Raw genomic sequence first — 118249 nt, forward strand, 5'->3', positions numbered from 1 at the left:
GTGTGTGTGTGTGTGTGTGTGTGTGCAGGGACCCTAAAATCCACCACATTTTAATTACTGCCCGGCTGCACTGTGTGTCTCTTTGATATGGAAATAAAGGCTACCATATTCACACAGCCACTGTACAAATCTTCATGTGATTCATAAAAAACAATGAGCCCGACTAATTCCTCCACCTGATTACAGTCCCAGACCTGTGTCACAAACACACAGCCACCAAGGTTCCGCCAATTAATTCTACATATTAATATGTAATTTAAAAAAAATTTAAAAAAATAAACAGACGCTACTTTCCATAGCCTAGACTGTTGCATTGGAAATCAAAGTTAATTATGCACAACTATGCTATGGACGAAAAGAAAATGTCCAATTATTTTGAGAAAAACATTTTTTGGTAGGAGAGTGAATGATACAGATCAAAATGGGCCATTTAGGTTACTTGTGCAATTATGCAGTTCCTGTGAAGATACACATATTTAGATTTTTTTTCTCATCTGTAACGCTGTAATGTCAGCAATACTGTTCACTTACAGCAGCCAGAGGGACACAGAGATCTAACAGAGCCATAAAATCTGCCCCTACCCTTGTCGATGTTCAGTAAGTGCTGGTGTACATAGGTGCTATTTGTTTCTACAAAAAATACCATCAAGTTTAATCTTTGACATTGAGGAACCCTGGATGAAAATATAAATATGAATGCTTGAGATTCTAGTGTCTCTGTCTCCACTTCCTCGCAGCTTTTCTTCTAAGATGGTGACTTTGTGGAGGTGATGTCCCACTGTCTGCTCCTGATGACTCAGTTGGCCACTAATTTGATCCCTATTTCTCTTCTAAGTGACAATGGTGAAAGTCGAGACGAGCCACAATTTCCTCCTGTACAAGCACAAATCCACTTTGTCCAAACAGAGCACATCTGCACCGTGCTTTCTTTAAGCCATGCAGCGTCCAAACCCGATCTACTCTACCAAAAGCCCTTTGGTGTACAGAGGAGTCATGCATTCATCATACAGAATACGGCCTAATCACAGTGTCGCGTGAAGGAAAATGAAGCATCATGACAGAAGTGACATGTTACTAACTTGTCAGAAACTTCTAGTTGAATTACAAAATAAAAAAAAAAATGCTATGGCATGTTCCCATCAGTTTTGATCATTGTAGAAATATTCTACAGCAAATTAGATAACACTTAGAAAGACAGATGTCACAACATGTGCTGCCACATTTATTATCTCCTGCAGTCCTCCACCCTTCTGCTACCCCCCTCCTCTACCTTTACCAGGCCTGCTGTTGTTTACCTCTTCTCAACTTGTTTATCATCAGGTCTCGGTCTCAGCCGCTCCCTCCACTACCACGAAGAGAGGGAGACTAGTACCTGTGTACTCCTCAGCCCCCCCCCCCCCCCCCCCTCCTCCATTGCTTCACTCTCCCTGCCCGCAGCTTCCTGTCACTTGGAACAAAATAGCTGTCTTTCTGCAGAATACAGTATATATGGAAAAATAACACGATGTGTAAGGTCTCAGTTATGCGGTCTAAATGACTTCTGGTCGGGAGAGACAGAGTGGCTTTTTGCATTTTGACATTTCAAATCAAAATCAACAGTAGTGTTTATCCGTGTAAGGAGCAAAGACATCGTCTTGCAAAATATCTGAGAGTGTATCAGTCATGCACACATGCCAAGGCGTATAGGGGCTCACTCACACACACTATAAAACAATGACAGTTTTATAGGAATTTAAAATATCTAGGTCCAGAGAGACTGATGCAGCCTATTCAGAACTTTTCATGGAATAATCTACAGTGTTATACATATTATTAATATTGTTTGCTCTATTTGCAACTGACAACACATCAATATTATGTATGAATATATTGCTGAATTATGTCTGTGAAATCATTTTATAATGAGTTGGAATTGGTGGTAATTTCAAAGAATTCTGTCTGGTACCGTAAAACCGTTACCCAGTGGTAAACATCTGCTGTTAAATTATCAGATTCGCTATTTTTGTAAATCGCATCAAAAATAGCACCAAAAGCCTAATCAATCATCAACGTGCACATTTAAGGTAAGACGTAGAAACAAATACTAAAGCTATATCATATACTCATATAAGACACTTTTCTTTCTGAATCTCTCTCTCTCTCTTTCCCTCCCCTCTTTCTCTCCTGACTTTTCTTTGATCCTACTAATTGCTGGCACAAGAGTTTAGTTTAAACAAATCCTACCGTTAGATGAAAAGGACAGTTAGAAGTAGAGCTCAAATCAGAACAAGTCAGTTTAGTTTGTGGCACTCAGTCTAAACTAATTTTAAGATGGGCTCATCCACTACGTTTCCCTTCCACTCAATAAAACAAATAATAAAGAAAGGCTCTAATCGCAATGAATGATTAAGAAAAAAGAAGAACAAAAAGGATTCAAAGCAGCAACGTTGCTCTTGCAACACGGGAGACATTGGACTTGGACAGAGTGCAGGATGTGTTTAGACAAGTGAGCCAGGTGGCTTCTCCCGTCATGCCAAATGAAAGTCCTAAAAATCTTTGAACTTACTCAACGACTGCGAGTCTATATCTTATTCTGACTCCAAGTTGGAAACGCTGCTTTTCTCAGTCTCGCAAAAAGCTCAAGATCCACCCGCAGATTGGTCCTTGAAAATACAGAGAATGTGCAAGGGCAGTCAATCTGAAATATGATAAATTTGATATTATTGCCCTGCAGTTCTGTTAAGTATCACATACCAACAAATTGCCAGTATTTAGTTTTTGAACAACGTTTAACTCAACGACTGTTATTGCGAAATAAAAGCACATCGTTTCCCGGCAACATTGATTAAAGAGCAGGAAATATTTGCCTAAATTATAAAGACTTTTCTCACATTTCTCAAATTATTGAAATGCACATTTAAGTAGTGTGTAACAACTGCAGACTAGTGTAGAAAGAAAGAAGGCGGTTGATGGAGATGCCGGCATAGTTTCTCTGCGCAAAATTAAGTGAGGTATGTTAAATAAGAGCAAGTGCGGTTGTGTGGCTTCAGAGGGCTCTAGAATGCCGCTTTTCTCTTTTACTGAGCGACACGTTGAGTTGCACAAGCCGTCAGAGACAAACTCTTATAGAGACAGAGCCGAGTGTCCCTGTATAGCAATCAGGACAATGTGCTGAATGGACAGTCTAATTATAAATGTGCCATTTAGACTCGCATTTGGTCTCCTGGACCGCCTTACCTTATGAGGAAACTTGCGTTCACAGCTACAGAAAGAGCAACTGTTCAAAGGGTAAACACTGTACTGCGACACCGCGGAGAATTACCCGAGAATGTGTTTTTGTTTGAGCAGTTTTAAGGAGAAATCATTTTTCATGAATTAGCCACAGGTGCGCTATTTCTGTGGTCATAAAACGCATGTGCTCGGTGTTTAATAAATAGAAGAAAGACACAACAGTACGTTTCAATTTTAAGAAAGTTTCCAGTGTTGTCAGAGCTGACTCTCTTGTGGTGAAAGCCGCTGTAGAAGGCTCGCTTTTGCGCACCGGGAGTGTGTCTAATTTTGGAAAACATCTTAAAATGAGGGGCCATCTCCGCGCTGCCAATGTCACGCTCCATCACTGAAATTTCACTTATTCTAACATTAATGATAAATCTGTAGAATTACTTATTCATTTTGTGCAACATTAATTTACTTCCTAATGGACAATATTTACAAACACTAAAAAATAATAAAGTTTTTATTATGCTCTAAAAATATTTTAACGAATGTGTTTTTCTATTAAAAGGCCATATCATTAAATATGTCTGAAATATGTCTGAATGTAGTCTAAAATATGTCTGAATGTAAACAAAATATAATCCTTGTTAAGTATATTTGCACTTTTCACAAGGAAAGCTGTTTGGTCACTCCGGGAGCGCCGAGCTACAGAGACTTAAAAGGAAAACTGTCTGTTCAAGTGCATCTTCTCTAAATGGACAAGCCTTGCGATTGTTGAATTTAATTTATGGCTTGTGCATTCTTTAAAGGTCAATTCCCCCTGACCTCCCGAGAAAGTTACGGAAGAACAAATTCCCAGGCTACAGGGAGGCCAGAAACTGTGTTTCTGACATTAAAAAAACAGCCAAAAATAAAAACGAGCAACACAAATGTGTAAAGGTATAATGAGACATGAGCGACAGCTTCAAATAAACTTGTCCACCTCGCAGGCAGAGAGGGAAACCTACCGGGGCGCACATCGTTGTCAATGAATAGTACCGCTTTGTGGACAGAAGTGAAACTGCCACCGGCAGAGGAAAGTTACGGGACATTTTAACACAAACACTATAGCGCTGTCAACCTTTAAACACCGAACAGTTCAATAAGAGTCGCCTCTTGTTTACTGAACATGTTATCGGTGACAGCAGTCCGGGTCGGTCTTAACGCTCCGGTTTACACTGAGCAGCCTGCTGTGTCCGCTCGCACGGCTTCGCGCTGCTGAAATAAACAAAGAGGAAACAAAAATACGTGATTTCAAACCTTCAAAGATGGTTCAGGTCGTCTCAGAGTTAAGTTTTGACGAAGTTAAATGTTGAATTTAACGCGGATTCACCAGTTCGGAGGTGAACCCGAGCTCCAGCATCGCGCCACTCTGCTCTCGCGTGTACTCCGCTTGTTTTGGTGAAAGCGACGCATCAAACAATCGCAATACTGAAAGTTTGTCAGTCATCCTCCCCGTTACAAAATGTGCGAACCAGTGCAAGCGTAACACTAAAGTAACTTTCTGAAGAAAAAAAGAATATGTTAAAGCGAAACGCGCGCACAGTGCAGGAGCAGTTTAGTGACAGCGCGCTCGACTTTTAGGAATCAGCAATAAAACACAAGGTGAAGATACCAGGACAACATAGAGCATGTTGAAAAGTAGAGAGAACGTGTTGTTTACCTTGATGACCTGAGCCGTGGAGAAGATATTCATGCGTCCTTTCCCGTGCGTAAACACCACTAGACTAGGCTTCACTTTGTAGAAAATAACCACTGAGCTATCTGTTGAGCGAAAACTTAAGTCTGCTCACTCGGGGCCATATGAGGGGATCCCGTTTACTCTCTGTGAAGTTCAGCTGTCCAAAACTACAAGTACCTTTTGTTGTTCGCCTATCTGTTCTTTATCTCCCTCCCTCTCTCTCTCTCTCTCTCTCTCTCTCTCTCTCTCTCTCTCTCTCTCTCTCTCTCGCTCGCTCGCTCGCTCAGACAAGAGAAGACGATGAGTAGAGCTGCTGTCAATCTTGGCAATCAATGCGTGCAGCCATGTCGCAAGTATTCAAAGCATTTCCCGTCGTGCAACATCAGAAAGTGAGTGGCCAGGGCATTGATCTGAGGAAGGCAAAGAGGCAGGACTCCCCCCTCCTCCTCCCAGACGAGAGAGAGAGAGAGAGAGAGAGAGAGAGAGAGAGAGAGAGAGAGAGAGAGAGAGAGAGAGATTTGTGGCAAAATGAAAGTGGAGAAAGGGAGGATGGTTGTAACTGCCCGTAGTTTAGTCAGTACTAAAGGCTTACTTAAATGAACATCTCTTACAGGTGCAGCGACTGCAAAGTTAAGGATGACTTGTTTTCCCTTCTAGAGATGCTGCACGTTTCCTTTAGTGGCATAGTCACAATTGTTATGTATTTTGTTGCAGGACAAATAATGCACGGACCCTTCCAACTTCAGTAAAAGTGTTAAGAAATGACCGTTTATTTAGAGAAAAATAGGCTCAGCTGACGTGAGTTAATGAGAGCATGTGAGAAACCCTGTAAGAAGAGTTCAGGGTTTAGACTCGTGTGATATAACAGCATGCATGGGATATGAATACGTGTTCTCTCCTATCACGTCTTATGATTTGTATGACTATATATGAAACAAGGCATTTTGATTTACACACTACCCATAGGTCTCCCAGCTTCTCTACAGATGTTTACATATTTCATGGACTTTATGCACCTCAGCTTTTCTAGAATTTAAAATAATTATTTTTGACGGATTATCCTATAAACGTACGTCCAACATATATGTTCCTCTCGACATGCAGAGCGTTTAAGATTTGTTTTAACGTCGCTTATATATCATAAAGAATTTTTAATGTTCAAAAAATGATTTAAAAAACAATCCTCATAAAGGGGTCAGTTTTCAGAGGCATACAATTCAGATTAATACCCAGATTTTACAAATAAAATAAATAATTCGTGTGTAAAACAAATATGTAATGTGTGTAATGGGACAAGTGAAAACGTTATTTTCCACATCACATTTAACTTTTAACTTTCATATTTTTACACATTTTATTTCTTATTTTTCGTATAAAATCCTAAAACCGGGTTTAACACAGTATATATAACTAAAATAATCAATTGTTGCGTCAGTACGTTAATGCATACTCAGTCAATGTCATGTTAGACTGATTACATTCATTTCAATAAATCCTGTATTGTGTTGTAAAACAGATCCGTTTGAGATCTGAAATTAAAGCAAAAGTCCAGCGGCTGACCCAGGATCACTCGCCGAAGCAGACGTTTTTACAATGAGACACTTCTGTACTGAATGATTGTGTTTGAAATTATCAGCTGAGTTCGAAGGAGGCCCAAATATGTCAAACACACAAAACAAACTATGATAGAAACGTTCAGAAATCAAAGAATAGTCAGAATAGAAAGACAGGAGACAGAGACAGCTGACGGAAAAAGTTATAATCTAGAAATCAGCAGCAGCATTTTATGACAAGCAAAAAAAAAGCCCAATACACATTACAACACTCACTATAAATCCGTTATTCAACATGGCTTAAGTGTCATAACAGCAGACTATACCAGGGATCACATAATAGAAATAAGAAAGTTACTTACAAAGAGAGGAGACAGCAGGAGGAAATTCTGATTGTTAACTGCAGAGTCACATAGAGCTACAAGAGGGAGGAGAAGCAGAGAAAGAGAGAGGGAGTGAGTGACAGAGAGAGAGAGAGAGAGAGAGAGAGAGAGAGAGAGAGAGAGAGAGAGAGAGAGAGAGAGAGAGAGAGAGAGAGAGAGAGAGAGAGAGAGAGAGAGAGAGAGAGAGAGAGAGAATTGGCCACACAACTCATCCACAACACCGTATCAGCTCAGACTCCCGTGTGCCTCACTTTCCCTCTTTCTTTCTTTTTTTTGATTCGGGGGAAATGAAACACACCACATCTCCATCAAGGAGCATCACACAATGTTCAATACGCCTCAATTCATTTTCCTTTTAGCTGTAAGTTTGTACTCTCCCTTATTTTTTGCTGCAGTGTGTGTGAGTGTGTGTGTGTGTGTTAATTTCACTGCTGAAATGTGCTTGAGGGAAAAAGAAGAAAGAGAGAAAAGAAAAGACAGAGAGACCTACCTTTCCGAAAGAAACTTTTTCTGCAGTTCTGCGGACTCTTTGAACAATGTAAAACCATAACACGTGTCACCTATTTTACCAATAAAACAACTCAAACACAGTGAAAGATCTCAGCATGGTTAAATACTTCTGCAACAGTCTAACCTTTTTATTTTTCAGATCCATGCATGATGATTCATATCTGCTCTGTGTGTCGTCTGCTTCGGAGCGGACGTACGGCGACTTGAAATGCGTGTTTTACGTGGCTCATACGCCACCTTTTGGCCACTGAGGGAAACACCTGCAGAAATCCTCCCGCCTGCAAAAATCAGATGACTGTATTGAAGACAAAACCAGAGAATTTGGACCACAACGCTCTGTTACACAGGCTCATTGTAAAGAGTGCATCTTAGCAGTGAAATACTTTCCTTTTAAAACTTGAGCTATCAACTTTGGGACTGCATTGCTGCTTTGAAAATGATGTAATTTTTATCTGTAAAAAAAATGATGCAAAAAGACATGACTCATTATATTTGCCTATTGTGGGTTTAACCACCAGGCTAGCATTGAAACATGGTTACTTATGGGTGCAGCTGAGCAGGTGCCAGCGGGTGCCAGATAGTTCTCAAAACACAAATACAGATGACTATTTCTATAGAGGTGACTGTAATGGCTTCCTCTTTATAGCTCAGATGGTAGAGTGCATGACGCCTGCATGGAGAGCACAAGACAGTGCAACTTGTTGGGGGGTAAGGCAGACACATTTGCATACCCTGTGAGTCTTTGATGCATCTTGAAATTCAAGTCTAGCCCATAAATATTTGAAAAGGAGAGTGCATAAAAATCAACATTTTTGTTACATTAAATTAACATGTGTTCTTCTCCTGTTCTGCATGGTTAATTAGAGAACACCATTCAGTCAGTGAGTGAAGATGGAGTGTGTGTGTGTGTGTGTGTGTGTGTGTGTGTGTGTGTGTGTGTGTGTGTGTGTGTGTGTGTGTGTGTGTTAGTGCAGTCAGAGCAGGTTTCAAAGGTGTGCAGCTGATTCATGCACAGAAATACAGTGGTTCGTATTCCTAATGAGGATTCCTAATTACCTACATTATAAAAGAAGATGATTAGAAAAGTTCTACTTCAAACCTTTGCGCGTGTCACTACACCAATTAAGCATTTGTAAACTATTAATAGATGTTTATTACACACCATAGCACAGTATAATGCGGTTATATGGACATTATTTAAGTGTTTACTGATGTCTTTGTTAAAATCAATTTCAATTTGATACATTTTGTATAGCCCAAAATGTGAAATTGTATCAACATAATAGAGTTACAACACATTCAATACATGTGATATAAATAATTCATATAAAGAGAGTAGTAAGCAGAATAATGATGGAAACATTACAAATCATAACAGAAGCAGTGGATATAATAAAAAAGTCAACTCACTGGTGTATAAACAGATAATATATGTTCGATAACATGGTTTAACATCGTTGTAGTCAAATACTGGATAATCATGTCTTAAGTAGTTTGAAATACATTTATAAACAGTTGTTCAGCTGCTGTTCATGTGAACAGTACAGCACACTGCAAAATTGTTAGGGGCCAGTACATAAATATCTTAGAATTGCTATTTATTAGCCTGTATCATTTTTAACTCTAACCCTAACATATAAAAAGGATTGGTATATGTGCATAATCCTATAAACAATATGTATTATTAAACGAGGCATATCTTTAATTCATATATTCATATATATTCTTAATCACGTGTAGCTATGTATCCTGATGAGTAGACACACCTTTGTTTTTCACTTGTATTACGTTATCAACATGCTTACAAGCATTTTGTTATTGACAAGTGATGGAATAGCAGCAGACCTTAGCTCAAGAGGCGATGAGGCTTCTGGGGAAAAGAACATTTCGGTAGCTCTGCTCATTAATCACAGTGAGCACAATAAGTGACTTGGAAATACAGACATATGTTGTTTCTGAATACAATTAAAGGCTATGTTGATCTTACTTTGTAAACAGTCACCCAGCTCTTGTTGAAGCATCGTCCTCAAGTTCTGTTGGGTGCTCTATAAAAAGTGTAAATGTGTAACGTACTGTAAGGAAATCCTCGATGACAAGAAATGACCCAACCCTACATAACTTCTGAACATCCTGACCTGCCATCAGTGAGACGACTCTTGCCAACGGTCACAACCGCTGACACCAACCAACACAACTTAGTCATTATTGAATGCCAAATATATGCAATTAACTCTAACACTATTTGCATACATGCATATCGCCTCTCTCCCAATTGGACTTGCAAAGTGGGACGCTCTGTTCTCATTAGTTGACCCAAATCTCTTACTTGTAACTCTGGATTTCATCAAAGTTTAGTCAGGATCTAATATTTCCTTTCAAGTTAACAGAGAACCACTGATTAATCATGTTGAAATAAGGAGTGCAACATGCCAATTCTAATTATATACTTATCAGGGACACCATCATACAGCCTGTGCCAGCAGTACTACAAATATCAACTCTGTAGTATTCATGAATACACTCTAATCCAAATATTTATGGTACTTTATATGTGATGTAGTACAAAATACACCTGCTCTGTGTTATTTAAGGCCCAATCAAGAATCTGGTAAGGTGAAAACTTCCTCTTCTTCTTCGACAATTGACATCTTTGTTCTGCAGCTACAATCTTTGTATTTCATCAAAATGCATCTCAGGTTATGGTCTAATCTGACTATTACTACTAATATATCTAGACTGATGCATCACCCGTGATGGTGCACTGTAGATCCATAGATACATGCGGAGCCTTTTCGTTTGAGTCACTGAACATGGTACATTTCACTTAGATCAGTGTGTATGTGTGCACGAAGCTGCTAGATTAAAGAGGAGGCCCTGGGGCATTTGGTTCATTTACAAAGCAATTGCTTTTATGTACAAAAAGCCCAATTCACTGTAGGTATTGTAAAAGCCTTCCGTTTAAGGGACATGGGATTAATTCATTGTTTAATGTAACACAGCACTTTCTGAAAACACACTTAATCATTTATGTTTAAGGAATTGTGTTCTGTTTAATATATCAAGCAGCTAAACTTATTATTCAAAATGTAATATTTTTACAATTGTATCATCTCCCGAATGATAAAACCTTTGAAATCAAAGATCACACAAAGGCATTGTTTTAGTTACTACAAATAGTTGGGTCATCATAAATTAAATTTAGCCTTCTCTCTATTCTTTTTATAGCATGCACGCACGTTCGAAAGAATATTCAGTGATTCCTAACTCTTCAATTATTCAACAAATCACCATTCCATTTCTTACATATTAAAAAATGTACCGTATGTGGAGCTTGAAAATGATAAAACAGCATAAAATACTATTTTGAAATCAAAGCACCTATTGCATCGGCTTCCTTGGTTTTGTATTTGTACAATTGGACTACAATCTGGATCCCCACAGTGCCCAAAGGAGGTGCCGGCTGTGTTTCCACCGTAATCTAATCCTCAGACATTCACGGCAAGTAACGATAATATTTATGTAATGGAAATATGTATCACCGGGAATCAGTGCAGGATTTCTCCTTTCTCTTCCCCTATCGGGGGAAAACTGTGAATATGTAACACACAGCAGTGTGCAGTGCAGTGAACAATATAGACCTGAGTACAAGGTCAGACTCCTCAGCATGGTCTCAAAAGGCTCTTCCTTTCAACATAGAAAAGGAAACCTGACAAATGAAGTCAAAGTCAAAGTTTTAACCTGCCGAGTGCCACTTAACTTTAGACGTTGACATGGGGCACTTTTACTTCTGTGATTTAAAATGAGACATTATATTTACTGCTGCTTACTTACTATCTTTTATTCACTTTTACAAAAACTATTCTGTACCAACATCCCTGTCAGGAAACTGAGCAGAATGTGTCTTAGTCTCTCTGCATCTGTGAATCCAGTAAGTATTTAGTTACAGATTAATGCGTGAGGCCTTGATTGCCTTTAACAGAACAGGACCCAATTAGCATAATAGGCCCTCTTTCATTCTCTTTGAAGTCCAGAGCATAGAATAACAAATGTATATGAACCACCAGCCAAACGTCAATACATGGAAATGCCACAATCCTCAGTGGAGGGTCTTGGGTGGATTTTTGCAGGAGGAGGGAAAAACATCCCATTTTATTGCAAAATAAGCAGAACAGAGGATGTGATGGGTCTCCTAGCCACCAGGGCCAGCAGGCGCTGTGGGGCCCCGATCCTGGAGGAGCGATGGAGGCAGGGAGGATGTGGCTGCCGAGGGAGGTGCAGCCTCCTCTCTCAGGTGTTTTCAAAGCGCACAACGATGCAGACGAGTGAAAGTAATTACTCTCCAATTAAAGATAAAGATGTCACTTGGGAGGCAGCCGCATCACAACGACTCACTATCGTACAAGCAAAGGAAGGCGTGGGCGGTGTATCCATTTAAAGTGTGTGCATCACATCCTATCAGCGTATGTTCCGGAGGGATTCATGATAAATGTAACATGATAAATATTTGTGTTGAAAACCGCAGAATTTGGTAATAACCGCACCGTTGCACTTTCTGTTGAAAAACATTTCCTCTATATTCTTTTCTTTTTGAATCAGAAGGTCAATACATGTATTTCTCAGAGGTTTTCTTTTACAATTGCAATGGAGACATAGTTCATGATTTAAAGATATGAATTCTGTACTTCAGAATCCAGAGTTATTAGTATCCACCTTCTTGGTTGAAAATACACTGAATTAAAAATGCCCTTTCGAGATGGAAAAAGCTTTGAACTTAAGAAACATTTCAAGAAGCCTTTTTTTTGTATTGAAGGTTCACCTCCTTTGAGCATGCCATAGTTTGGTTCCCTTTTCAAATAATAGAATGAAGTTTAATAGGTCAAGGCAATCAATGTGGAGGTTCAAAGAGAATCTTGGAGCTATGATGAGTACACATTTTGTACTTTTCCTTTGTACATGATTAGAATAAAGATGCGGTCGATAAACGCATCAGAGAAATAGAAAAAGGAACAAAGGCTATTTTAGGTCAAAAGTTAATCATTTAAGTAACAGCTGCTTTTCTTCAACTAATTTCTCAAACATGTCAATTACAAGGCAGTGTAAGCTGTCATTAACAGAAGGTCATGTATAGAATTTCCCTTTAAACATCATATAATTATATTCTTGTGGCTGATGCGATATTGGCATCGGACAGATGAGAATTTGAAACTCATTCAAATAACAATTAAATAAAATAATTTTAAGAACTCCATATGCGAAGAAAATTGTATTGTGTTAATATCTTTAATATTCACTTTTTTAAAATAAATTTCCATTGTGCAACCTTCCCCAGTCACACAGAAAATATGTTAAAGGTTATTTTCGTCCTGATGTAAGCAAAAATAAAATTCATTTTGGCAAGCTAAAAGGAGACTGGCAGTGCTACAGGTACATACATATGATATTTCAAGTGGTTTGGTGTAAGAATATTATCTGAGTTTTGACAAAAATACTACCATCGTGACACATTTAGTACCTCTTGTTCTCAACATTCTGTACCTGACAAAAACAAAAACAAGTTCCCAGTTGCGATCACACTGCAAGTAATAGCCATTCAGTGAAACCTTGAAAACGTGATACAGTGTACAATTCAAAGTGCAATAACATGTAGAAAATATTATCATGAGATTAACATTTGTTAGACGCTTCCATAGTTAATTAGGACAGCAGCTCCTGTTGCAAAGTCTTGCATTTTCTTGTTGCTTTCAGCAACTGGAGACACTTGAAGGAGTCAATGCTGCGTGAGCCTCAGCAGGTATGTAAAATGTTTAGTACAGTTCTTGTACTGCTGTATAGAAAGACGCAAATGTCCAAAAATCCTCTTTTCTCCCAAAATGCAATTGCTTGCTGTCATTGTGGAATAGCACCTCAGTGTCCAAAAATTGCTTGAGCTGAGAACAGATAAAAGAGAAAGACAACGTAAGACAAGAACAGTAGATATCAGAAAACACATGATAACCACAACAGCAGATCTTTCAAATTGACTTTACTTTCATTTATGTGTTGGAGTCACAAATTAAGGAATGCCTTTTAAGACATTGTTGCTGTCTATGCACCACAACCAAACCAATATAGTAGAGAATATAATAGTCTAGCAAACATTTGATTCTCCTAAGAACCACAATAAACTGAAGCCACATTACTAAAAGGCAGAGTGAAGAACAATCATTTTTAGATATTATCACTCAAAATGTAATAAACAGCTGCCACACAGATGAAAAAGCCAAAGAATGAATGAATAAAAGAGCAAGTAAAAAATACTCTCTACATTATGTACTGATGCATTCATTGCGCACACAGAAAAATCCTCACATACTCTTCCTCTGCAAATTCTCTGTTAAAACAACACGGTTTTACAGCTCATCAATGTAAAGCACGTCCGTGAAGTTTGTTGCTACTGGTTGGTGAACAGATATGCAGACACACTACAATCGTTAACAATAGAGTAACTTGATAACCACCGATTCCTTCTATTAATATAAGTCCAAATAGTAAATCCTTTTTATCATTCTGATGGACACAAACTTTTATAAACCGACTACACGTCACAGCCCACCTGTTAACAGCACACCTGCACATGGGAGGAAAGAGCTAAAGTAAAAAGGTCCAGAAAAATCAAACACAGTAACGCATGCAGTCACGCAATTTCTCAAGGAATGAAGATTCAAGTCATGGCTGACAACGAGTCATTCCCATGCTTTCACTTCTTCTGACAAGAACGCTGCATCATACTAAAGGGTCAACGGTCAGATGCAGCTAGATGGACATGTTGTTACTGTATGTGTGCCCATGTGCTGCACATTTGCTAATCTCCATCCAGAAATGTATTTCCTAATATATACTGTATATCACAAAAACTTCAGAAACTACATTAGTAATCAAATATGTGTCATTATTGGCTGGCGGATGGAAGTGTTTTAATAAGGCAGTAAAATGACACAGCCCCCCTTTCTGCATTAACAGTAACAACGATGATATCTGCTGTTTTTTTTCTGACTTATCGCTGCCAGACTACAGATGGGGAGCTAATTGGTGCTGTGAATGCAGCTGTGCCGACTACTGAACTGTCAAGGTGCTAAATCAAAAGGTGTCTCTTTTGTTAATTATACACAATGCTACAAACAGTCATGTTCCTTTGAGCCCTTTCTTTCCTCAACCATCCATAAATATTTTGGCAGTGGTACAAAAAGAAAAAAAAGAAAAACAATTTACACACAATTATCACAGTAGGATGAGCAGACTGCCTGCAGATTGTTTGTTTTGATTATAATGGGAGCAGAGGCAGGGCTTCCCTAACCTAGACAAGATGGGTTTCCTACAATCACAACAGAGCAGTGAGCATGCAGTGAGGTGCAAAGCACACAGGAGCCCTGTGTTAGAGAGAATTAGTGAGGCCTCGAAAAACATTAGCACCGTAACGCATGCAGTTATGGCCTTACTTTATTTCTCGGATTAGACAAACGTGTAGTGAATTCCGTTGCTTAGAGGAGAGGGAGGTGCCAGAGAAACGGTAGGAACAGGAGAAACGGGACGAATAGGAGAAACGGGAGGAAGAGGAGAAACGGGAGGAAGAGGAGGAGGCGGAAGAGGGGGTGGGGGAGGAGGAGTAGGGATGTTAGCCTGTGGTGGAACTACTGAGGAGAGGACAGAAGAAAAACAGAGAGAGAGAAAATAGCATTGGTTTGTTAGTCAAAGGGCCAGTTCTGGGAAAGTTTTAAGGCACAACGAAAGCTGGAACTGGTTGAGAACCACACAATGTTGTCGTTGTTTTCTGAAAGGACACAACTTCCTGTCTTCTGCGTACTGATGACCCTGAGGGTGGGCAGCATGAATAAAATCGAATATCACGGTATATGGTGGAATGATACTGTTTTCCTGGAAAGTCTGTTTATCAACTTCTTTTTAGTTGAAATAACTATAACTGTAAATAGGAATATGTGTGTTGTTATCCAATAAATAAATACCTGACAAATCAAGGTACTCCATCACACTCTTTAAATCCAACAATGCCCTTAAGCCGTCCTGCTTAATGATCTGCAGAATTGTCCACCATGGCATGATACACTGGATACATTAAAGGGATTGCTATCACAGCATTAACAAGGGGCTAGTCGATTAATTGACTAGTTGATAGACAGAAAATTAATCCAAAACACCAGTGTTAAGTTTGGCTGCTTTTCTCTGTCTTATACTGTATATCCCTGCAAAAAAGTTGCTGGACTTTATCTTTTTTAGACTGATGTTTGAACAAAAAAAGCAATTTAAAGATGTCAACTTGGGCACGGGGAAATGAATTGAATTAATGAAAGAAATGAATTGATAAATTATCAAAAATTATAGTTACAGTCAGTATAACGACAAATATCTGACAGCTGACACATTTCTATTGTCTTACAGGATATATTTTCACATATTAACCAACTATAAATCATATCCAGTGATGAAAGATACTAATAAAATGCATAGTTGCAAAAACACAAAAATGCAGATTTAAAGAAATGACACTAAACATCATAAATGTAATACACCATCAAAACCAGGATGTATGAAGGTTAGGATTGCAACTAACAATTATTTTCATCATGGATTAATCTGCCACAAATTCTCTCAAATCAACTAATAGTTTTGTCTATAAAAGGTCAGAAAATAGTGAACATGTCTATTATATCTTGCCAGAGCCCAAGATGTCGTCTTAAAATGTCTTGTTTGTCAGACCTATCTGTACAAAGCCCACCAAATATTAATTCTAATCATATCACAAAGAAAACCATTAAATCCTTTCAATAGTTTGCCACTGTTACTTGAAAAAAAATAACTTAACTGATCATTGATTATGAAAGTAGTTAAATAGAGGTGCTCCTCTCTTACTCTGTTACGTAAAACAAATCCACGAGTGTAGATACAGAGTACATACATGAACATCTCAGATCTCAAATTCATGGGCTTTTGTTTTTACCAGGTTTTAGGAGTGGGCTTATAAAGCAGTTCTTGACATCAACACGATTTTAGGTTTTTCCTTAAGAATCCTAACAGATAAGGATTCCAAGGTCTTTGATAAGAAAAAAGTCATTAGGATGGTACATTTGGGTATTACCTATCTCGTTTGAGATGTGCTAAAACACAAGAAAGCAATGAATAGTTGAAGAGGTTTATTTTGTAGAGGTTTTCCAGCACTAAATTAGAGATTCCTTTCAATATCCCTGACAAGTAATCACAGAAATACCAAAAAATACATAACAATTTTGAATATGAAACTCAACAATCAAATACACCTTTTTAATATTTACTGTACGTAATTGCAATGCTGCATATTCCTGCTTTCATGCCGGCATTATTGAAGTCTCTCATGCATAATACCGTGATAAAAACTCTTCTTTTAATTCAGGGATTTGAAAGTGCACCAGCATACCTTACTTTAACACCAAAGGAAGAGAAAGTCATTGATTCAGTCTCTGCTGACAAGATGCCACCAGTTATACTCCCTGACATTTCTCTATGCTGGAAATAATGTTATAATTGTTGACTTTGCCTCACTGTGCATATTAAGCTTTCACACACGCTGACAGCTTGAGTGTTACTGTGTGTGACAGATATATGTGTGCAGACACTGTGTGTGTGTGCGCATATGTGTGAGTGAGGCAGACAGGCTGACAATCTGCTGCGGCTACAGTGAAAATGAACTTGCCTGTCTGCTGTAGAGTATGAAAGAGATGAAAAGTGAGCGTAGTGTCTTTTATGCAGGCTCAGAGCTGCGTTCAAAGCAGCAGCAACGGTATGCAGAGGGAGAGTCGAGTTTGACTGGGTCATTGATCAGCACACAAAATGGCCTCATCAAGCTATTCCTCCCCTGTCTAAAAGATTCTACATGGATTGCAATTAAAGGACTATCTGAGCTCCTAAGAAGGAATAATGTTCAGTTATTAGGAAATGAACGGCCGTATTGCTTGACTCTGCACCTTACGCCCTTCTCATCTCCACTCCATCAATCCAGTATTCTTGAAAGGCGGCTTCCCTCTCTTTATCCCCTCTTCAACCAAAAGATGTCAATTTGATGCGTGGAGAAATTCTACTGAAACTGTCAGCGCTGGTGAGCTTATTATCTCTCTAAGTGTTTCTGCGGAATAATGATTTTCACGATCTTTATAAAGCAAAGATGTATAACCTCCAACGATCTTCAGGCTCAAACAAACAGAATAACAGTTCAACTTGTCGAATGACCAACCTGTGACTAGTTTGCTCTTGAGCGAAGCTTCCGAGGCGAGAGCATAGGACATGGTGATGATCCTCTCCTGCTCCTGCAGAGCTGAGTCGAGTGCCACAAGCCCAACATCTGGCTTGTCCACAGTCACTGTGGGTGCTAGGTTTTGCACGCTGTCCCGTGCACAAAGACATAAAAGACAAAGTTGACAAAGCATGATGCATTGGTACTAATGTGGAAATGCAGTGACATGTCCGTAGGGTGAATGATTGCCAATACAGGGCTTGAACTTGAAGTTTTTGGTTTAGCTGGTTGTTTGTCTCACTACAAGGCCTTCCTGAAACTCCAGAATCAGCTGTTTGTAAGACACAATTGAATGCAAAATGATTTTATTTTATTTACCTGGACTTGGCCAAGATGCTCTTGATGCGCTCCACCTTACGATGCCGATCCTCCACCTCCTGCGGACTGAGAGGCTCCTCGGGCTCTGAATCCACATAGCGCTCCGGGATCAATACTTTCTGAGGCTTGGAAAGCTACACAAAAACAGATATGCACTGTGTTCCACATCACATACTTTCTCTTTTTACTTTTAGTACATACTGCAGCTGCTCTTACAAAGTACATACTGTTGCATGCAGTATGCATTCAATTGGAACACACTACTTCATCATAACATTGCAGCTTGAACCTTGAGAATTGTGGGTCAGAATAGCCAGAACAGCATGCTGGCTTGCATACTGCAAAATGCAAAAGGATGCAGAAGGACATCCTGGTATTTATGGCATACTGCATTTGACATAGTATGTTTTGGGACATAGTAAATTATTGGAACACAGATATAGCATGTGTTAAGGTCTAAGCTTCTTTATCATCATCATCCTTGCTATCAGGTCATCCCAAAAATAATCTATCCACTTTCACAGATGAAGGATATGCAGACGGGTTTACTGTAACCTTGTTGATCCAACAATACGGACCAGAATATTAGTTGCACACGGCAGCTAATAGGTCCGGGCTGCAAGCTCTTCATTGCGACAGTATTTTATTCAAGAGATTATTATTTGTAAGTTAGTTTAAATAATGTCAGATGTATGTCAGTTTTCTTCCACCTCATTTGTCTGCTTCACAGAACAAGCACCAGGCAGTTTGTTTGAACACCACTGAACAAAAGGGGGGGTGTGGATGATGATGGGACCGTGATCTTTGCAACAACAAAACAAGAAATCCCTTAATGTCCAAGAGAAAATGTGTCTGAAATGTGTTCACTCGTGGTCAGCCAAAGTCTTTTACCCATCCACTACATGCCTTGGAATATAACCAGCGATCAAGTTCAGGCTGACAGTTGATGTATACCACCATGCAGGACGACATAATAAATTCAATACGTTGAATAAAAAGAGCAATCTTAGTGATTTGGGTGTGCAAAATCTTCTTTTTTACTTGTTTGACTGTGGTTAGATTGCACCCCAGTCCTTTTTGTCCACGGTGAGCTGGTGATGTTTTTTCTTTTACTGTACATTCATTATATTTATGTATTAATTTACTAATTTGCTATATTTCTCCGCAGATACAAAGATAACTTACCTCTTTGTTAAGGTCCAGGTCATAGTCTAGTGGCTCCAGGTCGACCTCATGGGCAGGAGGTGTTGTGGCCGTAGAGCGCAGGGTCAGCCATTCGTCAGAGCGGGAGCGCGGCCTCTCTCTGTGCTCGGGAGGTGTTTCCTCCCCCTGAACGCTCCTAACTCCCTGTGCCTCCTCCCCTTGAACCGCCCTCTCCAGCAACTGTAGGTCAAACTCCTGCTCTCTCTTCCACTGGACAACACACAAAGACAAAAGAATAGACTGTGAAACACATTATAGGATGCTGCCATCAGCAAATCATCAAGTACATTTGAAATTGACTTGTTTCATTTGCCTTTACACATAATTTCATGGAATGGGTTCTGTACAACACACTGGTTATCACTGGTATGCTAATGTGATTTTAAAGAATGCAGAGAGAGAGTGTGTGTGTGTGTGTGTGTATAAGTGTGAAAAAGGGGAAAAAAAGAGTGAGCATGCATTGATTTGAGTATGCTTAATCTCTCAAATCACAACATGCATGTAAATGCTCTACAACAGTGATAAAGAAGACAACACGATGCCATTGACACAAACAGGAAAGATCACTTCACTCATACTGATGACAGTTTCAACAACACGACCATATTGCATGTATTCAAAGAAAAATATATAACAAATAAAAAAACATGGCAATATGAGTCCATTAGAAAATAAAGTTTATTTACTTGCAAACATTCACATTTGAAAAAGAAAGCATTCGTATCACTAACAATTAATATAATTACTTCTGTATTAATATCAGATAAAGACACTGGGCGAACAATGAAATCACTTAACTTATATTTTGATATGAAATGCTTGTCATCAACATTAGTATTGCGTAAATGAAAGAATTCCTCTCAAAAAGACTGGGAATCGGTTAGTAGGACAACAGTAGGCCCCGATCCATAGACACTCAGAACATCTTTATCTGCATTGAAGTAAAACAAACTATGCCATGAATAGATTTAGATGAGTAGGCTTAAAAAGGCATTGCTCAATGTATGTCAATGATTTGGTCAGTAGAAAATAAGAAGGCCCTTTCTTTCTCTTACACTCTCTCTCACACACACACACACACACACACACACACACACACACACACACACACACATATACACACAAATGGACTGCTTAGAGACAGCAACAGCACTTCATTGAAGAACAGCAGGCATCGATAACTAAATGAAGAGAGAGAGGATTCTAGCAGCGGTTTGTGCTTTCTGAATAACCAGAGTCAAAGTGAAAGCAACCATAGTCAAGAAATTGAAAGATCAGTGAGGAGAGGTGAAACTGGATGGAAAATAGGGTCTATAACAAGAAATTATAGAAAAATAGGCATGAATGTAAGCGGTTGATGGCATTGGAGGCCCATGTCTGTGGTAATTAGTGCGTTATGTGTTTGATAGGCAAGATATATTATTTGGGAAGCTTTTGAGGAATAATACTTTTCCCTATTCATTGTCAAATTTAATTATTTCCACTTCATAATAAACACTGGTACACATTTATTGAGCTACAGTCAGTTGTTAAAGGGTCAGTTCACCCCAAAAATCCAAAATACATATTTTTGCTCTAACTTGTAGTGCTATTTATCAATCTAGTTTTGGAGATATCAGCTGTAGAGATGTCTGCCTTCTTTAATGGGACTTTATGGCTCTCGGCTTGGGATGTTCAAAGTGAGAAAAAAAATCATGACCTGATTACTCAAGATAATCAAAAGCTACACTATTGGATTATCTCTGCACCCGATAGCTCCAAAGCTAGGCAACTCAAACCAAAACGATCTTATATCGATAAATAGCACAACAGGTGCTAAGAGGAAAAAAGGTATTTTTGATTTTGGGGTGAACTGTCCCTTTAACTGAAAAGCAGAAACTGTTATCCACTGATCTGCATAGGCCTTTTTCATAGAAGACATTTTGACATGTAGGACAGTAGGAAAAGCACAGATGTAAATAATACAAATAATGTTGGCCGCATTCCATTTAGCAGCATCAGGGTCTCCTGCGTGTTGGCTCACTACCCCACTCCCATGGCTTACTGGGACACTTGAACAAAACAGAGCCATTGTTAATGTTATTAGTAACTGTGCTTTTCCTCCTATGACAAGTCAAAATGTCTGCTGTGAAAAAGGCGTATTAAAGTTTGAGAACAACATGCATGAATTGAGCACAGTTAGAGCCACACAGTGAATTGCCATACAACTCTATTTTAATGTATTGCTATCAATAATCTTTGTAATGTCAGGGACTAAGAAAAGACAGACTACACTAAGTAAAGGCACTCATTACTACTGTAGATCGCCACTCTCGGTTTGGTTGTCGTCATGCATGAGAGAGTGACGTGTGATACTGCTCTAGTAACATACTGATCCCAAGTCTGCTGAAAGTGGGCGTGAGGAAGAGGTGCGCGGCGATGAAGAGGCGTGGCGGTCTCCATGGCTCAGTGTGCGTTTGCGCTGGCGGACGAGGGCCTTCTGGTGCCTCTTCATCCTCTCCAGCTGCTCATCAGCACTCATCTTCCCCCTCTGCTGCTGCACCGGGTCCCCAGAGTACAGACGCTCCAAGGCACTTTTTGGTCTCTCCTGAGAGGAGTGGGAGCAAAGAGAGTTGATAACATGAGCAAAAGGTGCAGCAGAAGGCAAAGAAGTGAAAGAAAATAAAAACAAACCTAACATGAAGGTAAAAGCTCATGTTAATAAGGAATGAGAAAGGAACACGGTAGACAATTCAGTGTTCAGACATTTCTGAGGTTATAATGGGGGCATAGACCCAGTGCTTATTTTCTCTTCTCCAGAATATTGCTTATTCATAGGGAATTTTACCATTTGATCTTTAAATACTGGAAAATATGACTATCGAGATCGGAATCTGAAGATAATGTTGTAAAAATGATCACAATATTTTTTAAGTGACTGATTTATTTTTTCATTAGATTTTTTACAAACTATACACACCACTTTTTAAATGCTACTAAATTGAATCATTTTGGGTTTAAAACTCAAAAGATACAATCCAGAAAACAAGTGTATCTCTGTTTGTTACAATATACCACTATTTGCAAATATATTATTACTTTTCTTTCAAAAAAGAGTTTTCTTTCTGTATTGGGAGATACTCTGTGGCAGCACACATGGATGAAACCTACAACTTCTGCTTCAGCAACAAGATGTCAACCATGACACCCAAGATCGTCATGTTCACGACTGACATAGGAGAGACCCCTAAAGGCCAGGACATGAAGACAGAAGCCCACCAAAACAAGCTGGAGGAGATGATCAACCAATATATTATCATTGATTTATTATTAAATTCGACGAAGTTAATTCTGAGCCTCACCTTCATGCCGACAGCTGAGGCTGCTCTTCGGAGGGTCACATATGAGGAGATGCTCGAGGACTGATTTAGCCTAAGCGAGGAGCCAGCCACTCCTGAGGGAAAGCCAACAAACGTGAAAACACCGTTCTCGACTTGGCAATAAAGCCAAAAGCTAAATAAATCTGTTCTACTGTACCTCTGCTAGGTAATGTCTGGTAACCGTCATGTCCAGAAGCTACTACACTGATGTGGCTGGAGCCATCTCCAGCTCCCATAAGCTCTGGGTCACTCAGGAAAGGCCTAAGCTCCACCTGAGATTCAAAGACAGAGATTAGAAACAGATGAGAAACTGAAACGTAAACATTTAAGCAACACAAACACACTCATAATGTATGTACCTTACTATCGCCATTAGTGTACTGGCCAATCTCTCTGTCCCTTTTGCGTTCATCTGACTGTCGTTTGAGGCCACGTACAGAAGTGTGTCTGATGACCGTTGTCTCCCGGGGCAGCGGAGGCACAGCTGGGGGATCCTCATCAGGACTGTAGAGCTGAGGTAGAGGAGGTCTGGGAGGCACATCTTCCTCACCCTGCACACAAAACAACTGCTAACTATTGATAAATACTGACACACAAGCACCTTCCTCTCATTGCTCTGTGACATCATTCACATATGGTAATCTATTAGCCGAAAATGGAATATAATATTAATAAGTACGTTTTCTTAAGTGTATAATCACCTGTGAATAAGAATCGTTGTGTTTTCGTTACCTTAGAATGAGATGTTAAATCTACATATGGAACCGGTCGTCTTCAATGTGTCCGCTATGTTTCTACAGTAGCCCAGAACGGACAAAATCACTGACCCTAGATAGGGGCATTCACGTTATCGCATCAACCACAGTAATTATCCTGCACACTTAGCACAACGGAAAAGTTGTGCTAAGTGTAAATTAGTTGTGCTAAATCAATTTATTGAAGAAAAAAATAATTAGTAGTAGTGATACTCGTTACCCGGAGAGGTTGGAAGGTGATATACGCTTCTGTCTGCTTCTTTTAAAATGAACTTTTTTGTTTTTTCAACAAAAAAAAATTTGGTGACAGTGGCAGTTAGTGACAGTGTGGGCTCAATGGTAGCTCTGACAGCTTTAAGGAGCAGCAGCGGGGGACAGGTTTTAGCGAAGGGTCAGTTGGAGATGGATAGTACAAAGACTAAATGCAGCTTTGCTTTTCATACAAAGATGTTTATGTAAGAACCAGCTGCCTTCTGTCGCAGGGGTCACTCACCCATTTCAGCCCACTGGTGATGGTTGTATCCACCCAGTGATGTAGGGGCTGCTGGCTGGGGCTGGAGGAAAGGGTGGCGGTGTGGCTACTGGGGCTGAGGTGGGGGCTGTGCTGCTGCTGCTGCTGCTGCGACAATCTCATCTCCACAGCAGACGGGCTCCCAGACACAGAAGGCACTGATGACGCCGACACTGAAGGCACAAATTTCCTCTCTGGGGAATTCGATGAATATGAACATGTAACATGAATACACACACACTGTAAAGACAGTGCTTTCTTTTCCCATGGGAAATGTTCAAGGCATTAGTATTGAGTATACAGCATGATTAAGAGCTTTAATGGTGAGATACAGTAGCAGGACCACGTGGCTTGTACTGCATTGCACAGACAGCAAATATCTTTTGCTTTGTACACATGAAAGCTCCAGGTGTCTCACCTGGGTTGGTAACAGAGGAGATAGTGACTTTGTAGTTGGCTTTACTGGTGCTGAGGCCTGCAATAACATCCTCAATCCTCCACAACTCTTTTCTGATCTGGACTTTATCTTTCTGCTCACAGAGGAACACAGAAACACACAAGTCTAAATACATATTCTTTAACAAACTGAAACATTTCTTGTGAACCCAGGCAATGTATTACTGATGAGAAGTCATGTAATTCGCCAAGTTTTAAATTTGAAGCTGATATCAACCATACAGAATTCTTGGCTTTGTCTGTGCATGTGAAATCAGTAGTCAGTAACTCATTCCTGCACCGTGACAGTGAATGACTGCTTGTGTGTGTTCACAGAGAGCACTGAGCATCAGACCTGAGAGAGATCGCTGCGGTTCATCTGTCCCTGCAGGGCCGACTTCAGCCAGTCCACGTCTCTCTCCAGTCGGCTGTACTCATTCCACGCGTTCTCCATCTCCTGCAAAACAAAAACAGAACACACTCCATGTTCAAATGAGAACAGACACAGCTTTAAGATACTGTAATCATCTTGTGAGCCAATGCTTCTACAATGGTTTAAGGTTCCATCCTGTTTACAGAACTTTATAGTGATACTTTACACTTATATGGTGAGATGCATATGGGAGTAGTAGAAAGCTTGTGTCTTGAGTTATTTTTATTTAAATCATGATTTCTCACTTGATTTTATTTTTTTTTAAACATCTGAATCACTTTGATCTGTTCCGTTGTTTCCAATGTTCAGTCATTCTTATATTATACTTACAGCATCCAATGAGAGCATCAAAAATGTTTGAACACAACCAATATGGTCACTGAGAGCCCCAAATAGTCTTGTTAACGCTTGCGTAATCTTACGGTTTATTTGTAAATGTTCTTTTGAAACTCGTCTTTATTAAAATTTTATCACAGAATTTTTTGACTTAAGCATTTTTCAGAGCGACGGAGAAATGTCCTCATGAGTTTCTTCGTAGCCTCAGGTTTGTCCCCGAGCACTCATTTTGATAGTCACAGTCAACCTGAAACACTGTGCCAGTTGCAGAAACCTTCAAAAGGGAACAACTAAAAATAGAGGTGAACATCTTGTTTCCAGCCAATCAAAACATACTACAAGTGGTAGCATGTACTTGTATGTAGTAGTGGACCCAGTCTAGAGAATCTCACATCCCAAACCTAAATTAAAACTGTATAGTTTAACTGCATATTCCATTATAAGCACAATAGACTTGTGAGTGCAGCTTGTCTCTTACTGTGGAGACTTGAGATATCTCTGCCCTGATGTACACCACATCCTCTTGTAGTAATTTCTGCTGATAGGCAATCTTTTCAGCATGGGCCGACTGATCTCTGTACTGCTCCATCTGCTGGTGGGAAACATCCAGCACCGACTCCAGCTTGTCCTAGATAAGGACATGAGAGACGCCGTCATAACACAAGAAGCATTTATAGACCACACCAATACAGGCTGACACATACAGACACACACACACACACACACACACACACACACACACACACACACACACACACACACACACATTTAAATACTGCACATACAAAAGATAAGTGCCAACTCTATACTATGCATAAAACAAAAAACCTTGTCCTCCTTCAAAGAGCGTATCCCGGCCTCCAGCTCCTGTAGAATCTTGTCTTGTTCACACAATCGACTTAATTTCACCTGAAGGAAAAACATATTGAAAAAATAAGAATGCAGGAAAACAAAGGATAAAATCACATTTACCGTTTACCTCTAATAGCACCACGTATAGAGTACAGCTGCAATGGGACATGAAAACAGGAGAGGGATGAAACAGCGACTGGGCTGATGAGATACAGTATCTGTTTACAACAGAGGTCAGCTGCTCCATTCTAGTGTTGTTCAACTATATTCTAACAACACAGACAGATAAGACGAATTGATCGTCTGCTGCCGTCTTTGCTGTCTGTAAATATGTCAATAAGGCTCATCTATGTGAAAAGCCCCGAGGAATTCCTCTCATCAGCGCAGTGTGAAATATCAAAAGGCTCTATACTGTCTAGTTTGGGGGTGAGATCTGGTAATACCCATTATAAGTAATCATAATCAAAAATCCATATTTCAAATTCACTTTTGGAGAAAACCGTGTTTATTGAGAGTGACAGATTTGTTTTCCCAGAAATGGGTTATGTGTTTATGAAAACAACATAAGACTGCCTAGTTCACAGTCTTTCTCACACAGTGAATTTTTTTCTCAGATCTATTTATCATTCTGTTCAATTAATAATTAAGCTGTTTTTATTTTGCTGCCGTATATTGTTGTTTTTAATTGCATGAAATATTCATTGTTCAGACAATTTACTGGCAATTTCTTATAAATTGTTAAAGTGGAACAATGCTAATGATGAAAAGCCAGGACATCCATCTTATTTACCTCTATTCAGCAGAAAACAAAGAATGAGAAAAGCAGGGTCAGGCAAATCAAACTGAAAAATTTAACAGCTCAACATCTAAAACTCCCATTACATGTATTTTTCCCTTTAAATTGCGAGGAGGAAAATAAAAGCTGTGGTCGATACTCTCAGGCCCTCACTGTGCAGTGTGGATGGGTGTCCCCACAGTGTTGCAATGTACATACGTTCCTTTCCCTTTCGCAGCCTCTGTTTACCACAACTTAAGAACACACACATACACAAACCACACTGAAACACCCAGTAAAGTCAGACTAAAGTCAGCTACTTCTCTGTAGTGGATTGTAAGAAGTCAGAAATGGAGATCTTAAAGAAAAGGAAGAGACGGATAAACAGGGTGCTTATCATACGGTTTCTTTAAATCCTGAGAACGTACTGATTCACTTACATCAGCATCACTCTCTGCTATTTTCACAGGCCTTGATGGTCTTTCTGTTTTCAAACTCTCACGTCCAGTAACCTGAAATTCCACATAGCCACAAATACAATAAAATGTTTAATATCAGTTATCAAATACTACATTTGAATAACTTTACTTTAATACTTCCAGTGAACAGATAACAACAGCTGTGGGGATTTTCAACATAGAGTGAGGCTGCAAGAGAAATCACGCTGGATGGATCTAAAGTGGATAAAACGATGAAAAAATAAAAAATAAAAAAAAAACATGAGCTGGTATAACAAAACTAAGTGCAGCAGTGCAAAAACATTTATGTAGAGAGAGTTTCTGCATCTTTGCGTTCGGAGAAACCCTAGAAACCCCAAAGCTGCTCTTTTCTGTTGAGTTTAACCAGGTCCTTTATTTATGAAAATGTTTTGATTCAGAAACATATTGGTTTCCATTGGAAAGATTTATGGTTGAAGTAAAATTTGATTTCATTATTTCTACTTCAAAAAGCTATGTGTCAAACTGTGGGGCCCCTAGTTTCATGAGGTACAATTCAGGTAAGGCAGTATGTAGATGTAGCGCAGACAGCAGTCACAGTGTGGGCAAAGCAGCCTGCAAGAGACTGAAAAGGTGTGAATATATATATATAATATACTACCAAGGTAGTGGACCAACCAAAAGACTGACAATGGTATGCTTAGAGCCATGCACTAGTGTGACTAAAATAAGGAAATGTGTCTCTTATGATGCTAAATTAGTATTAAGTTTCTTCTTAATATCCAATTCCATTTCAATATGAATAGAAAGTACTGAATAGTACTGAACCATAAGAAAATAGAGCACTTGTTGACTTACTTTATCATTTCAAGACCTGCATATTCCTGTTGTATCCCTATATGGCCATATCTGGATGGGTTTAGAGACTTTACAGTGATTTTGAAATACTTTAAACTTTAAATTTTTATTTCAGGTAATGTATAACAAAACTATTAAAAAATAATGTTAAGGGGACACTTTCATTTATCAGTTCTATTGTAGTTAAAAGTGACTTTATAATATTTCTTATTATAAAGTCACTCTTATCAGTTGAATAATATAAGGACTGTCAGCCTGTGAGTCCTATCCAAGAGATTCTCGAGATAACGGGGCAGAGATTTGTCTTCCAGTTATCTGTCTCAGTTAGTAATGCATGAAGCTGAAATGTGTGGGTGGAATATTCATAACACACCCACATCAGGTTCACCACACCCAGCACAGCGGTATGGACCAGTGTGAATGGGAGTCTCACTTTAAGGGGCATTCCACTTATTTTACATGTCAGAGAACTCACATGGAGTACTTCATTGCCTGTGAGAACAGTTTTATAAGGTTTTCTGTGGTTTTTGAGGAAGATGGGAAAAATGATGACCAGGATGTCTTAGCTTGGGCTTGGAGACTGCGGCTATTTAAAAGAAAAACCTGCGTTACGTTCTTATTCTCACTCATTAAGTTTAAAGGATAGCTCAAACGAAAAACACTAACAAATTGATCGTCAACTATCAAAACTGTTACATTTTAACCACTTTTCTGTAATATGTCTTTTGCAAGTTTGCCAATACTGTTAATGCAATACTACGTTTCTGTAGTACTCTCTCAAGTCCATGGTGAACACACACACACCACTGCGCGTTGTTGTCTGTTTCCGCCAGTTACCACAATGAAACTAGAGGCCCTAAAATATAAGTTGTCACATCGTCAGTGTATTTCTTACAGAGCACCATTGGGTCATCTCTTAAACTCCAACAAGCAAAACAATAGCGAACTGAAGATATCAAACAGACATCCAATACATTCACAAGTGCTTAAGTGCATGCAAGGAAGCCATTTAACATAACAACTTCCTTTGCATCCTCTCAAATCATCTCAAAGCAGTGTTGGGGTATCACACAGTGAATGATTGGATAGGAATCCATGCCCATAATCCTGCATAACTTCAAGGGATGCATCGCATTCCTTCTGAAAAGCAGTGGAATGGTCTGTTTCACTTTGTATGCACACCGTCCTTACATTCCAACAGTGCCCAAAACTCTGTGGAGTGGAGTTTTCAAACACATTGTGTACTGATACGATCATCGGGTCAATACTTTGGATCTGTTTTGAAACAGGAAATGGAGAGGAGTCACAGGACGTACTGTACATCATTAGATGACCTCCCTCCTTTCCAAAACACAACCCAGATTTATCATTAATCAGCTGTGGTGTTTAAACATACAAATTAATAGTATCGAAGCTTTGCACAGGTGTAAATGGAATGTATGCCAATAGCTAGCTAAATGAGACAGATTGCTTAAATACAACAGTAATAGGCCTTTGCAATTAGACAATTTGTAACCCTGACACAGGAATTAGATTTCACATGACTCGAACATTTTAGAAATTCAGCCATGTGCCTAAAAACCTCAATCCCCATTACGATAAGCTTAACATCAACATGTTTTTGGATGAGATAACTCCATCGCCCCGCTGCATCTGAAAGTATTGTACTATCATTCAATACAAAACATTGTGACAAACTCAACTTATGGACAATTTAAAGTTACTACAAGGAACTTTCATTTTGTGTGAATTTTGGCACTACTTGTGGACGAAAGTGGTAGTGTTTCCAGATCCCATTAAAAAAAACTCTCATTTTAGTGCAGCAGGGTCTGACCGTGCCCCTCTTCCCTCCACATGCCCAGCAATACGGCCTGGGCCACCAGCAGCGTGGTGTCAGTGTGTGCTCCCAACGGGTACTAGCAAGCAGCGAGGCAAAGCTCTGCTCCTGGCCAGAGGAGGAGACGCTGCTGCCGGGCGCAGAGCTTTCCTCCTCCTGCCGGAGCTTTCGACTGCGGGTCGAAGGCGGCAGCGACCAGCCTACCGCGGACAGACCCGGATTCAGCTTAGCTTTGGATCTTACGCAGATCATAAAGAGGCATCTGTATTAAATTGAGACCGTTTCATAACCAGTTCCTCACAGTAACTTTAAGTGAGACGCCAAACATTGCTATCCCTTTATGTCAGACACATTGGACTATTTGTTGGATTCACCAGATTATTATTGAAAAAATATCTTTTCATCCTTGAATGGATAATTTACAAAATAAGAAGACAATGAAAATACATGTTAATTCCATCATAAGGAGACAGTAGAAAGCTCAGCTTAGAACAGAGGAAAGACAGAAAAAAGGGGAAACAGGGAGGCAGATGTTGGAGGCAGCAGCAGGAGAACAAGATTGCAGTCCAAAGAAGGGAGATGGAGAAGAGCATGAAAAGGATAAAGTGGCATTTACTTTGTTGGGGCCCACCTTCAGATCTAGATACTCCAGGTCCTTCTTCAGTTGTATGTAAGTATCATCAGCCTTTAAATGAGCAGTGGAGAGATAAATCATTTGGAATGAAACTACAAAGGAGAATGGGTTACCAGATGACTCCTAAGGCCTTCATTTGCTGTTCAGGCTTTGCTAACAGATCATTAAATTTACTCGGCATCAATTAGAATTTACTTTCCTACCTCTATATTTTCATGTATAGTTAGTAAAGCCAAACTGTAATTAAGTAATGGTGTAATTTGTGGACCGGTTTATTGCCTCATGTTTGACCTCATACACAACTGAGCAACACAGGTCTTGAGCATGACATGTGGTAAAACCGAGTGTTTACATTTCTTCATACGCATGGAGGATGGTCAGAGAATGGTTGGATGTTAGAAACTGGGTGGAGTTGTCATTACTGAGCGCCGTTGCAGCTCCACTGTGGTCTGCTAGTCTCACAGCAATGCAGTGTTTGTCAACAGGCTCATAAGGGAGACTGGGGCCTGATGGCTGCTTCAGAATGAGAACACCAAGGGCAAAAGATTTATCCGAGCACAGAAACGTAGCTACAAATGTTGTGGCTACGCAAACGTATACATCTGTCATACAAAGGAAAGTATGAAATGCAGGCACAGTTGACAAGCAACATGCTTGAAATAAGGCATATTTCTTTTTACAAATAGTATAACACAAGCCTCTGAAAGCTTTTTAAAGTTTTCAACAAGGTGGATGAGTGACAACAACTATAAAGACACTAATGTAGAGTTAAGAGGCAATCTGGACAGTCTGAGGTGCAACACAGCCCATGCCGAAGTGGTTGAATGAACAAGACAACCAAGCAACACCAACAGACCGCACAGTCTTACGAATGACATGGAGGTAATGTATGGGATTGGCTGGGGGGAGTAGGACCTCAATGCACTGGCAGGGGTTGCAGTGTGTTGCAGAGGAGGTTAGGGAAGTACAATAGCCCCTGACCTGCATGCTGGGGCCTAGAAGGCCGTTGTGCTGGTGGTGCTGCAGGTGAGCGAACGCATCGCTGGGGCTATGCACACCAGCCATCTTAGCCTGGTGCCTTCGAAGCTGAATGAGGAGCAGAGTCAGCTCCTCTGGCTGTAGCCAAGCCAGGGTTTAGGGGCCGGAGGCCAGTGAAAGCACAGAGGGATGAGAGAAAATGAGAACCATCTGTGCAGTACAGTGGCTGAGCTGCAGTAGCTGAGATTGGGAGAATGATTTATTGTGCTATCAGGGATTGTCTGAAGATAAGAGTTATCAGAACAAATAGTGTGTGGCATAACATTTAAAGCAGCTTTATAGAGGTTCACAAAGTCAGTCAGCTCCAGATTTTACATCTTGATACTGTCCCTGAGATGAAATGACGAATCAAATGTTGGAGTGAGTTATTCCTGTTCATACCTGGTTTGGCTGTTCTAGACTAACGGGCTGAAAGACGACACATAATGACAGATATCTTCAATAATTAACTCAGTTATGTTGCGAATGTAATTAAGAGGATCATACCGTTTTGCCATGTAAGCTGGGTGCACTGACAGTGTGTGTGATGTAGCCCATGGCTGGCATGGACCTTCTCTCTATTTGGGAAGCCTGCGGACAAACAAAATGCAACTTGTTATTACAGATCTTATAGTCAAATCAAACAGAATGTCTAATTCATTAAGTGATCTTCAGTATGTGAGTGTTGAAAGTGAAAGATAAATCACTTTATCACACTGAATCAAAGTTAAACCATTGCCTCCAAGTCTGCAAACAAATTTGACTACACAGCAGATTTATTTTTTCATCTATCCTGTTCTCCCTTTCATCACCCTTACTCTTATTCTAAACAAGGTGTGCCCTGAGTTTCAGGCGCTACAGGGCTTGGGAAATTTGACGTTTTTGCTTAACACACAGAATTAGTGAAAACCAGGCCCACCACAGAACCTTAAAAGGACACAAACAACAAGAGATTTAATTAACTACACATAAATTATACTAAACCTGCTTTCTTAAAATAACATTTGTTTGCTACCAGCAAGAGAAGCACTGTAAGCCGTTCCCTTTGAGATTCCCATGCCACAATTTTTTTGCTGTATAATAGGTTTTTTATTTAAATGCGAGATCAGAAGAAAGAGACCGCTGCTGATGTTTGAGATACAGTAGAGATGTTTATAGGGTGCTGGGGAGCCCTGGGCAAATTGGATTAGCTACTAATAAAACATACTTCTTAATGATATTCCACAGAGGTATACAGATCGCTATTACTTAAGCGCACTCCAGCCAGAGAGCACCATCAGCCTCAAAGAAGCTAGATGCACCAAAACTAAGTTCATTGCAGACTAAATTTAGTTCCCATACACATCGCTCCCTTGGATCGTGTGGCTCCCTTTGTTAAAAATGAATCTTTCTCTGAAGATTTTTCCGTAATTGTGCGTCACTGTGTTTCATGGTTATAATTAGTGTCTTGACACTCATGTGAATGATGGAGGAAACAGAGCATCTGTGACACTTTGTTTACTTGTGTCAGGCCAACGGGTTGGTCGTGAGGCCGGTGTGTGTTGGCAAATGTGGTGATGGTTTGGAGGGAGATCTTTTCACATGTGGAGGGTGTGGTGGGAAGACAGCGCAGGGTGTGGACGACAGGACGGCCCCTCGCTCCGTCTCCTGCGGCGGTGGCGGTGCTGTCTGAGCGCTGCGACGGTTTGGGGAACGGCGGAGTGGCGAGCTTTTACTCACACACACACACTCACACCACCTGTGGGCCTGGGTGTGGACTGTGTGAATCTGCAAATGATTCACATGAGCATCAAAGTGTGTGCGCTGAGAAGTCGGAGCCTTCTCATGCTCCTCATGCTAATCTTCCCATGGTGTCTCTGTGAGCTTAAATCCTTCAATCGATACCTCACATCCACTTTTCAAACCTACCGTGAGAAGGAGACCTTTGTCATGTGGCCCACTACATGTGAATCATCAAATTCTGCTTCAGTCCCATACCAATGACAGAGTACTGGCATTTACTGTGTGCCAATATTACAGTGCTAAAGCACATTCAACAAGGGTGGAACTTCCATCCATTTCCCAAACCCGTTTATCCTGTACAGGGTACACCCTGGACTAGCTAGCATTCTACGGGGTGGGACTTCAGTCAAATTATATTTACAAGTGTTTTATTGTTAACTGAATCATATGAGGTAAACCAATCCGACTAAGTGTGATAGCAGAGTGATACCGTGATGCCACATCGGGAACAGACCTACTGGTGCCTCTTGTGAATCACCTCTCCCCTTTGGAGTGTGAGGCCCTCCAGAGAGATGTGTTACAGCGAGGGCTGCAACTAACAATGAATTTCATTGTCAACTAACCAATTAATCATTGTATCTATAGAATGTCAGAAATAAGTGAAAATTCCCAACACAACTTCCCAACGTGACATCTTCACGTTGTTTGTTTTGTTGGACCAACAGTCCAAAACCCTGCGATATTCAGTTTATAGACATATAAAGAAAGAAAAGCAGCAAATCCTCACTAAGGGAGAATCTTAAACCTGACTGATGCTTTTGCTTGAAAACTGACATTTAATCGATTATCAAAATGGTTGTTGTTTAATTCTCTGTTGAGTTACTGAGCAGCCAGGACATGGTTATGTGTTTTTGGCCTGTGTTCTATGGCATGGAGACATGAGCTACATTAGCATGTGGCTACATGGACAATACTTGTTAGTAGGATGGTTTTGGTCTTTTCATGGTATTTGTTGATATTGATAAAAATATAAAATAAGACCACCATTACCCTCTATCTTCCTCTCAAAAATGGCTTAAGATCAAGTTAATCAGTACACAATATTTGCATGTTTTGAGAGTAATGCTGACTTATTGATCCAAATGGATAACTTATTCCTAGAAGGGCCGTATGTTTTCTAACGTATGCCATAGTAGACAATACACCAGAGGGATTAATACAACATTATTCATTAATATTGTTCTATCAATGCTTTGTGTATTCAAGACATTATGCTGCACAGTATGTGAGCACTTTAAATCAGAGTAAGAACTAAATGTAATCCTCTCTATCTCAGAGTTTGATTAGGAAAAAAGAACATTTTATTTTATATCTTATATTACAATAAAAAAGTAGATTGTAGATTTCTAAGAGGCAACTAAGACGTTTGCCTAGAGTACTGAAAATGCCAGAGATGCCTCTCCTCTCTAAGTAGGCGTCCTACCTGAGAAAGATGGGCACAAATATGGCCGGGGGAGCTGGATCTTGTGCTGTCCCCAGGTGCCACTTCATCCAGGGGCCTGACTGTGCGTCTGTCTGAAGGAGTGTGTGGCCGGCGAGGGGACAAGGGTTTGAAGGAGGAGGGGACTGAGGGTGGGACTTCGCATGGGGACGGAGGGACAGAGATGGATCGTGGCATCTCCACAGTAACCCTAAAAGATGAGGAGTCTGTGAAGTTGGGGCCGGTGTAGATAGGAGCGGTGGGGCTGCCATGACGGAACTGCTGCCGCTGCTGCCACTCGTACAGCTGCCACACCATTCCCTCCTTGGTGGCCATGCGCTCGTCGGTGGACATGCGGAAGTGGCTGAGCCGGTCATGGGCATACTTGTAGTCACTAGGCAACTTGCATGTTGCTGGAGGAGATGCGCTGCCAGACGGGAGACGGGGAGACTTTGGCAACGACTGATAGGTGGCATCCGCTGTGCTGGCTTTGGGCTTTAATGGAGGAGTTCGCCGAGGGAGGTTGTACTCGGCAGAGAGAGCACTGAGAGAGAAAACACATGGATGTCTTTTACTTCTTTAAAAACTATTTCATATTACCTGCCCACAATGAGATCGCTTTCTCTACATAAAAAAGAGCAATTCAATCAATTTAAATATAGTCCTCATACTAGCCACTAGAGGGAGCCATTTACTCTAGGTTTTTTTATCATCGTCGTTCATGCTGCTGTTAAAGATTCAAACTGACCTCTTTGGTGGGTCCCCTTTTTGAACCTTGACCCACTGCTGCACCTGTGCCAACGTATTCTTCCTCTGCACATGTTTCTCAGTGTCTACGCGTGAAACAAAGCCCCTCTGATAGACGAGATTTCCATTTTGTTCTGGTGGCAGAGCCACTTGGATTACAGTTGGCTGTCCGTTCTTGTGGGTGGCATCATCAACACAGTCTGGAGAGAGTCTCTCTCCTCTTTCCTCTGCTGCTGACTGGCTGGGTTTGCCTTGGATCTCTAATCCATACCTTACCTCATCTCTATGAGCCAGTTGGATACCATTATCCGGAGGTTCCTCTATGTCTGTCCTGCGAAGGCTTTCTGATTGGGATGAGTTCTGGTTGATGTGGACATGGTTGGTCTGTGGGACAGCCTGCTGCACAGCCTTCTTTGGATTCTCCACCTCTCTGAAAAAATGAGACATGATGGTGATGAACAGTTAGTGTTTCCTACACTCCTTCAGCCATTTAACCTTCATCTAATTCCTCCCCTTCACTTTGTATTATGATAAAGCGCAGCACTATTATTGAAAACAGAGCTTTAAATGACAGTAAGCAGTAGATAAAAAACACAATGGACACTCAAGTTTACCTTATGTGACCCTAAAGGTAATTTCCAAATCCATTTGCAGAGACACTTGAACATACGGTCAGATTCATAGCGAGTTATTCAATAACTTTTCATCCGTACTTGTTAATAATTTCAATAGATTAGAGTAGAGCTCTCCCTGGACAATACGTGTGGAGTGAATCCACAGGACACTTTGTCTTCATGAAATAGCTTAGGGTAGTGTGTCACTCTGTTTAATGTGTTCAAATAAAAGGACTTTGGTTTCTCATTTAAATTGATTAATCACTTCGAAACCTAATTTTCAAACAGGTATTGATCGTTTTGCAAACTGCTTCCACTTAAGGGTAACTAATTTCAGCAGAAATAATTCCTAAGAGATTAAATATGAACAGCAGTAAAAGGTGTATTCCAGCAGGTTGAGGTACATGTTCTCATGGTAGATACAGTGAAGGGATCACCTCACACAGACCTCACACTGTTTGCGCTTATTATTTCTTCATTAGTTTATTATTACAAACCATTTCATATAATTAATGTTTCATTCCAAGGGAACACATTAAGACCATTATGTAGGAACGTTGAGCGCTTCCTAAACATAAAACTCAGGAGTACTGACTTACATTGGCCTCTAGATGGAGGTATTGCACAGACCATTCAAAGCATGCAGTGCATCCAGCTAATCCAAGATGTCTAAATGCAGATTCCGTAGTGAGAGTATCAGTCTGTATTGCAGATTATTTCTGCCACTGGAAGTGAATATTTTCAACAACAAAGAAAAGCACACAAACCTGCTATATATTTTGTGATTACTGCTGTAGAAAGCTGGAAATGGGCTGCAATAGGCCTTATCTATACCAGACCCAGATGCAGCACACACACACACACACACACACACACACACACACACACACACACAAAAACTGCAGACCCAGAGTAGATGGAAAGGGCTGGACCTGCTGTGGAAGACAGCTCATGCTTTTGAAATAACGGACATGAAGGCAAGCAAAAAGTAGAAAATTTCAGCTATGACAGATATTAAGGCAGTAGACACTGTAGCTGATGCATATAAACCTCAACACATAATGTTCTAGCAGAACAGATTACTGTTTGGTTAAATACTGTGACATCCAGATTTCTTTCATGATATCACTCAAGACATACCTAGTTCACTGACACTGCTGTACTTAAGGGAAGGAGAGTTGTTTGTACTAGAAGCCCTGCCAATGTGGGTAATGAATCCTACTCTGTAGAGCGAGACCAACCTCTTTATAGTGTGACTCTGCTGCATCAGTGCAGCCTGGTTCATGGCCCGGATCCAGCCATTCATGTCCTCCTGTGTGTCCGCACTGAAGAAATATGTCCGCATCCCGCAGTGTTCTGCCTGTGAGCCAATCACAGAGTTCTTATTGTAAATGTAGGAGCGCATTCCTGTATGGCTCGCCTATCAAAGAGGGAGAGAGAGGATGGATATGAGAACTTTATGCTGAAGACAAGAAAAAGCTGCCAGTGAGGCTGACGAGTGAAACACTTTGCGTTCTTGTTTACTGAGACTGGCAGCTGTCATCTCAGTGAGGACAAAGTTTACTGCAACATTTTACTGAAAAAGGGAGGGATCAAAGTGCTGCAGCAGAAACAGTGTCAACATTGTGCTGTTTCTGAAGAAAAAAAGCATAACTTAGGTTAATTTTTTTTAATAAAATGCTTCAGCAACAATCTCTTGAGCAGAAAATAGACAGCAACTGCAGCAAACAACAGGCAATTGTGGCCATATATCATCTCTTAATAGTCAGGATACACATTAACACACATCATAAATTAGCTTACCTTTTGCAATTTCTATGTGGTGGTGTAAATCTGGAAAATTTGGTGCCATAATGTACCATGAAGCTATAAGGACACACTACACCGAACCCAATTCTGATGCAGACAACCAGCTACACCACAGAACAGGAGCATTCAGACCCTGGTTGCACGGTCTCATAGCTATTTAGTGTTTTTCTCATATTTTTTAAACCCTAAATGCAAATGTTCTGTTACTTTACAAATCATACAGATTAACTTCTAATTTTACAAATAAGTTATACTGATCTGTTAAATATATAGTAAAAGAGTGCAAAGGAGTAGTTAGTTAGTAATGTGTGATTATATTGTATACCTCCATAATTAATGTTTTTGTGTAAGATGCTAGTTCTTTCTCATTAATTGTAACTTTACTGAAACAAAATACATGAATAGCTGCCAACAATCCCACAAGAGCACAACACACGGCTGAGCTGCATTATGTACATCGTGGGAAGACTGTGATCTTCAGTGAGTCTAATACCATAACATGCTAAATAAACGGCAATATCTGCAAAAAATACTTTCACAGTGACAGCTCTTCATCAGTCTGTTAATAACAGGTTCACAGCACATCCCAAGTGGTATCACAACTTACTGTCAGTTTAAAACTTCTAAGTGAACAAACTGTCTTTGGGCTCTTTTGGTTCTTAAGAGTCAAAACTAAAAAAAAACGAACCAGCTAGTCATCCCCATATTTATCAATTCTGAAGACTGTAAAGTGAATGCATCATTCGTTTTTAAAAATCCTTAACCTTTAGGCAACATGTGAGAAGCCAAAGGGACCTGCTTCAAAACGGATGTAGAAAAACAAGTTAACAGTTTACATTGTATCAATGTACAATTATATTTATATATACATGTATATACAGTATATTGTATATAATGTATGTACAGCAGGGGGCAAATTGCTGATGGCAACAAACATCCAAAGAAATGCAATGAAACCAGAGAGGAGTAGGGGGAAGTGGCTGACAGCCTGTCATCCCACCACTCCAATGACGATGAGGATGTGATAAATGATATGCATCTTGACAAGACAAATACCAGAGTCACTGGGAATATACAGTAGATACATGATATTGATCAAATGAGTAATACAAAATAAGTATAATGAAATGGTGACTTTGAGGTAGCAGCGCTCACTCGCTCTCTTTGTCTTGTGTACAACCATTTTAGGTGAAAAGTGTACATACTGGAGCCTTGCCATTGTCAAAGAATTAGAGGACTAAAAAAAATGTCCTCTAAGTCCTGCACTAAATGTGCAATTTTTTGTTTCATTTCAAATCAAATTTGCTGGAGTACACTGCAAAACAAATGTCTCACTGTCCAAATACAAATACTAAAGTAACAAAAATCAGTTTTTTTCATTTCATTCCCCATAATATTCCAAGTTGTTTAATAAAACTAATGTGGCACCCCTATGTGCTCTGGCATTGCCCATAGATGACTGTAGTCATGTCTGTGTACATGAAGAGACTTTGCAGCTGCTGGTATGATATGAAAGAAAATGAGCTGAGGATGGCGGTCCACTGATGAGGCTAAGGTGAAATCAAATACCTATTCATGCAAGACAGGAAGCCAGTGTGATTGAGGACGACCGCCCGCAGAGAACAGTACTCACTCCGCCCGCGCACACACACCGAGTCACAATGGGAGGCAATTGACCAACAGGGAATGAGAGAAACACAGTGAGATGAGCAAAAATAAGAGAACAACAGAAAACAACAGGAAGTTGCTGACTCAATAAGAAAGAGCAGAAATGGCTCCAGCTGTGGTCGTGTGGCAGTCATCACAGAAGCAAGAATGAGTTTTGACACTTTACAGTATTGTGGCATCGCTGCTTTAGGGAAAATTTAAAAAAAAAACGGTAAAAAAAAATACTCCAGAGAAGTACTGTACTGACTTACACAACCTGCTTTCTTATATTCAACTGCTAGTCATTGATTTCAGACTAATTTGTGTCACCATCTGTCATTATTTCAGGCCAGCGCAGACTGTAGTCCGTCAGTAGCTCCGACAGTCTGAAGCGTCCCGTTGTTGAACACCACCAGACATCTACTGAGGTGCTGTCATGCTTACTTAGCAGTAATGGAAAATTTCTAAAGCCCCTCAGATACAAGTAATGAAATCTCCTGCTCTTTAATGCATGATGGCTCAGAGAGAGCTGGGGGGGAATAGAGATCTCTTAAATACAGGGTGGTACAGCAGAGCCAAGGCTCATTTCACCTAACCTTCAATACACTCAGCAAGTGGTGGGAGGAGACGATGAATAGCCTTCATGCATAATTAATAGTTCCAGCAGCACAATTATCATACAAATTCCATTGTATGTAATATGATATTTAAAACACAGGAGACGCATATCACACATGCACACACATTCATACTCACACAGATACTGCACACACACACACACACACACACACACACACACACACACACACACGCACACACGCACACACAATCCAAGAACAAAAGCCAAAGTACAAAGCAGCAGAAAGGATTGCAACAGAATGCCCTGAAGCTGCAGTGGTGCATCAAACATTTAAGCACTATTGTTCTTTGCAACAAGCTCTGTGTTTCCACAAAGGAGGAGCTGGATAGTGTTAACACTGTCGGTGTAACAAAAATACATAAATCCTTTTGCTGTCCTCTGGCAGAATTCACAGACAGAAAAGAGAAAAAGACTTTGCAGCATGCAGGGAAAAGTTTTGTCGCACATTTTAAAATAAAAATGACACAATTACCAAATGCGGGCTGCCTATAATGCGCTCAGTATAACAAAAGGAGCTAGGGGCCATTCAGATTTCAGTGAACTAAGCTCTTGCACTGTGCAAACCATATTGAAGAGTGCACTGCTGCAGCCTCTCCAGCACAGTATAGGGCTACCAGTGGAAAATGTACTTCTGCCCCTTCCCACGATAAAAAAATCAGTGAACAGAACAGATAAAGTGCTTTACTGCAGCCATCCATTGTAACACCCACCATTGGTTTTGTGTTGAAAAAAAGATCAGGGACCAGAAGGTCAGAAGTTGCATCAGACTCCAAACACGTCTTCATAGATTCCATAAGAGTTGCACGCTAAATCTTTCTCAAAATCTACAAGTTGAAATATTCCGAGAAGAAATGCAAAACAATGGCTGCTTTGGTAACGATAACAAAACCATGCTTTTATCCTTTCTTTATTTTATGAAAGAAAGGACCTGATTCCAGGTCATATTTGACACATTGCAGTAGGTAATCAAGTACTGAAGTTCAATACCTAGACCTAATAGTAAATCATAAACTCTCTTTAAGAAAACAGAGATTTGGAGCAAGAAGTACCGACCCATCCTTCCTGTGTTACAGAGACAACAGTGGGGGAACCAGTGTGTGAAGATTGCTACCAAATAGTGATGTAGCAATGAATATTCTTAGAAAAACTGCAAGTAGTAAACAAGTTTCGCTGGCTACACGTAGACATGATAACTTCTGTCATAAATCTGATTCAATGCCACTTCAGTGTTACCTTGAAAGCGTATTTGCGGTTTATGTGGTCATCGGGCTCAACTGGTGCAATGACATAACTGGGCAGAGGTATGCTACCGAGCACTGCCTCCTCTCTGCTGTCTGTGGAGCAAGAACACAACACACAGAATATTAAAACATCCAAAAACAGCAATCTCTAATTCTGCCAATACTTTGTACAATGTTTACAAGTGACTGCAGATTTATGAACAGAAGGAAAATTAGCGAGGCATAATTCATAGGTGACTCTTTGTCTGGTCGAGGCCATGTGGCGGCATGTGGCACGAGGTGGCATGTGGCTTATCTATTATTCAGCATGATTAATTGAGGAGAGGAGGTAGATGCTCAACACAAGCACAGATTACATCCCATAAAAATAACCTCAAGTTAACAAGGAAGGAGAAGTGGGAGTAAGAGAGAGCAAGATATGTCGTACATCAAATTACAGGCTGCCATGAATCTTCCCTCAGATGAGACTGTATGACCATTTAGATGTTTGTCTGTTAAACCCTGGCCTAGCGCAATTTTCATAGACTCACCTTTGTAGTAAAATAAGCAGTAGTCTGACAAAACAAACCACTTCCTTTTCCACAATCGCATTCCGGAGCTGTCCTGGAGGTGAAGGGGAAAACACAACACACAGAGTATTTAGAAATCCTCCACGCAGGAACACTTTTTAATTAAGTTAATAATTAAAACTCGTAGTTTGGGAATACAGTGCATGTTAGAAGCAAGTGAGGAAGGCTTTATGCATACCATTGGAACAATAATTTAACTCAAGTGTATTCTTAACTTGCAGCATACGGCACAGAGCGGCAGCCTCTACATTTAACTCAGTACTGTAGGTCTCTTACTCTGGGATTGGTCTGGAGCTATTGCGTTTAATACGGTACGTCTCAAGATTATGTGCTCTCATAAAACACTCAAATTCAGATTAATAGGGTTTTGTAAGAGCAATCTGGGCATTCATTCAGTAAATGTTACAGTTCATAGAACATCAGATTTCACACAAAAACTCTTCAACATGTGCTCCTATACGTGTAAGTCGGGGTGTTTCTTTCAGAGCATAAGCTCAAAGGAACTCCAGCTCACCTGTTTATAGAGCCAGCCTCTCACCACCACTGGGATATTGAGGTTCCTTTTAATAGCATGATCCCTCTTGCCAAAACTGTGCACTTTCCCTGTACCTCTGCAGCCCTGCAGAAAGCAAAGAAAGACCACAAGACTTTATAATGTGTTGCTGAAGAACTTTAAGCTAATTGACTTTGCTTACCTGAGGTAACATACAGTAATTAATAGAGCTGTACTGTCTGTACTGTGGAAACCAGAGGTTCTCAAACTTGGGGGACGGGACCCTGGGAGGGTGTGGATCCAATATGGGGGGAGTGGATGATTCAAAACGTGGAGTGAAATTTAAGTTTGGTTTCAATTAAATTCCACTTGGCTTTTTTTACCAGTAGTTTCCCCAATATTGTTGATTAATAAAAACAAAATAAAGCATTTTTTACACAAGGAATGGGGGTCATGAATTTGTTTTGGCTTCTGAAGGGAGACATGACATAAAAAAGGTCTGAGACATACCAGCGTATGCCATGACTCTGCCCTCCATAGTGCAGAGAATACAACTGCAAAATGTAGTTACTAGGAAGGAAAAAACGACTTTCCTGGAACTTCCTTCTTCTAACACCCATATCGGAAAGAGGAAATACCAACTCGCTATTCCTGTGGATGGGTTCATCCATTTATAATCAGGCATATTTTTAGACAAGGCCATTTCAGACTATATGCTCTCTGTAAAAAATAAATAATAAAATAGTACTTTTAAGCAGGTGCTTTTCTACAGAAATACCTGGGGTGTCGGGTTGACCAGCTGGCTAAAAGAAGACACAAATGTTGAGGGGACAAATATGCATACCCAATTCCTCATACAGGGTCATTAATGTGACACGTTCTAAAGAAACAAAATGAGAACTACCAGAGGGACCAAAAGATACGATGATTCTGTCACATAGAACAATCATCACACAGAAAAAGCAATGTTCTTTACGTTATCTGTTAATCTGCCGGTCATTCCCTCAATGACTCAATAAAATGTCCTAAATTAGCTCCAAGAGCCCAAGATAACAGCTTCAATATTGCTGGTATTGTCGGATCAACAGTTCAGTTTAGTGTACTGTCATATTAGACAAAGAAAAGTAGCAAGGTTAGACAAAGAGAACCAGAAAATGTTATTTACTTAAAAAACGATGTTAACGACTAATCAATCATCAGAATGGTTGCTCATATATTTCTGTGATTTCATTTCATCCTGTGCTTCTGTGGTGTGTCCCATGTTCAGTGACAAAACATGCAGCGAAAATTTCCATGATCACTGTGGAAACAACAGCAAGTCTATCACAAAGATGTAGACTGTACACCACACCCCTGTCCAGTCCCAGAGGATGTGTATTTAGGTTTTAGCATGCTTGAAAAATGACTAAATTATTGCTCTCTGAGCATGTTAATCTGAATGAGGTAATGTCTTCTGGAGTTGTTTAAACCAGTTTATCAACATAAGCATTAACGGTCATCAAGAGAGCTCCTAAAGCAATTTAGTACCACAAAAACAGATGTTTGGTCAGTTACAAAAATATAAATTAAAGAAAACCTGAAAAAACAAATTGATTATATTTTAGTTAGATTGTTGTTAAATTTATAAAGTTTGACTAACACAAATAATACATACTCAACATGGGCTCTCAATGAAGACAAACACTGTAACTCACCTTTGTCCCTGAGTTAGCATCCACTGCTGCTGAGGTCACAGCCTTAGAGGAGTCTGTGACCATGCTCGGGGATCTCTGATTGGCTGCTGACTTGGACATACGGGCTTCTATCCTGCAGTTGAAAAGGCAGCGTAGAAGAAGATCAGTAATACAGACGGGATGATGAGCATTGAATAGTGATATTCCTTCTTAATTCCTTAGACAAACTAGAGACACGCAGGGAAACAGAGTGCAGCACTGTGCTGAGCTTTCACATATAAAGGATATGACTATTTCCTGACTCCGCCACGCGACCTGACCCGACCAATGGCTCCGCGGTGGTTAACAGTGGAAGCTTCGTGTGCCAAACACTCCACTGACACTTGGTCTGACACACAGCATACACACACCCAGCTAACAAGACAATACAAAATGAAGCCTTGCGTTAAAGCACACATGACTCACTCACTCACACGCAGTATCTTTGGACTGATTCTAAGGAATCCACAACCCACCTCACATTTCCTCATGATGTCATCATATTACTATGGACCCATAAATGGAAGAAATACAGCGCAGCCCATTCAGATTTAGTGACAAATGTGTCAAATAAAATTTGTTTTTATTGCAGACCACATTATTAGAAAGATTTAAACATGGTCTTTTGATCCTCAACCAACAATAATAGACTTTATACTGAAAAAGAGATGCATCATAGATAACAGGAACACTAGAGACAGCAAGGATCAATTTGATTTAACAAGGTCCTGGAAACATTTCTTGGGATTTTTTTTTAAAGAAGGTATACGATAAGGAAACTTCTGCAACATTTTCAAAACACATCAGCAGCCAGTCAATCAGTATATTTGACATGCAACTGTCCAGTACTTGGCTGAGCCTCTTCCTGACTGCAGCAGTGAACTTACAATAGGAAACAAAGTGTGACCTGTCTCTGCAGTTTTCCACAAAGAGGTTAAAAGCAGTTCCAAACTCTGTTGTTTTTTCCTGCTTTGTGTTGCTGCACTACACTGAGGCTAAGGAAAAGAAGATAAGCTATAGATGTGTGTTGGCGGCTACAGAAGCAAAAAAAAAAAAAAACAAGGAGTCGAACAAATGGGAAAAGAAAGAGACCACAGTGGAACAAAACTTACAGTATCTGCACTCACAGGCTGGACTGCAGCCAGCATTTTTACAGGATGTTTCTGTTGTATCAAGGGGACTCTGCTGTTTTATGTGAAGCTTTCATAATGTTTACCACCACTGCCATTGGAACTGTTCCCCAGGAGATTTGTCGTGGCATGCAGTGGAGAGGAGGGATATTTCACATCACGTAGTGTAGAGGAGGGAAAGACACTAAACTCCATCTCTCCCTGCTTCTTTTGCTATTGTATGATGTAAATGAGGGCATTTTTTTTTTGTGAAGGCAGTGGGTGCACATGTGGAGAGTTGACGAATTGATCATAGTGGGATAATCTATAACAAAGTCAAAGCCTCCAGGCCGGCTGGCTGCTCTGTCCTCAATTCGATACGGGTCTCCAGGGAACACACTGAGGGTCTCCTCACTTGGAAGGCAGTCAATGATTCATGGAAGAAACCAACTTCCTTTTCAGATATAATTGTATGCAGAATGAAGCCCAGAACATCACCGTGACAGTGAACAGAAGCAACACTTTGCTGCCCCAGTGAGGTCACGCCTGTGTCGCACACATTCAATACCAAGACTGCAGCCCAGCTTTCACGCTCTCCACTAAACTCTACAACAGCATTATGAAAAGAACGGAGCAAGGGAGAGGCACGGAAATACCGCAATGAAATGAATAGACTTGGGTTTAGAAGAAAAAGTAGCACACAGCAGTTAGCAACGTGTGTGTGAGTAGAGTTAAAAGTAGCAAATTAAAATTCACACTTTATATAACTTACAATGTTACTGAATTGACTTACATCTGCACTAAACCTGCCCTTTTCACTTCTGTCCTCTTTCAGATAACGTCACATAGTCTTAGTTTAAGACTGAGCTACAACTAAAACAATCCACAAACATAATTCTACTGATTAAAGCTGCTTGAAGATTTACGGTAAAACGGATAACGCACCTCGTGAAATACTGTGGTGTTCAGCATGTAACCTGTGTTTAAAGCTGGTGTTTGACAGAATACTTAAAATGTTCACATGTACTGATGTGGCATCATTCCACAAGTGTTATTCTGAGTAATAATTGTCTCTGATGAATACAGAAAGTAACTGAGATCTTACACTGATTAAAAAAGAGAAGCTGTTCCATAAGAATTATTTTACATTTAATGGGTGTGTTTAATGTGGCCTAGCATAGCGCAATGACTGGAAGCAAGAGGAAACAGTTAAGCTGTGTACATACTCAGCCCAGAACTATACGATGCGTCGTCCATCACATTAAAGAACTTCTTTAATCTGTTGGCCGAGAGCACAACTATTCTACGACAGCAGCTTCCAACAGAGGCGATTGCTGTGGTTTCAAGAATTCATACGAGCAGTGAGAAGGACATATAAATACGGTGTGAGTGTTCCTTTAACAATAAAAATAATGTATACAGAATTTGATTATGCTCGCTGTATATGCAGAGACTAGGTTTCTTATCCCGTCCTGCCGTTTTCATGGCATTCCTGTCATGCTTTTGTGAGAGGGGCATATAACTGAAGCTATTCTTACCGTAGCTTGAAGAGATGTTACGACAGGCATTCCTAAGAAAAATAATCATTCCATCTCTGACAAAAAATATGAAAGTAAAGCAACCGCAACTTTAAAGCCCCTTGATGGTGTACAAATCCATGGCTCAACAGTGCTGGACCAGGGATAATGGAGAGTTTCAGGAAATGAATGACAGTGGATGAATGACAATCAGTTATGCATCTTTTAATTGGTAGGAATGTGGAGGTCACATGCTTGTCTCTAAACCTGCTTCTGCCTAAAGTGGAATCTACGCAATGATCCTCTTACACCAGCCAGCTTAAATACGATCAGACACCTGCTGGCATATATTCAGGGCTGGGCTAAAATTTGATATGACAATTTATCGTGTTTCAATGGATTCATATGAAATCATATGTCCAGATATCGTGATACACAATAGCGTTGCCTAACTTGATAATACCAAGCGCTTAGTAACTCAAATTTCTCAGAAAATGTGTGTATTTTGGCCACATCGCCCAGTCCCACTTATATTATGCTCTAAACCTGCTGAAAGCTTTCACACAGATTCCTACAATGACATAAAACAATGACACTAAATCCATCTGCCGCAATTGCAATGTTGCAATACAATGAAGAAGTATAAACTAAAAATATACACAAAATTCTCAGAATTTCGGTGATTTGTTGTTATTAAATATACAATCTTTATGTCAAAGAAGTCTCACCCTTAAAAAAGAAAACCTACTTGGCACAGAAAAATCTTATTCTGTCAATGCCAGCATCAAAGTTAGAAGCACAGTCAGATTCCCATTTGTATGACCTCAACTACTCTGAGGAAAATGCCCCGAATGAACCAGAAAAAGAAAGAAAAAATGATGAGACAGATTCACCAATCCAGATGTGATATTGACACGGTCAAAAGCATATGTGAGTGTCAGCCATGCGATTACCATAACTGCAAAGGCAATCATTTGAAAAATAATATTTAAGAGTCTCTGGGATCTAAAGCCACTGATAAGTAAGTGCAGTCAGTTATGAATGCCATGATGGTAATGAACACATTCAATTTGATGAACATTATTACAATGCCCATCCTTTAGTGTTCTGACTTTGACCGCAGCTCATTTTCCTGATGAACACTTAGCTGAAACTGTTTTTGCTTTAGACAATAGACCCCCCCCCCCCCCCCCCCCCCCCCCACACACACACACACACACACACACACGCACACACACACACTCGTGATATGCCTCATTTGGGGAGGGTGACAGGCTATTTCCCAGTCTATTTCTGGACTCCCACGTCATGACCTTGAACTAACCGATCTGTATTTTAAGCATGCAGTCTATGCATCATTCACACTCACCTGTCTTGTAGTGTGTATTCTGTGTTTTCAGGGGATATCTGTCCGGTTACAGGGTGTCGAAATGATGTAGCCCTCAGGTTGTGGCTGCAGGACAGAGAGAGAATGAAAAGTGAGGGTGGAGGAAAAACTCAAAAACAAAATTAGCATCAAGTCAGTATTGACACTCCTGTCTGATCACGTCCTGTGTTTCTATAGTTCTATTTGGCTGCTGGGTGAGGTTATAACAAAACCACCTAAAAGTTTAGCTTTCAATGAACTCCTCAGTCAACTGTAAAAAAAAGTAGCACTGCAGCCAGGTCAGGAACACAAAGTGTAGGACTCAGCACTCTCCCTTAGCCAGCTCACCATTTCTTATTGATTTCAGTTCGATGGTGCCATTCATTGCTTTAACTAGACGTGTGTTACCGTCACAGAATAGAATAAGAAACCGACAAGAGGTCAGTGGTGCTGCTGTTGAGAGGATTGAAATATGATGCCTTTTCTATTTGTTGTTGTCTATCGAATATTTATTTGTGACTAGGCAAGAACACGATTTGGACAATTGAATTTACAGTTTTGAGATGAAATGTAACAGAATCCTTGAAAATATCTAGTATTTACACATGCTGTCTGATATATTGACACAGTCAAATGAATCTACTTCTTTCTCATACTGTATTTGGACGATGTTTGTTATGCTTCATGAAGAAAGAGATTCTAATCACTGATGTATTTATCTGATGCTCAACCATATCATGGCAGGCTAAGCTCCAATCATTCATTGTGTTTGGTTCCATTTAGTCTCTCTCACTATTTACAGAAAACCCCATGACTGCGGAGGCCTTTAAGGTGTAGATAAGGTGTGGATCTCCAGGACTATTTAGCTGCCTTAGTTAGGTCATAGTCTTTTTAAATTTCATTTTGTATGCACATATCAAAATGTGGCGTTTAGAAGAGTATTAGGGCTGTGTATTGACAAGCATCTGGTAATATGATACTTATCATGATGCAGGGGTTGCAATACTGTAAGCAAGGCGATACAATATGATTTTTAATATTTAATTTAAGGAAAACTGGCATAAATAAAGACACGCCTCCATTGCATTCACTATATCACAGAGGGCTTCATTCTCTATGGCTAAAGATAGATTACAATACTGTTATTTAGCAGTCGGAGGTTTAAACACAACACAAAATGAACCACAGTCTGCCACAGTTTGCACGTTAACTAATAATGTAAAATCAATAGTATTTTTAAAAATTGATACAGTATCATAAGACATAACATCGCGATACCCAAGTGTATCATATTTGCTTAAAGCCCTATGCAGTCTGATATTATACAAAGACCTGTGTACTTCTTCTATTCAGGTGTAGATAGTGTTGTTTGTATGAAAACAACAGATATAAATGTATATGCTGATGTCTGTGTCCCATTCAAACTGGCTGAAAAACTGGGGAGAATGACGGTGTGAGATAATGTACTGAACTGCATTATTATGCTTTCAAGCCTGGCGTTTGTTAGTGTTGTATTTACATTTGTTTTAGCTTCTCCCATCACCATCATGCACAATCTATTACAGCAGAGAAAAACATAACACATATTCTTCAACAGAAGCTGAGAAATACTGTGCACAAGCGTGCAATAAAACCATGAGTAAATACTGCTTCTGTGCCGAGGCTAAATCCATGTGCTGCTTTTCATAAACATATACATGGGTACAGATAAAGACATAGCAGAGTTAAACATGTTCACACTATCCAAACATAAAGTGAGCCACGGGTCAATAGATTACTATACATCCAGCAGTAAGGGGTGAATCCTCTGAAGGACAGCAGCAAAACTTCAGCACTATGAAGGCGCCGGTTGATACAAACAGAAAGTGGTGCCTTGCTGCATCACCATGCAGCAAAGGGAGGGGAGACAAACTGGGCAGGGTGCAAAGATTTATGAGTTGACATTTCAGAAAAGTTCAGAGGGTGGAACAGGAATGATGCTGAGTGGTTCAGCACACACAAGCAACATAACATCATATCATCATGATAGCAAACTATCATACATTCATGTAGACCACATATACATGCACGCACGCACGCACACACACACACACACACACACACACACACACACACACACACACACACACACACACACACACTTGGCCAGGCTTGTTCCTGGTAACAACTCATAATTTGCTGCGCTGCACTGGGGACACACTCTGCACCAGGGTCCCCTGTTAATTAGGAATCTGCATTCTTTGAGGCTTTTGTTTTAGCCGCATTACTTCCGAACTATTTGTCACAGAATTCGCAGCATCCCCAGTTGGTGTTCAAACACTGCAGCACAGTGGGTCTGTTTGTTTTGCAGAAAACCAGCTTCCATCTACCCTTGTGACAATATTGTCCCAAAGGAGAAGATGAACTCCTGCTGCAGAGGAGCTGTAGCACACTGCCTTCTAGATTAAGTACCGGGGAAACAGCTTCGTTGAAGTTGCTTGAATCTAATGTCAGAAATACGATTCTGTGTAGGGGCTCTACATATATTGTGGTTACATTAATCAATGTAAACCAAATTATCTCGCAGTCATCTCTGCTTCTTTTTAAAAGATGATTTAGATCCCAACAACTCAGTTTATCTTTATCAAAAACATCTTAAGAATGTAAGCATAAACAGAATAATACAAATTTTCTTTTTTTCTGTAAATATGTGTTCATTGGTAGCATAATCATAATTATCAATAATTCAGCAGGCCTACATATTTACCTCTCAGGAGACATATTTTGTATTTTGTGAACAGTACTTATCCTGAGAAAAGTTCTATGTTAGACTCAGGTTCAGGGAAATGTTCTATATATTCTAATATTCTATAAACAGGCACAGCTTCACACCACCAGCATGTTACAGGGGTCCAAAACAATAACCATGAGGTCAAATAGAGTTTCTGCTTCCACCATGCCAGATAAAGATGAGAAAGAATGACTGGTATTTCTACTTGCAGAGAGGCTCAGGAGGGTTTTTCTCCATGTAGCAGTGATTACATGTACAGTAGAGGTGTTACCACAAAGTAAACAAGAGTGAGTTCAACTCTAGCTGAGAAAAGAGGCGGAAGTAAGTCAATTCCAAATACGAGTTTTGTGACCAACCTTTATCCTCACAGACCAGCAGCTAATTAGGGATTTTCTATAAACTGAGTTGAGTTTGATGTCGTTGGGACACTTAACTCTGAATAGAGAGTAACCCGAGATTTGATTTCAGCCAAAGCTTTAGCCAAGAAATGTGTAGAAACAGTAGCATTGCAGCTCAAATCATAAAAGCTCTCTCTCTCTCTCTCTCTCTCTCTCTCTCTCTCTCTCTCTCTCTCTCTCTCTCTCTCTCTCTCTCTACCACACAGGCTAAGTCTTGGCAGCAGGGGCACAAGGGGCAAAGCTCTGTGGTTTGAAAACCTCTATCTCTCTTCCTCACACCAATAAAAACACACTAAGGCTCCGAGCTGCACCACAACACACATCAAAGACAGGGATCACACCATCCACTTACAGTCTCAACTCCTGTATCTATTTACACCACTCTTCCAAAAAAAAAAAAAAAAAAGCCCCAGCGGTGAAAAAGAAAGCTCCCCAAACTGTACCCACTGTTCGCTACTTACTATGCTCTGCTGTAACACGCACACAGTGGAGACAGCCTCGCCTGCTGTGAGAGTGAATCAGCGTGAATCAGCTGCTAGACTCGCTGTGGTGCTGCAGGTCTTGGAAATCCTCTCGGCATTATCAGGACAAGAGGAAGATGCAGAGAGGGTACTCTCGTAGCAGCTGGCATCCGCAAAGAGCAGAGTAAAGTGGAGCCAGCAGGATGAGAGCAGGAGGGGGAGCTCTTTATCTCCGCTTTCTCCTGCTCAAGCGTGCTGTCTGAGAGTGTGTCCCCCCCCCACACTTGCTGGGTGGATGGTAGAGCTCTAACTCCCTCCCTACAGGGGTACACCTCTGTTGCTTATCAGATCCTCCTCCCTATTTCTACTTCCCTCTCTCCATCTGTTAGTTCCTCTTTAGAATGAAATTAGCTAAAGATCATCTCTTTAAAGGAAACAGTAAGTTATAGCTGCTGTTGAAGTGGACATACTGTATATCAGTCAATAATGTAGACTTGTGATAAGGCTCTTGGTACGACTGTCAAACTTCCTACACCAATGAAGTCGCACAAGTTCAGATGGATATTGGTTAGTGTTTGTCCCACAGGTGTACCGCTGGTATCCTCTGAGTGGCAGCATTGCAACTTCAGTAATGACAAGTTGTCGTGTTGGTAATTTAGATTTTTCCCTATTCGTATGATAACCTACCTCCTTAGACAGGCAAAGTCATCCTCTACACTCTACAATACGAATTAGTTGAGTATGTAAACCAATCCAGAATATATATTGAAACTCATGAAACAGATAGGCCCCATCAAGGGCACCTCAAGGTCTACTTTTTGAAGCACTGGTTTAACAGTGACATTGACCTTTGACCTGTGCTTAAAGGGAATTGAAACTAATCCTGAGGAATGCTGCCCAGAGAAGCAGCTGGTACCAACATACTGTAGGCTTGTGGTAAACATTGAATCTGACAGACAACCAAGGATTGGGGAGCTAAAAAAGCAGCAGTTTGCTGTTTTGGCCCTAGCTTGCGTTTTATTCCTTTCCCACAGATATTCAATTTATAAGCAGTTTAATTCAACGACATCTGTCTAACTACATTCACACAATTTGATAGACAATTCAGCAAGTTCCAGCCCACCGGGAAGCACGGAAACAGGCGCTCTTATGGCAAATGATAATTTCCAGCGCTGTGAACAAGGGCCAGAAGAGCCTCTTGACTCCCCCCATGGAGCCTTCGTAATAAGCATCACAGCATCACTGTGGTGTCTGGAAACTCAAGAAGGAGGAATCAAATTTATATTCAACTCACAGTAGCATAAAAAAGTCAGATAAAAAGTAACAAATTACTGTTTAATGTTGAAATGAATTAACTGATTGTAATCAACCACTAAAACGTTTCATGATCACACTCCTGTGTACTGAATATACAGAAAGAACATTTAATCTGTCAGATTTCTTATGTACAAGTTTCCATTAACATGACATCAAAACAGCTCTTCCATCCTCTCCAACCGTATTTAAGAGTTGTGGTGAAATAAATGTCATATAGTAAACTACATTTGGCTTTACATTTGGCTACAAGTGAACTAAAACATAAATAAACACGCAATTCTTCTAATCACCAGAGAACATGCAACGGAAATCAATTATTTTAGTTGGGCTGCTGACTTAATATCCAGAACAATTCAATTAGCTGTAACGGATGTATCATTAATATCAGCAAGCTGTTAACACTCAGATAATATGCTTATTCCAAAGAATAAGAAAAAAGCAAATCAAAGGACTGCAACACATGAGAGGTTAAATGAGGTGCCATGAACCACTCCTGAACTCTGTAATGACAGTCACTCCTGTGTGTACGACACCCCACCCATGTGTGACAGGACATTACATCGACACAGAGAGAGAGATATCATGGAGCTTCAGTAACACCCTGTCGCCTCCCAGCTCTGGCAGGCAGAATTAATTAAGCCTTAATAACAGCGGTTTGCGCTCAATATCCAGACACAGGGAGCCATTAAGGAGATAAGCATTCTGCAGCAGGATTCGCACATGTTGACTGACCTTTATCAGTTTCATAGCAGAGCACTGCAGCAGCCTTGTCCAGCTGACATTTGTGTAGAATTATACAGGCAGTCTCTCCAGGGAGTTATTGGGAGACTCCACTGTCACTCAGTATGGAAATGAAGGAAACCAACCAAACACATTTCACACAGACTGACTGGCTTTTCCCTGTCATTGCACTCATTGACTACTATTATCATCATCATCTTCACTGTTTACAACTGCAGAAATTCTAAGCCGAGTTGACAGTACGACACAGTGATTACTACTGGAGAACAGATATGCCTCTCTACCCATGCATGTACAGCATCAATGAAACAGGAAAAGCCTGGTAGAAGCGCTGCTTTTATGGAGTCTGTAGCCGTCCAGCAAACCACTCGAGCAGCACTGGGCACAGAGTGGCACAGGCAGGCTCAAGCAGGCCCGATGGAGAGCAGAAACAGGTGCAAGGACTTGCCAGAGTCTGAACCTCTGTCAGAGAGAGAGAGGGTTTGGCAGAAATTGAAAGAGCTGTCACCTCATTAACATTCAACACGCACACAGTTCTGACACAGCACATTTCATTGTAGTCACAATGGTCCTTTAGGCCATGCCGTTCCAAAACATAAGCAAGGCAACCGCTAATTTCATTGCAGTGAATGCAAGAAAGGCCTGCGTTGGACCAATAATACAGAATCAGGATGCACAGAAACTAAAACCGCTGCTCTGAGTGAGAATGTTCTGAAGTTATTAATTGGCAAATTCACTGACATTTCATGATATAAACTGTTTTTAATGTTGAAATGAATTAACTGATTGTAATCAACCACTAAAACTTCAATAATTATTTAATGGTCACAGTCCTGTATACTGAATATAAAGAAAGAACATTTAATATGTCAGAAGTTTTCATCAACATGTTGATTTCTTGGTTTGTTGCCAAAAACAGGTGCTGCTCATCAGTTCCATCTCATTTCATGCCTGCTCAGTTGGGAATTACATTTTTCAAACTCTAAGTCAACAGCAAAAAGGAATGTTGGAGGCTTAACTCCAGTGTACAAACAAAGGCTTCACAAAGAGCCCAAAACCCTTATTAATATCTTTTACACAGGAAGGTTTGCGCTTGGTCTCACTGTTATAAACTTGTTACAACCTGAAATTGTCCCAGCGACTGCCTGCAGAGAGAGAGAAAAGGCTCTTAGCCAGGGATGGATCCCAGCAGGACAGTGCCTCAGCACTTCCCTTGCTCCATTGGCACAAATTTGGCTGACTGATAAATATTTATAAATGGTGATTTGAAGTAATTCATCAAAGAAATTGTGGTTTTATAAAGCCTCCAACCATGACAATAAAATTACTTTCAAAAGCACTTATCTGAGGGATCAATAGGTACAGGGATACGCTGCGACAAAGAAAAAAGTTAGGAAGTTTTCTGGTGCGAGCATTACTCTGGAGTATAAATCGATGACGGGGCCCTGCAGCTTTAGGTCAATATTTATTACCACAGATTTATCCTGCACCATACTCACTGAATAATGATGACCCAGGGCAACCGGGAGTCATCTTTATTTCATCTTTTCATTTGTGTTAACAAGGATTGTTATAATCTGAAGGGTGCAAATGTCTGAGTGGGAAAAAAAGGAATGTTTGATACCTTTCCAATCTTAATTGAAATTAGAATTAGGTAATCCTAAAAATAGCCTCACTGGTTTGCATTACTACAGTTTTGAAAAACCACGCATCTGCAGCAGCTTCTCTGTGGGCTTCAAAAAGTAAATTGTGGCAGTTAATAATGCTTCATAACATTGTGTTAAATCCAATTTTAGCAGACGGGAAGCTCACATGAAAGCGAGACAAAGAAGAGAAGAGACCAACATCATGAAACTCAATAGAAGGCAGAGTTTGTGAACCTCTTTAACACATAGTGAAAGTATACACACCGGACAAATTGAAAAAAACGAAACGTCCTCAGTAAGGGGGGTGAGACACTCTTCTCTATTGCACCGCTGCATCTTGAATTAATCTAATGAAACTTTCCACATAAATATCTTGCCTTGTGTAATTCTAAACATCAGAGCAGCTTAGTTGGTCTGAAAGTTCTGACATTTCATCTAGCTTGGCAAATCTCTTCTGGGACACAGAAAAGCTGCGGGAGAGAAAGTTTTGCAAAGCAAATGATCTCTTAGCAAGTCAAAAACACACAATCAGCAAAAGCATCACATACCTGACAGTGCAAAAGAGATGAAAGACTGCAAAGACCATCAGAGGATGCTATTAATCTCATCTGTAGCCCTAACTTGCACATGGATGTTATCAGTGGAGCTCATCTACTGATAACAATTGTTTTATGATAAACACACCATCTGAAAATGTCTAATTAGTGTGATAAGCTGACATCATGGCATGAATCAAACTATTCAAGTCTTTCCCTAGCCAACTCTAAAACAAATGAAATTAGAACAGTCGATGACTCTTTTTCTCTCACGCTACAGTCTTTCCCCCACTGTGATCAGCACATCAATAGCGGAGGCTCAAAGGCACTTTGCTTCAATTCACTGACGGACACACAAACATTCAGACTCCTCTGCACTGAGTCGAGCTTTATCATCAGAGGTCTGAGCCAATCTCAGATGACATGACAACATGAACCACTTGCTTTGGGAAATCACAGGTTAAAGAGAAGTGACATGGTGCGGTTGACCTCCCGCCTCCAGAGGCTCCGCGGGTGCTATGAACGAGACGTAACTGACTGACACTGAGGAAATCGGCCGTGCAAGATCAAGTAAAGGTAGGTCATCAGTGTGCACGGCCACAAAGTGAAAACAACGCATCAGCACTCAGCAGGACAACACCAACAGCTGCCTGTCCCGTTACTCTCCACACTGCAGTACTCATTTATACTTTGTCACAGCAGTTTTTTTTCTTCTTCTTCTTCTTCTTCTTCTGCAATTATAGGAACAATGTGGCCCAAAGAAAAATAGCAACATTTTTAGTCTATAAAAATAAAACAAAAATGGAAACACACACAAAAAAGTCAAGAATCAAGTTTGAATGGTGTATTATGCAGAATCTTAAATGTCTCACCTATTATCATGTCTCTCCTGTCTGACACCACACGTCATGTTACACTGTAGGCAGTTGACCATCGAGTATCCAAAATCCCACCTAAAGCACGCGTCATTCATCAGTTTAAAAGCGTATTTACTCTGGTAGCACATTTCCAGCAAATATGCCGAGCTGAACTAAGCATATTTGTGCTTTTAATGTCATTACACCAACTCACTCTCACAAGCAGTGATATCTGACGGGCCCCACTTACTTAAAATATGAGGTTGCAAATTGGATTTGACAGCAAAGACCATGCTATGGTAGACGGGAGATGATAGAGGAAAAAAAGAGAGGAGGAACCAGGAGAAGTAGCACACACCCCCGAGACATTTATGGCAAAGCTGCTCTGTAGCTATATGATATGCAAGCCAGCCGACCTGGCAGTCGATACAGGAAAAGCAGATTGAGGTCTGGGTCCAAGATGATTCCAGGTCAGGTAAATGTAGTCAGTACTGACTGACACAATCTTGCAAATAGAAACACACAGTGAGGGAACCTGACTGGAATGAAGCATGAAAAGCAACTGCCAGCCAGCACAGCAGACTGGAAGATCAGCAATGGCTCCTAATTCGAATGAATGTAATCAAATGCATGTAATTACGTTCCGTCTCAAACCTAAATTATTTGTTGCCTTGCCTTTCCCACGCTGACACAGCTCTTCTCTTACTGACATGATGGAACGATGGGCAGGCAGCCAGGAAGACATTCTAGCTCATTCCACTGCATCTGCATTGTGGAAGATTACCAAAACGTAATTGGGATGTGTGATATGATAAGCCATTCAGTTTCTCTGAAGCACAGTCTTCATTTGCCAGTCTAATAAGGTCTAAACTGCTGTAGACATTGGGATCACATATCACAATATCAAGTATCACATCTAAACTGGAAAAGTAGATCAAACTTTTGCATCCTGAGACTGCACACGTTTGCCTGTGGCTAAAGAGCTGGAACATCTGCTTCAGTTTTGCATACAGTATCTCAGCAGCTAAATACAAAGTCCGACCTACACCATGAAGCCAAACACAGCTAATCACTTGCAATGTAGGACAGAAGGGGATGTGAAGTGCGGGGGAACGTTAAAGCTGAAAATCTCCGGGAGGAGATAGGCGGAGGGCTTGGAATCTGCAACTCCAGGCAGGAAAGACCTGAGTGAATGGTGTGCTGCCATAGGTAGCATAACAACACAAACCCACCTCGAGACATTACTTTACACTGGCACACCAAAACCTAATGTAGGAAGTAAAAAAGTAAAACACTGTCAGAAAGAAGGAAACAATATCACCAAAGGTCTAAAAAACAGTCTATTTCTAATAAAACGTACCAATGAAGACCATTCTTGCAGTGAGAAATGGTGGTAAGTGATTAAACGTTTATTAACATCCCCAAGAAAGAGATTTAAGTAGTAATTCATTTGAATTTGACCGTCTCACCCTCGAATCCCTTCAGGGAGCTCCACCCATGTGTAGGAGGCTTAACTAGCTAAATGATAATCGCACTGTCAGCAGAATAAAAATGAAGACTACTCGGGTGCTTGAGGTTCAACAAAAAAAAGAATCGGAGAAGATGAAGAGATTCTGGGTCTTCTCCCCTTCCATTCAACATCATTGTCCTCATCCACAAGCTGGGTAACTTATGAATAATACCAACCAAACACCACACCATTCAAGAGCAGCAGAGCACTGTAACGTATCAGGCATCAAGCATTCACTGGAAGATGTTATGGTGGACACGAAAAAGTGGTTTATAACGAAAAAGGAAGAAAAGATTGTGTTTTATGAGAATGCTATATTTGCACCATTTCTAATTTTGAAATGTAGCCATTAAAATGCACATCAACTAGTTTAAACAAACTGTAGCATTTAAAACTGAACCTGATGGTCAGAAATAGCAGTGGTACGCTGTGTTCTCATCAATGTAGTGGTGAAGTACAGCAGTCCTAACCTTTCTTCATCACCCTAGATGTCCCTATCTACTCATGGCCAATCATTGGACGGCCACTCACCATCTTACAGCGGAGGGAGATTATTTGATATTCAAACACATACACATGCACTTGTGCACATTTATAGAGCAGACTTTTCTGCTCATCCGATCCGATTAAATATGTTTCTCTACCATTTCTCTGATGAGTGCCAATGCAAAATCAGCAGAGGAGAGGAGACAGGCCAGGAGACAGGCCAGGAGACAGGTGAGGATTCTGGGAGACAGGCTCTTTATCAGACTTCCACGTAACTGCATTCATTATTTGATATTCATACAAAGAACACTGTCCACAGCATCCTCCCTGTGATAAAACAGATTCTGCAGGGAGATGGTGGATCACTGCACAGCCTCTTGGCCATCTTCCTACAAGGTGCATGTGTACATAGATGTGACGTGTCTACTTATGCTGCTGTCTAGAGCTTCAAGATCATGCATGATGAACCAGCTTGTCCTGAATTCTGCAGCACAGATGTCAGTCGGAGATGACGGCTTTCTCTGTAAAATGTACAAAAGCTAAGTATGTCGGGTTGCAAAACAAAAGTGAAGAAACTTATAGTCAGCATTTCATAATAATAAAAGCGCTTTTACAAAAGAGCAGACCAAGACAGGGGCCCTCACTCCATCTAAGATCTAAGCATTGTGCAGCAGACCAAGCTGTCAGCATCAATACCTAGCCAAGTGCACCTTCAAAATGCAGTCCTATCAATCACAAACAGACACAACCCATAATAGTGTACCAAAACAAAGATGACCTACCTGCAGGTTCTCAATGCAAGCCCCATGCAGCAGTAGTTATCATTAGCGAGACTTACTCCAAGCATTTTCCTTTCTCCTCAAGCTCTGAAGAGCTGTCTGCTCCCGGAGGTTTTACGGAACCAGATGAATGAATGATCCGCAACATGACTCTGTCTGATTCAGCCAAAGTCTGGCAATCTGTCATACTACATACACATTCCCTTGAGCACGCACACACACACACACACACACACACACACACACACACACACACACACACACACACACACACACACACACACACACACACAAATTGCATATGTTCATGGTCAGATTATCTGTTTGAATCTCTAAACCCCATAATCCTGCAACATCAAAAATAAATCAAACATCACAAAAAAAAAAAAAAATCAAATTGTAACAGAAAAGCAAGGCAAAAATAGGCAGAGAGGTAAATTGTCTAATGAGGGCGAGCACACAGATGAACACGGCACAGCAGCTCATTCTGTTGTTCTGGGTGGTTCAATATTTGCAATTTTGCACATCATTAACATGCTCCTGGGAAAACACCTCTTTAAGAGCTGGCAGCGTAATTAAGTCCAATAACCTCGAGCACAACTGTTTTCATCCATCTCTTCTTTAAATATAATGTCATGTTAATATTGTGTAACAAATTAAGATCGTAATAAATACGAGATGTGCAACCCAATGTTAAGATGCAGAGTCTGCATGATATTGCCACTTATGCTCTTTATAATGTAGAGAAACAAAACAGGACAGGCATAGTTGAATTATATTGTGTCCTAAAGGATTACATTATCTGAACCAGGGTAATCCTTGTTTTCTAATACCAATATATGAAATCCATGTCACTTGCCAGTGCTTTTGTCCAAAAGCAGAGGGGCAGATAAACAGCCACTGGATCCTCTAACAATCGGATTCAGCTAACCCTCATGCTGTGAAACATGGCTAAATCCCTCACAGTCATGTCGGAGGCATCATTATGTCATCCAAACTCTAAATAGCCTTCTTCTACACCCAAACACTTGTCCGCCACACACACACACACACACACACACACACACACACACACACACACACACACACATATATGAAAAACCAAAGACTTGTTTTAGCATTGAGCAGCTACATTCAGACAGATGACGGTGGAGGAATGTATCAAATTATCAAACAGCTGAAAAATGCTCACTAAAGCATACTAGGGGAAAAAACGAGACATATCTATTGTTCAGACCCTTGATTACATTACCTTACTCTTTGGGATTTGGTACAGTGGTAAATGATTAAGTCGTGAAAATGAAGCAAAAATACAGAAGGTACTGTCGGGGAGAAATGTGATTAGTCCTGTTAAAATTTTGCTGCAGAGAATCTTGGCCCTGAGGGTGCCCTAGCTTGTAAAGCGCAGCACACTTTACTGCAGCAGACTTGTCTTTTACAGCAGTGTTTGCTTCAGTGTGTACAGTATATCTATACCATGATACCAGTGGAGAAAAAACAAAGACGTTTCTGACTTCTCATCAAGATTGGCAAACAACTTCTCCTCCACTCAAAAGCCCTCTTTGCAGGACATGCCGGCTGAGTCAGCTCTTTGTGTGTGCAGGTGTGTGTGTGTGTGTGTGTGTGTGTGTGTGTGTGTGATATCTGTTCTCTGCTGTGAGCTAACTGTGTCCTGACTAGCTCCAGGCTTGAAGGGACTTCTCTCCCGCAGTTCTCATTACAGAATCTGAGCAGACACACACGCCGCAGAGCAAACGCAGCCACTGAGCACACTCCCACTGGGGAGTTAGATTACAGTGACACACAGGGCTAAGACAACACAGCTCCTCCACGACTGCAATGCTCTGTGGCAATGAACAACATGGGGGCACCAAACACAAAAACCCCAGTCGCCTCAAAAAGAAACACAAGACATCTACTAGGATGCAAACTGTTCATTTTTTTCTGGTGTTACTGTCTTGTTATATTATGCATAATAGCAGTGTCGCCCCATCTGTTCTGCATAAACATTCTGTACACAAAAGCTAAGTTTCTCTCACAATATGTTCCCTCTAAATTGTCATTCTCTGGTATTTCCCTACTTAGATCACAAGAGCACTATTTTTCAATACAGAAGTGGCATTAAATACCTGATCACCACATTGTATGATTAGACATTAAATAAGGGTTATTTTCACATAGTACACAGTGTTACAAAAAAATATGAAAACTGATTTAATAATATGGTTTTGGCCCATTCCCATCTGTCCCTCTTGATTGCTTAAGCATGCAGGCTATCACATTATCATTTTACCAAGGAAATTAATACGATGGATTAAATGAATTAGGTGAGGTTCCACTTGGCTGGCAGAGGGTAACTAAATTTAGGGGCTATTTTTAGATCTCTGTGTCCTGAGAGTGTGTGGAGAGCTTGTAGAGACTTACGAAGCTTATTAAGTCAGGCATCAGTGCAGGAAGGTAGTCCACATCTGATGCACAGCTCAAAAGCTAAAACTGGCCAGCAGAATCGAGATTTTACCACCATTTTTAGCAGTCTCTTTCCCAGAATTTCTATCCCACTCACAGAGGCTCATGGAAATCACATTCTGGGAAACTTAAATGGTCACGGTCTTAATACAGAGAATACACTCCCTTTTCAAATACCACAACTTTCTGTTAGATGTCATCATTAAGTCTATTCTTAGAAGCATCAAGTCTCCATGGAAATGTGCAGATTGTGTGTGGTTCAGGAGAGGTCCCCTCCTTTCTACTGCCTCCTCTCTATCCATGGGCATTCTGTCCCCTGCACCAATTTTAGGTGTGTCATTTGTCAGGCTGAAGTGGTCCAGCTAAAGCCGCACTTAACAAAAAATATGACCTCTGTATCAGCTAAGCATACAAATGAAGCGCTGTGTCTTTTGGCCACATTTCACCCTTTGGCCAAGGGATGAAAAGAGAAGGATGGGCTGGGTGTGACTGGGCTGTACTCTACATTACTGGAACTGACTTGGGGAACAAAACAAAAAGTCAGATGTTATCCAACGCCCTGAGGAGAACCAGACCCAGCTGAAGACGACCATTACTTGACTCATTGAAAACAGACCACCACTCAAGACTGGACAAACCCACAAGAGGCTCATTGATGTTAGTTTAAAATTAGCTATAGGTTTGAAATGTAGCTATACATCCTGCAATGAAAATAATATTGATTCAACGCTGACCCAAACCGTCAACTTCTATTATCAGCAGCTCGTGCTGGAGGTGAAATTTTGCCGTCTGGTGTTTACAGCCCCACTGCCTCTGTAGCTGAGAACACAGCAGGAGGGCTGACCGATGAGGGAGCACATGCAGGAATGATAAATAGGCTGAGTAACCTTATCGCTGTGGCTGACATCCAGACAGAACGATAATAAGCTTGATATCTTGTGCATGGATCCATGTCATCGACACCATGTCACAGCCCATTAAAATAGACAGAATCAATCAAATGTTTTCCCTTTATATTCCTGGATATCTGACCAAAGTTGTACTGACAGATTTAAAACTGTTAATGTGCAGCAGGACATTTACAGCTGCATACATGTTCAGTTCACTTTGAGGCTGATAGGTGAAACACTGTGACTAGAGAGCTCACGTGGTGTTTCTTCAATCAACGATGTAAACAACATACGATGTCAGCAAAAGGAGAGCCACCAGAGCATGGAAAAGTACAGAATGCAGCAGATGTGACATTGCATGTGTAAGTCTGTATATATACAGTATATCTGTGTGAGTCTGTGTGTGGGCTGGGCCCTAAGAGCAGATGTGCTAAGGATTGAGAAGCAAACCCATGTAAACAAGTGCATTCCTTTGAGAAGTGTATCTCTGGCTCACTTAGAGGTGGGGAGGACTGCATCAAACCTCCACTACGGTCTAACCTATAGAGACATCACACATTAACCATGTATATAGAAGAGCATCATAATCAGCCTGAGAGATCACAGTTCCGCTGACATCAACACAGCGGTCAGTGACCTGTGATCATGAGGCACTGCAGAGAGCATCTCTCTCTCTCCCTTTCTCCCTCTCTGCCCTCTCATTCCTGGAGAGACTGCACCATTAGCACACATTGATATATGCACTCCCTGAAGGCAATCCAAAAGGCAAAACAGACACAATAGACAGACACTGTTCAGCATGCATGTGAATTCTCCCGCCTGCAAATGCACTTTGTACAAACACTTAACGGCATGCAATCCCAAAGCACTTTCTCTCCTGCGGCTGCCGGAAAGCCTTAGCAGACGCGCCTCCTGAGTCGCTGCGTAGCAATACAATCCCACATATGTGGTGGCAGATGGGCCGGGATACACACCTGTGAGTCGCACAATACACTGGCTGCCTCTTGTAAGGGACGTGTAAGGTTGCCTGTCCTGGTTGGCCCAACATGTTAGCTGCAGGTCTGTGATTTGCTGCGCTCTGCTCTGCTCCTCTCAGTGGTGCCTGTGTGTGTGTGTGTGTGTGTGTGTGTGTGTGTGTGTGTGTGTGTGTGTGTGTGTGTGTGTGTGTGTGTACTCCTCTCAGCTGGTAGTGCTGCTGTTGCTGACGTCTTCTGCTGTGCACCGTGGCGTCGATTCATTCAAAATCTCCTCTTTCCCGCTTCTCCTGTGTTGGGCTGCTGAGGTGGAGCTAGAAATACGCGTAATCACTGAACTGTCCCCTGTCTCCGAGAGCATTAGGCATGTGACGGGTATTATTAAAGAGAGCCAACCTCATCAACACATGTAAGAGGCCCCCAGAGCACAAAGTAAAACCACAGGCACAAAGCATTAGCCATAACCCGTATAATCATATTCTCTTCGCTCACATTCCCTCCCTGTAGTGCTGCTCTTTCTCTCCTCACCTCTCCTCCGCTCTCTTCTAATATATGCGTTCCTCAGCGGAGCGCTGCCGTCAGAGCATTTGTCTGAGCTGGACGCCCTCTCTGCTCCATTCCCTCTGCAGTCAGGCAGGAAATACACAGCATGCACAGCGAGCAAGAAGAGAGGAATGAGGAGGGAGAAGGAGCAATTACAATAGTCGAGTAAGGAAAAAAGAGAAAGAGATGAGGGAGTGATTGAGTAAAAGTGAGTGAGAGAAAGTGTGTACAATAGATAACTGCATAAAGTATATACTACCTTCTGCTCTTTGCAGCAAGAAATGTTCTTTTGGTACAATTTTGTACAAACGGGAAATTAAGGATGGTATGCCCCCATGAGTGTCATTAACAACAGCAACTTCTCAACTAATTTTACTACACAGGACTACTGTCAGTGGCTTGAACAGGAAATGCTGTAACAACAGCCAGATCAGATAAAGGAGGCAGAGCGTGAGTCGGGGAGGTATAATTCATGGCATGAGAAATGGAAGTGAAGACTTGGCAATGGCCTAACAGCCGAAGAGACTGATGACTACGCCATGCTGCAAATGCTTTCTATCAGCTAATAGAGACAGGTGAAAAATGTTTTCTGCACCAGCGAGGACTCAGGAAGTCATTTCACAGATTAGACTGACTAGCCTGCCTACACACACTAACATGCAGGTAAATGCATCCAGCTGCTGTTGCCCTTATCCCCTTAGTTTCACCCTCTGGTGCTCTTTCTCACCCATCTACACCCTGCTTCACATCTCGTTAGCAGGTAAAGACCACTTCACCGCTGTGGAGATGATACCAGTACGCTAGATTCACTGCATGGAAAAACTGCAAATTGCACACCAATCAAAAGTAAAACAGCCATAGACTGGAAAACAATGCATCCAAAGGGTCTGCAGTGAGAAGAGATGCACATCGTTACTAATTGTCTAATGAAATAAGGGTTTGAAAGAAACCATAATGTAAGTTATTACATTAAAAAGACCTAAAGGGGAATGTTTTGCAATACTAAAAGAATGATCTAAGCATGATTACGACAAATAATAACCAACACCTACCCTCAGTCAGTGGGGGAAAGTAACAAGCACATATACACAAGTACTGTACACAATTACAATTTACAAGTTACTCACACTTCACTTACTTCTACACATTTCAGAGGGAATAGTTTACTTTTTTACTCCATCACATTTATTGGACAGATATTCTGTAGTTACCTTGCAGATTTAGGTTGTACCAATGAAATGTGCTCAGTTTATGAAGTGTGATGCATTGTTATTGATTGAACTACCCATACAGTACAATAATAATGCAGTAATAATCCAATTACATGTATAAAATACTATAACAAGGAGAGGGAAGAGGTCACAATGAGTACTTCATGTTTATTTTTGCTAATAACACTCACCTACTTTTACTTATATAATATTGTGAATGCAGGTCTTTGACTTTACTGCAGTAAAATATCTCTCTACTTCTTCCACCATTGCCCGCAACCAATAGCATAACCCTAAATAAACCGTATGACCACAACTGAAATGAAGAGATATTCTGAATAGAAAGTGATTGAAATATAGAAATACATATAAATGTAGAATAGATGAATCCTCCTTGTCTTACTCTATGGCATGCTCCCAGTATGAGTCTGATACGGAGTCCACTCAATCTCACATGACTCTACATTGCTACTCACCAGTTAGGGATCAGATGTGGAGAGCAGTAAGTCCAAGTCAAAACTGTCCTGACCTTGAAGACGACCAATAAGGAGTGAGCCTTTCTGTTCTCTTAACGTATGCTAGCTGAGCCTGTGGTAACTTGTGTGCACAATGCTAGGTGGGTGTGCTAGAACAGGCACAAAGAGTGCAGATAGGAGGATAACTGCTGTTTCAGCCCTCTCTCTCTCTCTCTCTCTCTCTCCCTCTACCCTGGATCACTCAGTTACACTGCCACAACTTACAGTACATAGCTCTACTTAGCCTCTCCAGGGAAGAATAAAATGATAACACTCCATTGTTCAACCCCTCAGAAGAAGAAAAAGAAGAGGAAGAGGAACCGGACTGTGTTGTCCAGTCAATGTAAAGTGCTGACCTTGGTCTCTGATTGCAACCAGAACCTTCAGTCTCACCCCGAGTCCTCTTTATCAGATCACATCCCCATCAGTCAGGGAGAGAGGACGGAGGGCAGACTATAGCTGAGTGGCCGGCTCAATAATCCACAGACAGACATATAGATAAGAGCAGAGGGCCAGACAAGGGTGGTTTGAGTCAATGTGTATGATGGGCAGCCAGGTCAGCATTCATACCTCAAAATCACCTGCTTCCACTGTTTCCTGGCTGTTGTATAACAAAATGAAGCTATGATAATAACCCCAGTCTGTTGTGTTAGCAAATCAGAAAGCCATCAATCCAGCAATTTGTGTAAATCACATGTAGTGACATCCAAAATCACTCAGAGATGCAGGGAATATTGTCAAGTAAGTATTGTGACGACCCCTCCCTCCCAACACAGTCAGATACAGGACAAGGGACTAAATAAATCCTCCCATCATATGACCAATCAAGAGTTAAACTCAGTTATAGATTTAAACTTGAATATAGTTTATTTTCAACAAGAAGCAGACACAAGCTTGCACAATAAGAAAGGCCTGTTTTAATAGTAGATGAAATAAAACAGAGACAAATGTAAAACTGCATCAAACTGTCAAACAGACAAAGACTCAACAGCATTATCTAGTGGCTCCCTACAGAAACACATGCACATACTCCCGGTCTCACTGACAGATAAGGGCATGCATCATCACTGAGTCAAACAGTACTTACAGTGATTTGAAAACTTTGAAAAAATCTATCAAAATCATCTCCATCTTTGCTGCTCATCCAAGCCTCATCTCACTCAACAAATAGCAGATGATGGATGGTTGGAGGTGAAGACTAATCAAATGTATCTTAAACCATCAGATCCCAAAGAAGATTTAGAAAAGTAAGAAGGAGAATCAATCAGACCATGAATAAATAATTAGCCTTGCATCTCTGCACTACAGCAAATTAAATTGGACTGCTTTGTGAGAACTCACACAGCTGTGTGGTCAATGTGTTCAATAAATGCTGCAGTGGGTGAAATTGCCCGAACCTCCAGATCTGCTCTCTGTAGCATTGGCTAGACGGGCCTTTTCATTTATCTTTTTCACACTCAATATCCCAGTAATGGGAACAGCAATTTTCAATCAAGTAATCCACAATGAGAAACATTTTTCAGAGTGCATGCACTCAATCTGCTGCTGAACATAAGCTTATTGAAGTGTTAGGTTATTCAGACTTCAGATAATATAACTGAAGTAATATGTATGGAGTAAAACACTGCAACGCACCTTAATCACTACAAATCCTATGATCAGTAAATACATGTCAGATTAAGCAGACAAATCTGTACAGATCTTCAAAGTGAAAAACATGTGAGTACATCGGAGAACTTGCAATTTGTATATTGGTCCCAAGAATATTTCATTTTCAATCAAGACATGGTACCAATTCCTCTTCAAACAAGACCGTTAGGCACTCAGAAGATTCAGTTAGGTTAAAGGTCATCTTGTATATCTAATTGTTCTCAGACTTCCTGTGAGTTCCTGCAATAATCTATTTTTTTGTGTGCATGTAAACAATGCAGTGTTGACGCCAATATGTCATATTCTAATTGTAAAGACCATCTTTACACCAAAATCGGTTCAGAGCCACCAAGTACTTCCGACGCCTTTGCTCGGACCCCACCCATCTTAGAAATCAGCCTTCCTTATGATCTCCACTACACATCTGCCGAGTTTCCTGACTGCATCTTGCACAGCTGCGATGCCACCACAGTGACAAAATCTGTCCACAGACAGATAGAAATAAACATCTGGCGAAGCACTCAAAAACGCTTCTGTGGTAGTTCCTTCTACAGCAGGTGTTTCTCTCCAGGGCCACATTTTGCCATGATGACACGCAAACACACACACAAACTCACAAGGTGAAGACAATACTGTCGCGTCTGGTAATAATTAGACAAGCAGGTAATTTAGGTCAGCGGAACAAGCTGGAAAACAAATCCATATTGACAATTTTATCAGCGTATAAAGTTGTTGTACTGACCTTGTCAGCAAACAGTTGCCTATCTAGAAATTCAAGCAGACGCGGAAAAACATTAGCAGTCCTTTAGAGCCGTGTTTCTGGCATTCCGGTGAATTTAAGTCCAATATTCACTCTATTCATAGCTCTCCACCAAAACCTGAGCGAAATACTCTTCTCTTTAGCGGCTCAGTATGTTCACCAACTAGTTGCTAACTAAGTTGTCCAACTAACTAAGTTGTCTCTCTGCCTTTAGAGCTGAGGAGAAGATGTGATATTCTGTGTTGGTTTGTTACTACGAGCGACACCTTTCTCACAAAAATCTATTCATTGGATCCATTGCAAATATAAAAAAATACATTGATAACTGCCATTATACTATAAAACAATAATTGAGATATGAGAAGTTTCATAGATGTGTAGCATGTATGTGACAGTTTTGACTGTAGAACTAAGTGAAACACTTTGCATGCAGTATCTTAACTTGATTGGCTTGACTGGATACGAATGGATACGTTCACTGAATCTTAGCTGTTTCTATCTAAATGCAAATGTTCTATGCTTGCTGAAAATCAATGGCATTACACTATTTTGTAAAAGATGTTCTGGTGATGTGAGCTTCTCACATTTAAACTATATATTTTATTGTACATCATGTTTACATCAAAAAATCCTTTTTACAAAATAAAAATCAGTAATTCATGAAGGTTGTTCGGTCTGAGATAAGCTCTCTAGAAAGGCGTTCTCTTTTTACACGACATTCATCTTCCACCTTTGTGGCTGCTCACTAATCACTTCTTTTCACACACATCTGGCGAGATGAGAACAGTGTGGGACCTGCTTCTCTCTGCAGTGGCTCAAGTCACACTCAGGCTCTGACAGAATGCGGCAGAAAGATCTGTCATCTGAATTCAATCAGAGGGAGGGGATACAAACTCTTTCTTTACTCCAGACGGGCAGCTGAATTTACTCAGGTGCAGAGCTTCCTTCTTTAACAATATGAAAAGGGTGATACAAAAAAAAGAGAAAAAGTTGAGTTTTTCCTGTGTAATTAGATTTTTGTTGCATGCCGTTTCCATTTACCTCTGCTGCACATTATCACAGCATGTTACAGATAGATTGTTGCAGCGTTTGTGTGTGAACACATTTCTTTTACACAAAGCAAAAGACAAAAGTTAAACCAGCATTACCTTGTCTCAATCTCCCTCTCCTCCTCCAAACTGGAGGGCTCCAGATCAGCAACCACCTCTGTTTCATGATCAGCCGAGTCAGTCCCCTGGCATAGGGGCAGGCAACTGCAGCAGCAGGTCCCCATCCCGCCTCGGGCATCTCCCCTGCCCTGTTTCTGCTCCGACTCCTGCTCCAGCTCTGACTGGTCAACCAGCCCAAGCCGTCTGGACAGTAAATGTCTCTTTCTAGATAATGTATCATCCCACAGAGGACACCTCAGGCCCGCAGCTCTTAATGTATTCATTCATTGCAGGTTCGTCGGTTAAATATTGCAAATCCAAACAAGGCCCGGTGGAAAGCTTTCTTTGTGTTCCGCAGCACAAACAGGCCACTGTACCAGACTCTGAATCTAACCTTTGTTTTCATCGTCTTCATTCTGTCCGCTGCTTCATCCCCGAACTCTATTTGTATGCACCGACAAATCTATACAGTATGTATTGTTTAACGGTCACAAGTCTCGTAATAAGTCACCAAATGGCATGATTTTGACAACACAGCTCTGTTTATAAAACGACGGGGCCTCGCTGCTCAGGTCGCCTCACAAGCATGGAGAGAAGATAGATGAGCAAGCATAATAGCTGGACACGATTTAAACAGGATACAAGGATCTACTGATAATGACAAATGGTCAACATAAATCACCATACAAGAGTGAGAGGACTCGCTACCTCACCAACATCCCATTTGCAATTTCTTGGCCATGATTGCAATTTTTTTTACTTTCAGCATCGCTGCATCTGCAGTGTTGGCTCGTACGCTGTTGTCATCTTCACGGGATAAATGTTTCGTGCTTCATTGCGAGGTTGTGTGTCTATGTACGTTTGTTATCTGGAAATGAGCTGTTTATGTTCCACGTAGTTTGTAGGGTGTGTGAAAGAGAGAGAGAGAGAGAGAGAGAGAGAGAGAGAGAGAGAGAGAGAGAGAGAGAGAGAGAAATATCATTCCCTCTACTCACTCTAACAATCACTTTCTTCTGTAAAAGAAACAATAATAATGATGACAATATTTTGGCCACTATTTTTTGGCAAAAATTGGAAAGAAGAGAAGTACATCAGGTTGCTATTCTATTGACCTTGAAATACATTTAGCCTGTTCATTCAGTATGCCATTCCCTGCAAGGCACACATGGTGCAATGGTGGGAAGAGAAGCACAACAAACTGGGAGTTAAATCAAAATGAGGCAGCGCGACCTAAGAAGCTGCTACTTCGTCAAAAACTAGAACTTTGATGCTGCAATAAGAGCAACCAAGGGCCATATATGTTTACAGCTGATCGGTCATCTGATCATTTTCTAATTTTATCACAAAGTACAGTTAAATGCATGATGATGATGATGATACTTCATTCATTGAATAATGCAAATCAAAAGGAACCCTTTGACTACACTCTCCAACCAGCAGTCACTTAAAAGCATAAAGGGAGGAAGTCTAACTTGACAAAGCATTTCCTGCATCACGGTGCGATTGGAGTGCTTTTCAGTGCCCTTCTCAAAGATAAGGCTAATATGATCTATCAGGATTTTGCCTGTCAAGAATGACACCAACATTTCAGAGTGTCTATTTCCAGCTGAAGGTCACTGTCTCAACAAACAGCTTGAGGGAAGGAAGAGAAAGGGAGAGACTGAACTGAGCAAGCTCACACTCAAGAGTCTGCAGAAGTGAAGTATATCTGAGACAGTGTTAGTCTATAATGTATAGCTATATATTTGTCTCAACTTTATATACGTCTTAGTTCATTGGGCTGAAGTGCCTAAGTAAGTACTTTAAGTAAGTAAATACACAAAGAATAAAATCATAATGCAGCTTGGTTGTTAATTTGAATGTTAACATGCGTGTGTTGATCCTGTGCTTATCGGGAATCTCTGGTGTAAACAGAAACCTGTCAGACCAAAAAAAGCTCTTTGAAGAATACAAAGAGGCGTAATGCAGATTTTACAGCCAAAGAGCAGATCAGATTCAGTAAAGCCGGGATGTGCCCAGAAAGAAAAATACACAGCTGTAGCTCCTTTGACGACTTGGTGTCAGCAACTAAGCTAAGCTACCCTGGAAACGGTGCATAAACTACACTGAGAGTCTGAAGACACCGCTTCAACGAATGTGGTTCCTACAGCACTCGGGATCGCTGTAGAGTCAGTTCAAAAAGCACAGCTGGCACAGCTGGCACAGCTTTGGACTTGGAGTTGTAGGGCAAATGCTACACAGTCTTCAAGGAGGGCCAACGCATGAGCAAGTATGAGGGCCGACCTGCACACCTGCACTAAATAAATATGCAATTCATATTTGCTCATTGGAGCACACATACAGTAGGAAAGCTGTTGGTGTTATGTGATCTTATTACCTGAAACATCTGTGAGAATAAGACATCCCCAGTTTCATCCACACCTTATTGTCTGTAACATACGTACAAGCACCGTATTTACATGGGCACACTCAGATAGCACAATACATTTATAGATACCGATTTCTCTGTTAGTATACACAGAGGAGCGTTCTACCTAAGTAAGCTATCAGTGAAGAGGAACAGCTGCCTCATTGTTCCTGTCACCCTCACCTCAGCCCTGCTGGAACAAAAGCATCTGCACCGATCCCTCTAGCGTTGTCTGATTGGTATCCTGGGATGTGTTTTTTAAGCTTTCTTCAATACTTCCCATGGTGCCCGACAAAGATTTCAAAACAATGTCCTTTTACATGCACGGTCCTTTGTGTATTTAGCAAATCGGTCTCATCTACAACAACTAATGGAAGTCTGGCTAATGTCAGCGATGAAAGATAAAGTTTGAAGAGTCTTAATCTGAGAATTGACCGTTTCTAAAAGGGGTCACTAGTGAGATCCAGCTAGTTCTTTGCCTCTCTGAGAAAGAAACAAAACTAACTGGATTGTCTTCCTGCCTGGGCTCAAAAGAGGATCAGTCGGGAAAACACTTTAAAGCTCATATCCTAAATCCACTGTGGTCAGTTGTCTCACCCTGCAAAAAGAAACACATCAGAAGATTTACCTCACTTTAAAAGTTTAAAAAGTCGTGTCCAGTGTCAAAGTTTTGATAGTTTTAGAAAGAGACACAATATTCCCAAATCGAGTTAAATACATTTTTTATATTCCAGGAATTCTGGCATGCATTTATTTTTCTTGACAGAGCAACAATGGTTACCCTAAAATTACACACAAATATCCTCCATGTTAAAATAATCTGCAATCTGCAAAGATCATTTGAAGGACCATGGGCGTAATTTTTCTTCCATGAACTCAGCGATGAGGTATGAATTCGCCGTGTTCGCAGAAAAAGAAAGCCTCATTAAAGGGCCTAAAGATAAGGGCATGTAGGGATACTAGCCTTCTTTTTTTATCCCCTATTAAAATGCCCTGCTTCAAAACTCCCAAACCATCCCATGGCTAATTAACTCATACTATCCTGAAATAGCTAGTTAAAAAATGCAAGCGCAACATAAAAACATAACAAGCAGCAGGAGAATGGGAAGATAAACACTATGAAATATTGATGGGGTTACCACACCTGACGAGTAAGTGAAGTTGAGACAGAAGCTTTTTTTTTTTTGGTGTGAGTTTTACATCACACACTTCTTCCTGGACTTCCCGTTCACAGCATTGTAAGTCCACTCAACAATGTGGACTGTGTCCTCAACAGGACACCATTGTCCCTCAGTGGGGTCATTTTTCCCTCAGGGAGCTATAGAATTGCACATCTCTTATACTCAGTGAGTGCCAGTGATGTGGTGGAGAGTAAATCTAACTGAACTTTCCCCAGCTTCAACCATATGAGAGATGTATTAAAGTTCATGGCAGCTGAAGCCTTCTACTATCAAAACATGAAAAGGAAGCTTTACTTAGCTGTAATGTACTTAATTATACAATAAGCATGTCAACTTCCTTACAGAAGTTGATTCCATCACACATAAGTACCTCAACACACAGACCTGATTCATCAGTGCCATATTATCTTCAGAGAACGGCATGATGTTGGAAGACGATTTCCAAATTGGGTCACTTCCTTGGAGATTTGCCAGAAGTATGACAGAGAGCCAGAGACGCTCTACTTCAATCCGTTTCAGATGGCGACAGACCTCGTCCATTAGTTTTGAGCATCTTCTGCTCCAATCTTAAAAATGTTATCTATTTATATGTTAATGTTGGTGTATTAAAAGTAATGTAAGCTAAACAATATTTGATCATAAATCCGTCTTAGTTGGAGTTGAGACCCTTACACTTAACAACAAACATAACATCAGCAACCATTAATCAGAGAGTTCAGGTCTGCAGGCTGGTCGACAGCGAGGTGTAAATAAATGTGAGTTTTGCCCCAGCGGCAGTGTCTGAACAATCCCTCCTTTGTACTCCGTCTTAGCTAAAGTCCACCATCAACACACGACCAGATCTATGACCGTACCATGTGGACTTCAGTCCTGCTTGAGTGTTTTGCCGTTTGCCTCAGCTAGAGAAGAGAAGTGGGATGGAGAGCAGTGGTTTATATTAAAAGATCCTGCTTGCTTTGTGCTAAAAATCAAGTCAAGAGAGTTTCTTATAAAGACCAGAAAATTAAACGAGTCTGAGATGAAATTTCATCAGACATAAAGAACCATGATTTGCACCCTGGAGCAAAAAAACAAACTCACCTAAACTGAATGCTAATGGGGGATGTCCCTGTAGGATGAATGAGAATTTTAAAATGCTGAGTGTTGAAGCCAGTTAAAACTCTTGTGATGATTTTAATGGTCTGAAATAGGGCCACAGTCCAAGTTGTCCAATCTCTTTCCATTTTTTTTTATGTGATGTCAGGAATAATCCCATTGAGCTCGAGCCATCTTCATCAAAGCCAAAGCTGTTAACATATTCCGAGAGAGAAAAATTGTTTTAAGAACAAAGTAGTAACAAATTAACTAGGCCTGTGTATCCACTCTTATAGCATAGACAGCTGAATGCTGCTAGGTTAGCCAGGTTAAGACAAGATTAACACAAGCATCAATACCTGTAATTACCCTGTAGACACACCGGACAAATGCAGAATCCTGTTATCATCCAGGTCTGCAATAAAGTAAATAAAGCACCAGAGATGAACTCCTTTACAATGAGAAAATGACAGTACTCCACCAGAAAACAATAACAGAAATCCGCATTGAGTTGTAATGGAAAAGTTGCGCTCATAACAAACTCTGCACCCATCAGCTGTTTCTTTAAAGTCAATATACTTATGAACATTAAACATCGATATGGTACTTCATAGCCAAACTGTTTCAAAAATTAAAATCAATATGTTATAATTTACTGTCAAATATTTACAAACTCTAATTTGTATTCATTTTGACAAGGTTATGTATTTATACACATTATAGTATTATTTTTGATAGTAGAATTATATATATATATATATATATATATATATATATATACACACACATAATATACATATAAAAAAACAAATGTGTACTGTTCATTCTCATGTATTCATCAGCTTTTGTTAAGATTCATCTAGTGCATGCGGCTCTTCAGCCCCTCTGTTGCGGCTCCCTGAGTCTACATCCACACTAATAAAAAAACAAACCAACGATCTCCGTCCACGCGGCGTTTCAGCATCGTTTTCGAGACGATCTCCGTCCAGACTACAATGCCTGAAAATGAATATCACGTGACTATTCACGTACACTGGGCACGCGGGTGGGGCCGGTGTAAACAGGAAATAGATTGGTTACTTAAAGCCGCTAACCGACGGCCGCTCCGTAGGTCTGATAACGCCGCTGGACGTCGGTAAATTATCAATGGATAAATCCAAAAACAGAAAAGTCACGGAGGAAAATAGAGAGTTTAATTCTGCGTGGACATATTAATTTGCTTTAACTGCAAACAATGCCGGCTTACCTGTATGCTTGATATGTGCAAAAAATGTAATGTAGAAAGACACTTCCAGAACAAACACACCGCATTTGTTGAAAAGTATCACGCTGGAGATGAGCGAAAAAACTCTCTTCATAAGAGTTTGATATTGTTATAACAGGTAAAATAGCAATAAAATGTCAATAAATGTCTATTTTGTCTATTTTCATAAATACAACTAACTATAATTTTTGTATATATAATATAACTATATTTAAAACTTTATAAGCTGTGATATCAAATAGCTTTTGCGGCTCCAGACGAAATTTATTTGGTGGAAAATAGGGCAAAATGGCTCTTTGGATAGTAAAGGTTGCCGACCCCTGATAGTGAATGAGCTGATAATTGTGAATCAAGATATCTCTGTAAAGCAATTTTTCATAATAGCAAAATATCATAAATGAAAATAATAGTAGTAGTTTTACCTACTCTGGCAAACACACAATGATTGTACTTTCTTTCATGCACCAAGCGAACAGAGAACGATATTAACTGTGCTCAAGATACGCTGAGTACAAGAGAGCAGTCTTGGTGTGTTGCTGTCCACTGTTTGACTCCCAAAACAAAAAAAACAGGATCCTTCCACCAAGCCAACTGGGAAACAATTAGTCAACTGATTTAACAGAATATAACGTTTAGGCTATCATACATCACACGACTTCACTGGTCTATTGTTCTCGCTTATTACAGACGAAAAGCGAGCAAACGAGAGAAAAACACAAGCAGCCTTTATTCTACACACAATAGCCTATAAGTGTCAGCAACAACAAATATGTTAGTTGGAAGTGGCTATTGAAAGCATCGACATCCATTTGTTTGGCTCAACTATTATAGTATCTCTTTTATTTCACAGTTTTTATACTCACTGTAGCAGGCATTGCCAAAATGACAAAAAGTACACATAATGTTATGTCAGTGCTGCAAACTGGTACCTGCTGAGCAACGGCCTGTTATTAGTAACTATCACCCTGAGAAAGACTGCCGCTATGGGGACATAAAACCTTCCCATACTGCCCCTCTGTCTGGAACAAATGAGGCAAACTAAAAGGGCCATGACAGGACGACGGCTAGTAGAACTACAAAACCTTAAACAAGCTGCGGTGGGAGGAGTCATTGTGATTCACAATGATCCCGCTCTGAAGAAGAATTTGTCTCCACTTTGTTTTACAGTAGGCTTCTGTCTGTGGTTGTTAGCCTGACTTATCTGATCGGTTTCAGCATGATTTGCTGGTTTTGTGTCCTAGTTTCTCCCACTGTAACCATCTGATCTACACAACATTTACGGTGTAAAACACTGCAGATGGAAATTAAATACAAATGTAATTTTGACATAACAGATGTGCCGGTGTGGTAGCGATGGTGTGGTAGCCTTTCGATGATTTTTTCAAACCTGAATCCGGCAATTTTGAATTTGTGAAGGACATGTGAAAATCTGACACACACACACACACACACACACACACACACACACACACACACAAAAAACTTCACACGGCCTGTGACTTTGTAAATCCTGTCCTCTCTGCTTCAATAATGCAATCATGCCATACATCTCTGTCACCACATGGTCACACCCCTCTCCTGCAACCCTTACAGTATCTCTATCCCACACACACACACACACACACACACACACACACACACTGGCTGTACACCTATCTAATGGAGAGAGTAGAGGTCCTGCGTGGAGGATGTGAGGAGAATTTTAATAACCTTCTTCCTGTCCAGGCACTACCACTTTCCATTAACAATGCAGGCAGAGATAATTGCTCTCACCTCTCCGATGGGACCCCCGTGTGTTAATCCATATGCCGATGTGTTTCTGTGTCATTTGTCATGTGGCCCGCGTGCTGCATGCATGTGTTTTTAGACACAAAATACTGCGTTAACAGCACCGCCTTTTAAGTTCAACTCAATCATGTTACCAAAACGTGCCAGAGCTGCACAGTGACAGGAAGGAAAGGAGTGGAACAGAAAGGCATTTCTCTCACACACACACACACACACACACACACAGCTCTTTGAAAGGAAACAAGCAGCTTATGGTGATCAAATGCTGCACGGTCAAACAACGAAACAAGGCTCACTTGATGAAGTAGCTGGCTCCTTCGTCCGTGAAGCCCTCTTCCCATCCTCTTGGCAGATCTATAACACGAACAAAAAAACACACACTGAACGACCCGCCACAGACAGAAAACACATTGCAGCAAAAAAAAAAAAAAAAAGGGGGGAAAAAATGTCCTTGGTATCCAACAAATCAGATAGTTTTGTCGCGTACCTGACCGTATCATGTGCCCCGAGTTAACAGGTTCGCCCGTGCGTGGATGTAGCCAAGTAGTGCTATGAGTTTTATCACTGCAAGAAAGAGACACCTGTTACTGAGCGATAATAGGACAACTAAACGTTTTAATAATGCCTCGTAAAGTACAAAGCGATAAATAGTTCAACCCGCTCACTTAATAAAGAAGACCCGGCCGTCTCTACAAACTCCATACGACCAGTGGTCAGGTAGGGTGTCCCGTCCGAGAGGTGCCGCCATGATCTCTCCTCTCCGGCTCGGCTTGTCCCCCCTCTCCCTCTCCCTCTCTCCCTCTCTCCCTCTCCGCAGACTTTTCCAGAGAGCCAAGATAAAACCACCGCTAGGGCTGCATAGTTATTTTTAAAGGGGAAGAATACCAAACCCGTCCACAGACCACCTTTCACGACTCTGTTTTTTAACCAGTTCCCACAAGTAGCAGCCTGGTAACGCTAGATAGTTAAAACAAAGCTCTCCAAATAAGAAGGGAAGCCCACTGCGGAGGAGGGCAGGGTGTAGCCCCCAGGGTGTGCTACAAGTGCACTGGGTTACAGCTGGAACTTATGACTGGGACGTTTCAGGACAATGCTGTTTGGCACACAGGACTGTCTATAGGCTAAGTCCTCTACGAGACATTAAAGGATTACAAGAATACCTCAAAATACATGTTTTACCCGTATTTCCCTCATCTCCACATACTGTAGTAGTTTAGAGAGATAATAATAAGCAAGGAACCCAGCATCCTTACAGACATATGTTATCACAGGCTTATTAAGAGGCAAGTGGCAGCCACGTCTGAGGAGACTAGGCAATAAAAAGTAGGCTTTAGCTGGTTAGATTTAATAAAAGTCAGTAGGCTAAACGTAGACACTCCAACAGAATGTGTATATATACCATATATATACACATAAACTCTATATGTGCATGGTTACTGTAGTACTGCATGAAGACAAGAAAGAGATGGACACTGTGTGTGTGTGTGTGTGTGTGTGTGTGTGTGTGTGTGTGTGTGTGTGTGTGTGTGTGTGTGTGTGTTTTTCTGTTTGTTTGTGTACACAGACATGGCGGAGAATTCCCGCATGACTGAATGAATGTATGTCCACGCATGGAAGCTTTAGATAAAGTTTCACACCACCTTCACTGCAGTCACGCTTTGAGGACAGAGAGCCTTCCTGACCATGACACATTACAATAATGCTGACGCTGCATCAAACAGACCTGCCCAACTCACCAATGCTGCCCATAAATTTCACTTGGGCTGCGTGAGGGCAGGCAATGTTCAAAGTCATGTTGGCACAGGAGTTATTTTGCTGAGCATCAACATCCAAACAGCAAGGTTTCACTTCATCGCGCTCTCTTATATAACTGTGTTATCATTAATATGATGCAACATCACGTGCTTAAACTGGGGAAAAGGAAAATGTATCCCAATAAACTTGTCAAAAAAATCATAGAAAGACGTGCAAAAGTGCCTTCCCCTTGTGTTGCTTGTGTGGTGTAGATGACAGTAATCTTCATGTGCCCTTTGTGAAAGGAAATAATACTGTATGGGGTGCACATCAGAGAGCAGAGCATCTGTCAACATTATAAATATTTGATCCATGATTCCCTTTTGGGGATGCTTTGTTGAAACATTCTCCAGTGGTTTAAGGCACTGTTCTTCAAAGACAGCGAGAGATAAAACGTTTCCTCTCAACAAAAAAAAAAATCAAAAAATTATCGTGCAGCTGCTGTGTAGAAACCAATTCACTGTAAACCTTCTAGTTTTTTCCTGCCTGAGAGAGAAGTCAAAGAACGAAATGATTTTCCCTCCTATAATATGGTTCTAACCTTACAAATGTGGTCTCTGTTCGTAGGGCACATAATAACAAATTAATTATCAAATAAATTAGATCTGCAGTATGTGGCCAATTAAATGGAAACGTGTAGAAGCATAACAAATGCACATACTTCCATCCGAGCCACCAGTCGGCACTGAATGGCTTGATGATATGAATCATATACTTTGGCCTTTACAATCACTGGATCGAATCCCAATTGTAAACGGGGACACGTATTAGACAGCACCCTCCAGTAGTTTTCCCTTTAATTTCACACTCATGTGTACTGTGTTCTGTTCTCACTAGGTTTTAACCTTAAAAGGGAAACATCTAAATGTGTTAGTCATAAAAATTCTGTACTACATTGGTCGCAAAATGAGAACAGCACCACCCAATTGAAACAGATCTGAAGAAGAAACCATGATGCATTTTTGCCAATAAGTGTTCTGAATTGGAAGGTCAATCAGTGAGAGATCTGCAACAAGCATTAATACTGGCTGCATTAATTAATAATACAACTGTATTATTGATTAATGCTGTTCTGATGTAACTTTTTGTGTATTCTTCAACCAGTCTGCTAAATGAAGCAATGGATCATCATCCATACTGCAGTGTAATCATCCGCTATCCCCACTCAATTGCTGGTATTTGACCTTGCTATGATTTATCATCATCCCCACTACACACTCACACAAACACACACACGTATACATACTAATTCATACATAAATGCACACATAGTTGATGCGCAGTCCAGTGCAGCTCTGCAGCAGGGTCTCTGCTGCTGCTGCTGATTCCCGTTTCTCGGCTACCAGAGGCTCACAATGCAGCAAGGTGACTCAATGTTATTGTCTTCTCCTCAGAGAGCCTCCTCCCGCTGAATCACAGCTTACTAAAGGTGCTGAGCAGAAAATGTAATAAAGATTCTCTTGTTCTTTTCTGACTTTCAGCTCTCCAGCTCAGAGTAGTGAGAGTCCTAATCTATCTGGCAGATGCCCACATAGGAAATCAATAACATCTCTTTTTGACACATGCATTTTTTTCAAATGATCCCTTAATCTCAGCAGGATAGGGGATATAAATGAGTGTGTGCAGGTGACTCAAAGTGCCTGAATTATTAACTGCACATCGTGTAGGGTCATATTTAGACAGAGGTCTCCTCTTCATTATGCGGCACATTTAATCATTGTACAGTTGTGGATTAAAAAGAAGTGCTGATCTATACCATCTGCTCTAGCTTTCTTTCACTTTCTATGTTAGTTATGATCCCATGACAATGATTAATTGCCGTCCAGCTCATTGAGCTATTACACTGACATCTACAGGGCAGGGATATAGGTTGTATTTACTCATAAGCCAAGCAATTCAGATACAAATTACATTTATTGTCCTGTGGTACATCACAAGACTCATAAATAGTCTTTTGGGGGATTAATTCTAGCAGATAAAGTTCCAGTACAAAGCACCTGGGCAACAAATGTATGCCTTCTATCCACGCGGGTCCAAGAGGCTGTTGAAAGAAGAGGGAAAGGTTATTATAAAATCTAATTTGAACACACTTTAAATCTTTTTTGAATATGTTATTTTTAGTGCTTATAATAAAACTAAATAAATAGAACAGCTACTGCCGTTGCAAAGCTACCAAGGACCATAGCTTCTAGTTAATTTTAATCATGCACTCGTTAATTCCTGTAGCTCCCAGCACATTGACCAGTTAAGCTATCATGGTCTTCCAATTCTACATGGCTATAAACATACTGGACTAATGGAACTCAGACAATATAGAACAATAGCACCCTCTGTAGGAGGGACGGGGATTATACTTCTGTGTGTAATATGGTATTTAACGTAGAGTATATGATTCTGCACATAACATCAATGTTAAAGTGATCAAATCCAATCAATGCCATTATAAATGATAAATAGCTGCACTGACATAGCGCCTTTATTATCCAAGCGCTTTACAGTTTAGCTGATTAACACAGTGATGGCAGCAAGCCACGGTGGTCTGACCGCAGCGGCAATTTGGCCAAGGATACGTCGACATGTGGACAGGAGGAGCTCGGGATGAGCCAGCTCAGTGAAAAGTAGACAGTTCTCCCAACCTCCTGACACACAGCACACTTCCATTTCAAGTGATCATTTACATCGTGGCTGCACCGTTACAAGCAGTGACGTTAAACAACTTTCCGTCTCTGTTGTGTCATAAATGTTGATTGCAGTAAAAGTTATGTCTACAAATGTCAAAATGATTTGATAAATGACTCTTGAAGAGAAAATTAATTCAACTTCATTCAAACTGGACAGAAACAAAATAAAACTGACCAAACTAGTCTTGGCTAGTCTTCCCACTGCTCCAACAATCAGCAACTCCGGTTTGGTCTAAATAAATCCTTAATTTACCGAGTAAAAATTTGAAAATATGCCGGCTCTACTGTTTCCCCTTGCTGTATCAAAATCCCCTTGCTAGTCTCAATGTTTTTCCCGCTGCAGCTGCAACCTTGAGCGGCCTCTCTCCAGCTGAATACTGAATATCGGAGTCAGCCAAACGACTGTAAAACACTGAACAAATCCTTGCCCATAAAATACTTTGCACATATATTTTGGGATGCCATTTTCATTGATGGAAACTTAACTAACTTGAAGAAGAAGGACGTTGTAGAATGGCATTGCATCCAATTTCACTCAGGAAGGGGACCAGGTTTTAAAGCAAATTGCAGGTGGTGGCCAAACCGTGGAATTACAACTTCCAGATGTGTCACATGATGCCCGCACATAAATACTTTTTCTCCCATAATCTTACATTGGGAAATAGACATCTTATATACAGTCTATGGTTAATCAGTGGATATGTTTTTCAAGTAATTAAACTTCCTGGTACAAACGCTTGAATAGCCCTTATTTAAAACACTATGTCCTAAAAGTTATTTCCATTTTGTTTTCTGCATCTTTGTACTTCTACTTAACTACATTTATCTGACAGCTACAAGCTACTCTGAAGATTCATATTTTACATTCATGCATGAAATTTGATTATATACTTATAAAATACAGTGCCTGGTTATTGATTAAATAAATAACATCTAGCTACAATTAGCTCCACCTTTACTAGCTGCAACATCTAAATACGGCAAACACATCAACGCATCAGTACCAATCTTCTATTATTATGTACAATAATACTAATAGCCAATAAAAGAGCACACTTTTACTTTTAATAAGTCAAGATTTTTTTCTGGTATTACTTATGTGCTTCTTCTGAAGTAACATTTTGAAAGTAAGGCTTATACTTACATTATAATAGAGTATTTATACACTGATTATTATTATTTTAACTTCAGTAAATTATTTGAACAACCTTTCCCACCACCTGTGCAGTACAATAATAGTGGACGTATTGTATGCTCTACCTACTTTAGTTAAGTCAATTTATTAGCAATTATTTTTTTCACAAATAAAAAACAAGATAGATGTAGCTACATATTAGTCTTCACTGTACTTAGGTTAAAAATCGGTAAATAAATCACTATTCATTAGAAAAATGTGATGAAAAATAGAAAAAACTGCCACAATGCCTCATCCAGCATCACTGCTTCATCTTCCTTGAGTCATGTGTGTTTCGTTCCTGACTTCATTCTCTCAAATTGCCGTGATCGATCAGAAACCCAAAGTACCCGCCCACCTGCTCTCTCGTCATACGTCAATGCTCGCCACGTAAGATTCATTGCAACCTAACTTGCTAGTCTGTTTGACGGAAAGCTTGAACTGACCACTGCAGTTAATGCTACCACGCAACCAACCTAACGTGCTGACTAGTGAGCGAGCTAGCTAGCTGCCGACAGAACTCCCAGCTGAGAGGAAGCAACGGGAGGAAAGCAGAGCAGATGAGGTCCAGGATTCATAACAAAGTGAGTATAGAGGTGACGCATATCTTATGGCGGTATTTAGTGAAGCTTTTAACATTACGTATAGTGACATGAACAGCAGCTGCGTTGTTCAGACTGAAAACATACATGAGTAGCTTAGATGCTTGAATATCATTAGCCAAATCTGTCAGTGGCAGTGCTAAAGCTAACACCAATAGCTTCCGCTGAGTATTAGTAGCAACCCAGAAATGTGCAACATAAGCAGGCTACAGGAGCTTTTTTTAAAGGGTAGATGAGGACGCTGGCTACACAACGACCCGTGTATATCCAGGGACACACTGACTGTTTGTCCTCACATACAGTATAGTTTAAATAATAGTGTGATGTATATAGCTGATCTGCTTCTCACCTTAATTGTTGTCATTTCCAGATGTGTTGGAGCCGGGCCCTTCACACCGGCTGGCTCCTGCTGCTGGTCCAGCTGCTTTGCTTGGAGGCAGTACCCATCAGTATGGATAAGACAAAAGTCCACGAGCCAGAGAAAAAAGCAGAAGAGCCCCCAGCTAGTGTGGTAAGAAGACACAAGATGTGTACACCACACACCATAATCCCTGTTATTATGTGTTACAACCATAGTTGGTAGCACTACAATATAATTGTACATATTTAGCAATGTATACTTTATATTGAGATTTTTTTTCTTTTTTTCTGTTTCATATTATTATGAAGATTCAAGAATGTATGTAGGCTTTAATAACTTGGAATAGGCCTTATATCATTTTATATAGAAGTAATTACAGCATGAGCTGTGATGCCATGCTGTTATGTCGCCGTTATCAACTGCTTCATTGACAATAAACACGAGAGAGCTTGATAACTGCACCCAGACCCATTTAAATGAGAGATGGCCTTATGTCTCGTTGTGCTGCAATTAAATTACCTCAATCAGGCACTCTACTCAAAACGCCTGTTCGCACAAATCCATTTCCTCATGTCACAGCCAGCCAGGTCGTTCCCTAGAATGACGTGCAGTCCTCTAATTGGTAATGCACGACGCACGCCCATAGCAACCTCACCCTGAACCAAACCACAGTTAAGCTCCAATTTATGCGCTGGAACCGGTAACACATGTAAACCCATCCCTTGCATCAGAATGCAATCCCCTGTATCAGTACCCTGTGAGAAAGGCAACACAGAACTCACAATGAACAAATCCAAGGCCCCCGTATCTCTCAGTATTCTCACCGGTACCCTGACAGCGCTCCCCGCCAGGGACACATGGCCGTCAGACACAAACGCTGAAAGATCTGACTGCAATCCACTCCAGGTTCCACCTGCTCACCGGGAGAACTGACAGGGAGAAATAACAGGAGTGATTTTTCGAACAGTAGCAGCCAGTGCGACAGGTTTGCTCACTTCTGACCCTACTGTTGGCACTGGACTTGACAGGGCATTCAGCCTTCTAATGACCCCTGCCCTTACAATAATGACATAGGTCACTCGCCTCAACCGGCTGCTTACTCCATGCAGCCCATTTCGGTTTAACACGGCCAGGACCGGCTCCCTCCTCCCATCGTTTTCCGGCTGATCGAAAATTACCGCCACTTCCTCTGTACAGACCATCATCCCAAGGCCTGGACTCACGGTCACCACGGTGCGTCAACAGATACTCGTCTGACAGAGTGGCTGCTTCTGCCGCTGTCTTCACCTTACATTCACTTATATACGTAGCAATGTGACTGGGCACAGAATCTTTAAACTGCTCCAGAACTATCAGATCACACAAAGCATCATAAGAATGAACCCCCAGTGAAGTACACCAACGACTGAAGTGGGTTGTTAACTCCCTGGCAAACTCCATGCGTGTGTCTTCCAGACCTCTCCCAAGTCCTAAACCTCTGGCGATGTGCCTCAGGCACCAACTCATAGGCTCTTAGGACGGCAGCCTTGACAGACACATACATCTTACTTTCAGCCACACTGAGCGAGGTGAGAACGCATTGTAAGAGTAACGTGCGGTCAACATCTGACCAACCTCTACTCTCAGCTACATAATCAAAAAGCGAAAAAAAAAGTATCCGGGTCTTGTTCACAAACTGGAGGAACCAACCTCAAACTCACAGCAACATCAAAAGCACGTGATGGCCCAGCAGAACCGGCAGCGACCTGCCTCACGCCACCAACATCACTCAAGCTCAACCGGCGCTCCTCCAGTTCAAGTCTTTTAATTTCGACTTGCAACAAGAGTAACTCTTTGCGCTGCTCAAACGTTAACTCTGGAACGTTACTCACCCGAGCTTCACTAGAAACCGATGCACCAGCCAGCAATCAAACAGGCTATACACAGCCAAGCTTCACCGTAATCCCGTCCCTCCTACTGCCTAACCAGAGACTAACTAATCTCCCCCCTAGTCTTCAGGGTGCTACTCGTGGTGGGTATTTATGCACTAAAAACCTGCAGGCCCGGTAAAACAACCATAAACTGGCCGCCAACCTGCAGCCTCGGACGAGCCCCCGAGACAACTGCTCTAACCACTTTCACCCCACACTATCAGAACCCCCCCAACGATCTCCAAAGGGAGTCTGCTCTTCAGCCTAACAGGGACAGAATAACAGTAACTTACTCAGTGTGTAAAAAGGACGCCCCAGACTCTGACCAAAATCACCAGCATAACAGCTCGGCGACACAAACACAAAACCAAATTAGCCTACTTACCAGACTCAAATATCTCCCCATCAAGCAGATTGCGCATCAGATCAACACATGGCGCCCAGCCTACCATGTTACAACTGCTACTGATTTTACCACAATGCAGACACCGGGTCAACTAGAAGTGGACGAGCCCCCATATGTCACAGCCTGGCTCATAGACTGAAACAAAAACGGGGAGACAACGAGCTAGCGGCCAAAAAGAAACAATTTATTTGCCTCGCCAAGCACAGGTAGCACAATGTTTCCCAGCAGATTACGCCACGACAGCACCAACGGCCGTGAGCCCGTCAACAGCGATCTTCCCTCCAACCCCCTCACTGCTAGCTGAACAGGGTATTTGTAAGGCCCCCAGCCACACGTGCTGCTCATCCGGCTGACGAGCCTCCAATCACCACCTGCAACACAGGAAACACAACGCGGGCATGATAGGGAAACATCCAACCGGTCTCTGTGAGCACTGTCAGGCACCAGAAACTGTGCAATGTAGTACATTTCAGTGACATTTGATTTGTTCCATTTTATAGGACACAGGACTGCACTACGACCGCTACCTCAGGGAAGTCATCGATTTTCTAGAGAAAGATCAGCATTTCAGAGAAAAGCTCCACAATACAGACATGGAAGACATCAAGGTATCCTACTTTTCTCTTGTATATTTTTATCAGCATGGCAGGACGTTTCCACCAGCCCTCTGTGAACTATTAGTTAATCATTACTCTGACTCTGGCTTTTACTTGCCCAGGAATGTGATTTTTGGTCCAATGCACCATTCATTTCAAGTTTAGAGTAATTGTAGTGAAATGTTGGATTTATATATTTATTACATGTATTGCTATAACTTTGTGTGTGAAATAACACTAGTTAAAACTCATTCATGTATAATGTAGCAAGGTAAGCTGGCCAAAGAGCTGGACTTTGTCAGCCACCATGTCAGAACCAAACTGGATGAGTTGAAGAGGCAGGAGGTAAGCCGACTCCGAACTCTGATTAAGGCCAAGCAAGACCTTGAAGGAGGGAATGGTATGTTGTGCAACAAAATTCATATTTTCTTTTCTTTTCTATTTAAAGCTACAATTTTAAATAGTACATTAGAGGTAAATAAATGATAAGGATAATCCAACGATATGTATCTGTATATGTTTTGATTAATGTCATTGATTACTCCCTGAACAGATATAGCGGTTGACCACCAGGCTCTGCTGAAGCAGTTTGAGTACTTGAACCACATGAACCCGCACACATTTGAAGTGGATGACCTGGATCGGCTCATTAAATCGGTAAATGTCATCACTACTTCATGCCACAAAAAAAAATGTTCACACAATTTCACTTCTTTTAACTGCCATTGACCTTTTTAAGGGACGTAATTGGGCAGATGAAAAGTACACACTTTAAAGAAAGGTTGTGTCTTGGCCCAGTAGAGTGCTGCAGTAGAGACGTTGAAGCAGGACCGCACACAGCCACTTTCTTTATAAGCCACCAGTACCGGCAAAAAGAATGACCCTGTGGATTGTAGACAGCTTAACATTTTCAACTTCCAGGAAAGAAAGGCGGGCAGTAGGAGGGGCAGAGAACAGCAGTGGCATTAGGGGAAGCTGATCTACCATCTGCAACTGCTTTTCATTATTAGTACAGGTTTTTAGTAACATGCAGTTTAATAAATACGCTGTTCAGTTTCCAGATGGGCTAACAGCGTAAATAAATGGAAATGCCACATAAATATTAAGTAGGACTTTTCACTGTATTAACTGATTCATTTGAATCAAGGCAGATTTCCAACCGTTGTAATTTTCCCCTCTACGTATTAAGGCCACTAAAGATCTGGAAAACTATGACAAAGAGAGACACGAGGAGTTCAAGAAGTATGAAATGACGAAAGAGCACGACAGACGGGAACACCTGAAAACACTGGACGAAGACGAAAGACAAAAAGAGGAGGAGCACTATGAGGAGATGAAGAAGAAGCACGCTGACCACCCTAAAGTCAACCACCCAGTAAGTCTGATTCAGGTGCAGCCGCTAACAGGTGACAGCCTGACACACACAGACACGGTGTGTTTTGTTTCAGCCAATGAAGAGTAACTTTGTCACTTTTCGTTTTGCAATTTTAAGTCCATATTTTAAGAGTTCGGTTTCTGCAAACTGTACATGGTGGGTTTGGGATTTCTATGGAGTGTATGTCCAGCGTTGATTCGTGAGCCATCTACCAGAATGTTGAAATGCGTTGATATTTATCCAGTTGTATTTAAAATGTGATTTTGCCTCCATGTTGCAGGGTAGCCAGACTCAACTGAAGGAGGTGTGGGAGGAAGCGGATGGCTTGGACCCTGAAGATTTTGACCCTAAGACCTTTTTCAACCTGCATGGTAAGACCTTAACTGGACTGGAAGGAGGATTTCCATTCGTTCAGAGCTGCATAATCTGTATTGTATTAAATGGTATTTGTTCTTTCTTTCTTAATAATGAAGATACCAATGGAGATGGCTATTTTGATGAACAGGAACTGGAGGCATTGTTCACCAAAGAGGTAAAGCCATGGCATCAAAGAATGTGAAATGTTTCAGTGAATGGTCTTTGCACTGACTGTTGGTCTCTGTGGTTTTAGCTCGAAAAAATCTATGACCCGACCAATGAAGAGGATGATATGGTGGAGATGGAGGAAGAGAGGCTACGTATGAGAGAGCATGTTATGAATGAGGTACAGTTACAGTTTCACGAAACAGTCTTTTGCATACGTGTTTAAATAGAGCCTCTCATCCGTTATCTATTGCGTTAACTCTGTCAATAAATTACAGCAGTGATTCATTTCTTTGCATAAAGCTCTTTGCTGCCGTCTTCCTCATAGGTGGATTCTAACAAAGACAGACTGGTCTCTTTAGAGGAGTTTCTGGTCGCTACAAAGAAAAAGGAATTCTTGGAACCAGACAGCTGGGAGGTGAGACACAATACATTCATCATATCAGCAGTAATGTAATCTTAAAACCATTTTGTTGAAAGAAGCAGGACTGAAATAAATTGTGTCGACTCTGTGCTCCTCAGACCCTGGAGCAGAACCAGGCTTACACAGACGAGGAGATGAGAGAGTTTGAGGAGCATCTTGTGCAGCAGGAAGAGGACCTCAACCAGAAAGCTGTAGACCTCCAGAATCAGAGAGACGAGCTGGAGAGACAGCAGGAGCAGCTTAATGCACAGAAAATAGAGCTGCAACAGGTGAGGAGTGGTACACTCATTTATAATATAGTTCTGTAGAGGTTTCACCTGAACAAGACAAAACATATGTAGGTGGATTCTCAGTGTGACAACATTTACTGACTTATTTCCCTTTAGCTATGTTAAATATTACAAAAACTATGGAATTACCCTGATTTAACACAGTACTGTGGAGATAACCTCATATGAAACTCGTTACAGGCAGTTGAGCATATGGAAAGGCTGAAAACACAGAACGTAGAACCTCCTCCAGAGGTTCACGGTGAGTTTCCATCACACCATTTAGTTTGTTTGATTGTTTAATTTGGCTGGTTGACCTCTGAAAATGTAAAACTCTTTTTTTTACAGTTGAAGGAAATGCTATCCCAGTGATGCACGCAGTTGACAACCAGTTGCATCCTGAACAAGAGACCCAACCGCAGGGGCATGACCCTGCACCCATAATTCAACAACATACACCTCAGGAACACCATGAACAACATCAAGACCTGGCCCAGCAAGGGCTCCCCCAGACACACCAGGATCTGCCACCGGGCCACCAAGAAGCTGCACACGGCCAGCAGAACCTGCCGTAACTGTGCTGTCAGAACTTGAACCTCCACAACCAGACTTTTGCAGCACCTCCACGCCAGCGTGCAGAGGAGGAGTTCCTCCTGAGCATTAGGCCTCATAAACCAGCATGACTTTAGGGGTTTGGAGGAATAAGAGCAGCACAAAAAGGAATCCCTGCTGAATGATCCCAGTGTTTGATAATACCAGTAATCCTTTGGATTACATAACGGAATTACAATAGTAAAATGACCCACCAAGGATGTGCATCTTAAAATGTGCAGTTACATTTTCAAGGAGTGTTTGATTACATTAGAAATTATCAAAAATGTTTGGTAATACCATTATACAAAAATATAATTTTGGTGAGCTTTCTTTACTTTCTGTTCAAAGTACAGAAACTCTAACAAGGATAACAATGCTGCTGGCTCTACACGTTAGATGTGTACAGTGCAGCTGTTGAAGGGGATAAGGTGTAAAAACAAAAAAAGTCATTTAAATTTGATCATTTTGAGTTTGACTATCAAGAAACTCCAAAACATCTTAAAAAAGAGAGTTTACATGTGTGACTTATGGTGAAACGTGTCACTGGGCTGTATCAGAGATTTTAGAAAATGAGACATTTTAAAGATTTTCTATGATGGCATTTAAGAGCCTAAAAGAGCAAACGAGGCACTATAGCAGTTTTAACCAGTATGCAGCATCTTGATGTCTTAACCAGAACCATTTAATTCAAGACCTTTTGATTATGTAAACATAATCTACAAGGGTCTGGTCAGCTCTCTGTAGAAATGTATTTTATTTCCATTATCTCAACCTGCCACTTTCAATCAGAAACACCCTCATGGAGCCAGACTGCTCAGAGTCCTGACATTGTCAAGACTTGCCAACACTTCTGCTACTCTCTTCATGTTGATTCTGGTTGCTTTCACAACTTTAGAGTTTTCTCAACTGTAGAAAACGCGTCCTCTGCCTAAAAAGACATCTGGTACAGGTCTACAGACACTTTTGGCCACACTGCAGCTGCTCTCCGCTGACTTTGATGTCAAAATAAATAAAGGTGCTAGGTTCTTTAAATAAAGTGTGGAACATCTCTCCATTCAACAAATGTTTCGTCATTACAGCCCAAACTCCTGCAGATGCTTACACAGGAGTTTTAGGTTACTTACAGTATGTTGGAGCTCTGAAATAATACATTCGCTTTGCTACGTTTAATAGTATTATTGGCATTTCAAATCGAGTCTATTATTCGTACACAACATGTGTATGTTTATACATGAGTTGACAGTGATTTTTAAACACTTTTGTTGATTGCAGGCTTTTAATCCTAGTATTTTTTGAGCTGGATTTGGTAAATTAGTTAATTTAATTTTAAGATTTTTATTTGTCTGATTGTCTGTTAGTTAAAAAGTGATGATATTAAAACCTCTTGAATTTGCATTCAGTTCACATTGTATTTGGCACCATATGTGCATTACTTGGTCCTAATTTGAAGAAAAATGCAGCATGGCATATTTCCCCCACAAATGACCAGTTTGGTGTAATTGCTGTGCTATCCAGGTGGCTTTTTCCATGTAATGTTGTGGTTTCTTCTAGCTGGCAGACTGTGGCCATAGCAATCTGCTGTTTACCTATTGGCCACTGTTTACTGAACGAGGCTTAATTTGCATCCAGCGAGATAACAGCTCTGCCATATTGTAGTTTTACTTTCTACAAAATCCAGATGTGGAATACAACTTTTTCTATTATGCGGTGTTGTGTGTCCCAAGTGTTCCTTAGAGACGATACTTCTTCATAATTTGCACCAAATACAGATTGTGTTTTCTGATTGCTTGCTGCTGGATAAGAGTGATTTTGGCAATACTGTACACCACCTCAGTTCAAGATAATAAAACATGTATGACCGTTCAGTTTGTGTAACAGATTTGATTATTAAGGAATGACCTATCACTCTTACAGAACAATGTAAAACAGTTAAGTATGGATGATCCATACAGACAATATATCAAAATATAAAGCAACACCTTATTTGTTGAAGTAGAAATAATTAATAGTATGATTTAACTCCAAGTGGTGTTTGTTCTTTATTCCTAGTGTATCATCTTAAAAGGGATGCTCTGCTATGTGCAGGCTTCATTAGCCTGTTGAAGTACAAGCCTTTGAGTGAACACCACAGACTTTTACTTCCACTGGGATCATCTTATTTTCCTACAAACAAGAATGCATGCCATCAAAGTGATTTGAAAGATGCAATAAATCTACACAGTGACTTCAGTTACCTGATCACACTGACAGAAGACAGACTACAGGCACGCCCGTCTGTCATAGGTTAGCATATAGAATTAAAATAGCAGAATTTATAACCTCAAATGCAAACCAAAGCAGCACAGTAGTATCATTAAACAGAAGGTAATAGAACACAACTTTATTGAAACAGTCTCAACCAATAACATCAGCGTACAAAGAGGTGACAGAGGGGTGAAAAAAAAAAAAGAGAGAACACAAATGCCTTTATGAAAATTATAAGATCAAAAAGGAAAAAGTGTCTGACAGCACAGGGCAGAAGGAAATCATTCTCATGGAATCAGATCGACAGTGGCAGGGTATTTTTTGCATTTATTTTGTACAAAAAATAAATTAATGAAATCTTTCAAGTTTACAGGAATATCTATGTTGTTTTATATCACACAGACTTGCTGATAATCCTACATGTGGAGAAGTTCAGCATTTTGTGTTAGAACGTTAAGAGGATCTAGACAGACCAATGCAGGCTGACTCTGATAAGTAGGCCAAGAGTTTAAAAAAAATAAGTTTACCAATGAGAAACAAAACATTGTTATAAAAGTGAGCTGGGGCGAACACATTCAAAAATCCTGAATGTTAAACATGGCGCAACTTGACGGTCCTTCGGATCCTTTAGGATCTCATTGCTTGAGCATTTCCTCTTGACAAACTTCGAGGTCCTTGGGCCGGTCCCCGCTTGTAGTTCTGCTGGTATCCCTCCTTGAAGAAACAACAGGGATTTACAATAACTGGCCAATTTGAAAATGCACCGAATAAAAGACATTATATTTTTGGTAGGTAAAATGTATTAAAGTTAATAATGAAAGGACCCCTTACCCGTTGGTAGGCGTTATTGGAATAGTCTCGAGAAGTGTTGAATTGGGTTTGACCATAACCACTGCTGGGAGCATTTGAGAAAGGAGGGCGATAGCCTTCATATCCCCCTGACAACATGCATTGGTATTAACACAGATTTGTGTCATTTCAACATGCATTGTGTCATTACAGTGAATCGGGAGGCCACACGTGTCTCTGTAAAACATAGTTTGATGCTTGTACCTCTAAATCCATTGGAGGAGCCCCGATATCCGTTGATCATGCCACGGCCGTTCCTGGGTCCGCCCCTGGGCACAGCCCTGCTGTTGTAGAAGGACTGGCCCGACTGTCCAAAACCTGCGCCTGGAGAGGACTCTTCATGGCCTCCTGCTGAGGGCAGGACATGGTCTTGGGGCTGGAATCCACCAACAACTGGACAGAGACAGACGAAACAAGAGATTTCACAAGTCTATTATGGACCTTTTTTGCCTCATGGAATGCTGATGGACACTTATTTCAACTTTAGCATTGTCCTCAAAGGGCTATCTTGTCCTGCAGCACAGAGGCCCCTGACACATTATATTTACCTTGTGCACACAACATATTTCATTCATTTATTTATTAACATAACATCTTGTTCCTACAAAATAAAATATATCTTTAAGGGTTTCGGGGGCTCTATACAAAGACATTTGTTTAAGTATTTTCTTTCTCCTTATACTGTCGGCTGAATGTAAAAGTGATGCCAAATAACGCTAACAGCTTTTCCAGTGCATGTCAACTGCTTGGTCTGAAGACGTGCAACCAGCCAAAGCTATACCCTCACCTGACTGTAATGTCTCCTGTGGGATGTCAGGCTGGTCTGCAGCACTCTCTGACTGGCTGCTGAAGCCCGGTCCATAGCCCCCAGGGAACTGGCTGGGCTGCTTCAGAGGGTCTGCTTGCCCATCAGTGGCTGGAGGTACAGGTGCATTCAGATTAAATACCTGAAGAGGAAAAGAAATGTTTTTTTACGATTATAATTCCGAGCAAAATGTACTGTAGGTTTGGGAAATGAGGGGCCATGTCACATTGTTACCTGGTTAGATGGTGCACCAATAATAAACCATTTCTTTGCAGCTACTATTAAGCCGTCCTTAAATATTTGATTTACTTTGCTAATCCTTAGCTTGTAAAAACAAGTCCAAAATGGGACATTTTCCAACATAATGTATTAGATAAGTACAAATGTTCACTGTTATATTGATTACTACGTCCCAGATAAAAAGCGTACCGCTTGCACTGACTGGAAGGGTGCGGCGTTGACATTGATGCCTCCAGTATGAGTGGATTTGGAGACAGGTGGGAAAGCAGAGGACAGGGAACAAGGGGCGGGGGACTGCTCAGACGAGAGAGACATTGAGACCTGGGGAGGGAGGAAGGAGGGAATTCAGAAGGCAAGGAAACAAGGATTGAGGAGAGGTCAGTGAGAGAGACGGGATCTCTGATTTTTCACCTTAAAGCTCCTTTCTATATTGTTATCATATTCAAATGATATATCCAATATATCCCACGTAATACACAAATCATGACAGGTCAGAGAGCATCACATTTAATCCACATAGCAGCACATAATACAAGAAATAATCTGTACTACCACTCAAGCTAAACAAAGCAACCGCTTGCTCTTGTGCCTCCATTCTACTTACTTGTGAGGATTCCTGTGGTCCAGACACTGCACTGGTTTGAGGAAGTCTGGACTCTGAGTGGGCTGTTTGGTAGAGAAGAAAACAGAAAAAAAAGTTGCCAACAGGTGTATAATGCTTGTAGGATAATATATACAAATCACTAAACAGTGACAAGTCCCGAATCAATAGAATATGTGAGAGAATCTGTTCAGAGTTATGGAAAATGAACCGGCACTCACTTGAGGGGCAGCCCATCTGCTGCAGGTCAAGGGTTTGCACAGGCTTCATCGGCTGGGCGGACACGATGGCTGGGTCCAGAGCCTGGCCGTCAAACTCCAACATGGAGTCCTAGGAAAACCAAACAAGAGTAAATGCATTGCCGGGTCATGGATCAGATGTAGGGGTAGTGCAGTAATGGAGTAACTCAAAGAGCTGGGTTCAATCTCCTATGTCAGCAAGCATCAGCCCCACTCAAGGCTTTGAGCAGCTGAGAAAATAAGGCTGGTTGAGTCAGTATCTTTTCCTGCAATATGCTTTCAATTTATTGGAATTTGTTTTACCTTATTATATTTTCAACATGGATCTGTTTAGTGTCCGTTACCTTCTTTTTTCCTTTTATTATTGTTGTCAGTTTGTTGACATTTTAATTTAGTTCTGAAAAGCGCCCCACAAAATAAGTCTCTTACAACATGACACTGGGTCCACACTTTCTGTAACTGACTGCTTGAGAGGGGCCTCTATGTGAAAGGAGACAAAGATTTCACTGCATGAATCAATGAGATATCTCAATGTATGATGAACACGTGAAGTGTCCATCTCTGAGCAGTAACAGCGGTTATCTGGACCTTTTTACCTGCATGAAGTTGTACGTCCCTTGCATTTGAGCCATGAGGTCTTGCACAACCTGCTTCCTGACCACGGGGTCCGCGGTAGGTGGGGGGGTGCCATGGTTCACAGTAACGGTTGGCTCTGTAGCCAGTGGGGCAGGGGGCTGGTGCTGGAGGGAATTCACCATCTATTCAACACAAAGACAGGCGACAGGCACATTAAAGTCCACGCAGAGACACGGTGTGCAAAACACAATGTGCATAGTGGCATTAAGAACGGCAGTAGTGCAGTATTACCTGAGCCTCCACTGCCCACTCCTCCACTTGGTCTTTGTCTGTATTACTGTACATCGTTTCTGGAATGAACTGTCTGTTTACGAACTACAACACAAGAAAATGTAAAAGGAAAAGAAAATAAGTAAGACAATGCAATACAGCGAAGAAAAGAAACAACGTAAAGACTGTCCTCAAAGAATAAAATTCTTGGTAAATTAACACACAGATTGATTAGTTGATTTAATTTGATTGAGAATCATACAAAAGCATCACTGAGATAAAGTATAAAATAACAACTATTCAACGAGAGGATTCTTAGTTGACAAAGACCAAAACGTCCAATAATAGGCAGGAAGTCCTTAACATCTTTCAACTGCAAAATGGGGATTTGTGGAATTATCTATGGAATACTGGTAGAAATCTCACCTCTGTGGTTTCCACTGGAATTGGCTCTGTGTATTTTTCCGTAACCGTTCCTTCTGCAGAGAAAAAGAAAATGTGAAAAGAGTTTTCTTAAATCGGTAAAACTAAATATGTAACACCCGCCTGTATGCAAATGTGTTGTTAGTTACCAGGTTCTGATGACTGCTTCCCAGCCATAGACTCAGCCACCACAGTCGGCTCGTCTTGCTCCTCTTCCTCCACGCAGGTCCCATTCTGATGAGTTTGTGCTCTGTCAAAGTAACCACTCAGCAGCACTTTGTCCAGAGTGTCCTTCAGTGACTTGTCTGGAACAAAGACAGCGTGACAAGGTCAAACAAAACAAAAAGCACAGCATAAAGCTATACATATATATGAATTACCTAATTAACTTGAGGACTGTGTTGAGATTCAAAAGGCAGTGAAGAAGACTGCTAGCCGGGTCGAAAATCACGAGAAAGATCAACAGCCATGAATACTTACATGTGGTCCCTGCCACAGCCTTGTCTCGGCCCTCAACTAGTTCCAACAAGAGTACTGAGGCCTCTTCATATTGGCCAGTCAACCTGCAAGTTACACAACAGAGTAAATATACAATCTGGTAGTACGCTATTAGACCAACATTCTTACTCGCTGAGCAGTTATTCACACATTGTAACCATCATTTAGACAACATATTTAAGCAGTGATAATTATACTGCAACCACCGTACAGAACTTATGCACACTTATTAAATATTAGCAGCAGCTCATACCTGACGTCGTAGTTCCTATCAGGTCCCACTAGTTTGTACAACTCATCGAGGGATGTGAGGTCGGCGTCAGTGAGCAAAGGGGATCCAGAGGCGTCCGGCCGTTTAAGGTCCTGCCTGACATTCTCGTCTCCCAACTGGTCCAGTAAAAACTGAAGCTCCAAAACTGTCTTCAGCCGCTGTTGATCCATCTCCTCCCGCTGCAGCTGCTCCCGTCTAGCGGTCTTCTTCACTGCCTTTTGAATCTTAACAGTCAGACAAAAACTATTTAAGAACCTCGTTAAGTTTCACCCATTATATTTACAGGGTCTAACAAGTATTGTCTCTGACATTTCATGCAGTCTGTATTCAGGGGATTCTTGCCATGTTGGGTTGTTATGATATGCTGCCTCAAGTCTTATCCCTGGAGTACAGTATCAGTTACTATAGGTCATTGTAACCGTTATATTTGTAAGCAAGATCTCAAGTTAGAATGTACCTTTCAAAAGACTGGGGCATGAGAGGGAATACAGGGTTTCCTGTTTCGTAAGCATTAAATGTTACTCCAGAGGAATATCGCACTGATAAAACATTTACAATAATAGCAGCAGCAGCATGTTATGAGAAGAAGCTTGTTTTAGGACTTCACCTCTTGACCCAATGCCAGAAAGCTCTTCTGCAATTCTCGAGCAAAGTCAAGGTTGTTGGTGATCTCTTGGTACTTCGTCAAGGCATCCTTCAGGTACATCAGAGAAAAAAATAGAGAATCGTGAATCAAAAAAAAATAATTAATGACAGTGTTTTAATAAGAGCTGTATTTTTGAGTTGCGTTGGTGTGCGACAGGGGGGCAGTGTCTGTGTCTGTGTGTGTGTGTGTGTGTGTGTGTGTGCGCAGCTGCGCTCTGCTTCCACTCGCAGCAGACATAGTTGCCATGTTTTTCTCTCAAATCTGCAAATACAAGTGCTCTTACCGACAGTCCATGGCTTGTCGGCTAAACAGAATCGCAGAGCAAAATATGGCACTAAGGTAATGCAGCCGAGCGTTATGACTTACAAAACACTTATTAGGTAATGCACATTATAACACAGAGGCTCCGTCATTCTGAACCAAAACAGCAAACTTTGTATTGCTCCCATCTTGTCCGAGGTAGCGCATTAAAGCTTCACTTCTTCCGCGCTTACCTTTTACAATAAAAGCCACAGACATTTACACTGCATCACTGCTTATGAGAGGGCAGGTAAATTCACTCAAGAGTTTTTCGTACAAGGCAACTCAACAAGATAGCTTACAGTAAGATAGCTTACAGTACTGCTAGAATCTATCTCTGCAAGGATTTAACCTGTTATAAGCAGCAGTGCTACATGTAAAGTTAGACAGATGTGAAGTGTAAACAGCTGATCTTAATCAAAGTCATCATTTTGGTATAGGAACAAAACTAAAAAAACAAGTTGCACACAAACTGCCATTGTCTTATCTTACCAGCTGATCCTGATTCAGTTGTTCTCCATTACTCTTCCTTGTCTGACAGTCATCGAGTTTGGACTGTAAGAATATTGAGAAACACAAAATGTGAGAGAGAAAAAAAAAAATCACATCCTTGCATATGAGAAATGGATCTCTCACCCCCAAAATGACCATTTGTATGTCAATTGCTCATCTTGCCTTGAATTCTTGAATAAAACTTTGTTTTTCTTAGACGCCACTGCTTTAAAGAGTAATATTATGGCGAAAACAAATGTGGTTGTAAGTGCTGAACATACGACTGTGTAAACCAGACTTGGATTATACTGTTCAAGTTTTGAGAGTGTATAAACAGATTTTTGATTCGTTAAACATGGCCTACTTCTATTCCTCAAGGATTGCTACAGTTTTAGATTCTCCATTCACCCTGGAGACATCATGAAACACAAAGTTTTCTTCAAGTCAACTCAGCTGCTGTGCTCTGATGGGCAGTTACTACTGGTTAGCATTTAAAATGTAATAGAAGAGTCCATTTAGTTAGCCCACTTACATTCAGTACCTACTCTGAACTTTCTCAATTTACAGTAGACGTCTTAATCTGTGTCCTCACAAATTTGAAATAGAGTTTTTTATGTCATATCCTACATACTCTGATGCCTGACGACATCATCTACAACACATTCACAAAAAAAAATAAAAATCTCACATAGTACTTTGAATTAAACATGAGAAATTTCAGTTTCTAAAGGAACAAGCAATACCTTTTTCTTTTCCATGTTGCGAACCTTCTTGTCAATCACAGCAAGAACCTGTTTCATGGCCTCAGAATTACTTCCACTTCCCAGGTCTGGAATGGCAGCCTGGACAGCATTGTTGCCAACCATCATTGAAGGCATCTAGAGAGAGAAAATGTATTTTACGCATTAAAAGACATTTTCAGTCCTGACCATAAGCAGAGACTAAAGCAAGTCCATCTTTAGTAAAAAAAAAAATGCATATGGCATGAACTGCTCTGTGTTAAATCACCAATGACAGGGAAGATTAATTAGAGTTATGCCCTGTTATGTACGGACAGAAATTTGTTTGTTGTTTGTAACATTTGGATATTTATACATACGACATGTTATTAATATTAGAACGATAACATCATCATTACTTTATGAGCTCTTTGTTACACAATTACAGGGTATCAATAAGATCTTCAGATGAACTAATTGTATTGGAGCTGTGCATGTCTGTGTGTTTATCTGTGAGGGAGAAGCTAAAGAAAGCTGGAGTAATAACGCCTTCTTTACTACAGAAACATTTCCTTTATTAGTGTTTGTAAACATTGTCATTAAACCAGTGCTGTCATTGCTTGAATGTAATGAGTTTAATTCCGTCTGGGGTTAACCTCGGGATACTGAAGCCAGATTCAAACACAGATCATTGGGCCAGAGGAAGTGATACCGACGGGATCGAGCAAATCAACCCGTCTTTGATTTGGGCAAAAGGGAAGAATAAAACCGATTTTGACATAACACGTTAATCGCGAAGGAGTTACTTGGTTAGCTGGGGTTGATAATTGTAAATAAGATTAAATAAATTTGATAATTTGACAGAGGAAGTTAGCACAAGTTAAAATGTCGGCCTTCTATTCAAAGTTAAAAACCTTTGCTATCTTGAAGAAACCGGACCAGATGCTAGCCATACGCAACTAACGCGAAGTCACGCAGTGTCAGTTAACGTCGAAAATGTCTATTTTTGGCCTGGTTAGTCAGCTAGTCTTTTACTGCAAGATTAACGATAGCTAGCTAACGTTACATCAAATACATTTGATGAGCAGACACTGGTCCTAATCTCCCCATTGTTAGCTCAAAAGCTAGCGTGCCCGTTAACGGGCCGCTCGCTAATGCCCCAAGGTAACCAGATGTCAGTTAAAACTAAATCAATTAAAACAAATGTTATTCTGGGTTCATAGGAAATACATGTCGTCGAAATAATGTTCATAACTGCAAAGAATAAAGACCATCTTGGGACGCTATGACAACTCGTTTTGTGCAGTCGTCTCGACTAAAGATGACAAAAGACGATTTATTTAACAAATAACGTTACATGTTAAAAAGCTATTTGTTGGTGACGCCGTGAATCCCATACCTTTATACTCTTTGTCTTCAAAGAGATTTTCTTTGTCGGATTTAACGTTAGCTGTATAAGAGCAGTTCGATTTTTTAACTTCCAGTGGTATTTTTCTCGAAGGATGCTCACGCTCACTCACTGCTACTGAGCTAACAGCAGGCTAACGGTAGCACCTACAAGGACCCCTCCGCTGACCTCAAGATTGCCTGACTGTAAATAGATGTATAACACATTGGATATAGGATTCTACTGTTACTTTGTCTTCCTCCTCTACCAGAAACGATTTCGACTTATTAATGTTAAAACGCGTCCATTATGTATGGTTTTGGGAGTATGAATGGCGTCATGCAAAAAGGTTTAAGATCTGAACCCAGCTGCTGTTGTTATAAAGAGAGTGTAAACTTGAGTTAAAAAGAGAGGAGGTCCACGAGCCCCATGACCACCTTGAGCAGAACTTTGACCACAATTGTGGAAAGTTAAATCTCAGAATGAGATAAATTGCAGTACATAGATCAAACTGAAATAAAAAATCACGCCTCGTGATAGTGAAGCATGAACACAAGATGGCGCAGGTGTACCATATCCTGGAAGGGTGTAAGACTGATGAAGAAACATCGCAAATCAAAGTGTTGTATTTGTAAAGTGATCCTTGGATGCGTGTTCACCGTGATGGTGTTGGAATTCATATTGGTTTCTTTCTCTTATCTTTTCTGTTGTTTTCAGTGGGTACCATACAAGGAATCCACACTCATGTGGTGATATGCACTCAGGTAGTATTACTCCTGAAAGGGAAGAACTTGAAGCAGCAAGTGGAATGTGTAGAAGTGGAATGGCAAAAACCAGGGCAGAAGTTTCATCAGATTTTTATACCAGATTTACTGTACTGACCAGGTTTGATCATATACAAACTACCAAACCAAAACACAATCCAGTACGCATGTGTGCTAGTAGTAGTTCTGATTTAATATTCATATTTTAAAATCAACACAGCCAGTGTTTTAATGAGTCAAATCAATCCTTCTACCACTACTACACTACCTACCCACAACTCCAGTTTTATCTCCATAATGGTTGAATAATAAAGCACTCAGAACCATATTTATATTTTTTCATTTGCATCAAATGGTAAAAAAAAACAAACAGCATAGAGCATCAGTATTATCAAACCTTCGGTGCTTTAGAGCTTTTCAATGAACTTTAACTCTATATTTTTCACACCTCCATTATGATCCCTGTGTCTGGCTATCTGTCCGATGAAGGGTATGTCTATAACAAGTGAGGTGGGAGTGAATGGATATCTAGCTCCTCTCTCTGATGTGGGCAGCTGAGTAATGGCCGTACATCCTTCAGTGCTCCTCTCCTGCAGCACATCTGACTGGGTTGAATATGTGCAGAGGATTTATTGGCTGAAAAACCACAAGAGCCCCACAAACACTTCGCTCCAGACCACTTGTAGCGCAAGGCAAGCACAAGAATTCATCTGCAACCCCTCTGGATTCCCCTTTCTCTATTTCCACCCACCATTTCAAACTATGTATCTTTACATGTTTATGTCTACGGCCCTTTCTTACAATCGTATTTATTTTAACCATGCCATCCAAACATGCTTTTATTTTATAAGTCACCAGAAACAGACTTAAAATTGGAATCTTGGGTGTTTCCAGAGTTTTTGGGGGGAGTGAGAAGCTTTTTCCACTCATAGCCTCTCTTTAGTTAGTTGGACAGCATTAATAATTCATGGCCCACATGTGCTACAGACAGATTACAAGCATCTCCACTTAAGTACCATCATTATCATTATTACAGCCAGAGAACTTTATTCACCATCTTGCAACTTGTGATTCATGCGATTGAGGTTTGATTTTGGATTGGTTCAATGGTGGATGTGTTTACAATACAGTCCTTTGGGACAAACTATGATGATTAGCAGCTAGTCCAGAGCATTTTAAAACACTTTTTTTTCCTCACTGCATTACATTCACCAGACCATAATAGTGATGCCTTTGGTGATGTGGGTATTTTCAAAGATGCTGAATGACTTATAATGTCTTATGCCACAGAGGTGCTGTGGAAATGCTAATCATTCATGATCACATATTTTTTGAAGGTAAGGGCACAGTGGCTATGGCCATGTTTGTTTGTTTTGTGAGTGGATTTAAAAGTTCTAACTCAAAAGGTGTCAGCAGCTGCAGAGGGGCAAGGCAGGGTGATCCTGCTGGTAATGACCACAAACATACATCAAGATACATTTCCATGCAGTGGGCCTGAGTCTGGATGGCAACTCCGTTTTGTAGCTGCACTCTTTATAATTTTTGTATTTATAATATATTCATCATTTTCAATTTTGAGAAAATCTCATGATGTGCCTTTTGACACTCATGTTACCCAGAAAGAGATGTAGCACAGCAAACATGTTTACCTCTGTTAACCAGGACAACCAATCCTTTTATTCAAGTATCTTCCATAATGAGCGCCAAGGAACACAAAGAAGTCAATCATCCAAATCTGATTCCATTTTACAAAAAACAAACAACCCCCCCTCCCACACACACACACACACACACACACAAACACATTTATGTGTGTACAGAGTAGATGATAGGTCATTGTTTATTGTCCACAGCTGCTGTGTCACATATTGTGACAATTGCAAAGAGAAACATGAAGAACAATGAAGAAATATACATATATATATATATATATATATATATATATATATATATATATATATATATATATATTTATATATAGTATACACACATGACAAACGTATTAAGAGTTTTTCATTGTATTTGTTTTCACTTTAGAGTTGGGACCTGATATTAAAAAAGATTACACTTTTATTTCAAATATAAAGTTTGTATAGAACAAAAAAACAAAGTTGTTAAGTTGCACAACCTATAAGTTACCAACTTTTCTCTAGAAGAAAGAGCAGAGGTTTCTCTTCCAAGTTGCACGTGTTCCCAGTTTCCACTTGTTTACATGTTTTGGTTTTCTTTCATCACAATTTCCTAATCTGCATCAGAAAGCCACACAGAAGTCAGTAAATTCAGTCAACTCATTATGTTCTGATATATGTGACAACTCGTTAGTGATGAGATCAAGCTTTAATGCAGAACATCTGGTATCCCTATTAAATAGTTTGCATATATTAAATCATATTGCTAGAAACTTAAACATAGTATGAGATATTAATAAATTTAGAACCAGTCTGAAGGCCAGACCTTATTTTTCGCTAAAGACATGTTACTTTTGGCCAAATTACGTTCAAATGAAAATAATTATGAGGGAAAGTTGATATTTGAGTTTAATGAAAAACACAAGGTATCAGAAGCAATGACTCACTGAATTACACTTACAGATACTACAGCAGGTAGAACAAATTTAAGTCACCTCTTGATCATACCAAAAAGCCACACATGTACAAATTCTAAGTAACTGAGGATGCATGCGCAATATCTCAACCACATTCAGCACTCTTTGTGAGAGAAGTAGCAAACAGATTTCAACATATGTCTGATGCAAATCAGTCTTTGTCAACTGCCATTGACTGTATTTACACGTTGAAAATGATGTTCACATGTGGTAAAAAGGAGGGTGAGCACAACAACTACCGAGTCGTTATTCTTATTTTTGTTACTGTTTTTCTGTTCTGCATTTGTTTTTCGGCATAACATCTCAGCTAAAAATTCCACTTAAAAGACCTCAGAGGCCTCAAAAGCATGCTTTATAAGCTGTGAGTAAACTCAAAAACTACTCTTGCTTTCCTGTATCATAACATTGATTCATCGCCCATGCACAGAGAGAAGTCCAGGCATATTTGTTTTATTGATGTTCAGCTATCACTGTGAGGAATGACGTTAATAAGAAGGTGGAGGAAAGGTAAACTCTGGCCTTTGACTTCCTGTTCTGCATTGCGTGACTAGTGTTGGCTCCAAACCTTAGTACTGGGTCAGCACTAACCTGGTCTGCTCTGTAACAGAAAGCCACCACACAAACTGATGTTATCTGACAGCCTGAAACCGGAGCAGACCTGGCACCCCTGTCCTACAGAGTCTGGCCCAGAGGGCATCATGGGAACTCTCGGAAAACTGGCTTGGGGATGAATCACCCACAGAGGTTCATAGACTTTCAACCACCTCTGAAACTAGATTTGGAAAAACATCTGTCAGTCATGGACGTGGTTCAGGGCAGCTCTCTGGTTCCAGCTATATAATTAAAATTTGAGAATTGTTTTTTCACCATTATATCAATTCATGCGGGAGACAAATTATTGCTTTAAATGAAATACAAGTGCTAAACATGTAATTATGTAGGCCACACTCAAGATTTTGTCGACGACATTTACAAGGAATATTGAAGAGCAAGCTTGTTAATAGCAATAAATGATACACATACACAATTGGATAGATAATGTGGTAAATAAAAAAAGGAAATCATTTATAGCAGATCAGATTAAAGGGCAATATTAGCACAATACACAAGCACAACAATAACACACACTATCCATAGTCAAAGTCAAAATAGGCAGATGGTAGATTTCAGTAGATCCACATCAGAGATGACAGGAGATGAGTTGAGCTGAAATACATAGCTGTGTATGGCTTTGAAACATTCTGTGGTTTTTGTTAAAACTCAATCCTTTTTGCTGTATAGCAGGTGGAATGTGTCATGTTTACTCTGAGTTTAGATTCAAATCAATTTGGATGAAAATCTAAACCTAAACCCGGTGCTAACCTCCACTGTCGGTCTGTGCATTTTAAAGTTATGGAAGACTCTTGGACTTCCACTGTTACCTCTGTGAAATCTATCCCCACTGAAAAATCAAAAAGAAAAAGCGATGAGGAGATAATAATACAGCAGGTTTCCTCCAAGCACGTCAAACTAGAAACATACTTGGATATAGCCTGACTGTGAAGATGGTATCAACCACCAACTGTGTGAATGGCCACAAAAAATTCTAATCTCTTCAAATATTACCTCAAATAAACAGTTTGCTTTGCTATAGCAGAAAGTCCGTCTATCAGATCTGTATTTATCACTTTCAGAAATAGAAGTATAATCATAAGATCATGAAAAGAGAATTGCAACAACTTAGTGTCTGTATAAATGACGGACCAAGAGGACCTGTGCAGAGAAGCCCACATGACTGGCCTGGAAACATTGCTTAATGAGAAATGCAATACACATTTATCAGATGCCAAGTATGAGCTTAAACAAACAAGTGCAGACCTGGACAATGACAAATGCATGACTGTTTTAAAAGAGTGTGCACAGAGCTCTCATGTATGCATGATTGTTTCCTATAAGCATTCATGCCACATCAGGACACACAGGCAGTTGACGTCTGGTTTACATCCTCAACAAAAGTCTGTGTCGTGACTCTTCTGTATCCCAGAATTCCCTGAGCTTCTGGTGAGACGTTTGCACAGAAAGAGAGAGTATCTGGATCCTGTCAGCATTTCCCTAAAGACCTCAATTATACAGACTGGCTTAATTAGATCAGCTCTGATTGCTATTTCAAATGACGGTTTAACATGAAGCTGTGTGTTTGTCATTCCCACCCATCTCCCGCTGTCGTGGTGCTATTGGAGTGCTGTGTGCAATTCTGTCCAGCTCCATGTCTGCCATGTCTGGAGCTGGTGTGTGAGAGAGTGAGTGAGTAAGTGAGTGAGTGAGTGGGCGTTGGGATGGTGATGAAGGGCCGACGTGGCAGGTGCTCTGCGGATGATCTGGGGTCAGACTCTGGATTGAGCCTGAAGAGCTTTTAAGGAAAGGCAGGCTTTTGACATTATGCACCAGACATCTGTCACAGTATGTGGATTTATACAGTGCAACCAGCACCTTTATACTTCACCACACCCACACACACACACACACACACACACACACACACACACACACACACACACACCCATACACACACACACACACACACACACACACACACACACACACACACACACGTTGGCAAGCAAAGAGTCCATTTAGGGAGAGTACCAGAAGCACCAAGAGTACACCACTGGACCGAGTTTAGTCATCCAGAGCTCCACAACAGGTCTCCATTTGTGTCATGCGTGTGAACAGGAGGTCGTGTGTTTTTGCCATGTTGGTATAACAGTATATATACTATACTACGTCTGTGTTTACATGTGTGTTTACACTGTCTTATGTGTCTTGGTAAAATTGCATGTTAAGAAAAAAAGCACACGTTTTTCAATGATCTCATGGAAACATTTCAAACCACACAACTCCCACTATTGGATCACTGAACTTCATTTTAATGTTCAAGTGTTTACAGCGTGGCTTTGACTCAAGAATGGAAAACAACATTAATGTGCAAATATATTGTGGGATGTGATGCAGCAGTACTTTTTTGTAACTATGAATTATTTTTAGTACTGTATGGTATTTCATGTGAAAATATTTTAGTGCTGACACAGTTTGTATTTGAAATTACTGTAGCATTCTAACTCACTCATGTCAGCAATTTTACAAAGCATTTCGCTAATTTTAAAACCTGATTTTAAAGAAATAAACACGGATCATCATGTTCTGTGATTGTTTGTGAACCATCCGTCCATCCATTACCTTTAACCACGTATCCTGTTCAGAGTCATGGACGCTTGTGAACCGTTTGCCTCAAATATTTTGCGTTCTCTTTTTAAAGAAATAGGATTGTTAATTCATAAGTTTAACACATAAATGGGCAAAGGAAAATCTGTTGAAATTGTTTCTGAAGAAAAAATAAAATACCACATCTTTTTGGTTCTTCTTTTTGCTAGGAAGATAAATTAAATAATTAGCGTCATCATCATCATCTATTTTTATATCTAGCGTGCTGATGGTAGTTGAGGGAGAGATTGTGGAGGGAGATACAGGCAGAGAGACAGAGAGACAGAGAGAGACAGTGTGTGACTGACATCTGAGGCGCAACAGTTCATTACGTAGTTAAAGCTGCAGATCAAGTGGTATTGGTGGTTGTGTGACTATGCATTCATTGTGAAGCAGCATTATGTTACATCAGGTAGAGAAAAACGGGCTATAGAAAATTGAGCTTGGCTACTTTCCCATCGTCAACCATTAAATACGGTTGGTTTATTAAATCGGAGGCAAAAAACAGGGCAGAACTTACAAAGGGCAGCCCCATCCTAAACACTACTCTGACGCAAATACTCCCGCAGTTATGTACCAACATGTGCGAGCAGTGACTGTGTCAAATTTGGATTGAGTTGAACTGTGGGATTCAAAATGGGCTTCTGAAAACTGAAGCAAGCAAGACTTTCCAAACTTGTTTTCATTGAGCAAATGATTAAAACTCAACTCAGCCTGGTGAGTGAAAATAAATTCATCTTTATTTTGTGCAGTCCACCTGTCCCATGGTACTGTGATGTTGAAAGCTGTTGCTTTCTGGCTTTCTAAAAAATGTGTTGGCTGTGTCGGTAACAAGACTAATCAGCACATAGTGCTGCAGTAGCCTCCATATGTGCAAACAGTATGTATCCATTCGGCTTGTCTTGCTTTGACTCACGTCAAGCTGTGGCTAATCCCTCCTGGTGTTCTGTGTCTGCATGATGAAGAGGAGACCGTGATGCTTTGTGCTCAGGCTGAGGCCTTTGATGTCCCATAGCCCTGTGTCCTTAAAATCACTGTTTGGTTCTTATTCAGTAATACAGTACTTGCTTGATTTTTTGTTTCCTTATCTAACATAGAACTCTCATCACTCATCAGTCATCTCTCTGCTAGTTTGGCTCAAAACATAACTCTTTTCTTTGCAAAATATAACAAAACCATCATCATGCCCATCATATCAATAAACATTTTTTGGGGGTCAGGGGGTACAACTCTGGGTTCCTCGGGATAGGAACAGAGCTGTGGTTGTTATTTTAAACACACTGTAAGAGAGGGCTTCAGAGCATGCAGACTCTCCTGTCAGTGAAATAAGGCCAAGCCATTCAGATCGCCAGCAGGGCTTGTTTCCCCCTGTCAGTGAAGAGAAGAGACCATGAACAGCCTAAATACAGCACCTCCTCCTCCTCCTCCTCCTCCTCCTCCTCCTCCTCCTCCTCCTCCTCCTCCTCCTCCTCCTCCTCCTCCTCCTCCTCATGGTTTTCATTCTCAGCAGCATTCTCCTTCTACTCTGTGCATCTCTTCCCAGATCTTACACAGACAAAAACACACAGAGAAATATACCCACACTCCCAATTTGGCAGGACAGTGTGTCCACTTATGGACAACCTGTTTAAATTGACAAGAAACACAGTTAAATCACATGTTGACAAGGCTAAACAAGCAAGAGTTAACTTTACATATGTGATGTTAGTTTGTGCATGTATTTTTGACAAAAAAAGAGAGAAAGAAATCATATAATTACACTTGACATATTTTTTGCTACAGTGTACTTCAGGACAAAAGCATGCAAAGTAATTACAGTGACCTTACAGATGCAATCAAGAGTTCAGTGTCCTCAAGCAGTTCTCCTCTCTTTGTTCCACAGGACCATCTTATGCGCTTGTGTTTGCTGCTTGTTTGACTAAACAAACAAAGACAAGCAGAGCTGGAACAGTGATTAGAGAAATCAACAAATCCTCGACAGGACATGAGCGCATGGGCCTCGAGGCCAGATCAGGTTCTTCGGAAAGGGTGAGTCAATGAGGTTAAAGGATGAAGGGTGAATGCGAGAGGGGAGTGAGGGGACCAGAGGTGTGAACTCTGAGTCGACAGAGAGGCCTCTCTCAATTTAGTTTATCATATCCGTCATGGGAACATCACTTCTATTTTCTTTTCATTACAGGACCAATCTCTTCACAATCCTTACAAACAACAGCGGAATAACAGCTTATTTGCTCTGTGTGGCCTCGGTGGAAGGTGGAGTGATGTCGTATCTATGGAGATCTGCATTGCTCAGTGAAGGTGGAAACTATCTTCTCATTCATTGTACATTTCTCCCCAACAGCCCTCTTGACTTTTTTCTGCAGTTTTACAGGTGCACTAGTCACAAGCACGCACATGATGCTGCAAATAAACAAATAAAACCTGATTTCACATTGAAAATAAACAAGCAGCAATAATGATATTATGACCTTATTTTTGTGATCAATGCTTGTAGACGTTAGCGATGCGAAGTTGCAACAGAAAGCTAAAATACACATATGTTTTTGCCGCACAGCTTCAAAACCTCCAAAGAACAAAATGAGATGGACATTTTTGCCAAGTTTGAAAACATGAGCAGATGTTTCCCTGTCTCAGTTTATTTGGCTAGACAGGTGAGTGATGCATAATGTCATGGCTTGGCACGCCCGTGCATGGCTCAGCTCTGTCTCTGCCTAATTGTCCTTCCCACACATAGCCTGGTTCAGATCAGATCTGACACAGTGTGTGCAGCAGACACACAGAATGGCTCTCTGTGTACGTGTGAAACACTTTAGGGTCTGTTTAGAGTCTCCCTGAGGACTTGTTTAAGATGTGTTTAACTGTGCAGATGGCCCTGGCTTTGAGACTGGGTGGGGTGGGCACTAGCATATCAAAAGAAGATAAAGATGATGATGGCACGATATCGGTTACAAGGCAAATGGCGCCACTGGATGAGTCTGTGAAGTTGTCATGGTAACATCAATTGGCAAATGTGGTTAAAAGCTTTAATACTGTATCTAAATTGCATCGAACCAAATAGGTTGTCAAATTATTTCTGTCGTTCAAAATCCTCTGGAAATCTATCCAACCTCAAAAAAATCTCCAAAGATGAAGATCCACTGAAGTGTGTCACATCCCGAGTGAAGTCAGTTTAGTAAAGGAGACAGCCAGTCAAATCTGAACACATATGTGTCCTCATGATCAAAAGCTATTCTGCCCCTGTGAGTTAGAAAGACAATAAACCACTGCAGTGTTAGAAGGAAAAAGAACAATGGTTAAGTTGGGTATGTGTTTGCTGAAATGTGTGTGTTACATCTCTGCCAGGAGTCCTTGAGAGAGTTTCCTGCTACAATATCATGTGTGAAAAAAAGAACATGAGTCGCTCATTTTAAAAATCACGTTAACACCGGAGTGGAACTGGAATATGTCTGTTTTGAAAAATAAATCCAGGACTTATCTTATGAGCGAATCAAAGGGATGTTTTCAACATTATGTTAGCAATTTTTGTCTGCGGACTGTGGTGCTATCCAGCTATTTGGCATGCTTTTTAAAAAAAAAAAAACAGCCAGACACTCTGTATACCCTTTTTTTGTCCGAGCTTAGCTTTTAATGTAACTGCAATCAACCACAACAAGATTTTTGAGGCCCAGCGTTCATCCCTCAGAAATCCCACCAAACGTGAGTAGTATTGGAATTCCGGAGCACCATGCCAACCGTGAAGCCTCCCTGCCTCTCACAAGCACTGCACGGAGGGGCAATTTTCCTCCGGCTGAACTTCCCAAAGCTGCCTCACCTGGAACCAATCTGTAACACAATCGAAGGGTCCTGACTTGAAAGCCCATTCCTTCCCTTTGATAGTCTCCTCTTGGTAGCCTGCACGGCGCTGGAAACAGGCCTTTTGTAATCTGCAGATACAAAAGAGCCAGGGATTGAGATGAGTATGCACCCATCAAAGTGCATTATGCAAATAATCGAGAAACAAAGCTCAGATACTTTCTGTTTTTTCTGTCCTTTTTTCTAGAATGAGGGGGAAATTGGCCTCGCAATTGGAAATTTGAAGTGTTGTTGTCATCCGCCCTTTTCCTCTGGATTGTGCTTTGTTATTTTTTACTTTACTTTTGATACAACTTCTGAGATAATGAGACACAGTGTGGACGTACGTCAACGCTTCCTTTGACTAACTGTTTAGCGACAGGTGTGAGTCGAGCACTGAACTCCTTACCCACAGTAGCTCTTAAATGTGCTCCGCTGGTGCTCTCACAGCTCTTCCAATAGGCAAGTAGAGCAATTAAACTTTAATAGCTGTCCATTTTGCGCTCCTGGGAAATTCTGTCTTGAGTCAACATGCCAAACCTTATTTCCTCCCCTCACTTTCTCCCTTAAGCAAAGATGTATCATAGGTCATTCCTCACTGATGTGGTTTGTGGCTATACTGTAATGTAGTGTCCTGAAGTCAAGGAAAACCCTTTTTAAGACTATTTAAAATAACAATGAGAAAACACAAAATGTAGACAAGAAAAATTACAAACATACAATTTATACAATATCTCCGGTAGACGCACCAGAATCCACTTCTTTGTCAGAGATCTAAAATAAGAAAAGGTTAAATCTGTGCACAATCCTTTGAATAGGTTATTTACTTGTTCATACATGTGATTTCAATTGAGGTGATTAGCTGCAATTGAATCAGCAGCAGAGGAGCCCAGCGTATGGATCCAAAGCATGAAATGAAAAGGACATTTGTTCAGTGAGCCCTCCTTCTACTCTACACAGTCACCGTCCCTAACTCTGACAGTCAGTAAGTCACGAGCTGATGTCGACACTCGGCCAACAGGCCGACCTTTGCTGTTCTGCAGATTGAAGTCCAACCAAACACACTCCTTTCATTCTACATAATCAACTTATCCTGTCTGCCTTTCATAATTTTTATTCTCACATGCAAAGTTTTTTTTTTCTTCAGTAAGTCTGTCATTTTGTTTCATATCCAAAGGTCCTAAAGCTGTCATGTTTCTGTATGTAAATGTACTGCTAAACTGAAATGTAATGTTGAAAAACTGTCAAAAAATAGAGGAATAACAAATTAATTTCTAATTTAGTAAGATCCATTTTTCATAAAACACATTTTGCAATCATTTAAAACTCTGTACAGAAAGGATTGAGATGTGTATGAATTGAATCTTTGGACTTTTTTACTGTGAGGAAACTGAGAATACTACTGATCCACTGTGCAATTTATACTTTAGTGTCACAAAGTCCTGAAATAGACTGGCAACATAAGACAAATACCCTTGAGAAAGACTTTCATTTTGGCCATCAGAGCTGCAATATGTTACAGATGTACATTTCAAGACAACCAGAACCTATTTTGGGGGAAATCTGAGAGTAGAGCACAACCAAGCTCATCTAGTGAAAACTGCTCTTAGCGCATTGTCTTCAGTGGACCCTCTGAATTGTCCTGCACACTTGTGACATATGTAGATTTTACTTAAGAAAAAAAAATAGTATACAAGTTTAAAACATTTTTGGTCATGAACTGTTTATCCTTATTTCCACACTAATTTAGCACAACCGAGAACAACAAGGACTTTGATCACCACATGCTGCTTCTACACATTCTTCTTTGTGTCATTGTTGTGAAAGCACAACCTTCTCAACCCCTACTTTGTCATTTTTACGTTAGTAATTCCTAACAGCGATAACACGTTACTCATTTTAAAGTTCTAAAGCTTGAACTTCATTGTCTTCATGGTACACATTTGTGGGTTACAACTATTAACAAGTTCAGCTTGATGATAAAACTGGTCAGAGTGCATACACTCTATCAGTGCTCTGTATGTTTCTATTTCTCCTCAGGCACTTCAGACTCCCTCATTTATCTTCTCCTTCCTCTGCCCTCTCAGACTTGTCACTTCTCTCTTTCAGTCAGCGGGAGTCATAATATACTAAAACAAATTGATTTGTCTTGCTTTTTCCTACTCGCCTCCAATTGGGTCTGTTCAATTTGGTTCAGTTCAACTGTTCAGTCTTATTTTCTGTATATCTGAATTTATGCCTGTTTGTATGTATTGGGTGTTGCTTATGAATGTGTTTTTTGGGGGGGGAATCAATTATGAAAAAATACATACAAACATACTGTAAAAATTGAAAGGTCTCAGGTGGCAGACTAATTTAATCACCTGGTTGAAAAAGTACGACAGAGGATCTCAGTGTTTATGTGAACCGACTCAGGCCAGAGTGATCCAAAGTTCTGCTCTCTACTTGTAAGATCAGACTCCTTCATGTTTGACTTGCACGACCCCAGAATCAGTAAGCAACATGCAGCTTTAATTGGAATCACTTGGCCACCCTGCAGCAGAATGAACAGGGCTTTGTTGCCAGCATGGCAGCTCCCAGAACCTGACATACACATCTCCACAGAGGTTGGCTGGACCACAAGATAATATACTGTATCAGACAACCGCAAATACCGCGATATAGCGCAGAGGAAAGGGCAGACCAATGAAGATGTACAGACTGTGATGTATCGATAAAATATCTGGGGGGTTTTTCAGCCTCAAGCTCCTCCATGTCTTTCTTATAGGAATAAATTAACAGTAGGAAAGGCCTCAGGACTGACTTATGAACACAGAAATAGTAACCATTCATTCTTGTGTGATTCCTTAAATTTCCTTAAGTGAATAAATGACTGAATAAAGGGGAATCTACATCAGCACCAATATCCTCTCAAATTAAATGAGGAACATGACTCTGATTAAGACCCTGCTTGAAAGGACCTTTTTTCCAGGACATTCCAGGATATTAGACCAGTGAGTGAGCTCTCTGTTTTCTCTTGCTGCTGAGCTTCGCTAAAAGGGTCACTTGGGCTTCAGTGCTGGTCATCAATGCTGTTATGCTGCTCAATGTCTCAGTAGCTCAGCGCTACATTATCGCTCATCCTCGTCACAGACTATAATGCTATTGCTACTGCTGTTATAGACAAGCAGATGCACTCAGCTGATGTAAAGATTAATGTCAAAACCTTGATTGTAATTTGATATGTATATATCTGTTTCTAAGTAATTAGATTACTGAAAATGTTAACAGTTAAATTTCAATGTATTTTTTTATTTTCTCTTGTCGTGTGTGTTTGCCCATTCCTTCGTTCGTGAGTGAGTGTGCACCTCTGTGTCTGTCCACGGCCAATCTCGCTATTTGCTGCAGCAAATTGACTAATATTTGCGTACCCATTGCTTGCATACGTTGCTGCTTGTTTTTGAGTTTGAATAAAGTGTGTTTCACGATGCCTTACTAACTCATTGGTGTCTGAACGGAGGATAGACAATTTAACACAATACAACATGTCGTTGCAAACACACTTAGAGATCTGGACTCTACTGAGTGCACCTTTCTAGTTGTTTGTTCATTCTTGTGACAGAGCAGACCCAAGATACCATCTTCATATTTGTGTAGGACAACGAAGAAATACTGGTGAGGATAAGCAACTTAAAAACTCAAAATGAAGTGTCCACACACACAGAGGACTTTGTGAACTCGGTGCAAGGTTTGTTTTAGTTCTAAACACTAAGAAAGTTCCCCCTAAGGATCACTCTGTGTAGGGCTCTGACATCTTTCTTGAGCTGGGTATCAGCAGGTAGGACACATAAATCTAAAGCATTTAGCGCTGCAGTTCAGTGCCTCTTATCAAATGAAGCATTTCTAAATTGATATTTTTAGTTCCATGACTGTTACTATATTGAGGTATAAGTCTCAATCATTTGCCGCCATAGACTGTATCTACCTTTGGGTATATGTTCATCTATGGTTCCGACTAATCCTTCCCCATGATGCTCTAAACATGATTCCTGATTGTGGACAATGGCGTTTACTGGCTTTGAATCTTAAAACATAGTTGCTCTCTGGTGCAGCCTATCAACAGTAAGCCATTGCAGCTGTACCCATGATGCAACAGGATAAATCTAATTTCTGTTCAAGTACATGCAGGTAGGCTTGTGTGAAAGTTTTGTTTATTGGTACTATGAGTGAGCGATTTAACGAAGGAACACCACCAAATGTATCCTGTGAATGACATTTCAGGAAATGGAGTAACTGTGGTGTTACATGAGGTTTTCAGAGATTATTATTATTATTATTACCGTTGAGAGGCTTCATGACCGCTTTTGCTTAGTTGTCTCTTTAAGCTGTCCTTGCAATGTAAAATTAATCAACATTAATGCTATGCTTTAGTGAGTTTGAATGTTAAAATGCAAAATGATGTATGGTATTTTATGTCAGTAAAAGAGTACAAGTATTACCTGGATTTCATTCGTCCTCTAAACTTAAAAATATTCCACATAACAAAAAAACGGACATAATTGAAATAGGTGTATATTTTGTACAAATATGCTTGGGAATAATGATATCACTCTCCTCTTCACCTTTAACATTCACCTAGGCAGGGTACTTATATTTAATTAGCTGGCTCCTCAAAACTTTATGAATTACACAAAGTTATTTCTGGACATCTGTTCACATGTTCAGCAGCAGCCATGCCCTTTGACCTCTTCACTAAGCATCCCACATGCTGCCATGGCCCTCTTCTCTGGAGTCTTGGGGATGTCCAGCGGCCCGAGTTCGTAGGTCACAGCGATGACAGCAAGCACCTTGCTGCGAGACTCCTCTCTGCCCACCAAAATAAACACAGGAGGTTTCTGCTCCAGCCCTCCCACAACACCCCTTGTCCAGCTCTGAGTCCCAGAGATAAAACGCTAAGGGTGCACAAGATCCCGCCTTCTCTAATCAAAATACTGTCAGGGTCAAAGGACAAGCTTGGAGATCACAGCCAACTTTTATCCCAGTGACAATGTTCCACAGAATGTGGCTTTACTCCGGTGGAGGGAGAGTTTTGGCTGTTTTCGTTTGCTGGACTGCTGTTTGAGGAGCTCACCATCTGTCTCTCTCTTTTCTCTGCCCTCACATAAACAACCAGTGAAAGACTTAAATATGCACACCAATACAACACACACAGTCTTAGAAAACGTCAAAAACTAGATGTCATATCCCCCTTTTTGAAAATGCCTCTGCATTTTACAATTCAATCCAGTCACAGTATATTTACTTCAAAATATAGACGCTAATGAAAATCATTTGGGATGGGTGGGTCACCGCCAACCAGCTAAGACGCTACCTGTCCGAACATATATACATATATACACACACACACACACACACACACACACACACACACACACACACACACACACACACACACACACATATATATATATGGGTGACATTGAGGGTTTTGTTGTATAACAAGATCACAGATAGCAGAAAAATATGGACACCTGTGGTTAATCTTTATCCAGAAAACATTGTTTCTCATGACGAGAATATTATAAACCAATAAGGGTTTCTGATGTAATTAGCTATTTGCTATTGAAACTAATCTAAAAAAACCTCATTAAACAAAACCAGATACATTATGGTTTTACATCAACTTTCAATCTTTAGTTTCATAGGGGGGGAACTAAAACTGTATAAACAATGTTGAGGGTAGTATGGGGCAGGAGATCTTCAGTTATTCACCTTTTGAAATATTTAGATTGAAGACAGTTGCCTCATCTGACTCAAATTTAAAGAGTCTGAAGAGAGAACCAAGGAAGCACAGTGTCAAGTGTGAGGTGGTTTCTCTGAGCGGATCTCAAGGAAGATGCAAGCAGCAACACCGGAGGCCAAGCAATCAGCCCGATCTGAACAGGCACAGGCACTATACTAGTTGACTGTCCATGAAAGTTAATGTAATCTTTAAATAAGAGATAAACATTTAACTCTCTTCAATGGTTTTCCAGACCGTATCATGGTACACTGCAAAAGACTTAGTTTAACATTGTTTGAAGACTTTCAGCATTCTTGTCTGTAAGAAAAGTCCTAAACTGTTTTATAAGTATCCATTTGAAAGAATGAAAAAGAAACAACAAACTGCATAATGAAGGGAGAGCCAATGGAACCAAAGAAAGCTGACAGCATCAACCAACACTTCAGCATCTGGGCATTTACAAAGACAGTGTGGTAGGGAGGGAGACAACAAATTGCTGGACATTTGTGTAATTTATTCAGAATACAGTGTCCTCTAGATTGCAGCCTGCAACCTATTTGCACAGCATTATCTCTCAGAAGTGGTTAGAGTTGGGTGAGGTGCCAGTGCAGCGTTTCTGAAGTATCTTTATACTGGTGCACATTAGTATCACATGTCTCTACTGCTTGTTTTTACTTACCAAACAGTGGAACTTGAAAATGTGTGTTACTTCAGTTGTTTTGGCAGCACTTTGGCTTATTTGACACTACAAAGTATCAAGTGCATCATCTCAATTCATGTACCCTGCAAACAATGAAAAGATTAACCCAAAAATAAAAATCAATATCTAAAAGCCTATAAATTATTCCTTGAAAGACACTTTGCTCTTCTCTCTGAGAGTCGGCCCCTGTTGAATAAAAGTGATGGAATAATAATTTATTTTTGTTTACAGCAACCTACAGTACATAAGTTGTCTTGACCTTGAAAACTCTCTCGCTCGCTCGCACACGCGCACACACACACACACACACACACACACACACACACACACACACACTAGCAGATTTTGAAACACTGCCATCACATTTGTTGCTGTCAGCTGTGCAATCAACCCGTTCAAGTGCCATTATCCTCCGAGTAGACCTACGGACATATTTGTGGCCGTGGTTTCCAGGGATTGTAAAGCCAAGTGAAGACCTCCCGAAAAGCTTTCTGCCGGTATGGTTTCTTTTGGGAACTAAATTATAGGTAAGGGCACACACTAGGCAAGAGAGGTTACCAAACATGCCAAGCATTACCCATTTAAATGCCAGTGGGTTATTGC

General features: G+C 40.6%; 4 protein-coding genes across 19 annotated transcripts in view; 1 reads left to right on the forward strand and 3 right to left on the reverse strand.

The window, feature by feature from the left end:
• The window catches only part of sox6 (SRY-box transcription factor 6), a 132526-nt gene extending 125666 nt beyond the window's left edge, over nt 1–6860 (reverse strand). For 3 of the 4 annotated variants that reach the window (XM_068730230.1, XM_068730229.1, XM_068730226.1), the window contains exon 1: nt 4898–5281. The gene's annotated coding sequence lies outside the window, so the exon portion shown is untranslated. Of the gene's footprint in view, nt 1–4897; nt 5282–6830 lie in introns of those variants that run through there. The other variant, XM_068730227.1, reaches the window with a different exon arrangement.
• A 5669-nt stretch (nt 6861–12529) lies between these two features.
• plekha7b (pleckstrin homology domain containing, family A member 7b) lies at nt 12530–78244 on the reverse strand. 13 transcript variants are annotated; one of them, XM_068730450.1, is made up of 30 exons: nt 78143–78244; nt 77965–78041; nt 77774–77831; nt 48109–48192; nt 44096–44207; nt 42423–42527; nt 41870–41942; nt 41332–41432; nt 37244–37362; nt 35390–35818; nt 34645–35185; nt 31947–32030; nt 31404–31538; nt 30405–30473; nt 29143–29226; nt 27097–27168; nt 25858–25938; nt 25508–25657; nt 24616–24717; nt 24244–24355; nt 23808–24019; nt 22919–23110; nt 22717–22831; nt 22542–22633; nt 21572–21787; nt 19183–19410; nt 17998–18131; nt 17620–17768; nt 14837–15031; nt 12530–13288 (listed from the first exon to the last, which is right to left on the reverse strand). In XM_068730450.1, the coding sequence occupies exons 1-29, from the start codon at nt 78223–78225 to the stop codon at nt 14850–14852; spliced, it is 4191 nt and encodes a 1396-aa protein (XP_068586551.1). In that variant the 5' UTR covers nt 78226–78244; the 3' UTR covers nt 12530–13288; nt 14837–14849. The 13 variants fall into 13 exon arrangements, with proteins under 13 accessions (XP_068586551.1, XP_068586550.1, XP_068586553.1 ...); XM_068730449.1 differs by having other exon boundaries at nt 37244–37422; XM_068730452.1 differs by lacking the exon at nt 29143–29226 and having other exon boundaries at nt 30420–30473; nt 37244–37422.
• A 5356-nt stretch (nt 78245–83600) lies between these two features.
• On the forward strand, nt 83601–92050 carry nucb2a (nucleobindin 2a). Its single transcript, XM_068730170.1, has 13 exons — nt 83601–83710; nt 84099–84239; nt 86906–87013; nt 87269–87401; nt 87555–87658; nt 88191–88376; nt 88657–88747; nt 88850–88908; nt 88987–89079; nt 89227–89316; nt 89421–89591; nt 89793–89853; nt 89940–92050. Exons 1-13 carry the CDS (start codon nt 83687–83689, stop codon nt 90164–90166), a joined length of 1488 nt encoding a protein of 495 aa, XP_068586271.1. The 5' UTR covers nt 83601–83686; the 3' UTR covers nt 90167–92050.
• Nucleotides 92051–92550: 500 nt separating this feature from the next.
• On the reverse strand, nt 92551–100882 carry caprin1a (cell cycle associated protein 1a). The gene is made up of 17 exons (XM_068730168.1): nt 100758–100882; nt 99383–99517; nt 98640–98702; nt 97809–97895; nt 97184–97425; nt 96913–96995; nt 96582–96737; nt 96436–96488; nt 96031–96114; nt 95760–95921; nt 95146–95254; nt 94928–94989; nt 94513–94644; nt 94066–94225; nt 93483–93671; nt 93261–93367; nt 92551–93143 (listed from the first exon to the last, which is right to left on the reverse strand). Exons 2-17 carry the CDS (start codon nt 99515–99517, stop codon nt 93057–93059), a joined length of 1911 nt encoding a protein of 636 aa, XP_068586269.1. The 5' UTR covers nt 100758–100882; the 3' UTR covers nt 92551–93056.
• Between the last annotated feature and the right edge of the window lie 17367 nt (nt 100883–118249).

This window comes from Cebidichthys violaceus, unplaced genomic scaffold (genome assembly GCF_023349555.1).
Source record: "Cebidichthys violaceus isolate CVI_PGR_0920_01 unplaced genomic scaffold, fCebVio1.0.p SCAF_5, whole genome shotgun sequence".
Classification (NCBI taxonomy): domain Eukaryota; kingdom Metazoa; phylum Chordata; class Actinopteri; order Perciformes; family Stichaeidae; genus Cebidichthys; species Cebidichthys violaceus.

Bases quoted from the DNA above. Each gene is read 5' to 3' on its own strand.
- nucb2a (XM_068730170.1), top strand. From the start codon at position 83,687: ATGAGGTCCAGGATTCATAACAAA. The intron at 88,377-88,656 runs GTAAGTCTGATT...TCCATGTTGCAG, and splicing joins ACCCTAAAGTCAACCACCCA to GGTAGCCAGACTCAACTGAA. The intron at 88,909-88,986 runs GTAAAGCCATGG...CTGTGGTTTTAG, and splicing joins AGGCATTGTTCACCAAAGAG to CTCGAAAAAATCTATGACCC.
- caprin1a (XM_068730168.1), bottom strand. From the start codon at position 99,517: ATGCCTTCAATGATGGTTGGCAACAATGCTGTCCAGGCTGCCATTCCA. The intron at 96,996-97,183 runs GTATGAGCTGCT...TGTAACTTGCAG, and splicing joins GATAGGAACTACGACGTCAG to GTTGACTGGCCAATATGAAG. The intron at 94,645-94,927 runs GTAAGTAGAATG...CTCCCTCCCCAG, and splicing joins GACCACAGGAATCCTCACAA to GTCTCAATGTCTCTCTCGTC.
- plekha7b (XM_068730449.1), bottom strand. From the start codon at position 78,225: ATGGCGGCACCTCTCGGACGGGACACCCTACCTGACCACTGGTCGTAT. The intron at 27,169-29,142 runs GTAAGGACGGTG...GTGGAATTTCAG, and splicing joins GTTTTGGGCACTGTTGGAAT to GTTACTGGACGTGAGAGTTT. The intron at 24,718-25,507 runs GTAAGAGACAAG...TTTGTTTTGCAG, and splicing joins AGATATCTCAAGTCTCCACA to GAGATGGAGAACGCGTGGAA.